At 41.0% G+C, this 128,962-nt stretch overlaps 1 protein-coding gene across 2 annotated transcripts; it reads left to right on the forward strand.

Annotated features, from left to right (window-relative positions):
* Positions 1-20,659: 20,659 nt before the first annotated feature.
* Positions 20,660-117,013, forward strand: RHOJ (ras homolog family member J). 2 transcript variants are annotated; one of them, XR_009601254.1, is made up of 5 exons: positions 20,660-21,254; positions 93,100-93,158; positions 104,156-104,320; positions 106,524-107,775; positions 108,210-114,535. XR_009601254.1 is itself a non-coding variant. In XM_004010708.5 (5 exons), exons 1-5 carry the CDS (start codon positions 21,011-21,013, stop codon positions 114,835-114,837), a joined length of 711 nt encoding a protein of 236 aa, XP_004010757.2. In that variant the 5' UTR covers positions 20,660-21,010; the 3' UTR covers positions 114,838-117,013. The 2 variants fall into 2 exon arrangements, 1 of the variants encoding a protein (XP_004010757.2); XM_004010708.5 differs by lacking the exon at positions 108,210-114,535 and adding an exon at positions 114,691-117,013 and having other exon boundaries at positions 106,524-106,619.
* Positions 117,014-128,962: the final 11,949 nt, after the last annotated feature.

A 128,962-nucleotide genomic window follows, 5' to 3' on the forward strand; every position in this document is an offset into this window, starting at 1 on the left:
ACTTCAGTGGTGTCCGACTCTGTGTGACCCCATAGACAGCAGCCCACCAGGCTCCCCCGTCCCTGGGATTCTCCAAGCAAGAACACTGGAGTGGGTTGCCATTTTCTTCTCCAGTGCATGAAAGTGAAAAGTGATAGTGAAGTCGCACAGTCGTGTCCGACTCTTAGCGACCCCATGGACTGCAGCCTCCCAGGCTCCTCCATCCATGGGATTTTCCGGGCAAGAGTACTGGAGTGGGGTGCCGTTGCCTTCTGCCAGTTGCAGCAAGCAGGGTCCACTCTCTAGTTGCTCTGTGTAGGCTTCTCGTTGCAATGGCTTCTCTTGTTGCAAAGCCTCTAGGGCATGCAGGCTTCAGTAGTTGCAGCTCTCAGGTTCAGCAGTTGCGGCTCACAGGCAATAAAGTGTGTGCTCGGTAGCTGTGGTGCACAGGCTTAGTTGCTTCCTAGCATGTGGAATCTTCCCAGACCAGAGGTCAAATCTTTGTTCCCTGCATTGGCAGGCAGATTCTTAGCCACTAAACCACAGGGCAGCCCTATTTCATAGGATTATTATAGTAACTACTCAGTAAATGCTGAATACTACCGTCTCCTTTGCCACCACTCTGATCCAAATAATCATCACCTGTCAGCCTCTAATTCCACAGTTGTACCTCTCTGATCAATACTACTAGAGGATCTGTATTTGAAACAATGATAAAAGTATGTTATTTCCCTGCTTAATGTGTTTCAGTGGCTTTCCACTGCCCTTGATTATAATCTGAACACATTTCCAAAGGCTACATGTCCCTACATGACCGAGCCTAGTGATTCTCCAAATTTTGACAGCTGAAGACCACACGATGGGCAGTCAGTTGGCACAGTGCTACAAATTTCAGGTTAAAAAAAAGACAAAGCTGATCCCAATATTAAAGAATAAAAATATAATTTTAAAATAACAATTACATGTAAGTGAGAAGTAGAATATTGTTTGCAGTTTTTACTAAGTCATCCAGCTCCATGCCAACTTTCATCAGTTTCCATCCAATATAGGTGACTTATTTTCTTCTACTTTATCTCTAATAAGCTATACAATCCTAAATCACAATTGAATCACAACTGTAGATATCAGGAATGGCAATCAAGGACGGACCTGTCAGAGCACTTAAAACTGAATTAAGCAGAGAATCCAAAAATTATATGATAATTTTTTGCTCAAGATCACTTTCAAAGCTCTGTCAGATGCTAAGTAAAGGAGTACATCAGACACAAGAGCAGAAAGGTTAGCAATTTGAACCAATTTCAAATCTGACAGCATCCAATTCTAACAGCATCTATTCATGTTCTAGTATAGCATTTAGATATGGTTTGCAAATAATACATAATCATTTTTATCTGGGCCCAGTGAAGAACATCATCATGGGCTGGAGGGGAAAAAAAAAAAAAAAAAAACAGGTTCTCAGCAGTGGAGACTTCTTCACTATAGGTCAATCTTTGTAATGAATCCTGCCATTTTACATTTAAAATCTTGAAATGTTGGCTTTCAAATAATGGATCAGGCTGTTTGAGATTCTGATATCACTGAGATACACCACTTGAAAACAGATTTCAGTGATAAAGCTGTCATTATCAGATCATCAAGAAGAAATACTTTTATCTCTTTCCTCATTGCAAAAGCTTGTGAACACCTTTCCTCTCACCAACAATTCTCTGTCTTCTGAATCTTTATATTCCTATTTATTAGGTCATTATCACTGGCATAAAAAACTATGCTGTTATTCCTTTATTTAAAAGAGTAAGAACTGGGACCTCCCTAGTAGTTCAGCGGTTAAGACTTCATACTTCCCCCACAAGAGACACTGGTTCAGTCCCTGGTTATGGAAACTTAGATCTGGCATGCTTCACGGAGTGGCCAAATAAAAACATAAAATAAAATGTGTTTTTAAAAAAGAATAAGAAACTTTAATTTCTCTGATCTATCTTTTAAACCTCTCCAGTCAGTTTTAGGTTCCCATAAACATCACCAAAATCACTCTTGTCAAGATTACCAGGGACACTGACATTGCAAAATCCCATAGTCAGTTGTCAGTCCTCCTCTTACTTGAATGTTAGCAGCATTTGGCACTGTCGATTACTACATCCTCAGGAAACACCTTCCTCACTTGGTCTCCTGGACACCATGTGCTCTTAGGTTCCTCCTTGAGGGGCTCTCCTTGCTCCCCTCAAATCTCCTTTGTGCTTCTAAACTCAAGAGGGTTCTCCTTTCTCCAGGGAGGCAAATCTACACCCTAAGCCTCAGTTCTCCCTTAAAATCCAGGACCATATATGTCTCTGTCCAATAGATACACCATTTCCAAAGCTGAAGTCTTGACCTTAGTTACTCTTAAATCTCCACTCGCAGTCCCAGTTAATGGAAGTGTTATCTTTCTGGTTTCTCAGGCCAGAATCATCAGGGTTCATCTTTGATTCATTTTGTTCTCTCACAGCCTGCATACCATCCTTCAGATCACTATTGTACCCAGAACACAACCTCTTCTCTCATTTTCTCTCTGGCCCAAGCCACCAACATATTTCAACTGGATTATTGCTACTGATCTTCTTGCTTTCATCCTCCAGTAACTTCCAGTCTATGTTCCTCACAGAAGCTAGGGTGATCCTTTTAAAATATGCCCAGTTAAAAGCCACAGAAATGTATAAGAGCAAATGCAGAGTTCCAGAGAATAGCAAGGAGAGATAAGAAAGACTTCTTAAGTGAACAATGCAAAGAAATAGAGGAAAACAGTAGAGTGGGAAAGACTAGACATTTCTTCAAGAAAATTGGAGATACCAAGAGAACATTGCATGCAAAGATGGGCACAGTAAAGGACAGAAACAGTAAGGACCTAATAGAAGCAGAAGAGATTAAGAAGAGCTGGCAAGAATATACAGAAGAACAAAAAAGATCTTAATGACCCAGATAACTTACAATGGTGTGATCACTCACTTAGAGCCAGATCCTGGAGTGTGAAGTCAAGTTCGCCTTAGGAAATATCACTACGAACAAAACTAGTGGAGGTGATGGAATTTCAGCTGAGCTATTTCAAATCCTACAAGATGATGCTGTGAAAGTGCTACAGTAAATATGCCAGCAAATTGGGAAAACTCAGCAGTGACCACAGGACTGGAAAAGGTCAGTTTTCATTCCAATCCCAAAGAAGGGTAATGCCAAAGAATGTTCAAACTACCACACAATTGCACTCATTTCACATGCTAGCAAGGTAATGCACAAAACCCTTCAAGCTAGGCTTCAACAGTACATGAACGCAGAACTTCCAGATGTACGAGCTGGATTTAGAAAAGGCAGAGGAACCAGAAACCAAATGCCAACATCCATTGGATCACAGAAAAAGCAAGAAAATTCTAGAAAAACACCTGCTTCATTGACTATGCTAAAGCCTTTGATGGTGTGGATCACAACAAACTGTGAGAAATTCTGAAAGAGGTGGGAATATCAGACCACCTTACCTGCTTCCTGAGAAACCTGTATGCAGGTCAAGAAGCATCAGTTAGAACCATACATGGAACAATGGACTGGTACAAAATTGGGAAAGGAGTACATCAAGGCTGTATATTGTCTCATTGCTTACTTAACTTATATGTAGTGTACATCATATGAAAGGCCAGGCTGGATGAAGCACAAGCTGGAATCACGATTGCTGGGAGAAATATCAATAACCACAGATAAGCAGATGACACCACCCTTATGGCAGAAAGCAAAGAGGAACTAAAGAGCCTCGTGATGAAGGTGAAAGAGGAGAGTGAAAAAGCTGACTTAAAACTCAACATTGAAAAAACAAAGATCATGGCATCTGGTCCCATCACTTCATGGCAAAAGGATGGGAAACAATGGAAACAGTGATAGAGTTTATAGTTTTAAGCTCCAAAATCACTGTGGATATTAACTGCAGCCATGAAATTAAAAGATGCTGCTGCTACTGCTGCTAAGTCGCTTCAGTCGTGTCCGACTGTGCGACCCCATAGACAGCAGCCCACCAGGCTCCCTCATCCCTGGGATTCTCTAGGCAAGAATACTGGAATGGGTTTCCATTTCCTTCTCCAATGCATGAAAGTGAAAAGTCAAAGTGAAGTCGCTCAGTCGTGTCCGACTCTTCGCGACCCCATGGACTTCAGCCTACCAGGCTCCTCCGTCCATGGGATTTTCCAGGCAAGAGTAGGGTGCCATTGCCTTCTCCAATTTTTTTTTTCCGCCCTAGTAACATGTTACTTTTTATAACATAATCAAAAGGTAAATTGAAAAGAATAATTGTGTTAAAGCTTAGACAAATCCTACTTCAGTGAGATTCATAGCTCTAAGTTACATGTATTTTTAATTAATCTTTACTTTCCTATTTCTCTGACTCAGTAATAAGCTGAGAGTCTGCCTACTTTGCTTCACTAGCAATGCTGGACTGGTTCTCATGAGCCAGTAATCTTTTCATTCTCCTTCAGTACCTATACTCTTCTAACAATTAACATTAGTTGAAAGATTTTGAAATCATGGAAGCCTGGATTTCAGTGTTGGCTCTGCCACAAATCACACTCAGAGTGAATTACTGTCTTTATTTCCTCTCTGAAAATGTATTATCTGCCTCACAGAGTTGTTGAGAAACTATAATGAGAAAGTACAATAAGTGCATGCTGCTGCTGCTGCTAAGTAGCTTCAGTCGTGTCCGACTCTGTGCAAGCCAAGAGACAGCAGCCCACCAGGCTCCTCCATCCCTAGGATTCTCCAGGCAAGATGCTTGCTCCTTGGAAGCAAAGCTATGACCAACCTAGACAGCATATGAAAAAGCAGAGACATTACTTTGCTGACAATGGTCCATATAGTCAAAGTTATGGTTTTTCCAGTAGTCATGTATAGCTGTGAGAGTTGGACCATAAAGAAGGCTGAGCCCTGAAGAATTGATGTTTTTGAATTGTAGTCCTGGAGAAGACTCTGGAGCATCCCTTGGACAGTAAGGAGATCCAACGAGTCGATCCTAAAGGATATCAGTCCTGAATCTTTATTGGAAGGACTGATGCTGAAGCTGAAACTCCAATACTTTGGCCACCTGATGCAAAGAGCTAACTCACTAGAAAAGACTCTGATGCTGGGTAAGATTGAAGGCAGGAGGAGAAGGGGATGACAGGATGAGATGGTTGGATGGCATCACTGACTCAACGGACATGCTGCTGCTGCTAAGTCGCTTCAGTCATGTCCGACTGTGCAACCCCTAGACGGAAGCCCACCAGGCTCCTCCATCCCTGAGATTCTCCAGGCAAGAACACTGGAGTGGGTTGCCATTTCCTTCTCCAATGCATGAAAGTGAAAAGCGAAAGTGAAGTCACTCAGTCGTGCCTGTCTCTTAACGACCCCATGGACTGCAGCCTACCAGGCTCCTCCGCCCATGGGACTTTCCAGACAAGAGTACTGGAGTGGGTTGCCACTACCTTCTCTGATGGACATGAGTTTGAGCAAATTCCGGGAGGTGGTAAAGGACAGGAAAGCCTGGTATGCTGCAGTCCATGATGTCGCAAAGAGTCAGACACAACTGTGCAACTGAATAAGAACAAGTGCCCCATAGAATAGCCCTCTTCTTCTCCAATTCCTCATTTGATTTTTCCAGCATAACTGTGAGAGGAGCTATGTCATTCTAGCGTCAGTTGTAGAATTATGTCTGAGGTTAAGAAAAGGCTTAAAGAAAGACGGTGGGAAGTCTAAATTTCTGTAAAGTTATATCAAACCAATTGAACTGTCAATTCATTTTATGGAATCTGCTTCTTTCAGTATACTCAGGCCTGCATCTAAAATCGCAGAAAGTTTACCTAATCAGGCTTCACAAATCCCATCCCCTCAACCAGATTTTGAAAGTTCACATTTACTCGAAGGGAGCTTTCCCTAATGACATAAAGGGAATTTCAACATTTTTTAAAAAAGATCTTCAGTCCAGAATAATTTAAGATTTAAGCATTGTACTGATTCCAGTGGTTTAAGAAATACTAGGAGTAACTATATGAGACAGATGTTAACTGAAGAAAAAAGAACTTTAGAAATGGATATAGTTATTCCCCTGCAATGTTGTTATTCATCCAATTGATTTGGTCTGGTAACAGTGTCTCTCATGTTTTCATGGCATAGAGAACATGATGGCTTAATTTTCTGAACATATATTGTATCCAAAATACATTTCAAAGAAAGGAATACAGTGGGGAAAATTGTATTTAGTTTTTGTTTATTTTTTTTAAGTGGTATCAAAGGTAGTCAATACACCTGACAATAAGTTTTTGCACCCAAAGCAGGAGGAAATAGACACTCCCTATTATGTGCCCAAATTACCTACTGGAAAAAAAAAAATTAAGCCAAACAAAAGGTTCAATGACTTCTGTTCTATATCAAATCAAGAAATTGTGGCTATAGTCACACATCTAAGCAATAATGTTGCAGATTACCATTCCAATACTCTTTTTATTATGCAATAGATAGCCATGAAAACAAACAAGAGAGAAGAGTATTTAAGATGCATCCTTGGAATTAGCTGCAGAGATCATATACTAAGAAATATAGTGCTTTATCAACATCTTCAGTAAGAATAAAAATAAATATATAGAAAATGATCTGAAGTACCAGAGTTCAGTAACTGATAGGTTATCCCATGTGGTTTATATAATCCCTGCAAACAGAGCAAATGAGGCATGGATTGTAGAGCACAGCACTAAATGTTACTGCAGGTTATGGGCTCTTAAAAGGCCAAAGATTATAACTGATGGGTAGAACTGAATGTAGGGCTCTCACTATGACTCAATCATTCATTCTTAACACAAGCAAGAGCATCCTGTAGCCAAAGCGCTTGTGGGAATCCTGGCTCTGCTACTTCCTAGGAATGTGAACTTAATCTCTGTGTTTTAGCAATACTATCTGTAAGGTGAGAAGTTTTGGTACCCTTAGCATAGTGTTGTGGTAAGGGTTAGATATGTTAACATATGCTAACACACACGGTCATATGATTATCATCATCATTATTACTACTACCACCAGTTGTACTCATTATTACTTTTTTTTTCCACTTCTTTTCCTAACATCAATATCTAGAGTTTCCTCCCTCATTTCCCTTTTCCATTTTCAGACCTGTGATTCCATGGGCACAAGTTGTGCAGCTTGATTGGCTTAAATCCATTAGCATATCTCACTTAACCCAAGTCAGAGAGGAACTTGTGAGGAAATACGAAGAGATACAGTCTGCTCCCTAACAGGCTGGGTGACTGAGGAAGTGAAACTTACCTCCATCGTGTCCGTGGAGTGGCAGAGAGATGCCAGGGGCCATTTGGTAGAGCCTGTTGTTGTTGTTCAGTTGTTCAGTCATGTCTGACTCTTTGCGTCCCCACGGACTACAGCACGCCAGGCTTCCCTGTCCTTCACCATCTCCTGGACCTTGCTCAAACTCATGTCCATCAAGTCAGTGATGCCATCCAAGCATCTCATCCTCTGTCATCCCCTTCTCCCAGCAACAGTCTTTACTAATGAGTCAGCTCTTCACATCAGGTAGCCAAAGTGTTGGAGTTTCAGCATTAGTCCTTCCAGTGAATATTCAGGGTTGATTTCCTTTAGGATTGACTGGTTGGAGCTCTTTCCAGTCCAAGGGACTCTCAAGAGTCTTCTCTAACACTGCAGTTCAAAAGCATCAGTTCTTCAGCACTCAGCTTTCTTTATAGTCCAGCTCTCACGTCTGCACATGACTACTTGGAAAAACCATAGCTTTGACTAGACAGACCTTTGTTGGCAAAGTAATGTCTCTGCTTTTGAATATGCTGTCTAGGTTTGTCATAGCTTCACTTCCAAGGAGCAAGTGTCTTTTAATTTCGTGGCTAGTCACCATCTGCAGTGATTTTGGAGCCCAAGAAACTAAAGCCTCTCAATGTTTCCATTGTTTCCCCATCTATCTGCCATGAAGTGATGGGCCCAGATGCCATGATCTTCTTTTTTTGAGTGTTGAGTTTTAAGCCAGATTTTTCACTCTCCTCTTTCATGTACATCAACAGCTTGAGGATGGAACTAACCCAGAAGTAGGAGGCCAAGAATGGATCCTCCTGATAACATTAATCCTGGATTAGTCAAACCCAGTAATAGTAAATCTCAGTTGCTGCTGCTGCTGCTGCTGCTGCTGCTGCTGCGTCACTTCAGTTGTGTCCAACTCTGTGCGACCCCATAGATGGCAGCCCACAAAGCTCCCCCGTTCCTGGGATTCTCCAGGCAAGAACACTGGAGTGGGTTGCCATTTCCTTTTCCAATGCATGAAAGTGAAAAGTGAAAGTGAGGTCTCTCAGTCATGCCCAATTCTTAGCGACCCCATGGACTGTAGCCTACCAGGCTCCTCCATCCATGGGATTTTCCAGGCAAGAGTACTGGAGTGGGGTGCCATTGCCTTCTCCAACTAAATCTCAGTTCAGTTCAGTTCAGTTCAGTCACTCAGTTGTGTCCGACTCTTTGGGACCCCATGAATCACAGCACGCCAGGCCTCCCTGTCCATCACCATCTCCCAGAGTTCACTCAGACTCACGTTCATCGAGTCCGTGATGCCATCCAGCCATCTTATCCTCTGTTGTCCCCTTCTCCTCCTGCCCCCAATCCTTCCCAGCATCAGAGTCTTTTCCAATGAGTCAACTCTTCGCAGGAGGTGGCCAAAGTACTGGAGTTTCAGCTTCAGCATCATTCCTTCCAAAGAAATCCCAGGGTTGATCTCCTTCAGAATGGACTTCTTGGACCTCCTTGCAGTCCAAGGGACTCTCAAGAGTCTCCTCCAACACCACAGTTTAAAAGCATCAATTCTTCAGCACTCTGCCTTCTTCACAGTCCAACTCTCACATCCATACATGACCACTGGAAAAACTATAGCCTTGACTAGACAGACCTTAGTCGGCAATGTAATGTCTCTGCTTTTAATATACTATCTAGGTTGGTCATAACTTTTCTTCCAAGGAGTAAGCGTCTTTTAATTTCATGGCTGCAGTCACCATCTGCAGTGATTTTGGAGCCCAAAAAAAAAGGTAAAGTCTGACACTGTTTCCACTGTTTCCCCATCTATTTCCCATGAAGTGATGGGACCTGATGCCATGATCTTTGTTTTCTGAATGTTGAGCTTTAAGCCAACTTTTTCACTCTCCTCTTTCACTTTCATCAAGACGCTTTTTAGTTCCTCTTCACTTTCTGCCATAAGGGTGGTGTCATGTGCGTATCTGAGGTGATTGATATTTCTCCCGGCAATCTTGATTCCAGCTTGTGTTTCTTCCAGCCCAGCGTTTCTCATGATGTATTCTGCATATAAGTTTTACATAACTATAAATGGCTTTTAGCTTAAGTTACCTGGAGTCTAACTATGTTCCCTAGATCTTTTTATATATTTATAACTATGTTCTAGAGATGTGATTAGTTTATTTTTATTTAAAAGGCAAAAATTAATTATTTATTGAGGATTTTTTTATAGTCTACCCAAATAGGGGCTTAAGTGACTTATATCTAGTTCTTAACCATGTGTCTTAGTCTGTTTGGGCTGCTATAACATAATAGTAGACTGTTGTAAACAATAGAAATTTATTTCTCATAGTTCTGAAGGCTAGGCAGTCCAAGATCAAGGTTCCAATAGGTTTGGTGTCTAGTGGGAGCCCACTTCCTGGTCCATAGACAGCTGTCTCCTTGCTGTGTCCTCACGTGGTAGGAGAGGCAAGGGAGCCTCTTATAAAAGAGCACTAATACGGACACTAGATCATGAGGGCTTCATCCTCATGATCTAACCACCTTGCAAGACCCTACTTTCAAACCTCATCACATTGGGAATAAGATTTCCACATATAAATCTTGAGGGGACACAAACATTCAGTCTATAGTACCATGTAAAAACAAAAGCATAAGTTTCAACAGAAAATCAGCTCGTTATAATCACGTGTCTGGAATGCTCCTCCAAAATTTCATACCTTTGTTAAGCAGGCATAGACTTATTAAGCACGTCCTCTCTTTATGCATCGTCTTAAATACCACATGGCAAAGCATAGTTTACCTAAGACTTCCCCATCCATCTTTCAGGCACTAACCAGGGCTCCTTCATGTGCAAATATTAGAAATACATACCAAGTTATTTTCAACCAAAATGGGAATGCATTGGCATATTCAATAGGGAAATCCAGAGCTGTGTTAAGAATAGCTGGATCCAAGGGCTCAAACTGGGTGACCTGGAATCTGTTTTTCTCTCTCTGTTTCAGCTGTGTTTCTCTGTAGTATCAATATAATGGTTTAAAGTCTTTAACTCTAGAAGAAAGCTGCCAATGAATCCTGGATCCACTACTTCTTAGTTGTCTGAAACTAACAAATCACCTGATTTCACTTAGCCTCAGTTCTTTAATCATAGAAATGGAGATAATAATAATGTTCACCTCATAAGTTTTAGGGAAGGATTAACAGTTATAAAATAAAAACTACTTTATCGCCCTTATTATTATCTGCATCAGGCAGGATCTTTACACCTGGTGGCAAATAATGGCCCCAACAACAAGTTTATGTGATTCTTAGAGAAGTTTTAGGGAAAAGAGCACCTCTTTCCAGAGAGAATCAGCTGAAGCTCTGAAGATAATTCTCATTCACCATTCTTGGATCATATGCCCACTCCTGCAGTAGAACATGGGGTTAGCCCCACGTGAGCAACTTGGACAGAGGATAAAAAAGAGCAGAAAGAAAATTGCTATCATCAAATGAGGAAAGATATCTTAGATAGGAAAAAACAACAAATGTCTACTACAGAGCCAACCACACCTTAATTATTAAAATAGTAAATAATAGCTGTAGCTCTTTCATAGAGTGAACAATAATAGTCACAAAAAGGGTGCAGCCTGTGAGCCATGTTGTAAAGAAAATCCCTTTATTGTTTAAAAGTTGAATTTAATAAATACAAAAATTTCCTTCCAGATTCAATGAGATTGAGATTTGGAAAGACTTTGAAACACAATAAAAATAAAAGTCCAACAGAAATAAATCTTTTGGTACTTAGAGTTTGCTATGTGTTGGAATAGATAAGAATGTATCATCAGTGCGGGCATTTTTAAAGGATTATCTTTCTTTGATATGGAAAAGTGAAATAAAGATAGATTAAAAAGTACACCTGAAATTTACAAAAACCACTTTAAGTATTGAATACATTGTCAATTTTCCCATTATCATCAGTAAAAATAATATGATTTTATCATACAAAATTAAAGTAAAAAGGAGTTACTTTTAGCCTTCCAGAGCAGACAAAGGAGATATGCATCTCACAAAATTCATTATAATTCTTTTAGTTTTCCAAAAAGTGAGGTAAAGTACAAAATAATTACCAAGTATAATATAGTCAAAAACAATAGATGCACACTAGAAACCACTATTTAACATTTTTAAAATACCAGCAGTACTTTTACTAAATCAGCACAATAAAGAGTGAAGAGAAAAACAACAAAAAAAGAAAATTGCATAAAATTGTCTGGAATTCTCACTTCACAAGAATTCTCCATCTTAACAACTCTTACTGTCAAGGGACTGGTTTTCTAGGGCAGTCAACCTGAAAACCATGTGTCCATCTACATAATGACTCCATCCATACTGTGCCCAGGGTTGCTAGCATTATAATCATAGAAGACTTTCTCTTCTTTCCTCTCTCCTGGAAAGTTTTACAGACTTGTTTGAAGGTGTTTTCTTTCCCCTAACTCTCTTTCCACTTATCCCACTGGGAGGTGGTTTTCAGATCTTGCCTCTCAGTCGCTGTCATGCACAAGCTCTGAATCTGAGACTTAGGCTGTGATCACATCTCATGCTTAATAGTCTTTTTGTCTCTTATTTTCTGACACACTAATTGACACAAATCAATTAGTACATGGGTGTTCAAAGAAAGACAAACAGATGCATTAAGTCTACAGAGTAGAGTTGCATTTCCTCTGCATTTCGTGTTTCACTACAAGGGGTTGGCTGGTAACCTGCAGGCTCTCAGGAGGACACATTTTTGTGTTGAATCCAGTCCCAACCAAAATGCCTCCTCATACATAATATATCTTGTATATATTATGTCTTGTATATATCCCGTATCACCTGTTATTATTGACAGGAACTTCAAGTCCTCAATCCATGTACATTAATTTTTTATATAACAATAATGCATCCTAAGCAGAGGTCAAATTTCAAGTTTTCTAACAGAGACAAAAAATCTACACCAATCTTTCTCATTCTCCCAACAGACCCCACATGCAAAGAAGGCAACAGAAAGGACAAGGCCCAGAGCCCACAGAAGTTAAATCTATGGCAGTGACACTGATGCTAGTTCACTCAAACTATGACCAATCCAATGACCTTGGGCTTCTCGGGCCCATATCACTAACCTGTTGAAATAATCATCAAGGAAATTTGTTGGACTCTAAGATGGCTATTTCCAGCAACTATTTCCTACTCCATGACCTTGACGGATGAACAACCTAATACCACTTCAATCTCAAATTTCTCCACCTTCCAAAATATATCTTTCCAGTCTGTAAGATCAGGAATCAATGCAAAATTTCTTTCTAAACTGTTCTCTGTCTCCAGATTTTCTGGATGGGGGAAACTTCAAAGTTCCCTAACCTCTTAGTTTCTATGGAGGGAGACTGAAACATTAGATCATATACTGGACTCTTTCTGGAACAAGGCATTGTTTTCAGAATTAAGGTATGCAATAGTGAAACACAGAAGATACATACACACACACACGCACACACCTCAACTATTATTGGTCAAATTGGCCTCTTCTTTCCTAAGACAGAAAGAAGTTGCCATCGGTCTTAGATCTGCAAGTAATCTATTTCTATCAGAATTAAGAGATTTGGGAAAGAAAGAAAATTCCTTCAGGCAAGAAAAATGAAAGCCATTTCTGGAACTATAAAAAGAGCATATCCAAGAAGACATGGCTGATATATGATTATGATATGATATATGATATGATATGACATGGACACTGGCCAGAGGCCAGGTAGCCTGAGAGATTGAAAAACACAAGTCCAGAAGGGTCCCTGGTGGCACTGGACTTGGGGAGGAGCAGTTCCAGTCCATACTTATCCCAGGACAGCCTGTTAACTTTTAGTAGTTCTCCAATTCACCTCGAGGTTTGGTCCCAGTCGGGGATTTGGGTCAGAGCCCCTAAAACTATGCAGCCTTCCTACCTCACACCATACCCTCCACCTCTGGAGGCCTGACTTCCATATTAGCCCCACAGAGGGCTTTCTCTGGGGCTTCCCAGGTGATGCCAGGGGTAAGGAATCCTCCTGCCAGTGCAGGAGACATAAGAGATGTGGGTTCGATTCCTCGATGGGGAAGATCCCCTGAAGAAGGATATGCAACCCACTATAGTATTCTTGCCTGGAGAATCCCCATGGACAGAGGAGCCTGACAAACTACAGTTCACAGGGTCACTACAATCCATGGGGTCACAAAGAGTTGGATGTGACTGAAGCAACATAGCACGTAGGCACACACAGGTGCTCTCTGGAATGGGAATGACTCATGGCTGGGCTGGGCTTGCCAGAATCATGGGAACCATACATATCCCACTTTCCTAGGCCTGGAGTCTTAACAGTCTCCTATGTAGAGGCTAGGCCAGAACCAGAGTATCTGACCCAATTGCATTATTTCCCTGAATAATTTCTAGTTTCAAGCACAATAAGGAAAAAAAAAAAGGCAAGGGAAAAAGTCTGGGCTCTTTTATTAAAGTCAGACTAAAACTGGAATCAATCAGAGAAATCAGAATTTTATGCAAAAATACTCTATCGGCATTTGGGAAAACTCATCTGAAGCCAAAGCTAACAGGACAAGAGGAAGTCAGGGAATTAAGGTCTCTTGGAAAAAGCAGGAAATATCGCCCAGCAAGATTTCACCATGTACTGTTAAGTTTGTGTAACTTGGTGCTTGAGGTAAACCAGATAATTAATGGCTACAAAACCACCACTCAGTTGTTGACATGGCCCAAGATCCTAAAGTACAGGCATCTGGTAAAAAATATTTTAGCAAATGGTCTTCAAACTTCTTCTAAACTCATACCTATAAACTTTTGAAATTAAAGTATATTCTTGACCACTCAATCTAGACAAGTAGTCACAATTGTATTGACTCATGGACCTACAAGAGCAACACTGAATTTATGTTTTTATTTACTTTTATTACTTTTTTATTTACTTATAATTTATTTTTTTAAGATTCTAATATTCTGATTCTAATGCTGGGAGGGATTGGGGGCAGGAGGAGAAGGGGACGACAGAGGATGAGATAGCTGGATGGCATCACTGACTCAATGTTCATGAGTTTGAGTGAACTCCGGGACTTGGTAATGGACAGGGAGGCCTGGCATGCTACAATTCATGGGATCACAAAGAGTTGGACACGACTGAGCGACTGAACTGAACTGAATATTCTGATTCAGATCAGTTTTTAATGTTTGAAAAGATTTATTCTTATGTGGACAAAATGATCCATATAATCAGCAGGTTAATAAAATTCTAACTTTTTTGACCATTTTTACTAGGATGTCATAAACATTTTCCCCTATAAATATTCACTTTGGCCAGGGAGGGGATGTGGTTGAGGCACAGTAAATAGCAATGAAACAAGTTTAACTTGAGAAATACAACATTGGCATGATCCATCTTTGCATGTAATCCAATCCGTCAGGTTGGATTTTGAGTTAAAGGTAAAAGACCCATAATTGGTTGCTTCAGCTCTCTTAAATGTCTGTTAAACTGTAGTCCACGTGGAAATCAGCTTGGACTTAAATATCTGCGTCTGCTGGCATACTGTTTAGGTTTATACACAGATATAGCAAAATTTCACCCAATTTGATTTCCCATTCTTTTCCCAGGGCTTATTTGTAATGGAGGAACACAGACTGGGCAGTCACGTTTGAGAACTCCACATCGGAATCGAGTATTTACTCCATGCCACATTTCCTGCTGATCTTAGGTTCAAGGTCAAAGGCAGAACCTTCTCAAAGTTCTGCCAGACATATCATCACATGGTGCTCAAAGTGACCTTACTCGTCTTCAGGGTGGAGTTCTTGACACTATCAATCACTCCTTTACCTGCACAGATTTTGTTTGGCTGCTGCCTTCACACTTGAGCCAATTGTAATTTTATTATCACAACTGTATTTTGTAATGTATTATTTTGTAAATGTATTATTACAGTTGTAATTTATGTTATTACATATTCCAGATGTTTCACACAAACTAAATGAAAATAAAATTACAAATCACATGCAGTTGTAGGTGCCTTCAAATATTTCAGATTGGTGCTAAACATGAAACAATTCAACTTTCACACTTCTTACTTAACCTCAACTAACCTATCTCTGGTTGTTTAAACTATCTCAACTTTTCAGGCTGTTCATCAATATTTAGTTCTCACCTTCTTGGCACATGGTAGAATCATACTTCTAACCACATGCATGGGAATGTGACTTGCTTTGACCAATGAATGAACAGAAGTGTCACTTCCAGAGTGAAGCTTTAAGAGTCAATGTATAATAGACTATTATTCAGCCATAAAAGAATGAGATAATACCATTTGTAGCAACGTGGATGGACCTAGAGATTATCATACTAGGTGAAGTAAGCCACACAAATATCATATGATATTGCAAACAAAGATACAAAACAGAAAACAAACTTATTAAAGTTTCTGTTCTACACATACATTCATTTGATTTTTTGAAGATTCCACCTATATGTGAACACAAAATATTTGTCTTTCTTTGACTTATTTCACTAAGCATAATATTCTCTAGGTCCATCCACATTGCTGTAAATGGCTGAATTTCATTTTTTGTGGTTGAATAATATTCCATTATACATATATATATATATATATACACACATATATACATATATAAAACACATCTTATTAAACTAATCACCTGATCATGGACACTTGGTTTGCTCCCACATGTTGACTATTATAAACAATGGGGTACTTGTATCTTTTCCAATTAGTGTTTTAATTTTTTTCCAGATATATACCAAAGAATGGAATTGATACAATCTCAAAAACGACAGAATGATCTCTGTTCGTCTCCAAGGCAAACCATTCAATATCACAGTTATCCAAGTCTATGCCCCAACCAGTAACGCTGAAGAAGCTGAAGTTGAATAGTTTTATGAAGACCTACAAGACCTTTTAGAACTAACACCCCAAAAAGATGTCCTTTTCATTATAGGGGACTGGAATGCAAAAGTAGGAAGTCAAGAAATACCTGGAGTAACAGGCAAATTTGGCCTTGGAATGCGGAATGAAGCAGGGCAAAGGCTAATAGAGTTTTGCCAAGAAAATGCACTGGTCATAGCAAACACCCTCTTCCAACAACACAAGAGAAGACTCTACACAAGAACATCACCAGATGGTCAACACCAAAATCAGATTGATTATATTCTTTGTAGCCAAAAATGGAGAAGCTCTATACAGTCAACAAAAACAAGACCAGGAGCTGACTGTGGCTCAGATCATGAACTCCTTATTGCCAAATTCAGACTCAAATTGAAGAAAATAGGGAAAACCGCTAGACCATTCAGGTATGACCTAAATCAAATCCCTTATGATTATACAGTGGAATTGAGAAATAGATTTAAGGGCCTAGATCTGATAGATAGAGTGCCTGATGAACTATGGACAGAGGTTCATGACACTGTACAGGAGACAGGGATCAAGACCATCCCCATGGAAAAGAAATGCAAAAAAGCAAAATGGCTGTCTGGGGAGGCCTTACAAATAGCTGTGAAAAAAAGAGAGCCGAAAAGCAAAGGAGAAAAGGAAAGATATAAGCATCTGAATGCAGAGTTCCAAAGAATAGCAAGAAGAGATAAGAGAGCCTTCCTCAGCAATCAATGCAAAGAAATAGAGGAAAACAACAGAATGGGAAAGACTAGAGATCTCTTCAAGAAAATCAGAGATACCAAGGGAACATTTCATGCAAGGATGGGCTGGATAAAGGACAGAAATGGTATGGACCTAACAGGAGCAGAAAATATTAAGAAGAGGTGGCAAGAATACATAGAAGAACTATACAAAAAAGATCTTTACGACCCAGATAATCATGATGATGTGATCACTAATCTAGAGCCAGACATCTTGGAAAGTGAAGTCAAGTGGGCCTTAGAAAGCATCACTATGAACAAAGCTAGCGGAGGTGACAGAATTCCAGTTGAGCTGTTTCAAATCCTGAAAGATGATGCTGTCAAAGTGCTGCACTCAATATGTCAGCAAATTTGGAAAGCTCAGCAATGGCCACAGGACTGGAAAAGGTCAGTTTTCATTCCAATCCCAAAGAAAGGCAATGCCAAAGAATGCTCAAACTACCGCACAATTGCACTCACCTCACATGCTAGTAAAGTAATGCTCAAAATACTCCAAGCCAGGCTTCAGCAATACGTGAACCGTGAACTTCCAGATGTTCAAGCTGGTTTTAGAAAAGGCAGAGGAACCAGAGATCAAATTGCCAACATCTGCTGGATCATGGAAAAAGCAAGAGAGTTCCAGAAAAACATCTATTTCTGCTTTATTAACTATGCCAAAGCCTTTGACTGTGTGGATCACAATAAACTGTGGAAAATTCTGAAAGAGATGGGAATACCAGACCACCTAACCTGCCTCTTGAGAAATCTGTATGCAGGTCAGCAAGCAACAGTTAGAACTGGACATGGAACAACAGCCTGGTTCCAAATAGGAAAAGGAGTATGTCAAGGCTGTATATTGTCACCCTGCTTATTTAACTTATATGCAGAGTACATCATGAGAAACGCTGGACTGGAAGAAACACAAGCTGGAATCAAGATTGCCGGGAGAAATATCAATAACCTCAGATATGCAGATGATACCACCCTTATGGCAGAAAGTGAAGAGGAACTCAAAAGCCTCTTGATGAAAGTGAAAAAGGAAAGCGAAAAAGTTGGCTTAAAGCTCAACATTCAGAAAACGAAGATCATGGCATCTGGTTCCACCACTTCATGGGAAATACATGGGGAAACAGTGGAAACAGTATCAGACTTTATTTTGGGGGGCTCCAAGATCACTGCAGATGGTGACTGCAGCCATGAAATTAAAAGACACTTACTCCTTGGAAGAAAAGTTATGATCAACCTAGATAGTATATTCAAAAGCAGAGACATTACTTTGCTGACTAAGGTCTGTCTAGTCAAGGCTATGGTTTTTCCTGTGGTCATGTATGGCTGTGAGAGTTGGACTGTGAAGAAGGCTGAGCGCCGAAGAACTGATGCTTTTGAAATGTGGTGTTGGAGAAGACTCTTGAGAGTCCCTTGGACTGCAAGGAGATCCAACCAGTCCATTCTGAAGGAGATCAACCCTGGGATTTCTTTGGAAGGAATGATGCTAAAGCTGAAGCTCCAGTACCTTGGCCACCTCATGCGAAGAGTTGACTCATTGGAAAAGACTCTGATGCTGGGAGAGATTGGGGGCAGGAGGAGAAGGGGACAACAGAGGATGAGATCGCTGGATGGCATCACGGGCTCAATGGACGTGAGTCTGAGTGAACTCCGGGAGATGGTGATGGACAGGGAGGCCTGGCATGCTGCGATTCATGGGGTCTCAAAGAGTCGGACACGACTGAGCGACTGAAATGAACTGAACTGAACTGAACTGATGGTAACTCTGTGTCAAGCAAGTCTATTGATGTCATTTTTACAACAGCCTTACTTTTTAAATAAGGTCTATACATATTTCTTTGGCCTTTTTTGGGCTTCCCTGGTACCTCAGTCAGTAAAGAAACTGCTGCAGTGCAGGAGACCCAGGTTCAATCCCTGAGTCAGGAAGATCCCCTGGAGAAGGAAATGGCAACCCACTCCAGTATGCTTGCCTGGAAAATCCTATAGACACAGGAGCCTAGAGGGCTACAGTCTACGGGGTCGCAAGAGTCAGACATAACTTAGCGATGAAACCACCACCGCCATGGTAACTCTTTTACATTTTTGAGGAAACTCTATACTGTTTTTCATAGTGACAGCACCAATTTACATTTGCACCAACATTGTACAAAGGTTCCCTTTTCTCCACTTCCTTACCAACACTTGCTGCTTGTAAACTTTTTATGATAGCCATTCTAACAGGTGTGAAGTGATACCTCATTGAAATAGATGTTATTTTAAATTACTGAGCATTGGGAGTTGCTATAGCAATATAATTTGGTAGAAACACAACAACCTAACCAAAACATCATCTCCTTATAGAAAAGAAATATTGGGACACTAAACACTATGGGAAGTGTTACTACAATCCAACACAGAAGAAATATGAGAATATATTGGTTCTACAGTAGCATATGTATGTGGATATATATATTATTGATGCATGAGTAAGTGCACATGTGCTCAGTTGTGTTCGACTTTTGCAACCCCATGGGCTATAGTACACCAGGCTCCCCTGTCCAAGGAATTTTCCAGGCAAGAATACTAGAGTGGTTTGCCATTTCCTACTCCAGGGGATCTTCCTGACCCAAGAATCAAACCACATCTCTTGCATCTCCTGCATTGGCAGGAGAATTCTTTATAGCCACTCATTAAAACAGACTTCTCACCCTACCCCTGGGGAGAAAAAAAAAACCTCCTCAAATCAATTGGATAATCTGAATTCTTAAAATCAATTCTCAAAAATCTCAAAGAAACACACAGTTCCTGCATCAAAAACGTACTTGACCCATTTGTCAGAAACACTTGCAGAGTTCCACTGCTTTTCTAAGATTGAGTACATTAATCACACTCAGTGCTTCAAAGGGGCTTCATTTTGAGTGACCCAACAGACAAATAAATTAGGTGCCAATGGCTCCTTTGTAATTGAAGAGGACCAGGCTGACCAAAGGGAGAAGACTAAATCAAAAATGGAACTGTTCAAGAAAAAGCAGCGTTTGGAGACCTGAAACAAACCAATAAAGCTGTCCCACATACTCTCATTTCCAAAAGTAAGGGTGAGCCAAGACATGTGTGTTTATTCGCTAATAAGAAGATGCAAACATCCCACATCTGATTGATTTCTTATGTGCTACAACCATAAAAATGTTTGTGTCTGGAATACACGTACGAGTGTTGAGCTCAAATGTGGCAGCTTATAAACCTGATCACACATCTTAAACCTACAATCTACAAGAACATTTCCCTTTGAAACAGTGAAACTCTGGAAGGTTTTCTTCTTTATTGCCAGGACAAATTTCTTACGGTTTCTTGTTTAAGTATGTGAAGAACTGTCCAGTTTTAATTTGCAGAGCTTTCAACTGGTGACTCAGTGAGGAATGATGTCATATATTATCCTACAACGGCTGGTGTGGTTCCCCATGTTTCTGTGGCAGACAGGACTCCGGGGTTTTCATCCTTTCGTCAGCCTCTTCCCAGCCAGCCAGAGGCAAACAGGCTCTCCAGCCCTGGATGAAACAGGAAGTCTGACAGCTTGAGTCTGCAGTGGGACCCCTAGTGTTTTCCCACTCCATGTCCTGGCAGCGTTCCCCAGAAGTACAAACACACACACACAGAGCTCCCATTGTTGCAGCCTTCTCCAGCCCACTGATCCTAATATGGAATGCAGCAGGAAACCCATGATTTCCTGACACTCGGCAAGCTGGAGGAAGCAAGGCAAAACTCCATTTAAAAAGCCCAGCTTTCCTCCATGTTAGATGTGAAGTGGAAAACGGGGAAGATTTAGCAAAATTCCACAGTGTCTTCCCTCTGGCTTGGAGAACAGGGGACCAAAGTGAAACCCTCTAGCTGCTGAAATTTCAGGACTCCCAGGAATGCCCTATAATTCGGTGAAGATGAGGATTTCTTAACTTGAACTGATGGGGGAAAGGGACAGATGCTTTTAATCACCCTCCCCAGTGTGCTACCTGTCCTGATCAGTATGGTAAGTGAAAGGGCATGTGCCAGCCACCTCGGACGAGCCTGCAGGGTCCCAGTTACCCAGAGTAAGACAGAGTGATCTCAAGCCTGCCACGGGCTTCATGGGCTTTGGAAGAAGTGGGAGAAGCAACAGCCACAGCACAGTCACAGCAGCTGCAGCCGCGAGCATGAACTGCCAGGAGGGAAATGACAGCAGCTGCGGCTGCGGTGGCCACGAGGAGAAAAAGATGCTCAAGTGTGTGGTGGTGGGGGACGGTGCCGTGGGCAAGACCTGCCTGCTGATGAGCTACGCCAACGACGCCTTCCCCGAGGAGTACGTGCCCACTGTGTTCGATCACTACGCAGGTAAGAAAAGTGGGAAACCCACCCCTGCGTCACAGGTGTGGGAGGTAACATCCCTGCTTCAGAGGGGCCTGGCTTATCTCCACTGCCAGTCCTGGGTGCAGGCCTGGCGCAAGCCAGGTAGCTGGGCGTCACAGCAACCAAGGTCTTTGTGGTTGTTAGAACAACCTGTATATCACTTTTACTGTAACCCTTTTCTCCACTTAAACCAAATGAATAATGCTGGAGAAATACGCAGCATTGCCGTCTAGACTTTGGGGCTAGAAATGTTACTTAATATTTGCCTGAAGATTCATCAACTTTCTTTAATGTGAACATTATAAAATGTACTGTAATTGCATCGCAGTTCTTTTTACCTTTTTATTTTGTATTGGGGTATAGCTGATTAACGATGTGGTGCGTCACAATTCTCTTTTACAAAAAAAAAAAAAACCCACTAGTTACACAACTGGTGAAAGAAGTGTTCTTGCCACTTCTCATATATTCACCCCATGCCATTTATAAATGAAATGCTGAAATTAGTAGTATTAGAACATTCATTTTTCCATAACAATTGGTGCTATCCTGATGTACTTTCATTTTCCTGTGGAAGTAGATTGAAGAAAAAGTATTCAAAGATTTTAAATATCTGTTAGGCAATCTGTATTTTGAATTAAAAGAGGTTTTTAATCAATATGTTTTAAAAGTAAAAATAAAGATTAATATAAAATTTCTTAATTATTTCAACATATGTCCCGAAAGTACAAAATATGGCATAAAATATTTTAAGGTCTGACAGTTAAGATACTGTAGTAACAGCTTAATTCTTTTGGTTATATTGAGTGTTCCAAAGTTTCTCATGTGATCGCTTATCTAATTTTTTCCACTTTGACTCTTATTTTTCTCTTAATCTCTAAAGTAAATCCGATTAAACTTCTTAAAAGCAAATTCACAAAATGTTTCAATTTACAATAGCCCAGATTTTACAACTTTTTGGAATATGATGAACTGCTTGATCACTATAAGATCAGCTTGAGTTACCAGATTTGAGATTTTGTGATAGGGAAATTTCTCTTCTTCACTTTGGCTTTGGGTCCAGAGCAGCAGAGGGGAAATAGCCCACAGGAAACCTGTTTGAGTGCTGGCTTTGCTGTGAGGCTATTTGAAATCCTTTCTATAGGAAGTAGCTTCTTTTCTAGAACTAAACAGTCACCTACGTCTCCTCCTCCTGCTAGATGTACCTGATTTATGACACTATTACATAGCAGTCAGGGAGAAAACCACAGTGAAAATAGCATCCACTCTCTAACAGGTTTTTCTATATTTGTAGAAATTAAGAGCAAATTTGAACACTAATTCCTTTAAGCTTTTCTGAAATTAATGGCTGTGCCCAGAGAAGGGTTTCCCTGGTGGCTCAGACGGTAAAGAATCTGCTTGCACTTGGGAGACTTGAATTTGATCCCTGGATTGGGAAAATCCCCTGGAGAAGGGAATGGCAACCCACTCTAGTATTCTTGCCTGGGAAATCCCATGGACAGACAAGCCTGGTGGGCTACAGTCCATAGGGTCACAAAGAGTCAGACATGACTGAGCAACTAAGCACACACACATACATGCCCAGAGAAGAACCTTTTAATGAGAACAGAAAGAAGAGAAGTACAGACAGACTTTCACCCTGAGGAGAGAAAAAAAAAAATCTAATTGTAAGATTAGGTCTGCAACTTAAGAAAATTAATAGGATCTTGACTGTAAACATCTTAGCAAAGGTTATTTATTCTACATTCTCTTTCTGCCAGGCTAGGGAACTGGCAGATTGTTGTTGTCATCCAGACACTAAGTCTTGTCCAGCTCTTTGTGACCTCTTGGACTGCAGCATGCCAGGCTTCCTTGTCCTTCACTATTTCCTGGAGTTTGCTCAGATTCACGTCCATTGAGTCAGTGATGCCATCCAACCATCTCATCCTCTGTCATCCCCTTCTCCTCCTGCCCTCAGTCTTTCCCAACACCAGGGTCTTTTCCAATGAGTTGGTTCTTGGCATCAGGTGGCCAGAGTATCAGAGCTTCACCTTCAGCATCAGTCCTTCCAATGAATAGCCAGGGTTCTTTCCTTTAGGATTGACTGATTTGATCTCCTTACAGTCCAAAGGACTACCTAATTTCAAAAACTGCTAACAAAAAAAAATAGAACCCACAAGGTTTCGAGTGATTTTAAAAATTGCTTATCCGTGGGATTTCTCTAGTGGTCCAGTGGTTAAGAATCTGCCTTGCAATGAATTGGACTCATTGGTTGGGGAGCTAAGATCCCGCATGCCATGGCCAACTAAGCCCATATGCCACAACCAGAGGGCCCACAAGCTGCACTGAAAGATCCCACATGCTGTAACTAAGAACCAACGCAGCAAAATTAAAATAAGTAAATAAATAATTTTTTAAATTACATATCCCATCTCCAACTTTAGGGCAAACCAATTACAACACAGTGTCAGAAAGAAAAAGGATAAAATTGTCTTTAGAGGTAAAATCAGCCTATAAAAAACATCAGAGAGGAAACAAAGGCTGGACCACCTCTAGATTTCACCAGGAACAAATTATTTTGTTTCAGTTGTATACATACTTGCTGTTATTTGAGCATTAAAGCATCTAGATTTTGGCTATTCCTTGTTTTAGCTCTCAAGATATCACAGCCACTATTACCAAAGCAATACTTTGCTCATAGTTCAGTTCAGTCCAGTCGCTCAGTCGTGTCCGACTCTTTGCAACCCCATGAACCACAGCACGCCAGGCCTCCCTGTCCGTCACCAACTCCCAGAGTTTATCCAAACTCATGTCCATTGAATTGGTGATGCCATCCAACCATCTCATCCTCTGTCATCCCCTTCTCCTCCTGCCCTCAATTTTTCCCAGCATCAGGGTCTTTTCCAATGAGTGAGCTCTTCACATTAGGTGGCCAAAATGTTAGAGTTTCAGCTTCAACATCAGTCCTTCCAAAGAACACCCAGGACAGATCTCCTTTAGGATGGACTGGTTGGGTCTCCTTGCAGTCGAATGGACTCTCAAGAGTCTTTTCCAACACCGTATTTCAAAAGCATCAGTTCTTCGGTGCTCAGCTTTCTTTATAGTCCAACGCTCACATCCATACATGACTATTGGAAAAACAATAGCCTTGACTAGAGGGACCTTTGTTGACAAAGCAATGTCTCTGCTTTTAAATATGCTATCTAGGTTGGTCATAACTTTTCTTCCAAGGAGTAAGCGTCTTTTAATTTCATGGCTGCAGTCACCATCTGCAGTGATTTTGGAGCCCCAAAAAATAAAGTCTGACACTGTTTCCACTGTTTCCCCATGTATTTCCCATGAAGTGATGGGACCAGATACCATGATCTTCATTTTCTGAATGTTGAGCTTTAAGCCAACTTTTTCACTCTCCTCTTTCACTTTCACCAAGAGGCTCTTTAGTTCTTCACTTTCTGCCATAAGGGTGGTGTCATCTGCTATCTGAGGTTATTGATATTTCTCCCAGCAATCTTGATTCCAGCTTGTGCTTCTTCCAGCCCAGCGTTTCTCATGATGTACTCTGCATATAAGTTAAATAACAGGGTGACAATATACAGCTTTGACATACTCCTTTTCCTGTTTGGAACCAGACTGTTGTTCCACGTCCAGTTTTAACTGTTGCTTCCTGACCTGCATACAGATTTCTCAAGAGGCAGGTCAGGTGGGTCTGATATTCCCATCTCTTTCAGAATTTTCCGCAGTTTATTGTGATCCACACAGTCAAAGGCTTTGGCATCATCAGTAAAGCAGAAATAGTTGTTTTTCTGGAACTCTCTTGCTTTTTCCATGATCCAGCAGATGTTGGCAATTTGATCTCTGGTTCCTCTGCCTTTTCTAAAAACAGCTTGAACATCTGGAAGTTCATGGTTCACGTATTGCTGAAGGCTGGTTTGGAGAATTTTGAGCATTACTTTACTAGCATGTGAGAAGAGTGCAATTGTGTGGTAGTTTGAGCATTCTTTGGCATTGCATTTCTGTGGAATGAAAACTGACCTTTTCCAGTCCTGTGACCACTGCTGAGTTTCCAAATTTGCTGACATATTGAGTGCAGCACTTTGACAGCATCATCTTTTAGGATTTGAAACAGCTCAACTGGAATTCCATCACCTCCACTAGCTTTGTTCGTAGTGATGCTTCCTAAGGCCCACTTGACTTAACATTCCAGGATGTCTGGCTCTAGGTGAGTGATCACACCATCATGATTATCTGGGTCGTGAAGATCTTCATATAGTTCTGTACAGTTCTTTTGCTCATAGTAGCCACTCCCAAACATTGTTACTTTTACATTTTGTACATTTTTTAAGTACACAGTATCTCACAAGCTTACACTTTGTACCTTTTTAAAGTACACAATATCTCACATCTTTAAGGGAAATAAAGATGTGAGCCATATACACCTTTGTATATGAAGCCCAATGAAGTGAACATTTTCATCAGTAGAGAGATCTTCTCCACCACAAAGACCCTAACTCTCTTTACCACCATCCTCTTCATGTATGAACTGATTGAACATAAACCCTGACACAGTCACATGAAAATCCACAGTCAGCTGTAGAAGACCTCATGATCTCTTCTCCATGTGGAGAAGTATTCAGTATCTAGTCCCTGGGTCCTTCTGGCTCATTCTGCAGTGACAACCTGCAACTAGTTTACTGAGTCTTTGGAAAACTGAAGTCAAGGAATTCAGAAAAATTCAAGTCAAAGATAGCCTATCCCTTAGAGATGTGAAAGGGCTTCCCTTCTGGTTCTATTGGTAAAGAAACTACCTGCAATGTGGGAGACTGGGTTTGATCCCTGGGTTGGGAAGATCCCCTGGAGAAGGGAAAGACTACCCACTCCAGTATGCTGGCCTGGAGAATTTCATGAGCTGCACAGATTTTTCCCTAATAACTACCTATCTTAGAAAGGTAAAGATATAATAGTATGGTCACATCTGCATACTGCTCAAAGTAGTGAGCTCTGAAGCCAGAGCAGGCCAATTCTAATATTGACTCTGCCATTACTGTGTGGCCTTAAGTAAGTTGCTCAACTTCTCTGTGCCTCAGTTGTCATGAATCTTTTTTTTTTTTTTTGTCATGAATCTTTTAAAGGGACAGTAGAGATACTAAGGTCATGAGAACAAAATAAATCAATACATGTAGTTCTTAGAACAATGTCTTACATATGGTAAGTATTAGGTACATAGCAGCTACTATGATTAAGCATAGGGATTAAGCATTGGTTAAGATAGCATCACCAATTCAATGGACATGAATCTGAGCAAACTCTGGGAGATAGTGAAGGATGGGGAAGCCTGGTATGCATGGGGTCAGTCCATGGAGTCACAAAGAGTCGGACGCAACCTAACAACTGAACAACAAAATCTTATATACACAATGAATAAACAAAGTCTTACTGCATGGCACAGGGAATTACATTCAATATCCTGTGAAAAACCATAATGGAAAAGAATATAAAAAATTATAGCTACATGTATAACTAAATCACTTTGCTATATAGTAGAAATCAACACAATGTTTTAAATCAACTGTACTTCAATAAGAAAAAAGAATAGGGTCTCTACACTTGAATACAGATATGAAAAGGAATTAAAGTATAATTAAAAGATAAAGGCTACAACCAGGAAGAATATCATTACAAGAGTGTCCTCCAAATGGAACAGGGTATGATTGAATGTGTATATTGTCCTTATAATATAGTCATCATGTTTACTGATAATTGATAAATATGTCTACATGGAGTAATTGTAGTTGGATATTCACTTGAGAGGAAATATTAGTTTTGCAAGAGTGATTGTAAAAAAATCAACAACCAACTAGAAAAGAAATGTTTTTAAGCTTTATGAATCTTGGTTTTTTTCCCTCCATCCTACCTACCAAAATCCAAAAGTACATCTGCCAAAAAAAGAATGTACATCTGCTCAATGTAGCTTTCCTTGTCTCCCCAAGGAAAATTCCTTGCTCCTTCCTCAACCCATGTCCAGAAATGTGTCAACGTTGCTAGAACACAACTTCCACAATTGAGAGCAATTTGCTTGTTTCCTTACTTCCCCACTGCCACTATACTATAAACTCCTGAAAGAAAGGGTCATGTCTTGTCAAAACCAGTGTTCTATTCTGTGTTATTGGGACTTTCTTGATGGTCCAGGAGTTATGAGTCCAAGCGCTCACTGCCAAGGACCTAGGTTCAAACCCTGGTCAGGGAACTTAGATCCCAAAAGCTGTAGTGTGGCCAAAAAGGAAAAAAAAACTCTCAGTCTTCATCTTACTTGGTCTCTTGGAGGCTTTTCTTATGGCTTATACTCTCCTTCTTGAAACACTCCCTTGGTTCCTGGGATATAATGTTCTCCTAGTTTTTATTCCCCTCAATGGCAATTCTCCATCTCCTCTGCTGCCTTCTCCATCTCTTCCCTATCACTATACATCAGCATATTTTAATATTCAGTCTCTCCATCGTCTTCTCTATCTGTGCCCAGGTTGACTGTATCTAGTCTCATGGACTTAAATACTGTTTATACACTGAAGAAGGAGATGGCAACCCACTCCAGTGTTCTTGCCTGGAGAATGCCGGGGACGGCGGAGCCTGGTGGGCTGCATAGTCCAGTCTGTGGGGTCGCATAGAGTAGGACACGACTGAAGCGACTTAGCAGCAGCATACACCGATAACTCCGAAATGTATATCTCTACCACACACACACAAAAAAATATACCCAACTCAGATTCATATATCCAACTGTTAATCTGGATATCTAATAGACATCTCAAACTTAACCTGTCCAAAGCAGAATTTTTGTTAATTCTCCCAATCTGCTCCCCTCTAGTGTTTCCAATAGAAGTATATGACCACTATTTTCCAACCAGTTGCTCAGAACAAAAACTTTGGTATTATCCCTAACTGCTTTCTCCCCTTGACAGTACCTTCGCTCCATGCAAACCACTAGTTATTACCCCTTCCTACTACAAATCAGGTCAATATTCAAAATACGTCTCAAGCCTGATCACTTCTCACCAGTCCCCTGCTTTCATTCCGGTCCACGCCACCATCATTCCTCATCCAAACTTCTATCATCACATCCCAGTTCCCTGCTTCCAGTCTGGCCCCCTCCAGTCAGAGGGACTACCCACAGCCCCAAATCCACTAGTCACCTCCCTTCACCCTAAGACTCCATCATTTATCACAGTCTCCAAGGCACTCCATGACTTGGGCCCTGTTATCTCCCCAACCTCCAGTTCTAACACTCTGCTCTGCAGTATTTTTGCTTGAGCCACACCAGCCATCTTGATGTTCTTCAGCCACACCAAACCTCATCTTCCCTTGAAGGTTATGCTTTTGCTCTTCCCCCAACCTGACCTTATTCCCTCCAGATCCCCCTCAGTGTCAACTGATCACATTGTTTAATGCATTCACACAAACACCAACACGCATGCCTACAGAGTCACTCTTTAACTTTTTATCCTGCTTCATCTTTCTTCATAAGATTTAACACTACTTGACATTATTCTTATATTTCTTTGCTTACTATTTTTATCCTGTATTGGAATGTAAACTCCATGAGGGCAAGGGCTTTGTCTTGTTCTCTGCTCTATCTCCATCTTCTAAAATAGAACTCAAAATCCAGTGTACTCTCAAAAGACAGTTACTGAATTAATGCATTAGAATGTCTTAATCATCTCATTCCTCCTGTGCTTAGATAAATTCCTGGTCCATTAAAACTTTGATGAATAAATGAACAAATTGTCAGTCCAATAGATGTCTCTTTAGGAAGGAAACTTATAAAATATTTATTAAATATATTATATTTGTTAACTATTTTGTTCACAGAATTATAATACAGCATTGAATTTTCTTGATCTAATGGGCCAATGTCATGTCTATTTGCTCAGTTGTGTCCAACTCTTTGCAACTACATGAACTGTAGCCTGCCACGCTTCTCTATCCATGGAATTCTCCAGGAAAGAATACTGGAATGGGTTTTCATTTCCTTCTCCAGCGGGTCTTCCCAACCTAAAGATCAAAACTGGGTCTACCACATTGCAGGCAGATTCTTTACCAACTGAGCCACCAGGGAAGCCCAATGTATTCAGTGTTTAATTTCACTTGGAAACAGACAGGATGTACTCAAATTCCTCCATTTACATTATATTTAAAAGTTTACATAAATTTTGAGTGGCCCACTCATTTACAGTTCTTTATAAAAGAGCATGTTCCAGAGTAACTCCAAGTTCAACTAAGAGCTAGGTCTAAAAACTGAAGGCAGTTAAAGGAAGATTAAAAAGTCCGCAGATGTGCCTAAGAAATATCTCTGGGCACTGTATCCTATTCCCAGTGATGACTCTAGGTGTCCTAACAACCTTTAGAGATTTCACAGCTTACCACAGAATAACCATATTTCTTCTCCCATCCTGGCTTCATCTTATCTTCAGCTTTGAGTTTTGTGGCAGACATCTCACGGATAAAGTAGTATCAATTAATGTTTCACACTGCATATGTCATAAGGATAACACTTCCATTTCTAGTTTAGTTAGATTGTATGTTGAGTTGGATCATGCTTATGGTTTGTCTGTTGATGTGTGTGGCATAAAAGAATCCCATTCAAGTTAAAGCCTCTGCCTGACATACCTCATTCACCATTTCATTTATCCTCTGTATGAGAATCAGTCATGTCTGTGGCTTTTTTGCCTATCACCCATCTCTCTAGGAAAACCACCTGTGTTTAAAAAATTTATGTTGTCACTATTTGCAAACCCGGCTGCCTATGCAGGAAATTAACACAATTTGTGGAAAAGGGAAAAACAGTTTGTTGCTCTATCAGCTGAATGAGATGTAAAAGGATGTTGTTTTCACAGAGAGCTAAAAGTCAATTCTAAACTTTTTCCACCTAATTAAATGATGATTGGTCCAAGGTAGACTCCATCATAACCCTAATGGCCAGAGCACTGGAAGGAAACTATGTCCAATCCAGAAGGAAAAAAATAATAAACAGTAAATAAAACAAAGCCCCAGGCCTATACAGTGTTATGACACAGATCTGCCCCTTCGGGAATATTTACTCAGGAGTTTCTCTTTTGTTCTTTCCAAAGATACCTGTGAGTCTCTGGAGAATGGATGAGATTCATTTTTTGTAAGCCAAAAAGAAAACCTAAAACACCTCTCATGGGACTATGAAATAAATCAGCAGGCTTTTAACCCTAGGCAAAAATATAAAAGAAGTGTGTGAAAGAGGAGACAAGAATGGGCCAGTCAAATCTCTCTGTTCAAAACTCCAACATGATGCTCAAAAGCCCAATATCTTATAGGTATTCCACTCTCCAATGTCTCTTCATGAGACAGCGTGATAGTGCAATGAGTGATGTTTTTCTGGACTCCTGGAGGCCACACCAAAGGTACAGTAGCAGGAATTGTACAGATAGTTCCTTCCACAGCCTACACTGTGATGCCTATGAGCACGAGCACATTCAGAGGCTCAGGGGTGGAAATTACACTCGGAAAGCCAAAGCATACTGCAGAGGAGTAAACTGTGAGCTTCACCTCTTAGGACTAAGGAGGAACAGAAGACGGAAAAAGAGAATTAAGTATCTGTGACCATAGCGACCCAAGAAAAGTCATGCTCCAGGGATTAGAAACTACATCTGCAGTTCATAACCCTCCTGCATTCCAGATTTAGCTGGCAATAAACCAAGGCCTGTGACCAATTCAGGCTTCAGTGGACGGACTCCCTGTGACCAAGACTTTTAGTTCCACACAGCCTGGCTCCTTTCACTGCCCAAGCTAGGAAACCCTTCATAAAGTTTACTACTGATAGCCCAGCAAAGTTGGGCTTCAGGTAATCAGTACTTCATTTCCAGGATGGCATTTTCAGAATCTGCCATCACTCCCTCTTGTGGTGGGGCAAAGAGAAAACTTGGCTCAGCAATGGCCCAGTACGTTCGATATCTTTGTTTTAGAATGCAGTTGGCCTATTCCACAAAGGTGGGCAAATCACGTGAGGCCTCTGAGGAAAGGACAGTTATGAAAACTCAACAGAAATCATCTCGCTCACCAATTCTGAGCACAAGATCACAAGGCTCTACAGAGGTCCTACCCTCTGTGTAGAGACACAGGTTCTAATAAGGCTGAAAATTTACTTTCCCACAAACAAAAATCAATGCCATCCCTTGGTTAGTTAGCAGAATCCAAACAGTTAATTTTCCGGGTATAACTCAGTCAAGACAAATTCCACCGAGAACTCAAAAGGGACCCACTGTGAATCACTGACTGGCCTGGCGTCATTCCTGAATACTCTGAAGTCCACCAACTTTTTGGATGTGCCTAATTCTCACCAGACAAAAGGACCTATTCATGTGTATTCATTCAGCGTTTTGTACTGGTTCACAATACAGCTTTTATTTATGATGTTCCTCATTCGCAGCCTCAGTTTGAATTTCATTATGGCCACGTGTAATCCTACAAGCAGTGTGGTACTATTTAATTACAAAACCCAAACGCTACTAGAATATGTACTAACAACAACAACAATAGCTACACACTTACAAAGTCCTTGCTATGAGCATATTTTGAGAGGTTTTCATACATCAATTCATTGCATCCTCATAATGATCCTATGAGGTATTAATTTTCCTAAATTTGACTGATGAGGAAACCAAGTCTCAAAGTTATTAACCAATTTGCTAAGGTTAAATAACTTGTAATGAAGTAAGCGGAGGCCATGAAACAGCAAATAAACAATGTAAGCAGTGTGTAGGTTTAGAGCTAATCACACTAATCAAAAACTCAGTTAGTTAGGATATGCTAACCTGTTCTAACAAATAGACCCAAACATGTAAGGGATTAACACCTTGCTAATTTATGGTCCTGAATAGGTATTCATGTCAGTTGGGCTACTTTCCTTCATTTAGTCATTTAGGGACCCAGGTTCTTTTCATTTTGTGATCCCACCATCCCTTAAGATCTCCCATCCAACCAGACTACTGAGAAAGAGCATGGTGGAGAGGCTTGCATGGGAAGTTTTGTGTGCCAGGCCTGGAAGTGACAAACCATTTCCAGTCAAACCCCAAAGCAAATAACTTAGTCATGAGGCCACATCTATGTCTAAGGGAAGCTGGGAAATAAAAACAAACCCACCTATGTGCCTAGAAGGGGGTAGAATGAATTTTAATGGAATCTAGCCATCTCTGTTTGCATCAAACTCTGTAGCCATCAAATATTCCTGTGCATTTTTTCCTACGTATAAAACAAAATTTTTCTCAAGAGGGATCACAGAGTCCAATATTTCAGTGAAGCAGGTTGAAATCTAGCATCTGCAAGTGATGCCTGGTCCTTTCCATTTGATGGAGACACGGTTCCTGTGGTCAGGAGAAGACTCATTATCTCCCCCATATATACAGTCACCTCTCAGCCAATGATAGAAAAGATGAGATAACCAAAATACCCAAAACCCCTTTCAGGAAAGAAAAGAATAGGAGAGATATAGCAATAACAGAATCCAGATAGCAAATGTTGGGAAGACTCCCTGACCTAGCAGTGGGAGACGTTTCTTGAACTGACCCTTATGTTGTTCTCCAGGAGGGATTTCTTTGTCCATTATTCTGAACTTCCCCTAGCTTGGGTCTCTGGGGAGTTCCTCTTCCTCTTTCATTATCCTTCATGACACACATCTGAATTGGGCCTCAGGGACTCTGTCTTTCTTAAGAGTCACACAACTTTCACAGCCTGCCTCTTGCTTGTGCAATTTCATGCCTCAAGTATTATTTTTATAGTCATAAGAGCATTTAGTCCAAGTTTGGAGCTTCTTTGGAAATGCAGTTCTCTCAAGAACTTATTCAGAGAAGGCAATGGCAACCCATTCCAGTACTCCTGCCTGGAAAATTCCATGGACAGAGGAGCCTGGTAGGCTGCAGTCCATGGGGTCGCTAGGAGTCGGACACGACTGAGCGACTTCACTTTCACTTTTCATTGTCATACATTGGAGAAGGAAATGGCAACCCACTCCAGTGTTCTTGCGTGGAGAATTCCAGGGACGGGGGAGCCTGGTGGGCTGCCGTCTATGGGGTCACACAGAGTCGGACATGACTAAAGCAACTTAGCAGCAGCTGCAGCAGCAAGAGCTTTAGCTGCAGCAGCAGCAGAGCAAGAGGTTAGTTCTCAGTACCCAGTAACCACATCCAAGACCAAAGTGAGTATTTCCTAGACATACTTCTTAAAAATACTTTGTTTGCCTCATCTAGCCAATACCTGTTGCTCTCAAATTAACAATAGCTACGTATAGGGCATATGAAGCAAAAGACTTTATGTGACTTCATACGACTTCATGTGACTTCATATGACTTCATGTGATTCTGCTGTTGGGTAGCACTTTGTGTTGCTCTATATCTAGACAGAATATGAGAGGATATGGTGGGCAAGGAGTGGTGATCTGGGCCAAGTCTGCAAGTGGCAGGCATGACATCTCTTTATATTTCTTTGGAGAGAAGTTAAACCCTAGGCCACACTTACAGAAGTTAGCTATATGCCCAAAGAAAGAGTGAACAGATTTCAATGAACACTTAGTAATCATCACATTTGCTAAGCTGAAATGTCTTACATCAAATACAATAAACTCATAAACAATATAAATTTCCCTAAGGATCATATTTAGATGCTCATTCAACTACAAATGAAATACCTGTATTTCCCAAATTTTCCCAGTACCTGCTTGTAAAAAATGCAGATTCTGCAAACTGGTGCAGTCACTATGGAAAACAATATGGAGGTTCCTTAAAAAAACTAAATATAGAGCTACCATGTTGTTGTTGTTCAGTTGCCCAGTTTGTCCATCTCTTTGCAACCCCAAGAACTGCAGCATGCCAGGCCTCTCTATCCCTCACCACTCCCGAAGTTCATGTCCATTGCATGGCCATCCAGCCATCTCATCCTCTGACACCCTCTTCTTCTTCTGCCCTCAATCTTTCCCCGCATCAGGGACTTTTCCAATGAGTCAGCTGTTTGCATCAGATGACCAAAATACTGGAAGTTTCAGCTTCAGCATCAGTCCTTCCAATGAGTATTCAGGGTTAACTTCCCTTAAGATTGACTGGTTTGACCCCCTTGCTGTTCAAGGGACTCTCAGGGGTCTTCTCCAGCACCACAGTTCAAAGGCATCAACTCTCTGGTGCTCCACCTTCTTTATGGTCCAGCTCTCACAACCATACGTGACCACTGGGAAGATCAGTGGTCTTCATATGGTAGCTGGATCATATGGTAGCTCTTTTTGTTTGGTTTTTTTTTTAAATAAAAGGACAAAAAGAGCCACCATGTGATCCAGCAATCCCACTCATTGGCATATACCCAGAAAAGATGAAGTCCAATTCAAAAAGATATATGCTCCTCAATGTTTATAGCAGCACTATTTACAATAGCAAAACATGGAAACAACCCAAATGCCCATCAACAGATGATCAGTTTAAGAAGATGTACTATGTAATTATAGTATGTATGTATACACACACACACGCACGCACACACACACACACACACACACACACACACACACACACAGTGGAATATTACTCAGTCATTAAAAAGGAATGAAACATTGCCATTTGCAGCAAACGTGGGTGGATCTGGAGAATACATACTAAGTGAAGTAAGTCAGACAGACAAAGAGAAACATTATATGACATCACTTATACAGAGAATCTAAAAAATAATACAAATGAATCTATATACAAAACAGAAGCATACTCACAGACATAAAAAACAAACTTATGGTTACTAAAGGGGAAAGGCAGTGGGGGGAGGGATAAATTAGGAGCATAGGATTAATGGATATATACTGCTATATATAAAATGGAAAAGCAACAAGAATTACCTGTATAACACAGGGAATAATATTTAAGATCTTGTGATACATATATACAGATTATTTTCTATTATATTTCAATTTTTTAAAAAGGAAAACTATACTTCAATTTAAAAAGGAAAAAAATGCAGATTTCTTTGGTCCATGCCAGAACTTCTATACCAGAGAAAGAGCTGTAAATATAAATTTCAACAAGCATCCTAAGAAATTCTTATTAGGTAAACATATGAAATGATCATTTTGTAGTTCAAAACCATTTGGGTATCATAAGTTCATATAGTTCAATCTAATATAATTTAGAACATTCAGAAAATCCTTCTTTATGCTATAAAGATGCCTAAAAATCAAGTGATGAGAAAAATTCTATAACCAACCATCAATCATTGAAAGGGCTTCCCTGGTGGCTCAGACAGTAAGCAATTTGCCTGCAAATTGGAAACAGGAAACCAGGTTTTGATCCCTGGGTCAGGAAGACCTCTTGGAGAAGGGCATGGCAACCCACTCCAGTATTCCTGCCTGGAGAATTCCATGGACAGAGAAGCCTGGTGGGCTTACAGTCCATGGGGTCGCAAAGAGTCGGACAAGACTGAGAGACTATCACTCTCACTTTCACACTTTCAATCAGCAAAAAGTTAGTTGAAAATAAGTACATGTATATATCATTTCTTGACTTGGTTTGTAACAGGAGAAATTGTATAAGACAGAAGAGGTCTTTAGAGCCTTTCAGAAACAGCTAGCAAATTCCTAAATGAGGAAACAGAGTCCTTTATAAAAAGATCTGTGCCCATGGCTGGGACATAGATAGACCTTGGAAGAAAGAATTCACAAGGATGAAAATCAGCAAGTGGCGGGGGGCGGGGGTAGGAGGGATGCCTGGGAGGAAAGGGAAAAGCCTCAGAGACTCACAACAGAGAAGAGTGGGAGATGTAAAATGGAGCGGAAAGAAGCCTCATTAGGGAAATTTGGGTGCACCAAGCACCAGCTGCTGAAAGCGAAGCCTCAGGCGTGATTGGCAAAGCTGCGAAGCATGAATCGCCGTTCAGTGAGCCTGCTGTATGCAAAACAATAGTCAGCAAGACTGTGAGACCTTCGGAGTGGGCACTGAGGAAAGCTTAGAGAACACCTACTGTCACGGGAAGAAGCAAAGGAGTTTTAAAACACAGGAAAGAGCCTGGGATCCTTGGGGAGGTTTGGGTACAGCTCTGTCCTGGATGCAGTTCTTGCTCTTCCATATCTATCCAGCCCTGTGATTGTGAAATGAACATAAACATCTGTTTCCCCTCTGCAGATCTTTCTGTTCTTCTTCGTGCTTTGACCTAATATTTGGAGAAAAGGAGGAGGGAAAAAAAACAAAAATGGAAAGTTGCCTAAAATTCCATTTCTCAGAGTCTAAAAAAGCTTTTACTTGGGCTAGAATCTGGTTTCTGAAAAAGATAGGATGTAAAGCCAGGGAGAGACAGAAATTTGGTAACTGGGACTTAGGTACCCTTACCTGGACAATGACCAGCACTCCTGCCAGTGGGGACCTCTTTCAAGTCTCTCTCTCACTGTTTTAATACATATAAATCAGTCAGCCAGGCTTCAGAATGCAATTCAACTTGCCAACAAGAGAGAAACAATTCTCTGTGTAGACTGAGCAGAATGTATCATAATGAAAAAAAAATTGCTTCATAATCCTCTTGGAATAATATTTATAGTTTATTAATAAAATAGTAATTGTGTCTGTGGGCATTCGGTTGCTCAGTTTTGTCTGACTCTTTGAGACCCCATGGACTGTAGCCCACCAGTCTTCTCTGTTCATGGAGTTTTCCAGGCAAGGATACTGGAGTGGGATGCCATTTCCTCCTCCAGGGGATCTTCCCAACCCAGGGACTGAAACCACCTCTCTTGTGTCTCTTGCATCAGCAGGCAGATTTTTACCACAGTGCCACCTGGGAAGCCCAAAATAGTAATTAATTAATGTTAGTTAGCTATTATTTAATATGCACCAAGCCCTTTACTTTGCTGTCTTCTTTAAGCCTCATATTTTCTCTGGCAGTAATATCTTCATGTCATAGAGAAGAAAATTGGAAGTCAGAGAAGTAATCAGTCTAATGTCACAGGACCAGGAAGTGGCAGAATTGGGGTTAAAATCTGTCAGCTCAAATATTAACTCCTCAGGAGGCCAAACCGAAGCATCCTGATTTAATTGACCACCATTTCAACACCTATTTATTTTCTCTATAGTAATTATCTTACTTGTTTATTCATTTATCCATTGCTTCTCTCACTGTAGAATGCATATTTCATGAAGGCAAGGTTCTTTCTGCCTCTTTTATTCTTATGTCCCCAGTGCCTGGAATTAGCCTAAAATACAATGGACACCAGAAATGCCAACTGAATGAATGAATGACATCCAAAAATCCCACAGTTTTAACCACTGCATTATACTGAAGTCAGCACTCCATGTGAACTGTCAGGATAATTTTCCATGTTAAAATTTGGTCCTGCCTCATCCTATATATCCTAAACATCATGATCATTCATTCAGAAATAGTGTCTTGGGGGGACTCTTCCTGTGGTCCCGTGGTTGAGAGGCTGCTTCCAATGCTGGTGGCACGGGTTGGATATCTAAGATCCCGCATGCTGTCTGGCATGGCCAAAAAAACAGGTAATGTATCGGGTTTGCTTAAAACTTTCTAAAACAATTTTATTCTTCTAGGGGAAAAAATCCAAAAGCTTTTGCTTTAAGCCAAATTTCAAACTTGTGAGTTGAGTGATTTCACTAGGCAAAAATTGTTTTTCCTAATTATATTAAGGATTTCGGTTCTATCTCTTGTTGTTTTGGATGCTATATCCTAGAGGCAAAAAGAAAAATTTAATTCCCCAAAATATGTACTGTAAAACTTTTTTCAAGTAATTATATTAATAAAGGGAAAAGCAAAAAGTCAATAATCTCCTTAATGCATACCAGGTGTAAACTTCCTAAAAACTGTGAATGATGTTTATAAAATGTCACCATTCCGTAGAAAGTATACTAATTTTCAGCTGATAAGAAAAGTCATGAACATACATATCAATAATGGGGCACATTATACTTGTTATAAGAAGAGTTATTTGGAAAAAAAATAGTTATGCTCTTTCTCAAGTCTCCTCTCTGCTCTTATTGGATAAACTTGCACTCTGAGCCTTAAGTACTTCTTTCTTCAACTAAAATGAATTTCATATGAAATTTACAATAGTTCAAGCTAGTAAATACTAGCATTAAGAATTTTCAATAGTAAATATGGTTTTAACCAAATTTTTCACAAGAAACACATGGACTGTAGCCCACCAGGCTCCTCTCTCCATGGATTTTCCAGGAAAGAACACTGGCGTAGGTTTCCATTTCCTTCTCCAGGGGATCTTCCTGGGATCCTCCCAGGGACCCAGGGATCCAACCCACATCTCCTGCAGTGACAGGCAGAATCTTTACCACTCAGCCACTAGGGAAGCCCACAAGAGACAGAGTGACTGTCAAATCTTAAGTGTCGACATCAGGCATAAACTTTGCTGTAGAGGTTGTTCCCTTCATTTCGTTCACTTACCCTCCTAATAACTCTCCCTACCAAGTCCTCCCCTTAGATAAACTGAATGTTTTAGGCTGTAGATGAAAGCCATTTCCTCTCAAGTTATAAAAGATGGATCAACCTTCATTTTCATCCTCAGAATAATGGCTTTTAACATATTTGAAAACCAAGGAAATTTTCATCCCTTTTGTCCTCAGACAATATTCCCAGATCATTTCAACTCCTTTCACAGACATTTGACTATTCTTTCCCCATTTTTAATAGGCCACTTCTCATGAGTTCACTTCAAGGAAATCACAAACAACTTTCATTTTGAATCTTTAGCCAGCACCCAGTAAGTAGCTTTTGTCATTTTTTCAGTAGTAAAGGGTATCTCATCAACATGGTTAGGTACATTCAACCCTAACAGGATGTAGAAATCTAGACTAAATAATGTTTTTGATCACCTCTATCTTTGAGGTTTTTTTCTTTGTTGTTAGGGAAATTAATGTGTCCTTAGATTGACACATTCTTTGGTATTACAAGAGATATATTGTTCCCAGTGGTTACCATAGATCACTGTATTTTATAGCACTGAACACTCTATCATTGTAACAGATATGCTAGTCTTACTAGGATTTAGAATGTAGTAGATTACAAATCATCCTGAAGCATTTTTTAGGCTGCACTCGCTTCCTACCAGTGAGTACATTAAAAGCTTCTCTAGAAGAGAATACATCAGACCAACATCCTATTTAATGACCTCACCAAAGATTGGACCAAAGATTGAACCAAAGATTGAACCCCAGTTTCACAAAAGACATTCTGTTCCAGAGTAATCTAGATTTTTCTGGACACAGGAAGAAATTTTAAGCTCCAAGCTTTGAACAAAGCCTGAAGCGTACCTTCAAGCGATCATGGGTTATTGTGGACCATACCACATCATCAATTAACCTTAAGTCTCATAATTTACACAGTAAAAGAAATTACTTCACTTTGTGTTTATTTATATTTGTGGGTCCTCAAGAGATTTCCAAAATTTCAACTGATGTGCAAGTGTGGGAGGTTGTGGTGGTGGGGAAGGAGTGAAGGGGGTTGGGAATATAGATTATTCGATGCATAGCTTTCAAAACATCCACACAATATTTGGGGGCTTCCCTGGTGGCTTAGACGGTAAAGAATCTGCCTGAAATGTGGGAGACCCAGGTTTGATCTCTGAGTTGGGAAGATTCCCTGGACAAGGGAATGGCAACCCACTCCAGTATTCATTCTTGGAGAGTTCCATGGACAGAGGAGCCTGGTGGGCTATAATCCATGGGGTCACAAAGAGTTGGACGCAACAAAGCAACTAACCCAAAAAACTAACTTTTGCACACATTTGGAAAAATACATTTGATTTGCATTTGGTGTCACAAGGAGCCAGTAAACCTACATTGTTTTGATACCTAAAATCCCTGCTTCAGCTTCCCTATCTTTTGTCATGTCACCAACATTTTAGAGGCCTGTTCCCATGAAATGAGGAAGAGAATTTCTATTCTACTGACAGAGACACTTAGCTCTACTTTTACAGCCAACATCTGGTTACTCCCACAGACCCTTAAAATCACTCAAGGCCCAAAGAAAAAGAGCACCAGGTAAAGCATTTTGCAAAAGAGAAGAATCAACCCACAGAATGATCCATTTGTCCATTAAAGTTGTTAGCACTGTTCTATGTCTTTGTAAATGGGGACCAACCACCTCTAAATAAACTAACAGAAAATGGTGACTTCAGAGGATTTAATGTACATTTTTATTTTCATGATTCTTAAAATCAATAATCAGCTATTGAAAAAATATATGACATACTCAAGAAAGAGCCTCATAGAGATTGTTTTGTTCTTGTTTAGTCTTTCCATATTCTCCTACTTTTTTTTAAAGGACTCTAAACTTTCTTCGACGTGTGCCAAGAGTTTCCCCCAACCCCCAAAGTACCTCTATCTGGTAAATTCTGCAGGAAAGGGAATGCACATCTTCTAAGAGACTGGCAGTGGCATATTAATTTGACAAGCAGCTTTAATTTGATAAGCAAAACTTGTTGCTAATATTATTTAAATTTCATCTTTTATTAAGGAGAAAAGACTTTAGTGATATTTAAGTGGTATATGTGAGAATCATAGAAATTCAGTTATGGAAATTACACCATAATGCAAAAGGAACAAGGAAGAGCTGCATATTTCTTCCTTGGTGAATTAATCAGTGATTCAGGAGGAAGAATGCAAGTCTACCCATGAGCAATGTCTTTCAAATCTATGGAAAGGGAAAATTAAGTGAGATTTTTCTCTGTGATTCTTCAAGGACAAGGTTCTTCTAGCCCCAAATCCTTGGTAATTTTTCCACTAGGATCCATTAGGATCCTTTCGTGGGTACATAGAGTGATCCTCTTCTATTAATTTCTAAGTTTCTCCTTTTTTTCTCATTTTAACATCAAGTAACAGAGACAAGATGGAGAAGGAAATGGCAACCCACTCCAGTGTTCTTGCCTGGAGAATCCCAGGGACAGGGGAGCCTGGGAGCTGCTGTCTACGGGGTCGCACAGAGTCGGACACAACTGAAGTGACTTAGCAGCAGAAGCAGCAGCAGCAACAGAGAAAAAAAGATTCTTAGTTCTAGGGATGAAGACTAGCACAGGAAATTCCTATTCTCTCCAGCCTCTGACTAGGTAACTCGTTCTCACTCCTCAAGAGATGTCCTGTTTGAAAACAGAACCTGCCTGGAGTCTGGCCTCGTCCATTTGATCAGAGTAGGCACATAGCACAAGAGAGAGATCTCCAAATGTTCCTGAATTATAGAAGACTGCGGTTTTAACTTGACTTCCCAAATGCCTTCCTTCTTTATACATATACTCAATGGCTGAAACTATAGAAGTTCAAACCACGGAACTAAATATTTTTACTAAAGAATCTGGCATTATGTCCTATCTCTACATGACTATACTGTGACACTTGCTGTCTTGAGGCAATAAGATCCCTAAGCTTTCCTGTTCCTCCTCATCTGTTGTCTCTCAACTGTGTGAATGCCTCCTATAAAACAGCTACTTCTCACTGCTTCTGATAGCCAAGATGTGGAAGCAACTTAAATGTCCACTGATAGATGAACGGATAAAGAAGAAGTGGTATATATATACAATGGAATGTTATTCAGCCATAAAAAAGAATGAAATAATGCCATGTGAAGCAACATGGATGAAACTAGAGATTATCATACTAAGTAAGACAGAAAGAGAAAGAAAAATATCGTATATCACCTATATGTGGAATTAAAAAAAAAAAAGATACAAATGAATTTACTTACAAAGCACAGTTAGACTCACAGATATAGAAGACAAATTTATAGTTACCAAAAAAGAAAGAGGTGAAGCAGGGACAAATTAGGAAATTGGAGTTAACATATACACACTACTATATATAAAATAAATAAGAATCTATTGTCAAGCACAGGGAACTGTACTCCATATCTTGCAATAATCTATAAGGGAAAGGAATCTGAAAGGAACTGAATCATTTTGCTAGATAGGAAATTAACACAACATTGTAAATCAACTGTACTTCAATTAAGTTTAATTTTTAAAATAACTGCTTTTATCCCCTTCTGCCAGGCTACTCCTCCTAGGGAGGCAAGGCTCTGTCCCCCATCACAACTGGGCTTATAGTAAGCACTAGATTATAAGTGCTGATTATATTTCCAACACCAGAGAATGGTGATAAAGGATGTAGCTCCTTTTCCAGTGTCAAGAACACAAATGGATGTCTCAGGGACAAAAACTGCATTATATATGCCTGGTGGACATGCCTAAATAGATCATCTTAAACTACAAAATGAGGGGTTTAGACTAGATTGGTTTGAATATGACATTGCTGTACAACTTCCAAAGCAATTTTGGCATCTTCCCCTTCAAACAGTCTGAGATTATCTCATTATGAATGAACCCACTTCATAAGGGGAGCAGCCTGAAGTGTTAGGTCTGAAGATTAAGAGAACAAAGACAAAGAAATGCAACCTCTTTACAAGGTGTCTTGTTATTTCTTGCTCACTTCACCTCTGTATATCTGGAGAACACAAAGGAGGTAAGAAAAGGAGAAGAAAGGACATAGCCTAGCTCCTCCTGATTTGAGCTCATCTATCATTGTTGCATGACAAATGAAAAGATTGAAGAAAAGAATTTAAGGCTTATGGGTAGATGAGTAGAAGTTAGTTCTGATTCTCAAGGAGAAAGTGTGTTAGTCACTCAGCTGTGTCTGACTCTGCAACCCCATGGACTGTAGCCTGCCCAGCTCCTCTGTCCATGGGATTCTCCAGGACAGAATGCTGGAGTGAGTTGCCATTCCCTTCTCCAGGGGATCTTCCCAACCTAGGGATCAAAGCTGGGTCTCCTCTACTGCAGGTGGATTCTTTACAATCTGAGCCACCAGGGAAGCTCTTCACAGCTAAAAGCCATTTGTGAAGATGTTCCATCTTGGAGGTACTTCCTCCAAGTCTTGTCAATGCTATTGGGTATAGTGAAAAATAGGAAATTTTGGTCAACCATCTAGACTATTGCTAGAGCAGGACCTATTAGTGTAAGAAAGAGATCCTATGGTCCTGCTGTCTCTAAGGTCCCACTGCATCTTGCCTGCATAGAGCTCCCAGCATTGACATATATTCTTCCTCAGTGTTACAGATCATCTCCGTCCAAGTTGTGCATTTGCACATAAGTTTTACCATTTGCCCTATTCTGCCATCATCCTAGGTGATCCACAGAAGTGCATAGAAAAGGGAGGGGAGGGTGGGGCACATTCAGTGAGTTGCTTATTGCCCAGAAGCCCCATACTATCACCCCCAGATCAATGTTTTCCTCACAAGGAGATTACTATCTGCCGAGTTTCATAGGAAAGTTGTGAAATATTCACAGAAGCTAACTTCTGTCCCTATTTTATCAGCTCAGTGCTGGAAGCAGTGTTTACAATATGAACATTCCAATCTTTAATTTCATGGACACCTCTGAAAGACTAAAATAAGTGCAATCCAGTTCATTATTGATCTTGACTGGTGTGTGTGTGTGTGTGTGTGTGTGTGTGTGTAAAAGAGTTAGAGAGACATGGAAACAGAAAAACCCCAACTCTACTATAGGAGAAAAAAAAGGATTTGTATTGACATACTCCTCAGGTATTGCTCTTACACAACTCTGCTTTTCCAGATTAATATTCAGTCTCATTCCTACACGATGACTTCAACATGTTTTATTTGTTTTTAAGAAAAGATAGTCTTATCCATAAAGCCTTTTAAATGTTTCTATAGTCTCATTTCACAGCCCAATTTTACTCTACCCTGAGAGTCTCTAAAAAGACTTGTTAAGCAAATTATGACCACCACAACTCTCTCCAACATGTAATTTTACCTTGAAACCAGGTATCTAGGAAGTAATTTGTCTTCTTGATAGCATTAATATTATAGAGATCCCTAGGCAACTAATCTGTATTAGCCAAACATCCTTAAGAAAGTATAAATTATATAATGCACATGAAAGCATTTTGTGTGCTGGAAAGTACTATCAAAAGTTATTGTTTCTTGTTAGTATAAATCACTTTATTTATTAAATGCTCCTTAAGTGTAGAATGATGTAAAACGTACTGAGACACAAAGCACAACGGCAGCACACAAAACTAACACATCCCCTTTCCCCCCAGACTGCATCTCTAAGGAGGCAGTTAATCCTTATTCGTCCCTTCACATATGCATGAGCAGAGGTCTCTGCTCTGTGTCCTGCAGCTTGTGCATCCGGCCTGCTCTTTCCTTTTACGGGGTGGAAATGCCTCAGAACGGTTGGCGTTACTTCAGCAGCAGGTGTGGGGAGCAGGGGGTGGTCTCCAGAGTCCAGATCACCCAGCTGCAGCACCAGAAGAATTGTTTCTAACCAAGCATGTAAATCCATTTTTATGACCTTAAAAAGACTTACCGCAAAAACATTTGGATATTAAAACACTCTATTCTAAAGACATAATTGTAATTGTACTGTTTACTGTTGATAATATACCTCAAACAATTTACTGCCTAGTGAAAATTCAGGGCCTACTCCATACCAAATTCACAGAACAGTTAATAAGCGCAGTTAGTCCCTATTGGGATAGATCCAGAAGTGTGCTGTTTAGAAGATTTTGTTTGCATTTTTCCTGATTTCCCTAGCATTCTCTGACTTCTGAAGTTAGCTCACCCTTATCCCATACCCTCACCCTGGGACCTCTCACCAACTCCCAGGCTAGTTCCTCAGCCCCTCAACCCCATCACAATTTTGAAAGTGATTGGGATCAATCTCCAAGGAAAAGCATTTTTTCCCAAATGCATCCAGCTATCACGTAACCTCTTTCACTTATACAACTATCATTGGTATTTTTTAAACTATAGTTGGAGGTTGATGGAGGAGAAGTTTTCCCTTGGAACAATATAAATTACCTCTAGCTTTCCAGGAGAGGGTTGTATTTGCTACCAAAAAAAGATAAATAATTAACTTGTAATAATCTTATCCCTGCCCCCCAAAATATTGAAATCTTTTACTTCTCAAGCAATTTCAACTCTAAAATGCCTATTGAGTCTGTGAAAATCAATTTAATATCTTGATAGTTGGCTCTGTAAAAATAATAGTATTTCACTGGGACTTCTGATATGATTGTTATTGCATAAATTCAATTTTATCCTCTTTCTGAAAACCATCCAAAAGAAAAAAATGGAAAACAAAAATACAAACTGTATTTTCAGTAAAACAAGAGCATAGATTTCAAAATATTTTGAAAAGGATGCCAAAAAAGAGCAGAATTCACAGAAGAGACAAAGGAAGGAAATATTTAGAAGCTGAGAAGACAGAGCCCAGTTATGACAGGTCTCAAAAACTGCCAACAAAAACATAATTTTTGAAGATGAGGGATACATCTAAAAAGGAAAAGAACTTTATCCCATGAATATAAAACAGTGCAGAAAAGAATAATCTGAAGGCTTTAGAAGACTCCATACATCTGATTCAGATCACAGAAGCTAAGGACCTCACAGAGTCATTCAGATAAAGCCATGTACAGAGAGGTTTATTCCAAGTATTTAAGAATAGTTCAAGATTAGAAAATGTATTAATAAAACTTATCATATTAATATGTCTAAGTAGGAAAACAATATGATCACTTTCATGGAGATTTAAAAACATTATAAAATTTAATAAAGTTTGATTTAAATAATAACAACAATAAAATAGGGAATTGATGATACAATAGCTTGATGATACAGTCCTCCCTTCCTGGATAAATATGTTACTCCACCATCAAGAGGTAGAGTTATTCCTCAACCCTTGAATCTGAACTGGTCCTATGACTGTCTTGACCAAGAGAGTAAAGTGATAGTTTTCTGGTACATCAGAGCCCCGGATTTTCTTCCTCTTAGAACCTCTCTGTCAATGCTATGAAGCTCAAGCTATACAGAAAGACCAAAATGAGAGCTAAGATATTCTGGTCTACAGCCCCAGCTGAGCTCCCAGAAAAATCGACACCAAATGGCACACATATGGGTGAGCCATCTAGGAGGCTCCAACCTAGTCAAGCCCCAAGACAACTGTAGCCCCAAATGACATATTATTAAGCAGAAAAATGCTGACTCAAGTCCAGTCAACAGAAACATGAGATAATAAAATAATTAATGTTTTAAGTCACTGAATTTTTTATAGCTGCTTATGTAACAATAGACAATTTAACACATGGGTATTTTGTTTATACATCTATCTGAATCCAAAAGCCAGGATACTGAATGATGAGGAAGGACTAGAAATATTTCCAACAAAGTCAGGACCAAGGCAAAGGTTCCCTTATTAACATTAGCATCTAACATTTCACAAAGTACAAGATGATGCACTTGGATAAGAGAAAAGTATGGGGGGTATTTTTTCATAATTTACTCTCTCCCCTCCATTCATTCTACTCTCTGTGCTCGTCCCGGAAAGCAAGGTTCCCCTTTAGAGATTTTGCTTTTGCTATTCCCACTACTGGCGCTTATGCTCCCCAAAGTCATATGACTGGCTTGCTCATTTTCCTCAGGGATCCACTCAAGTGTTACTTTATCAGCAAGGTCTTTCCCAGTCACACTATATAGTAATGAACTACTCACAACTTATCCTGCTTTATTTTTCTGTAGAACTTATTACCACCTAATATATTGCATGCATATATACGTGTACCCATACACTACATTTCTTTATCATCTCACTATTAAGGTGATAGGCCATATCTCTGATATTTAGGAGTATGTACTTTGGCCATCTCATGCGAAGAGTTGACTCATTGGAAAAGACTCTGATGCTGAACTTGCTGCTGCTGCTGCTTCTAAGTCACTTCAGTCGTGTCCGACTCTGTGCGACCCCATAGACGGCAGCCCACCAGGCTCCTCCGTCCCTGGGATTCTCCAGGCAAGAACACTGGAGTGGGATGCCATTGCCTTCTCCAGAAGTATGCTTCAGTTCAGTTGCTCAGTCATGTCCGACTCTTTGTGACCCCATGAATTGCAGCACGCCAGGCCTCCCTGTCCATCACCAACTCCCGGAGTTCACTCAGACTCACGTCCATCAGGTCAGTGATGTCATCCAGCCATCTCATCTTCTGTCGTCCCCTTCTCCTTCCGCCCCCAATCCCTCCCAGCATCAGAGTCTTTTCCAATAAGTCAGCTCTTCGCATGTGGTGGCCAAAGTACTGGAGTTTCAGCTTTAGCATCATTCCTTCCAAAGAAATCCCAGGGCTGATCTCCCTCAGAATGGACTGGTTGGATCTCCTTGCAGTCCAAGGGACTCTCAAGAGTCTTCTCCAGCACCACAGTTCAAAAGCATCAATTCTTCGGTGCTCAGCCTTCTTCACAGTCCAACTCTTAGCACTCAATAAATATCTTTTGAGTGAACAAATGTAAGTTTACAAGAATACAATGTCTTCACTTTGTAGGGCTTTTTTGTTGTTGTTGTTTGGGGGATTTTTGCTTGTTTTGGCTTCACTGTGAGGCAGACAGGATCTTCGTTCCCCAGCTAGGGGAACCTGTGCCTCCTGCTGCCGAGGCAAGGAATCTTAACCGCTGGACCACTAGAGAAGTCCCTCTAGTTTTTTTTTATATGTTGATTCTTCACTAATTCCAAAAAGTATTTGTATCCATCTTTACTTTTTCCCTCTGATCTTATGAGTCCATTATAGAGGATATTAGATCATGTTTATGCATAAGCAGAGAAAAATTAACCAGTTCTAGATTTTCCCTTTTGGCTCAGCAATAAAGAATCCACCTGCCAATGCAGAGATGCAGGTTCAATCCTGGGGTTGGGAAGATCCCCAGAAGAGGCAAATGAAAACCCACTCCAGTATTCTTACCTGGAAAACCCCATGGACATAGTGGGCTACAGTCCATAGGGTCACAAAAGAGTTGGACGTGACTTAGCGAATAAAGAACAACAACATAATTTAGGGAACTTAACTATCTTGCTGGGTAATATAACAGCTAGTCAAGTAAATCACAATTTGTAGCAGCTGTGCTTAAACTATTATTTCTCCTGGTTATGTGGGCAAAGAACTAGTGATGCTTTTACAAAATTCCGTCCTATAATTATGTCACACAGTCATGTTAGGAATAGACATACACATGTAGAGTAGTCAAGAAGAGGTACTTTGGATCAAGTAGCCCTACATTAGACTCTCAGCTGTGTCACTCAGTAGCAGTTTGATCTTGATCGAGTCACTTAAACTCCCTAAGCCAGTTTCTTCATTTGTAAAATGAGAATATAAGAAGACATTTCATCTAGGACATTTGAGGATTAAGTGAGCCAATGCATCAATATATGTATCAGTATTGAGAAAATGTTAGTGACTTTTCTATTGCTTCTGTTCATGTGAGAGAGCTACCTAATCCAACTTCTTTGTCCTTACATCACGTCTGACCTCAGCCAGAGACTGTGTTTTCCCTGTCCACTGTCAGTTTCCAACATCACAGATGAGTAAACACAAAAGCCCATAGACTAATCCAACAAAGCATGATGTTAGTTGGTTTGGTTCCTAAGATATTGAAATGAGCAAATTAGTTATGGAGTATACATATATGAAGATCTCTTCATAAAGAGAGCAGACAGTCATGGTACTGATGCGGTTAAGACACTAATATACCAGAGACAGTTGTGGAATGACTTTCTGGGGTCTCTTCTAGGTTTACTTCTAGGTTTATTTTTCTTAGTAAAGCCTCCCCACACTGTGGGTTTCATCAAATAATTTTCAACTAGAGAATCATAACTTCATTCTTAGGTAGTCAGGCATACTTTCTTCCTTTCTGACACTTGAAGAGATTAATTTTCACAGGTCCTATTGAATTTATTTTTTTTTTTAATTTTAATTTTAGTTTTTTATTTTTTAAATTTTAAAATCTTTAATTCTTACATGCATTCCCAGGTCCTATTGAATTTAAATTGAGGGTCAGAAAAGCCATCTTCCTTCCCCAAAACGATGCTTTGCTGATACAATAATCTCAGATAGGTTTGGACAAACAGCACCAAGGAGAAAGGTATGTTACGGTGCCTGGGAAGTAGGCAGTAGGAAAACAGTCTATTTCTTAGAGGCACTTCACTTAAGGAAGCTTGCCAGAATATGGGGACTATAGCTAGCGCAGAGCTGGCCCCCTGCGGGAAGCTCTTCACTGTGCAGTCTGTATTCAAACACACTAAACCATAGTTGGATTCACCTTAAGTCAGATCATCATGTTTCTCATACAACATGGAGAAGAATTAATAGACAATCATGATTCCTATAAATACAGCACTTATATAAATACCTGTATGTTTCAATGAGTGAATCTTTACCATTTGCTTAAGTAATAAAACAGTTACCATTTTGACCCATTTTCTCGACGAAGTTTACTCCCAACCTCAGCTAAAGAATGGGGAACCAATGAAATTCTTAGACCTGCCATCTCTTAATAAATACATATTTTCATGAATTTTCTTAACATTTCAAAAGATGAAGCCAGTAACCAAAGAATAGGTAACTATTTAAAGTTGAGGAAAATGTGAAGGTCATGAAAAGTGGTATGTAAAAGGGAAATGGGAAAGTTACCGGGAATTTTTAAAAACTACAGTGCTTTGTATTCTCAAACAGTAGTCAAGAGCATGACTTTTGAGCTTGTACAAACTGAAATATGAAATAAGTAACTTCTTGCCTAATCCTTAATTTTCTCACTTGTAAAGGAGTTAAGTACCTACCTCATGGATATATTGTAAGGAATAAATAAACTGAAGTACTTATAGCATCTAACAAGTGTTCAATGCATGAAAATATTATTACATATTGCTGTGATAATTTAAAAGTAGCATTATTACTGAAAAAGTGTTTATCTATCTGACCTCTTATACAGCTGTAAGCAATTTTTCATTCTTTAGAACTCTATAGACTGGGGACGAAGATATTCTCAAAGGATTTCTTTTTCTTGCTTCATTGTTCTAGCTAGGACTACCAATACTATGTTGAATAAAAGTTCTGAGTGTCTTAATCCTGATCTTAGAGGAAAAGCTTCCAGCTCTTCACCACTGGGTATTATGTTACACGTGGGCTTGTCATTTATGACCTTTATTATATTGAGTTACATTCCCTCTATGGGTTTCCCTGGTGGCTCAGTGGTAAAGAATCCACGTGCCACTGTTTATAATAGCCAGGACATGGAAACAACCTAGATGTCCATCAGCAGATGAATGAATAAGAAAGCTGTGGTACATATACACAATGGAGTATTACTCAGCCATTAAAAAGAATTCATTTGAATCAGTTCTGATGAGATGGATGAAACTGGAGCCGATTATACAGAGTGAAGTAAGCCAGAAAGAAAAACACCAATACAGTATACTAACACATATATATGGAATTTAGAAAGATGGCAATGACGACCCTGTATGCAAGACAGGAAAAAAGACACAGCTGTGTATAATGGACTTTTGGACTCAGAGGGAGAGGGAAAGGGTGGGATGATTTGGGAGAATTGCATTCTAACATGTATACTATCGTGTAAGAATTGAATCTCCAGTCTATGTCTGACGCAGGATACAGCATGCTTGGGGCTGGTGCATGGGGATGACCCACAGAGATGTTATGGGGAGGGAGGTGGGAGGGGGGTTCATGTTTGGGAACGCATGTAAGAATTAAAGATTTTAAAATTAAAAAAATAAAAAACTAAAAAAAAAAAGAATCCACGTGCCAATGCAAGAGATGCAGGTTCCATCCCTGGGTTGGGAAGTTCCCCTGGAGAAGGAAACGGCAACCCACTCCAGTACTCTTACCTGGGAGATCCCATGGACAGAGGAACCTGGTGGGCTACCCCTACATGGGGTCACAAAAGAGTCAGACACAACTTGGCGACTAAGCAACAACACTCCCTCTATACCCACTTTGTTGAGAGTTTTTATCATAAATGAATGTTGAATTTTGTCAAATGCTTTTTCTGCATCTATTGAGATAATCTTATGATTTTTATACTTCATTTTGTTAATGTGGTATATCAACTTGATTGATTTGTAGATATTGAACCATCCTTGCATCCCAGGGATAAATTCCACCTGATCATGGTGTATAATCCTTTTTATGTATTGTTCAATTCAGTTTGTTAATATTCTGGTGAGGATTTTTTTTTCATCTATGTTCTTCAGGGATATTGGCCTGTAATTTTCTTTTCTGATGTTGTCCTTGTCTGGTTTTAGTATCAGGAGAATGGTATTAAAATCAAATGAGTTTGGAAGAGTTGTCTCCTCTTATATTTTTTGGAAAAGATAGTTTGTCTTTCTCTAAGCATACTTTCTCTTATAAGCCCCAAACCAGTATTCCCAGCGATTTGCTAAACATATCCATGATAGAATGATGACATGTTAAAGAAATCTGTTCCCTTTCTTTTAATTTTAGAAAATATAAAAACCAGTAAACTCAGACATACTCTGCTCCCAAAATACTATTGTGTTTCCTGCCAAATTCATTCTGTCTGATCTAAATCTCTTGGGGTTCGTATATTAATATGAAAATACTCACCACTTTGGTAACTATCTCTTTACTAATATACTAAACAAAGTTCTTAGGCTGCTTCTTTTGTGATTATAAATTACCAAAAAGCATATCAAAACTACTCCAGAATGTAATCTATTCCATAAGAAAACTGGCCTGGACTTTTAAAAGCATCAATAACATAGCAAGGGGCTGGGGGTGGGGGAAGGATGAACAGACCATTCTAGACTAAATGCAAATTGGATCATGATTTCAGAGAAAGAAAAGTTATTGAAGACATTTGTGGACAATTAAGGAAATTTTAATATGGAATTTAGATTACATTAGGAAATTAATGTCAATATTCTTGGATATAATAACAGCATTGTGGCTCTGTAAGAGAATTTCCTTTTTTAAGAAATGCTGCTAAAGTAGTTATAGATAAAATATCATGTCTGTAATTCATTTTGAAATGCTTCAGGGGAAAAAAATTATATGTGTAGAAAGAGAGAGAAAGCACAGTGGCAAAATATTAACACTGTTAAATCTAGGTAGAGGATAGAAGGTGTTAACATTGTTCTTTCAACTTTTTAGTATGTTTTAAATTCTTTTGAAATAAAAATTAAAATAAAATTCTCTTTATAGAAAAAAAATTTTAATGATAATTGTGCCCCATGCTATAACATATACTTTTTCAAACTGAGATGGTCATTTGGTTTTAGAGATAAGTAAGTCTTTTGTTAGACTTGATACTACAGACCTGGCAGTGCTTTTTCTGATTATTAACTTCTGAATTGTGTTTAAATAAGAAGGTTAAACCTCTAATCCTACTTTAGAACCTACCAAAAAAACTTGAGGTTAGAATTATTTTCTCTCAGAGAGGAAATGCTGCTGCTGCTGCTGAGTTGCTTCAATCGTGACTGACCCTGTGCGACCCCATAGATGGCAGCCCACCAGGCTCCCCTGTCCCTGGGATTCTCCAGGCAAGAACACTGGAGTGGGTTGCCATTTCCTTCTCCAAGAGAGGAAATGTCAAAATGCAAATAGATGACTTTCTTTAATAATTACTTTTTCACTTGGAGAAATATTTCCCCAAGAGAAAAAGGTATATATGGGATACATGGAAGAAATTCTTCATAAATTCATTTCTTCATTTTTTCCACTGTTCTAAAAGCTAAACACAGCACTCACAAGGAGTTTAAATTGCTTTTGCATTTTTCTACAAATCTATGGGTCAAATCTCCCTTTCTGCATCCTTTCTTCTTACTCTGATTCCAGAAAGCCATACATGCGCACTCACACACACACACACACGCACACACACACGCACGCACACACACATGCACACACTCACACAGTGGGAAACTGTTTCAACAGACTTTGAGTAGACAAAAGAAGATGTTTTGTGAGATATACTTTGCCGATAACAATAAGAGAAAATGTGAGCGGGAGAAAAAAATATCAGTTTCTCTATTATTAAATAGCTTGGCCCTAACAGGAAACAAGATGACATAACCTAGAAAGCATGACCTGACAAAACATTGACCAGCTCAGTTTAATCTCATGAGAAAAAAATGTTAAAACTTCAAAAGAATAATTTTCTTTTGTTTCCAGTTGAAACAGTTTGAATGTCAGATCAGTATCAGTTTCTGGAAAATTTTAATTTTAAGCATTAAAACACATCTTCTCTTGAGAGTCATTGTTTCTTCTTAAATCTTCCTCGTTTCTCTCTTAAGCCAATAGCAGAAGAGTGGTATGTAACGTGGTATTCTGTTAGCTATTCGTCAAAAACTCCAATTACACACTTGTTAAGTTGCAGTTTAATTATGGCTTCAAGGGGTAATTCCTTCTTCCATTTTCCAAAGAGTATCTAAATATGGTAGAAACAAGAAATATAACTGAGAAATGCTAATGAACATGTATCCATTTTGTAAGTTCAGCTTTATTGCAAACTTCTACCGTATTTGAAAGTTAGACTGAATTAATTGATGTGTATCATCAGACCATCTCCATCACACCTGTCCTTGTTATCACAGCTCAGTGAAATCAAGGGATTTTTCACACGCTTCTCATTCTTTAGCAAGTACAACTTAGGTGTGAAAGGAATTTTCCTTGCCACTTCAGCCTGGCTGTCCTCCCACCCTGCTCTGTCCTGCTGGTCCTGCAGCTGCCAAGAGTCAGCAAGCTTCAGACCACATTCAACTCACTTAAGATTTACTCTAATGCACTCACCTCTTGGCCTGGGTTTCTACCACCAGTGGATCATGGCCTAACATGGCAAAGTTTTCTTGTAGAGAAAAAATTTTCCTTGATAACTCATAAGTGAATGATGGAGGGAGGAACTGTAGATTTCTGGTATATTTAGAAAGCTAAGTCAAATCCATCTTAGAAGTGTTATTAAAGGTAACTCCCATTTGTTGCTTGCTTGCTTATTTCATTGTTTCCCTTAGGCATAGTAAAAATAATATAGTTCAACCAGAACACTTTTAGGAAGCTGTGGAAATTGTTAAGGCAAAAGTCATCCACAGCATAGTATAAAACTAACTTTTCAAAAATCAGAGTCAGGGAAAGTCTTAAGCTGTGTACTTTTCCTTATGCTTAGCATAATATTACAGTCAGCATAGAGTTCATGGAACACTGCTCATGCTTCAGGAAATGTGATAAGGACTTTCCTACAAGTGATGAGTGTGTGTGTGTGTGTACTGATATATCTATCACTACTGGTGATAGATGGTAGCTATCACGTGAGCCTGGTGGCTCAGATGGTAAAGAATCCACCCACAATGCAGGAGACCTGGGTTTGATCCCTGGGTTGGAAAGATCTCCTGGAGAAGGGCATGGCCACCCACTCCAGTAGAATCCCCATGGGCAGAGGAGCCTAACAGGCTACAGTTCATGCAGTCATAAAGAATCAGACGTTACTGAGCAACTAAGCATAGCACAGCATGTGCTATGAACTTAGTTGTGTATGAACTGATATATATATATCAGTACATTTTCATGGTGACCCTGTGAGGTAACTGTGATTTCTCCATTTCTGGAGATTAGGACAGTGTAACACAATTAAGAAATGTGCCCATAGTCATATCACACATAAGCAACAGACTTGATATTGCTTCCCATACTCAAAACCACAAATCTATACCACCTGGTCACACCCTAAGTTGGGTACTGGGGAAATCAGGGACCTAAATTCAGTCCATGATTTTTCTGGGTCTTTACCTACTGCTAAGCATAATTTTTTCAAATGAATAACAAATCATTTTAAAGTGGAAATAAAAACGACAACTTCTTCAACAAAGTTGACTCTGTTACCAGAAAAATTGGGGGCGAGCCTCGTAGACTTTCCAGGGTTCCCATGCCATCCCAAGAACATTACAAGTCAGCAAATCCAAGTACTTTCACTGACTCTTTTGGGGAAATTTAAATGGCTTCAAGTTGTTTCTGAGAGTTGCTTTGAACAGAACTACAAATTTGGTTGTCAGCATCTGACCTGACTAACCTACTGCAGTTGTCAGGTGCTCCTCCTCTATTTCAGGGCTAAGAGATATAGGTTAGGGTGCCTTAGCTTTAATTTTGTGATGGTCACTGCTGTCTATTTGCAAGATAGCAATACAGACCTCTCTCAAGATAAGTAGAGGAAGAGAAAGAGAAGATTCTTTAACAATATGTGTGTGATATTTTCTGGAATTAAGGACAGTCAAAAGAGGTTATCAAGTGAGTCAACTCTATGCTAAAAGACCAGAGATGAAATTCTGAAGAACTAAGATAGATACCTTTGTGGCTATCTTAATCTCCCTATTTCTAATCTTTGGGGGCAATGGTTCTGACTTGTATTTCCTTTATAAAGTGTCACAGAATTTTATGTATGGTAAATACTCTGTAAATATGGCAGAATGACAAAAATGAATAATTTATGATATTGAAAATAGAGCCTTTGAGGAAACCCTAAAGGAGCTGGGTTTGCTTAATAGAAAGAAGCAAAGAAAGGCTGGGAGGGAATTCATGGTTAGACAAAAATGAAAGTTTTAATAATAAAAGCATGTGAATGAAATCTTGTCATTTGTGACAACGTGGTTAGACCTTGAAGGCATTACGCTAAGTGAAAGTCATACAGAGAAAGACAAATATCATATGATATCATTTATATGTGGAATCTAAAAATAACCAAAATCATGGACACAGAAAACAGATTGGTGGTTGCTGGGAGAAAAGAGAGGGTCAAAAGGTACAAAAAGTCCTGGGGATGCTGTGTACAGCATGGTGAGTATAGTTAATAATAATGTTTTGCATATTTTAAAGTTGCTAAGAGACTAGATCTTAAAAGACCTCATCATAAGAAAAAAAGTTTTTTGTAGCTATGTATGGTGACAGACATTAACTAGATTTATTGTGATGATCATTTCAGCATATATATAAATATCTAATCATGTTGCACACTTGAAACTAATCTAATTCTGAATGTCAATTATGCATAAATAAATATTTAAATAAATAAAAACCAATAGAGTCCCTTTTTTCCAAAAAGGAAAAGAGTATGTGGACACTCTTTCTGGAAAAGTCTAAGCAGAGTTGTGTTTAGAAGAAAGAAACTAAAGATCCCATTCTTTTCCAAGGTATATATTTATTATTGTCATCCAAACCATTAAGTACTTTTTTGGCATGAAATATTACTACGTTGGTGGTTATGTGGAGCAATTTGGACAGAAATCTTCCCCTAGCCTTTAGGAATTATAGCTTAATTCCTGCAAAGCCTGTTACAACAACAATTTAGAAAAAAATACTTGCTGGTTGATTGATCTCAGAGAGAGAAAAAAATGATAGGCATGAAGATGCAGAGGGCTCCAGGCAGCAGAAGAAAAATAGTGAGTAAATAGAAAGATACTGGAATATTTACACTGAGTGTGTAGCAGAAGCAGTGAGAGAGAAAAGAGATGATGCATACTCAGCACAAGCTGTCAAGAAAAACAATCAAGCCCACAAACTATAGGACCACCTTATAATCATCTTGATATAACGTTTCACAGTGGATACTCCACAAATACCTCCTGGCTTTGCAGAACAAGTAAAAATATAATGAAATCAAGTTATGTCAGGATATTCCACTTGGTAATAACTTTGTCAAGGAAAATTATTCAACTCATTTAATGTAACTAAGACATTTATAACCAGAATCCACTTTTTCATTTTCTCATCTGTGATACTGGTTCCATGAGATGAAAAGTATATTTTGTTAAGAATGTGTTCAACAGCAGACCAAGCATCTCAGACTTTTGATTTCAGATTCAATGATTTCAAGGTCAAATCCACAGCCAGTCCTCTCCCAGTATTTCACTTGCTTTCTTCCCAGAGCCCTCAGGAGAAATCATGACTAATGTGAATTCCAGATACCAGACATTGCCCAAGAAAGTTCCTTTGAAACTATTATCAGGTCTAGAGTATCTCACAAAAGTCTACTCAGGGAAAGGTTGAGCACAGGAGCTGGGATTGGGGCCTGGGGGGGTGAAACATCATAAATGTGTTTGTTCCACGGTCGTTGGAGATCTACATTTTTTTAATATGGATTGGAAGCACTGAGTCAAAAATGTGTCCTTGTAGTATTAATCATCTATCTTCTGAGCTTTCCGGGAAAGCAAGGACCAAAAATTTTGCATCCTCCCTAGTCTTTGATACAGCTATAAATACACAAGCAAAAAGGGGAAAGAAGAGATTTCTAATCCCATCAGTGACTCGCCGGCTTTCTTTTCTTTTTCCTTTTTTTCTTACCTCCCCTCACTCTGTGCATGCGTCACATTTGTCTGTTTCTTTGCATGTCTCATAATATCTGGTTGAAAAATGGACATTTTATATTCTTTTCCATATGCTTAATCACAGGATATTGAATATAGTTCCCTGTCTATGCCTGTGGACCTTGTTGTTTATTCATTCTAAATCTAATAGTTTGCATCTACCAAGCCCAAACTCCAAGTCCATGCCTTCCCCTCCTTCCCCCTTGAAAAAAAAAAAAATGAACATTTTAGATGATACAGCAACTGTAAGTACTGATTCCCCTCCCCCACCTCAGGGCTTGATAGTTTTGTTGTCTATTTTGTAACATGGTGGATTATTTTAGTGAAGTTTAGTTCCCCTTCTCTGAGCAGCCTCTGCTGTCACTCTGCTGAGGGTAAGGCATTGGCCTGGTATGCTCATCCTTGGATGAGAATGGATTTTGAAGGGCTTTCTTATCCTGATTTCTGTTACCTGACTGCTCCTGTTGATACCACAAGTTGCTGCTAGCCTCTACTCATTGATGACTGGTTGTATTATTGGGGTTTGTTGTTGTCGTTGTTGTTTTTCTAGAGTATAATTGCTTTACAGTGTTGTCTTAGTTTCTACTGTACAACAAAATGAATCAGCTATAAATATACACGTATCCCGTCCCTCTCGAACCACCCTCCAGCACCCACCCCCCCATCCCACTCCTCTGGGTCATCACAGAGCACAGATGAGCTTCTTTTGCTGTACAGCATGTTCCCACTAGCCATCTATTTTGCATGTAGTATGGTAATGTATATGTCAATCCTAGTCTCACGGCTTGTCCCATGCCACCCTCCCTAATCCAGGTCCACTCTCTATGTCTGTGTCTCTATTCCTGCCCTGCAGATAGGTTCATCAGTACCATTTTTTCTAGATTGTTTTGATGACACCTTGGTACCCAAATTTCTCAACAGCCTGATCCAATAAATGTCATGTTCCTCTTTTCAGAGACTGTCTTTGACGAGACTCTGAGGTTTGTTCCAACCCTCTAGTTCTCAACTGTCTCTTTTTCTGGTCTCCCTGTTAGACTTCTCAGTCATCTACTATATAGCTTGTTTCCCTCATGGAGCTACTGCCTTCTCTGAATTACTCACTGCCAAGATCCTGTTTTCCCACACCCTTAGGCATGAATGTCCCCATACTCTACTCCCAAATCAAGTCAATTACCTTACACAGAGCAGAGCTGTTTGTTCAATATTTCCCTCCTTCCAAGCAAAGCTTCCGCGCTTCTGCGCTGAAATTGCAGCCAAGACGATGGCCCACTTCTCCCAGATAACCCTGGTCTCTGAGCGGGAACAGTGGACCCTCCTCTTCTTGATTTGCTCCTCCTGGCATGGAACCTTTCCTCTGTAGGTGAGCTTGAGCAGAAATATTTAAGACTCAGTCACCCCACTCCAGGACTCTTGCCTGGAAAATCCCATGGACGGAGGAGCCTGGTAGGCTGCAGTCCACAGGTCACGAAGAGTCGGACACCACTGAGTGACTTCACTCTCACTTTTCACTTTCATGCATTGGAGAAGGAAAGGGCAACCCACTCCAGTGTTCTTGCCTGGAGAATCCCAGGGATGGGGGAGCCTGGTGGGCTGCTGTCTCTGGGGTCGCACAGAGGTGGACATGACTGAAGCGACTTAGCAGCAGCAGCAACATGCTCATCCTATTGTGCCTGGATGAGAGCTGCTTTTCTGACTGGGAGATGTGTCAGAAGAGGAGACAGGTTCTCTTGGCCATGTCTGGTTGGAACAGTGCTTCTGCAGTTCAGAACTGGGGGCTAGGGATGAGAAGCGCTGGTGGCCTGCCCTTCCTAGAGTGAAACCACATCCCTAGATGGGGAACAAGATGAAAAGAGAGCCCTGCCAGCTTGGCTGCACATGCCTGGTTAGTTTTATATTTTAAACAAATGCTTGTCCCTCCTGTCTCTGGGCACACATTCAGAATGACTTGCCAGTAGACTTTGGTGACTTCAAGGGAAGATTTAGGATTTATTGACATGACGGAAAGCAAGTACAAGCCAAAGACACTCACATTAACTACCTTTATGTGCTTTCTGCAGCTTTGTAGATGACAGGAACATCAATATCCAGTTAACTTTGCAGAGCACTTAGTTATGCTGTTGAGAACAGAAGAAGCAAAGCACAGGCTGGAAACACTGGGGGAGGGGGAGGTAGGGGAATATACTCAACAAAGGCAAGTGGAAATTTCTTTAACATTCTATGTTTTATCTTTAATCTCCTTATGAATTAGGCATGTATAATATATCCTTCTTTGTTTTAATATGAAAATGAAGTGCTGTTATTTGATTGCGGGCAGTTGATGCTGCAAGAAAAAGCTTCCTTTTTCCCTCTGTGTTTTGTTACTCAAATCCAGTCTGAGAAGCCTGGTTCTGATGGAAAGGCACACTTTAGCAACCACCATGAGTTTTATGCCATAATTCGGGGCATCCCAGGGGGCATTAGTGGTAAAGAACCCGCCTACCAATGCAGGAGACATCATTCTCTTTAGATAAGCCAGTCCTCACTCCTGTTTTCTGGGAAAAATCCATAAGCTCTTATCCAAACTAAACACAGCTATCAACAGACCTATATAAGCAGTTATGTCAAAGGAGATAACTCAGAGATATAAAATGAAATGACCACCATTATTTACTACATGCAGTATTTTCATATAACACTCTAACAGACAATTCAAAACTAAATAACAAAATACTCATTTTTCTATTATTACAGTTCAAATCATCATGGGTATAAGCTGTATTGACCTCGTCACCAGATACAAGGAACCCACCAGATTCCAGGGGGCATGGGAATGTATATTGTGGACATCGATATATTCAAAATGGTAGGGTGGCCAAATGGAGAACTATAGTACTTGTACCTCCTTCTTTTTTCATTATATATGTAAATAAAAAACAAAGAAAAACTCATAAGGGAAAAAAGTGATAAAACACACCTTCAGGCTCTCTCAATTTCCAATCTAAACAAGCCTCCCTAAAAGCAAAGAAAGAAAGGTACTTGTACCCTGTATGTCTCAAGGTTACCCACATGGTTTAACTAACTGGTCTCGCAATGGGACTGATCCACCCATAAGCACAAAGGCTAGCTCCTCCTATCCCCCTGCCCTGTGCAGTGACACACTGGCATGAAACTTGGCATTTCTGAAGCACCAGCAAAGGATTTGACCCAATGACCCACATTATATTTTGCCTAAAAGGTAAGGATAGCCTGAAGAGTATTGCCATGAAACAGCGCCCCCAGCAATTTAAGGGAGGCTTAACTCATGGCTCCTTTACACATGACATGGGGAACACAACAGTAAGCACTCTGGAAAGCTGATCTTCTTTTACATTAGGCTATGAGAGCCAGAAATTCCTCCTCAAGACAAACTGCAGTCATTTCCACAGCTGTGCAAAGGGCACCATTTCTGATGTGATGCTGAAAGAGTAGCATCACAACCAGCACATTTTACAAACTCCTACAACTGACTAATATCAGTTGAGTAACAGCACCTATTCCTACTCAGAACATGTACAGCATCCTTTTCCAAAACAGATGCATCTATGAATTTCTCATCCTCAGTGTCATCATCCCTAAGATAGAGATGGTAGAACTCTGACTTCACAGGCTCTGAGGGAGGAATATGTGAGATAGACAGGCTCATAAAATGTACTCGGCAGTTCGTACATTGCAAGAAGGCAATAAATCTAAGCTATGATTGCTGTTATTATTGTTGCCTGTGAAACCATTAGGGATGTTATCAAACCAAGGTATGCCTGATTGAAAATGAGCAGCTTTGAAAATTGATAATGGCTTCCTTTTTGGAAGAGTTGTCAAATCTCAAGTAATGTATTAGTGAGATAGGTAGATACACATTATCTTTAATCCTTACAACAATACCACAAAGATTCCAATTTCCAAAGCAAGGAAATTAAAACTCAAATATATTCGATTTTATAGCTAGTAATAATATCATTAGATAATATGTTATTGTTAGCATTAGTTTGTTACTGCTAGTATAAGTCAATTTGTAGAGCTAACTATTTAACAACTAAACTTCAATAGTTCAGGGACTTCACTGGTGGTCCATTGATTAAGACTCCAAGCTTCCACTGCCAGGGGCATGGGTTCGATCTCCAGTTGAGGAACTAATAATATCCCACTGGCTGTGTGGAGCAGCCAAAAAGAGAAAAAGAAAAACTTCAGTAGTTGCTTGTAACTACTGTAAGAAACTGCAACACTTTATTGGCTATTCACAAAAGCTTATTTCTAGCTCACTAAAACCCAATATCAGTGTTTCTAATCTGCAGGCATTTCTCCCTCATGTGGAGATTCAGAGATCCAGATTCTTTCCCTTCTGAGCAGCACTGCTCATCTTTTATGGATTAGATCACTCAGTCCTACAGCAAAGGAAGCTGGTAAATGTAGTCTACTTACGTGTCCAGAAAAAAAACAAAACCAGATTTGGTGAACAGTTAGGAAGTCTCTGCTATAAGCTTTGAAGCCAAACAAACCTTGGTTTGAGTCCTGGCTCCACAGTTGACTAACAATGTGATCAGCAACAAGTTTACTTCAACTCTGAGTTTCTTCATTTGTGAAAAGAGGATTACAAAATCTCCATATGCCTGGTTGTGAGGATAAGTGATACAGTAATTATCACTTCTAACATTCCTTAAGTGCCAGGTAACATCCATATTATCTCATACAATGTTCACAATCTACCTATAAAGTAGAAAGTATTATTACTATCCCTATTTCACAGACTGAAGTTGTAGTAGATGAGGTACAAAAATCACAATTGCTCATGTCCCCGTGTCCACACCCTGCACGATGTGATTCTGCAGGAACTGCTCTCAAGAGGTAGCATCCTTACCCATGCATCTGGTCCAGCCCTGTGACTTGCTTCAGCAGATAGAATGTGGCCATAGTGACACTGCCAGTTGTCAGCCTAGACTACTAGCTGTTCTGCATCCTCCACAACAATAATAAAACTTTCCCAAGGTCACAAAACTGTGCAAAAATTAATTTTCCACAAAGAAATTTTCAGGTAAGCAAAGCCTTCACTTTGATGTGCTTACTCTTGTCTCTGATTGAGTTCACTCACACCTGGGCATTTACACGAAAGCAACAGAGCTTATTGAGAACGGTGTGAGCCTTGGAGTCAGACAGTCATGAATTTAAATACAGTGTCCAGGGTTTACTAGTTGTGTGACCTTTTCTGTCAGTGTTCTTAATGGTAAAATGAAGGTTTCTGCTTTATGGACACTGTGACTCACCCTTCAACCCTCTTCACAGTGGCTGCAGAAACCGCAGGACCAAATTTGGGTTTTCTTTCTCACGGGTCAGTATACAGGAGCCTACACTGTGCGTTTTGTATAATAACATCTTTGCCTTCACCTAAGTATTCCTTCATTAATTTTCTTTTCACCCTGATTGCTTCACCTTACAAAAATCTTATATTTTTGGCAAACCTTTAAACCCTTTCGATAAAAGCATAAAGTTGACACATAAAAAACAAAATCAAATACTTTACCAATTATTGATAAATAATGGATCCAGTATAATGTAATATCAAGTTACTGAATAACTAAACAATCAAACATTTCCTTATCACCGCTATCACATGTATGGAAATAGTAAACCTGAAGTGTTCCCATCCTGTTCCATAGAACGCTCTGTGCATCAGGGAACTGAACAAAACAAAACTGTAAGAGCAGTTACAGAAACACAGAAGCACAGTGCTGGGGCTTCTGACCATGACTTTGCCTTACCTCCGAGTCATGACAGTGCAAACCCAACAGTGCAAACATGTTCAAGATTATCTTGCTCATTGAAAAGAAAGGCAAAAGACACAACTGGCTACACTAGTACACAGTGTATATTATTTAGAAAACGATGTATTTTTTAAACTATACGAATCTGGCCTAAGTGTAAACCAAAATCCAGGACTATGATCTCTTTGTAGGAAAACGCTTACAAACTGAAGGGTCTAGAAAACTTCCAAAATCCACACCTACCAATGGCAAAGACCTCATAGGAGACATTCACAATCACACACAGCAGTTCAAATCATCAGAAACATAAAAGAACGGGGTGGCTAGAGCCCTGACTTTGAATTCCAAGAGACAGGATTCTAATCCTGCTTTTGCCACCTGTCACCTGTGTAGCTCATGCTACTATGAGATGGTGTATGACCTTTTTACAAATCCAAAGGAGACTGCATAGTGCAGGGATTCCTGCCATTTCAAAGACCCAGTTTAGAAGTGTCTCACGCTTCCTTCCCCCACCCCTAGCTCTCTCCTGGCAACCACCCAGGGGACTGGGCCAGAATCCAGGCAAGGCCCAACCCCAAGTCTGTTTCCCATCACCTTCTCAAGTACTCACTTGCCCCTCCTCCCTTCCCCTCTTGTTCTTACTTCTTACCACTCATCTCTAGTCCCTGCCTTTCGTCTCTGTCTCCAAAATATTTCTCTTTCAGTGTCTCCTTTCCCATTTCACGTGTAAGCTAAAAGCACAACATGAAATGAAAAATTAAAGGAAGTCTTGAGTGCTTAAGAAAATTGGGCTTAAGGATAAGCCAGTGACATCAAGAGCCTCGTAAGTTTCCAGAAGTTATCTTCAGGATCTCTACAGAAGCCACATCATGGGTAAAGCCTGGGCTTTGAAATCAGACAAATTTACATTCTACTCCCAACTCTGAGTCTCACTACTCAGCTGCTCTTGGAAAAACAGTATAACCTGCGACTCCTTATGCCTTAACTGTTAAAGAATAGTTAGATAAGATAATTCACATAAAGCATTTAGCACAGTGTCTACATGGCAAGTATGCAGGGAATCCTAACTACTGTTAATCCTGTTATCACCCTCCAGCTATTTCTTGACCTAAGCTTTTCTTTGATGACTAGGATTAAAGATAAAATTTTAACAATTATTTTCTGTAATGGTGTATAGAATAAAAAAATTTTCTACTGTTATATATTTGTATTTATAAGAATTCAGCTTTATTATATGCTCTCAGGGACTAGCCTAGAAACCTAAACATTGACAGGAGTTAGGAAAAGAGAAAACTAAAGATCCTCTTGATGAAATTGAAAGAGGAGAGTGAAAAAGTTGGCTTAAAACTCAACAGTCAGAAAACTAGGATCATGGCATCCAGTCCCATCACTTTATGGAAAATAAATAGATGGGGAAACAATGGAAACAGTGACAGACTTTACCTTTTTTGGGGGGCTCCAAATCACTGCAGATGTGACTGCAGCCATGAAATTAAAAGATGCTTGCTCCTTGGAAGAAAAGTTATGACCAACCTAGACAGCATATTAAAAAGCAGAGGCATTACTTTGCCAACAAGGTCTGTGTAGTCAAAGCTATGGTTTTTCCAGTAGTCATGTATGGATGTGAGAGTTGGACTATAAAGAAAGCTGAGTGCGGAAGAATTGATGCTTTTGAACTGTGGTGTTGGACAAGACTCTTGAGAGTCTCTTGGACTGCAAGGAGATCCAACCAATCTGTCCTAAAGAAAATCAGTCCTGAATATTCATTAGAAGGACTGATGTTGAAGCTGAAACTCCAGTACTTTGGCCACCTGATGTGAAGAACTGACTCATTGGAAAAGACCCTGATGCTGGGAAAGATTGAAGGCAAGAGAAGAAGGGGATGACAGAGGTTGAGATGGTAGGATGGCATCACCAACTCGAGGGACTTGAGTTTGAGTAAGCTCTGGGAGTTGGTGATGGACAGGGAAGCCTGGCATGCTGCAGTCCATGGGGTCACAAAGAGTCAGACACGACTGAGCGACTGAACTGAACTGAGGGAGAGAGAGTAGATTGTGAATATAACTTGACAAACTTCTGATCGCAATCTGTTTGCACGTTATAAGAGAAGACCTTAGAGTCAGCCCTTGGTGAAAATGAACTCATTCATTCCTTTTAACTATCCCTGGGTTCCTACCCAGCTCCGCATCACAAGTCTGGAGATAAAATTGGAAAGGGAGGCAGAACAAGGCTGGAATCAAAAGTATTCATCAGGGAGGCTCCTCAGAGGCCTAAGGATCTTGTTATTGTTAGATGTAGTGAAGAATGGAGTAACCAAATCAAAGACTAAGCAAACTTAGTCTGTATTTTATTGAAATAATACACTGAGGTTTTCTCAGTGGTCACACTCGGTATGTACTGGCTGGTCTTGAGCAGTGGACTTGAAAGGGTATCCTATAGCTAGTACACAGTTCTAGAGCAGCATCTCCAACGGCTGTTACTTGCTCACCAAATGTATCTGAATTTTCCAAAACATGAAATTTGATATGAAAATCTTTCCTCTATGCTGACTCTACCCTCTTTTCATCACTCTTCTACTTCCCTCTTGCCTGTAGGGCTAGAATCTAGTATATTCTAGTAAGTTGGTAAAAAAAAGAAAAAAGAAATGGAGAAAAAAATCAAGAAGGAAAGAAATGACTGAAAATTCCATTGCTTTTTCTGGGAGGAAACTATATAAACTTCTATAATAAATGCAAACTATCTTTTTTCCATTTACAAAAGTGAATTGTCTCCTCATATTTGAATATGTCCTTGAGTAAAATCATCACAGAGGTCACTGCTAAATCTTTCTTTTGCCTCTTCTCACCTATGTGTTACATCTGAAATAAGATAGATTTCCTATCTAGCAAGGGTCTGCAAACTCCAGGATCTAATGCCTGATGATCTAAAGTGGAACTGATGTAATAATAATAAATAATAATGGAAATAAAGTGCACAGTAAATGTACTGTTCTTGAATTGTCCCAAAACCATCCCCTCTGTATCCCCGAAACTGGTTCTTGGTGCAAAAAAGGTTGGGGACTGCTACTATATAAACTATGCATGTAGCCCCCAGGAAAGTATCACATAAAAATTATGATTCAGATCATTGACTAGATATGTTTCTCTTTTGATTGATGTATTGAAACATGTGAATGTGTTTTCTTTCATGATACAGTAGTTCTACAAGTTCAAATATGGGAAAAAATTTAATAATCTATGTCAAGGTAAGTGTGATTAAATTAAGTGAACCATTTGTAAAGCTAAAGAAATAATAAATGAAATACTTGAGTTTGGGAAATCATTGACATACATGCCTTAAATCTGAGTCAGATTTCCCCTGATACCAGTGTTATGGAAAAAGAATTTCCTCCCTCCCATCCAGCTCAATTTATTTTTTATTACTACTTTTTTCCATTTAAGCTTCCTCTGTCATTGTAAGGTGATCAGAAAGGAAATTCTATATTTTGCTATTTCAAGTTGATGTCAGAATCAGAAAAATGATGGAGTTTGGCCTCCCAGATAATGGTCTTTTCTTCTGTAATTACATAAACTCAATATTGATTTCTATTTCCTAACACTGCTATCTTTCCTCTTTTTACCATTCATTCATTCGACAAATGTTTACTGTCATGCTAGAGCCACAGTGAACAAGGTGGGCACAGTCCTTATATCATTGCAAGTTACAGGGGGTCATCCTGGCTTCGGATGAAGCTTTATCCATGACTTACACAACATCTGTCAGCCCTGCTTTCTTAGGATTGGCTCAGTTCTCAAAGAGATTTCTTTTCACAGTTCCAAAATCAGCTACAGCAGCTACCTCCTTATCCTTTTACTTTCAATCAGAAAGACGGTCCATTCCCTTATACCTCAACTAAAGAACCTGGAAGTGAATCTCATTGGTCCCAATTGGTCTGACCTGGGTCATGTGCCAACTCCCAACCAAACAAAGTGATCTGTTATGTGGGATATATGACATGCTTATGGTAATCACAGCTCACTCTTAGAACCAGTCAGAGCTCATTGTGTGATGCTGAGAAGTTCAGAGCACTTTCAGAAGACAGAGGAAAGTATGAAATGGATGCTGGAAGGAACTAGATACATTCACTGCATTCTCAGTCCTTACAGAGCTGATGGCCTCTGCAGAAGCTGCAGGATGAACTCACCAACTCAGTGTGTGCATGAATCATTTCTCATACCTGAGGACTAACAAGTATGTAGCCTGGGAATTTTCCCATAGCAACAGGATGCAGGCTGTTGTTCTGTTAAAAACCCCCACAAAGCAGCCACCATATGCTCAGAACTGCTGGCCTCTGACCCTGATTTAGAGGTGAAATGTTTCATGTCCAATTAGCCTATACTTTGATTCATGCAGTGCCTAAGAATTTATCTTTATTTATAAAGTTCAGGGTTTCAGATGAATTCGACAAGAGCTGCTATAATTTAAACTATTTATGAGGATTTTTTTTCTTGAGTTCATCGTGACTTAATTTTCTACATGTAGTGCTGATTAAAGAAAACCACATAGTTGGCTCCATTCAAATCTCATATTAGCAAAAAAAAAAATTCCTTCTCTTCCTTGTTTACAACCTTAAGTATTGGACTTAATTCTAATCTTGCATGTTACATCTCATCATTAATCTTATGTTCTATAATAGTGGTTCTTAATCTTAGCCACACAATGGAAGCAGTTGGAAGACTTTAGAATATGTCTGTGCCTAAGTCTCAGCCCCAGAAATTCTTTGATCATTGGTCCAGGGTGTGGCCAAGGTTAAGAACCATGGCTCTAAGTAGAATCTTGTTAGAGATGTTAATATGTCTCCTAGGAAATCTGCCCAGTTTGCACATGCAACTAATTTAGATGCTAGAGCCAATCAGTTAAGAAAGAGTTGAAGTTGACTTAGTATTAAATCAAATCAGAAATAGGGAGAAGCGTTCCCTCAATCAACAGCAAAGCACCTATCTGCGCCCGCTTTTGCCCCCATCACCACAGACATATCTCCACCTTTATACCACCACCCCTGGTCTCAGCCACCAGCATCTCCCTGGGCCACTGCAGGAGGCTCCCCGTTCTTCCTTGCCTGCTGTCACACGGCAGCCAGAGTGAGCTTCTTAAAATATAAACTGGAACATGTCACTTCCTTCCTCAAAAACCTTCAAAGGATTCCCACTGCTTAAGCTAAAAAATACACAAGTTCTCCAGGCCATTGTCTGCTAACCCCCCTCATTCATTATACAATGGCCACATTAACCTTCCATTTCTTCCTTATCTTTTCCATCTTGGGGCCTCTGTGTTATTGTTCTGCCTAGAATGCTCTACACACACACACACACCCTGATCTCTTCCCACTGCACCCACATTCTTTGTTTTGCTCACTTACAGTTAAAGTCTCAGCTTATGTGTCACTTCCTCAATGAGGTTGTCCCTGATCCCTAATATAAAGTGACTCCTCTGTTTTATACTCTCTTAGTTCCCAATTTTCTGTCTTCCTAGAATGGGGTTACTTGTATAATATCTGGCTCTCCTTCTAGACTGTAAGCTGCCTGAACAAGGGTGGTTCTGTTTTGCTCTCCCATGCATGTCCCAGTACCAAGCATCACCCCCAACTCATTGAGTAGATGCCCAATAAATATTCAATGTAAAAGAAAGAAATGTTTTATTATACCATTTACTTCCACCAAAGGATACTGTAAAAACAATAGCTCCTAAAGGTAAGTATAGCCATATTAGACCTACATACACTGTACAACACCTTCTACAACTAACACCAAAAAAGATCTCCTTTTGCTCATAGGGGATTGGAATGCAAAAGTAGGAAGTCAAGAGATAACCAGACTAATAAATAAGGTTGCCTTGGAGTAGAAAATAAAGCAGGGCAAAAGCAAACAGAGTTTTGTCAAGAGAAAGTGCTGGTCAAAGCAAACACCCTTTTCCAACAACAGAAGATTAAACTCTACACATAGATATCACCAGATGGTCAACACCAAAATCAGTTTGATTATGTTTTTTGCAGCCAAAGATGAAGAAACTCTATACAGTCAGCAAAAACAAGACCTGGAGCTGACTGTGGCTCAGACTATCAGCTCCTTATTGCAAAAATTCAGGCTTAAGTTGAAGAAAGTAAGGAAAACCACTAGGCCATTCAGGTATGATATAAATCAAATCCCTTAATGATTATACTGTGGAGGTGATGAATAATTTTAAGGGGTTAGATCTGGTACACAGAATGCCTGAAAAACTATGGATGGAAGTCCATAACATATTATAGGATGAAGTGACAAAAATCTTCCCAAAGAAAAAGAAATACCAGAAAGCAAAGTCATTGTCTGAGGAGGCTTTACAAATATCTGAGGAAAGAAGAGAAGTGAAAGGCAGGGGAGAAAAGAAAAGATATACCCAGCTGAATGCAGAGTTCCAGAGAATAGCAAGGAGAAATAAGAATGCCTTCTTAAATGAATAGTGCAAAGACACAGAGAAAAACAATAGAACGGAAAAGACTAGAGATTTCATCAAGAAATTGGTGATATCAAGGGAACATTTCATGCAAGGGAGGTCAAGAAAAAGGACTGAAACAGCAAGGACCTGACAGAAGCAGAAGAGATTAAGAAGAGATAGCAAGAACACACAGAAGAACTATACAAAAAGGTCTTAATTATCCAGATAACCACAATGACATGGTCACTCACCTAGAACCGGATATACTGGAGATTGAAGTCAAATGGGCCTTAGGAAGCATTAATATGAACTTTCCAGGCTTTCCAGGTGGCCCAGTGGTAAAGAATCCACTTGCCAATGCAGGAGATGCAAGAGATATGTGTTCAGTCCCTGGGTTGGGAAGATCCCCTGGAGCTGTTGCTCAGTCATTCAGTCTTGTCTGGCTCTTTGTGATCCCATGGATTGCAGTCCTTCACTATCTCCCAGAGTTTGCTCAAACTGATGTCCATTGAGTCAATGATGCCATCCAACCATCTCATCCTCTGTTGCCCTCTTCTCCTCCTGCCCTCAATCTTTCCCAGCATCAGGGTCTTTTCAAATGAGTCAGCTCTTGGCATCAGGTGCCCAGGATATTGGAGTTTCAGCTTCAGCATCAGTCCTTCCAATGAATATTCAGAATTGATTTCCTTTAGGATTGACTGGTTTGATCTTTTTGCTGTCCAAGGGACTCTCAAAAGTGTTCTCCAGCACCACGGTTTGAAATCATCAATTTTTCAGTGCTCAGCCTTCTTTATGGTCCAACTTGCAACCCGCTCCAGTATTCTTGCTTGGAGAATTCCAAGGACAGAGAAGCCTGGTGGGCTACCATCCATGGGGTCACAAAGAGTCAGATGCAACTGAGCACACACATATGAATGAAACTAGTGGAGGTGATGGAATTCTACCTGAGCTATTTTAAATCGTAAAAGACGATGCTGTTAGAGTGCTGCACTCAATATGTCAGCAAATTTGGTAAACTCAGCAGTTGCCACAGGATTGGAGCAGGTCAGTTTTTATTCCAATCACAAAGAAGGACAATGCCAAAGAATGTTCAAACTAGCACACAATTGTGCTCATTTCACATGCTAGCAAAATTATATTCAGAATCCTTTAAGCAAGGCTTCAGCAGTACGTGAACTGAGAATCCAGATGTTCAAGCTAGATTTAGAAAAGGCAGAAGAACCAGAGATCAAATTGCCAACTTTCATTGAATCATGGAGAAAGCAAGGGAATTCCAGAAAAAGCATCTACTTCTGCTGTATTGGCTATGCTAAAGCCTTTGACTGTGTGGATCACAACAAACTGCGGAAAATTCTTTAAGAGATGGGAATACCAGACCACCTCACCTGCCTCCTGAGAAACCTGTCTGAGGATCAAGAAGCAACAGTTAGAACTGGACATGGAACAGCTGACTGGTTCCAAATTGGGAAGGAAGTACATCAAGGCTATATATTGTCACCCTGCTTATTTAACTTACATGCAGAGTACATCATGCAAAATGTCAGGCTGGATGAATCACAAGCTGGAATCAAGATAGCCAGAAGAAACATCAACAACCTCAGATATGTAGATAAAACCACTCTAATGGCATAAAGTGAAGAGGAATTAAAGAACCTCTTGATGAGAGTGATAATGGAGAGTGACAAACTGGCTTGAAACTCAACATGAAGGAAACTAAGATCATGACATATGGTCCTATCACTTCATGGCAAATAGAAGGGGAAACAGTGGAAGCAGTGACAGATTTTATTTTCTTGGGCTCCAAAATCATTGCAGACAGTGACTACAGCCATGAAATTAAATGGCATTTGCTCCTTGAAAGGAAAGCTATGACAAACCTAGACAGTATATTAAAGAGCAGAGGCATCACTTTGTTGACAAAGATCCTTATAGTCAAAGTTATGGTTTTTCCAGTAGTCATGTAATGATGTGAGAGTTGGATCATAAAAAGCTGAGCACTGAAGAATTGATGCTTTCAAATTGTGTTGCTGGAGAAGACTCTTGAGAGTCCCTTGAACTGCAAGGAGATCCAACCAGTCAATCCTAAAGGAGATCAACCCTGAATAGTCAATGGAAGGACTGGTGCTGAAGCTCCAATACTTTGGCCACCTGATGCAAAGAGCTGACTCATTGGAGAAGACGCTGATGCTGGAAAAGATTGAAGGTAAAAGGAGAAGGGGCAGCACAGAATGAGATGGTTAGATACCAACTCAGTAGACATGAATTCGAGCAAACTCTGGGAGATAGTGGAGGACAGAGGAGCCTGACTTGCTACAGTCCGTGACGTCACAAAGAGTTGGACACAACTTAGTGGCCAAACAACAACAATCTGCCATGTTTACTCAAGATGATGTCTAGAATCCCATTCACCACATTGTATCAATGTAAGTGTTCTGTTTCCGTTCAGTCACTCAGACGTGTCCGACTCTTTGTGACCCCATGAATTGCAGCAAGCCAGGTCTCCCTATCCATCACCACCTCCCAGAGTTCACTCAAACTCACGCCCATCGAGTCCGTGATGCCATCCAGCCATCTCATCCTCTGTTGTCCCCTTCTCCTCCTGCCCCCAATCCCTCCCACCATCAGAGTCTTTTCCAATGAGTCAACTCTTCACATGAGGTGGCCAAAGTACTGGAGTTTCAGCTTTAGCATCATTCCTTCCAAAGAACACCCAGGGCTGATCTCCTTCAGAATGGACTGGTTAGATCTCCTTGCAGTCCAAGGGATTCTCAAGAGTCTTCTCCAACACCACAGTTCAAAAGCATCAATTCTTTGGCACTCAGCTTTCTTCACAGTCCAACTCTCACATCCATACATGACCACTGGAAAACCATAGCCTTGACTAGATGGACCTCTGTTGGCAAAGTAATGTCTCTGGTTTCAATATGCTATCTAGTTTGGTCATAACTTTCCTTCCAAGGAGTAAGCGTCTTTTAATTTCATGGCTGCAGTCACCATCTGCAGTGATTTTGGAGCCCAAAAAAACAAAGTCTGACACTGTTTCCACTGTTTCCCCATCTATTTGCCATGAAGTGATGGGACCAGATGCCATGATCTTCGTTTTCTGAATGTTGAGCTTTAAGTCAGCTTTTTCACTCTCCTCTTTCACTTTCATCAAGAGGCTTTTTAGTTCCTCTTCACTTTCTGCCATAAGAGTGGTATCATCTGTATACCTGAGGTTATTGATATTTCTCCCAACAATCTTGATTCCAGCTTGTGCTTCTTCCAGCCCTGTGTTTCTCATGATGTACTCTGCATATAAGTTAAATAAGCAGGGTGACAATATACAGCTTTGACGTACTCCTTTTCCTATTTGTTCTGTTTAGGAAGCCATAAGAGAGAGTTTTAGTTTCAGTTCTAGGAGTAATTATATTTCTCTTTAGTAAGTAACCAATTGCTGTTTTGCTATCATGTTCCATAAATCATTCTATTTTGATTCTATAATAATTATTTCAATCATTAACCAATTAGGCTTCCCTCTTTGCTTTTACTGATAAGCTTAGAGCCAAATTTGCAACCCTCCCCAACCCAACCCCCACCCAGCACCAGAAGAGACTTTCCTAAAACAGGCTTTGCATCCTCACCTTCTAATCAGTCCTTCATTTTTTCCCTCAGCTCCTCATTTTTCATTATAATTTATTTGTAAACCATGGTAAATACTCTCTGGAACTAAGCAAGAAATAGTAAATAAATAACCAAGAATAACTTATTCAATGAAAAGAGAAAAATAGTTATGTGATGAGCTGTGTTTCAAGGATTCAGATAAATAATACCTCTTTCCCCTGCTTTAGAGAGAGAAAAAAAGGAGTCAAACAGAAAAAGAACAGAATGGCTTTAAGCACATAACCCATCATAAACAGTACTGGAAAATAAAGGCTTATGAAAGGAAGGGTGAGGGGAGGAAGAGAGAGAGAAAAGAAATAGAGCTTTTACGCCTGTGGCAGACAGATCTGAGAGAGAAAGAAGGGCTGAGCGGCGCATGCCCAGATACTGTTCTCAGATTTGCCAGCCAAACCATTGTCTACACTGCCATGGGCGCAGTCAAGCCAAAAATGTTAATAGAGTGATGCCTTTACGTGAAAGCATTAAGCCAATGGAAAGAGTGCTCCCTCTCCACAAACATTATAGACTTTATAACATTTATTTCGGCTAGTAGAGTCAGACACGACTGAAGCGACTTGGCAGCAGCAGCAGCAGCAGTAGATATTTTATAACATAAACTTACTGTATTAGATTCCTACTGCTGCTGTAATAAATTATCAAATGCTTATCATCTTATTATCTTCTTTCTGACCTCCAGAAATATGTTACAATCGGGGCTTCCCAGGGGGCGCTAGTGGTAAAGAACCCACCGGCCAATGCAGGAGGCATAATAGACGTGGGTTCCATCCCCTGGAGAGGACAAGGCAACCCACTCCAGGATTCTTGCCTGGAGAATCCCATGGAGAGAGGAGCCTGGAGGGCTACAGTCCACAGGGTTGCAGAGTCAAACACAACTGAAGCAGCTTAGCACTCACACACAAGCTACTATCAAGGTCTCAGCAGGACTGCATTTCTGCAGGCTACACGGAACAATCCGTTCCTTGCCTTCTCCGGCCTCTAGAGGTCGCCCTCATTTCTTGACTCTGGGTTCCAACTACTGCTTCCATCCTCTCGTCTCTGACTGCCTCTCCTGCTCACTCTCTCTCTCTCCCTCTCTCCTCCCTCCCTCCTAAGGATCCTTATGATTACATGGAATCCACCAGGTAATCCGGGATAATCTCCCCAACTCAAAATCCTGAACTTAATCACATTGGCAAAGTCCCTTTTGCATTCGTCATAAGGTAACATATTCACAGATTTTGGGAATGTGGAGGTAGGCATCTTTGGGGGACCATTATTCTGCCTACAATTGCTATACTAAATAGTTAGATATCTGTGGGTGCCCCAAGGTATGAATCTGGAGTATGCTTAAAAGCATACCAATGGACTGTCTCCAATATCTGGTACCATCCATTCAAATCAGTTCATGTAGTCCAACAGTTCATAAAATGTTTCTTCACTATGGAAAAGTAGTTCAGGGATATTCCTAAACTATTTTTAACCCTAAGAAAAGCATTGCTTCTTCCTAATTAATAGCTCTCTAGTATGCAACTGTGATGAAAGAAGCTATTTTGCTAGTCTTCCTTCCCGGAATTCACCATTCCCAAACCCTCCCTGCCTCCTCCACCCCCTAAAATCACCCAACCTCCTTTCAGTCAGAAATGCAACAGTGCCATAAAGATGGGAAGAGAAGCATCTCTTAAGAACAGTAATGTGAAGATGAGATGATATATAACAGAGAAATAAGGAAATTCTCCATAATTGTTCAAAAAGAAGTTGCCTATATGTTTATACAATTTTTCTAGCTTGACTGCTAAGTCTAGGTTATATACATACATACATACATATTTCTCTTGCCTTTCCTTACTCTCTTACACTTATACTTACTTATAAGCCCCAAAAGATCAATAGCTCTGTAATTCTCAAGGTAAAATCCCTTTAGAAGCCAAGGTAGTGCCACGCAAAGGGACATTCAACAGATACATATTTATTAATGGATGCCTGTGAGTGCCAATTCCTAATTCCTTCAAAAGTATGTAGGTTTCCAATAATACTTTTAACCATTTTCTTTCACAGGTCTAAGTTACTGCTACCCTTTTGCCTACCTTTGTTTTCTTCCAGGCATTTCTAGTTTTAGGCAAGTCAGCATTTATTGATTGGTAAGGCTGTTCCCTTCTCAACCTTCTTGAGATTGTATATAAAAACAATTAGTTACAAATGCTATACCTCACAGACAGCCAGAAGAACTGATCCTCAGACAAAGTCTAAAAGAGAAAACATTTTGCAGACAGTTGAAGGATCAGCCATTGTGATGATTTTTTTTAACTGTTTGAATTTGTCCCAGGAGGTATAATTAATGAAAGTTAACATTCATTTACTGTCATTAATTCTATATTTTCAAAAAATCTGTAATGTATTTAGCAGGTGTGCTTGGCCATTTTTCCCACCTCCTAACTGGAAGTCAGATTTCGGAGCAGAGTCTGCCACTCTAGCACCATCCCCCACAGTGCCCCTGGGAAGCATGGTTCTTGGAGTGATAGCAGAACCAGTCCCAGCAGAGATCAGGGTCAAGGGTGTGGGCTGCTCCCCCAAGACTATGAAACTGACAACCTCAAAGGCTGCCTGATGTCACACAAGCCTGGATCGGGGTTGTTTCAACTGTCGGTGCTGGGAGCTAGCCTAACACTTGATCACTGTCTATCTTGGAGTGTGCCCAAGCCATGGGTTCAATAGATTCCTTGTTTCCTAGAATTGATCAGTTTCAATTCAACAACTGTGTCTCTGTCACCCACACCAGAAAGTATTCCTAGGACCTCCCCTTGTGATTTCCCGAGTGCTAGGAAAGCTACAAGTCTCATACAAACTCCCCTACCCTCCACACCAGATGCTCCTGACATCCCTATTAGAGATGTATCAGTCTGACATGATCCCCTCTAAAATGTATACTCTCTTGCTGGGGAAGGGGCAGACGTGAAGTTATCCATTTATTCAACAAATGCATTTATTTAACACCCATTACTTTCAAGACACTATGTAAGGAGTTCACAGTCTATTCAGTTATTAATCATTTGTAGAACCTCAGTGTGTTGGGGGGAGGGGAGAAATGAAGATAGATTTTGATAAGAAGAGGAAAGAAAGATACCAATTACTAAGCCAGGGAAGAAGAAGTGGGGTGAAGGGAGCTCACCCAGAGAAGATAAATTATCTGACTTCACCAACTGCCCCCAAATGGGGCTTTAGCCTTGTCCACAAAGACCCTTACAGTGGACAGATAGCAATAGTAGGTACTTCCACACACAGGTTCAGAAACACACTTTTGTAAATTAGGTCACAGAACTTCAAAAAGACATTCAGATATCCCCCACATAGAAGCAAGCACATTTGGTTTTTATTACACTCCAAGATGCTGGGTATAATCTACTGAAATATTGAAATAAATGACTGAGAAAATCGGCCCTTTTCATGGTCTCAATTTGCCCAAATCACTTGCCTCTCACATTTTGAGGTCAATTTCCCCTCAGTAATGACCCAGGGGAGTGAGACAAAATTTTCCAAGCCTCAAGATTACTTGTTTATAATTCCATTTTTCACAGTCCTCTTTTTTGGCTGCAGTCCCTTCCGTGCCTCAAATCCCCAGCACAGAAACTGGCAGCCCCATCAGGAGGCTTCCCTCATGGCAGGTGCTTTGGTTTTCTGTAGGACCGATAACGTGACAGTCCATGGGGTCGCAGAGAGTCAGACACGACTCAGAGACCTTCACTTTGGGGCTTTACCCATAGCCCAGTTTCTAAAGAATCTTCCCATAATGCAGGAGACCTGGGTTTAATTCCTGGGTCGGGAAGATCCCCTGGAGAAGGAACTGGCAACCCACTCCAGTATCCTTGCCTGGAGAATCCCATGGACAGAGGACCCTGGCGGGCTACAGTCCATGTGGTCGCAAGAGCCGGACACGACTTAGCAACTAAACCACCAAGGTGACCATACTCCACCTTTTTAATTTCTGAAGCCCAGTGAGGGAGTAGGTAAGAGTGTGTACGCCAGTTGTGGACCAGCTCCAGTTTCCTTTCTATGTGCCTTTGTGGCGTGTCTACATGTATATTTTTAGACATATATAGGCTTCCCTAGTGGCTCAGTAGGTAGAGACTCTGCCTACAATGCATATATCCCATATTTAAGGGGAGAATAAGAACCTTGTCACTTGAAGTGTGGCCTGCAGCGCAGTAGCAATGGCACCAGCCAGAAGCTTATTAGAAATGTAAATTCTCAAGCCTCACCCAGGCCAACTGATTCTGAATCTGCACATTAATAACAACCATTACCACACAACCCTACCTCCCCATCCTTCCCTCAACATCCTCATAATTCAGGTGTGCCTCTTGATGATAGCAGGGGATAAAAAACAGCTCCCTCTTTGGTCTCTCCCCATCTCATGTTCAGATGAGGGCCACCTCCTACATGCAGTCTTTTCTATCTCCATTTTGGAGCCGCATTTCTTGGAGCCTGAAGAAGGAGCTCTCGCCTTGACTTGACTAAGGATGCCTCCTGCACTATTCGGACAAGGATGCTCTGGGTCACTGGTGACCAAGCCATTTGCAAATTAGCACCTTTATTTACCAATCTCATGCCCTGGGTCCCTTACTTGCCCTACTACATGCCAACTGGCACTGGTATCAGTCCTCACCTAACCAACTCTGTCATGAAAAATATCCTCTTATTTATAATCCCCTTGTTGAATCTCTATATACTTGTCCTCTAGCTGAGAGCGTGCAGATCAGACTGTGCAGTCCTACAAGGGCCCTTGTATTAGTCAGGGTTCTCAGAGAAACAGAAACAACAAGATGTGGATACATAGACAAAGAGATTTATTATTAGGGATTGGCCCAGGTGATTATAGAAGCTGGGAGAAGATCTACAGGGTGAACAAGCTGGTTTAAGACCCAGGAGAGCCAGTGGTACAGATGGAGTCCAAAGGCAGTCTATTGGAGAAGTCATTATGACTCAAGGAGGGTTGGTCTTTTCTATTCAGGCTTTCAAGTGATTAGAGGAGGCCCACCCACATTGTGGAGGACAACCTGCTTTACTAATTAAAACATTAAATTTCTTCAGAAATATCCCCACAGAAACACACAGAATAATATTTGACCAACTATCTAGACATTCTACAAGCCCAGCCAACGTGGGTGCCTGCTCAGTCATTCAGTCATGTCCAACTCTTTCAACTCTGCAATGCCATGGACTACAACCCACCAGGCTCCTCTGTCCATGGGGTTTCCCAGGCAAGAATACTAGAGTGGGTTGCCATTTCCTTCTCCAGGGGATCTTCCCAGCCCAGGGAATGAATCTGTGTTTCCTGTGTCTCCTGCATCAGCAGGCAGATTCTTTACCACTGAGCCATCTGGGAAAGCCAAGTTGACACATAAAATTAATCATCACAGGCCTTATTAGGAATTCATAATGAGAGGAGAGGGAGAAGCTCAAGCATCACAAGTTGGGACAGCAAAACTGCAGCAAGGGTCAAGACGTGAGTGGGCGTGGCTTTCCTGACCACACCAACACTCTGGTCTTCTACAACGTTCTTCATCTGCCTTTGTCCATTTACCAGTGCCCTCCTAAGTCAGGACTCAGTAGGGTGTGATTCCATCCAGAAGAGAACAGGCCAGACAGAAGTGACAAGGGTTTCTTTATCTGCCCTCTCTCCCCCCAGTCATAGGCACCCCTGACAGCTAGCCACTCAAGAACCGAGCCCAAGTCCATATGCCCCTCCTGACACAGCCAGCTCAAATCAGTTTACTAATCCTTCAGCATAGGTTTGGGTTTTCCCAGTTGGAGAGTCACAGGTCAAGACCATCGGCAGGACAGAGAAGCCACAAGTCAGAGAGCTCCCTGGGTGACCAGATCAGTTTAGAGCAACTCTAAAGGATCCGAACTACACCTAAACTGCCTAAGGATCTCAACTGAACCAGCTCTTGAAACTGCCCTGGGGTGGCTGGGATGGTGCCCACACTGGACTTCTGAAGATTGATGCCAACTAGAATAATCCACCCCCTTCCCTACGGGTGGCTGAAAATAGTTCAGAGAATGTAGACTGAAGAGCTAAAGGTCCCTGGTTCAATCCCAGGTTTCAGCCACTATTTCTGATCCTTTTGTAACGTGAACTATGAGATACTAATGCCAAACTAAATGTCCGGTCTTCAGATACTCCATATATTGAGCTTCCCTGCTGGCTCAGACAGTAAAGAATCTGCCCGCAATTCAGGAGACCCAAGTTTGACCCCTGGGTTGGGAAGATCCCCTAGAGAAGGGAAGGGCTAACCATTCCAGTATTCTTGCCTGGAAAAAATCCCATGGACACAGAAGTCTGGTGGGCTATAGTCCATGGGGTTGTAAAGGGTCAGACATGACTGAGCAACTAATAGTTTCACTTCCACCCCTTTCCCAAGTCTGCTTTCTACCCTCTCCATCTTATCTCTCACTCCCACCTCCAATTTTTGTCCCCAGCAAACATGACTTCTTTTTTCCTTCTTTGATATTATTTCTCTGTGTTTAATGGCAAAGCCTCCCCAGCTCCACTGTTTTACCAGGTCCTCAATGCCTAACTTCACATTCTCTAGGACACAGTACTACAGTATTCACACCCCTTCACACATGCAGCCCTGACCCCATGTCCACGTGGCTGCCACTGGCACAACGGCCTTGCTTCCAATAAATCAGTGACGATTCAAGAGGACCATCATCTAATCTGTATCCCCTTTTTACCCTTCAGCCTTTCACCTTCTTGTCTAGCAGAGTCTGCGGTTCCATCTTCCTGTGGTGTTTATGACCATGCGGTTGTTTAAACTGCTGATTGTGGGTTCCAGCAGAAAGACATGGTATTATTATCCTAAGAGTTTGGCAAACAACCCCTTAACTTATAAAACAAATACCTGCATTATAAATGTGTCGGGATGCAAAAGTTAAATTATAAATGTTTATTATCCTTCCCTTTCCCCTAGTCCTCACTCCCTCCTCCCTTCTCCTGAGGAGGGAAAGTGCCTTTGGCTACTGATTTCCCCTCCTCCAAAGCCCCAAGGGGAGCACCAGTCAAGCCTTGGCTTTCCTGTGTTGGCAGAAAGGAGCCATATATTCAGGAAGGTCTGCTGGTGATGAATGAAGGGGAGGGGCAAAACTTCACAGCTGTGGTAGACTAGGAAAAATACTGAGAAAACAATGATTTTTAAGAGGCAGTGCTATGGTTTATGGGCTTCCCAGATGGCTCAGTTGTAAAGGATCAGCCTGCCAATGCAGGAAACACAAGTTGGATCCCTGGGTAGCAAAGATCCCCTGGAGGAGGAAATGGCAACCTACTCCAGTATCCTTGCCTGGAAAACTCCACGGACAGAGGAGCCTGGCGGGCTACAGTCCATGGGGCTGCAAAAGAGTTGGACATGACTAAGTATGAACGCACACTGTGGTTGATGGTTTGAATCCCCCTTTGGTCCCTTTATCTTTTACTTGAGGTCAGAATGGTTTATGAGGACTTGGGGTAGTTAGTGTTGTGTGTCCTTGAATGTGAAACAACACTGACACCATACCACGTGGTTCTCCACTTTTGTTACATTTTTTAATTACTTGAAAATGTACAGAAACTCTATTAAATTAATGGGCTCTCATGTAAAACCTGAAAGAAGAGTATCAGCAAAACCAAGAACAAGAATTCAAAGCCTCATATTGTTAATCCTCTGACCTAGTTGAATTCAGATGCCAAGCATTTCATGAAACCTTTCTCCAGCTTTGGGTGACAATGCAAATCACAGGCTCTGAGAGTAGCCATCATTCAGAGCACTCCTTTACTGGCTATGAGACCTCTCCTTAATAGGACTGACTAGCAATGAACTTTACATTGATGATAAGCATCCCCAAAATTATACTTTTCTTTCTGGATGGTTTGAAGAAAAACAGCTGGGGAAAAATAGGTGAATAAGGACAGAAATGGTAGATGTTACCTGATGGAAATTCAGAGAAAATACTCAATAAAGTTATACAAGACGGTCTCTTAGATATTCATTGCAGAAAAGATCCAAGGACTGTTTTATCTCAAATTGTCACACATCCTCCTTTGATCATAATTAACAAGCAACTATTAATATTTCTTGACAGTTCTTAAGAACTAGAAAATAAAGTTGCTACCTGAAAAGAACCCCATATTAGACTAAAGTAAATGAAATAAATAAAGGGATAAAACTACAAATACATAACAAAGACCCTGAATAACAAAGAGGCAGATGAGTAAATATAATGCAGAACAACAACCAGGCACAAAAGCAGACAACAGAAAAATCACTTCATTCTCTCCAAATTATCTTGTAACACTTAGGAAAAGAAATTATTGAGACCAGAAATGCACACTGTAAATATTTACTTGGCTAATTTATTTCACTCTGCCTAGACATTGTTCTATATTTAAAACCAATTTACTGCTGTTGTCTTTGCAGTTCATATACTCCTTTTGGTTTACAACTAATACATTTAGCAGATTCCACCATCCTCAAATGCACAATATTTTCTTGGTACCTTTGAAATGCAAATATAGGTAGAGCATTAGTGGTTCATCATAATTCTCTGAAAAAGATGAGTTGCTCTGCAATACACAGTTCATAAACCTTCACTGCAGTAGACTGATTCATCACATGGTCCTCCTTGTAAAAACATAAACTTGGTCCTACAGCCTAAAATAAATCTGCTGCTGCTGCTGCTAAATCGCTTCAGTCGTGTCCAACTCTGTGCGACCCCATAGATGGCAGCCCACCAGGCTCCCCCGTCCCTGGGATTCTCCAGGCAAGAACACTGGAGTGGGTTGCCATTTCCTTCTCCAATGCATGAAAGTGAAAGTGAAGTCGCTCAGTCGTGTCCGACTCCTAAGGACCCCATGGACTGCAGCCTACCAGGCTCCTCCGTCCATGGGATTTTCCAGGCAAGAGTGCTGGAGTGGGGTGCCATTGCCTGGGTAAGCCTAAGCAGAATTACAGAGGGAACCAAGACGAAATGGTAGAATTTATGTGATGGGAGACAACTTAGTTAACATTGAATCCAATCTACATATGACAACAATAATAACAACACAGTAGCTAAAAGTGTTGAGCACCCAAATATCTTTTTTTCTGAGTTACATGTTCATGGTAACCAAGTGTGGAAAAAATAAAAAGTGTTTTTCTCTAAGTATTTTTGCGTGTTCAGTACAGAATTTTATCTCCTACTCCCTAGACTTCATATCCTAGTTATTTCACCTGTTCCTTAAAGTTTCCATTGTACAGTTGTTCCGTAACTGTTGAGGGCCAACCCCCAATTATTGAATGTGTGTGTTGTGTCCAACTCTGACTATTATAAACCTTTTTGTGATATATAGTCTTATACATATATATTCTTGGGCACTTGTATGATTATTTCTGGGGGTACATTGCAGAAATAGGAGTCAAAGGCAGACCCCTGGCTAGACATTTTTTAGATCAATGTTGCCAAATGAATTGACAAAAATATGAACCAATTTACATTTCACACCCCAATGGCATGTAGGTGCCACAGCCTTGCCAGTCCTGAGTGTCATTCTCCTCATGTTTGCCTATTTGACAAGCCAAAGGTTGCACCTGGTTTGATTTCTTTTTTTACACCAATATTCATTGGCCCTTTATTTATTTGTAAATTTTCTATATTCTTTATACATTTTCTTTTGGATTATTATTCTTATTAATCAGAGAGCACCCTTATGCATCAAAGATAATAAGCTTCTTGACCCTCATACACTGTGACCATTTTTCACAATACATGTGAACATATGTGACTTTTTAAATTAATATTTAATTTAGTGGCTTTACAATGTTGTGTTCGTTTCTACTGTGCAACAAAATGAAGCAGCTGCACAGACACATAGATCCCCTCCCTTTTGGACTTCCTTCCCACCAGGTCCCCACAGTGCATTAAGTAGAGTTCCCGGTGCTATATCATACGTGACTTTTTTTAGGTCAACATATCAATCATTTTCTTTATGGTTTTCTTCATCTGTTTTTATATTTTCAGAGTCCTCTTTTTATTTCCAAATAGTAACCAATTATCTAAATGCCGTATATTAACTACTTCATCTTTCCCCATTGCCACTTATCACATACTAAATCCTCACATATGTAGCATAGGTTCAGTGGCTGAGATTCTTGTTCTGGTTCATCGATTCTTATACTGATACTATTCTGCTTTAATAACTTTATATTACATGTTAACATATTAGCACAATTAACTTGTCATTCTTTTTAAGTTATTGGGTATTCTCCCCAACTTCTTAATATAACTGCTATAATTACTCTGCCATGTGCCCAATTCAAAAATTCTATTGGAATTACTATAAATATATTAACCTGAGGAGATCTAATATCTTTATAGTACAGTGCTTCCCACCCTAGACCATGAGCTGTTCCCCCATTTTCATTCTTCTACATATCTCAGCAAAGTGCTTTTTATACTTTTTTTTCATAAAAGTCTTCCCATTACGAGACATTTTATAGTTTTTGTTGTTATTGTGAGAAGGATATTTTCCATCATATTTTCTAAGTAGTTATAGCTGGCACCTGATAGAATTTTTATGAAGCTAATAATTCTTTGAACACTTCTCACAGGAACACATTATTCTATTTTATCATCACCTAAGTGTTTGAATTTCCTTAGTGACTACTTCTAGACAAGGAAGGGAGAGGACTGCTACAAACATACCACCTTGTGCCTGTATTATGTGTCAGATAGGATCAAAAAAGATAATATCCATGTAGCATTTTATAAACTGTAACTTGTTTCCTTTTCATACCTCATCTGATACTCACAAAACTGTCTAAAGTGGACCAGATGCTCTAGGGTAAGAGTTATTATTATTCTCATCTTAAAGATGAGAAAACTGAGGTTCAGATTTTAGTCACTCAGAGAGTTTGATAAAAATGCAGACTTCTGGGCCCCATCCCAGACCTACTTTCTGGAATCTTAGGTATGGGGTGTGAAACCAGAGAATTTGTGTTTTTAAACCAGCTTCCCTTGGTGGCTGCCATGAAACATTGATTTCAACCAAGTCAAGACGAAGGCTGAAAGGTTCTGCCTCTAAGTTAGGTATTTATTCTACCATACCTCGATGTCAGCTTAATTATTATAAGTTTCTAGTGATGTAGTCTGGAGAAGGCAATGGGACCCCACTCCAGTACTCTTGCCTGGAAAATCCCATGGACGGAAGAGCCTGGTAGGCTGCAGTCCATAGGGTTGCTAAGAGTAGGACATGACTGAGCGACTTCACTTTGACTTTTCACTTTCATGCACTGGAGAAGGGAATGGCAACCCACTCCAATATTCTTGCCTAGAGAATCCCAGGGATAGGGTTGCACAGGGTCGGACACGACTGAAGCAACTTAGCAGCAGCAGCAGCAGCAGTGATGAATGAATGTGACTGAAAGAGCTGGCTTTCTTTTTTTAAGTATCTCTTTAAACAGGGGGTCCTGCATAAAGCACAGCCTGATTTGCAGACCACACATCTCCATATGCAGGCTTCATTCATAATTCAGTCACCTCTCACCAAAGCCTTACTCAAAAGACAGCGTCCCTGTACTCTATCGCTAATGCCAGGGAGACTGGCTACAGTGGTTTATGTGGCCACACTGTTATGTTGGCAGTGGTCCTGCCCCACAGGTGGAGTCCAGCAGCCCTGTAGATGGTGAAAGTTGCCTGGAAAAGTGACAGAGAGCCCCCAGCACTGATACCACCCAGTGGAACCACATTTCCATGGCATCCCCTCCTAACAGGTAGGCCAACTCTAGGACAGAACACCATTGCGGTTGACCCCATCCTGCCACTTCATGTCTAGGAAAGCTTATGATGACCCTTTGGGAAAGGCCAAGGGCTCATCTAGAGAAAATAAATGCCTCAGAGATGCCCATTTTGGTTGGAGTTTAACTCACGGTTACTCAACCAACATTTACGGCGTCACATGCCAGGCCCATGCTAGATGTTGGTGCATGAGGATAAAAAGCACAGAGCACTTTAAGGCCAATGGGCAAGTAAACCTGGAAAGATGCTTAAGGTACCTGGGGGGAGGAGGGGCATCAAGGAGGAATTATGGAAGTGAGTTTTCCAGGTTATGGAAGCTTTCCAGGTTGATGGGTATGGAGAAAGCATTCCAAAATTTCTTTTCCAGATCTCCAGGGGGGACAACTTAAGCAAAGGCATTGTGAGTATAACCTATTGCAGGATATTTGGGCTGTAGGAGGATAAAAATAAGAGCTCTGGAAAGGTAAACCACAAGCCAGATTACACGGAGGTTGCACACTCATGGAAAGCATCTGAATTTTATCTGAAATGACTGGGAGCCAGAGATGCATTTATTCTGGTGGCAGTGATAAGGAGAACAGGAGATGGAGCCTGAAGAAATGAATGTAGATTAGGAGTCTTTTGCAACTGACAAGGTTGGGGGTCAGGGGCTGCATGGGGACAGCTACATGGATGGTAAAGAAGAGTTTGACTCTAGAGATACTTAGCAGGTAGAACTGGCAGGATGGAGACACCAAATGAACATTGAAGAAGGAAGGGTGAGGCCAAGTACTAAGACTCTAAAATCCCAGGATGTGGATGTCATGGAATCATAGCTCTGTCTTTGGTTTGGCCTCATCCCCAGTCAGTTCCAAGAGCCCTGAAACTGCACAAGCTCCTCCCCTTTCCTCTTGCCTTTCATCTGCCTCCTCCTCCATCATCAAACAAGGACTGAGAAGGGCAGACCTTTCCTGAACACCCAGCCCACACCCAACTTCATTCCAGCAAGTTATGTTCCCAAAAGTATTGTTAAGAAGCCATCTGCTTAGTGATGCCACCTTATATTTATAGGAGCTTTATAGGAGCTTTCTGTATACCGTGTTTATGCTCACGATCTCCTTTTCTGCTCAACCTTCCAGCAAGAAAATTGAGACTTATGGAAGTGGAAACTTGCTCAAGGTCCCAGTTTGTTCACAGTGAGTTCAGGCCTCCAACTAGTTCTTCTGCCTTAAACTCTGGGGTGATTACAATCCCAAATGACTATAAACCAAATCCCCTGTCACATAGGTGTACCTAAGGGAAAAAAGAAACATGACCAGGGGTGGAAGATGCACGGCAGATGTATTTTACCCTTTTCAAATGGAACTTTCATTACGGTAGGACAAATATAAAGACCTAACCAAAGAACATCCTCAGCTCAGAATCCTACTGGATTCTCAGGGAACCTGTTTGGTTTTCTCCTCAGTCCTCTTCAGAAACAGGAACTCACACCAACAAATCAAATAAGAGACTTGCCTGAACAACTTTCATTTCTCACATATACACATACACAAACATACACGCGTGCTCACACACAGGCTGCTCCTCAGGAAACAAGAGGCACTCTCTGCAAAGAAGGGAAACAAGCTGGCTGAAGGGGGTCTGTGTAGGCGGATAAGAAGGTTTTCAAGCCACCTTAAGAGGAACACATAAGTTGGAAGGATAAAACCCCACTAGGGAGAAATTCACCACCATTCATATTCATAAAAACGTAGTGTCTGTTTCTAGTTTCATTCTATTTTCTAACATTTTAATTTGAGGGGAATGTCATCCCAGATGCCTCTGAGTTTCTTCCTTATAGAATGAACATGTTCATTTGTGAGGCGGACACCACGTAACACATACAGACAAGCAACTCCTCAGAGCAGACCCTGGGGTTAGGTGAGTCACTGTCCCAGATGGGATCTTCTAGAAAGGAGGACGCACAAGAGGTGATAGTCAGGTCAGAGAGGGAAAAGCTCAGTGAAAATACCCTGTTAGCAAGCATGACAACGGTCATAATTGAGATTTTTCATTTAAACTCTGTTTTTTGCAGCCACCAGAGGTAGACAAATTATAGTGATGATTACCCCTGACTTTGGAAACGCTTATAAAGAATTTCTACACCTTGTTAGCTTCCCAGGTGACACTAGTGGCAAAGAATCTGCCTGCCAACGTAGGTAGACATAAGAGATGCAGGTTTGATCCCTGGGTCGGGAAGATCCCCTGGAGGAGGGCACAGCAACCCATTCCAGCATTCTTGCCTGGAGAATGCCATGGACAGAGGAGCCTGGCAGGCTGCAAACAATAGAGTCAGACACGACCTAAGTGACTTAGTACACACAGACCCTTTTAGGGTAAAGGCAATGTGTTTATTTTCCAGGTGAGGGAGAAACCTACTGACCTGCCTGACATCTCACCAAATGAGTGGAAGGCTAAGTATGGACTTGAATTCAGACATAAAGAAAAATTAGCAGAAACTTGGACATAAAGCCAAGAGCCTGCTCCTCTCTTCTCAACATCATGCTGGGGAACTGTTCAACACCCTTCCCTCAAGGCTTAGCAATCTAGGGGAATTCACCTTTGTCTGATGCTGCTACCAACTAAAAGTTTAGATTTTCTGTAAGTTGCATGTTACCTTGTAAATCTTGTTGGGTCAAAATGGAAATAATTCATTTAGTAAGAGAGCAGAACACCAAAGGTTATCTTTCCATAGGATAACAACCAGTTTTCCATTGAACCTAGCCATTTTATTCTGACATTTTGCTTTTTAGTACCTATAAATGCCCAGTTCTTCAAAATGTCCTTCAAACAAGATTTCTTATCTTACTAATTCTCTCATAAAGAGTTAATAAATCTTTGATATAATATCAGTCTATATTTGCATGAGGGCATATTTCAAGCTTTCTTAAAATTCTGTTTATTGCTATGTTTATAAATTTAGGGTTTCTTCCTCCAAAACAGTGAAAATGAAAGGGAAAATGTTAGTCACTTCAGTCGTGTCCAACACTTTGTGACCCTGTGAACTGTAGCCCACCAGGCTCCTCTGTCCATAGGATTCTCCTGGCAATACTGGAGTGGGTTGCCATGCCCTCCTCCAGGGGGATCTTCCTGATCCAGGGATCAAACCCGGATCTCCTGAACTGCAAGCAGATTGTTTACCATCTGAACTACCAAGGAAGCCCTAGGACTTCTATGGAATTATATCCACACACCTAGTCAGGTCTGCCTTATCTTACCCACCAAATAGAATACACTCAACCTGGTTGCTGCAGACAGCTGGCCTTGTGCTGGGAATGGAGGGGCACTGGGAGGTTTTCTCATGACTGATCTGCCATTTCCACCATGCCAGTCCTCAGATTCATCATATATTCATCACATCGACCCCGAAAGATTTATCTGGCAGATGAGATGACCAGTCCAACACCCAACAGGGCAAGGGCTATGAACCAGGTTCCTAGCACTGCTGATGAGCTGGACTGATGGTCAGAGCTGGCTTGCAGGGAATGACCAACCCTTCCTCATTCAGGTTTGCAAATAACATGCTGTTTCATGAGGTGACAGAAATGCTAGGGTTGAGGGGCAGGGGTGGGCTTACATCCTGCTGGGACATTTACTCTCTGGGTGAAACCAACTAAACCTCAGGAGAGCAAATGTGACTTCAACTTCATTAGCACCTCACTCACTCCGCCTCATAAATTTAACCATCCAAGCTGCACCAAGAGCAAACACAAGGAAGCAAAGAACTTAATGGATTTGGAGAGGAAGGCCTTCATTTTACATACTTAACAGGTCACTGACAACTTTTCACACTTTATTGAGAGAATCATCTGAGCCATTAGCAGGTCACTTGACCCACTCTCTTTAAAACCTCTCTAAGCTCAGAAAAAAAAAGAAAAGAAAAGCAATTCTAAAAGCTCTGAGAAAAGAAGGTGGTCTGGGATTTTAGCCTGACCACTGTCTGCTAGGCAGGTTTACTGGCTGCAGGCAATTCCCAGCAGTTAGTGTCTTTCCAGGGAGCTTGAGGCTGCAAAGCTGCAGCTCTGCTGGTTTTGAAGGGCCTCCTTCTGCCTGAGTTGCCCCTGAAGCTTCACTTCCATTCTGTGGATTCAGCATCTACTACAAATGTCAGGAATTGTGCTCTGTACTGTGCAGGGCATGGGTTATGGAGACTGTCTCAAGGGTCTTCCTGTCCAATCAGAAACACAAGACATTGATCCAAATAGCAACCATTCAGGGTAGAAAGTGACTGGCAGTTCACACATATTATAAAGTTGTTGTGCCATGTCACCTGCATCGAGTATATATGTGCATTGAGTAGACATACACAGGGGGAAAAAGTCAGACTGGCCTTGGACTTAGAAGAGATTCAATAAGCATTTGTTGAAGGAATGTTAGTCATTCAGTCATGTCTGACTCTTTGTAACCCATGAACTATAACTCACCCAGCCTCCTCTGTCCATGGGATTTCCCAGGCAAGAATGCTGGAGTGGGTTGTCACTCCCTTCTCCATTGTTGAACGAGAGAAAGCAACAGTTGTTCAGCACCTACTATGGGCCAGGCTATGTGCCAGGCATCTTCTCCTTTAACTTCCTCCTCACAAGTATTCTCTTCAATGGATGATGCTCTCTTTTAACAAATAGGGAAAGAGGGGCTCAGAGATGTTAGGTCACTTTCCCAGAATCACGTAGATGGTGAATAGAAAGATAGGATTCAAAAGCAGAACCATCCGACTTACAAGATCCTGCTGTCTCAACCTCTCTGCATTTCCTCTGATCATTTTAGAGCACACCTTCTTTCTGTGCTGATCTAATTCGTTTCCAAGTTGAGGGGCCTCACAGAGCCAGGTTGACAAGCGATAAGGCATCCATTGCTAATCCAAGATAAGGACTCACAAAGCCATCTGCATATCCCACAATGTGTGAGTACTGCTTGGCACTGTCTCTGGCTGTCTGTCCCGTGATGTTTTCCATCATCAACCCTGTGATCCCCTCATCTCCCTTCTGATAAAATGGAAGAATCCAAGGGCAGAGAAGAGAGAATAAACATGGTTTCCAGAGATGGGGGCACAAGCACCGCCCTGTCCCCTCACAATTCCTCCAGCAGAGCTGACCCAACAGAGCAGGCAGCCGCTGCACAGCAAGCTCAGAACCAACCTGGCTTCCACCCCAAAATCCTCATCTTCCCTCCTCTTACCGTTTTGCCTAAACCCAAGAAAACTGTTTTAATTCCTTCTCTTTCACTGCCTTTGGGAAAGAGAAGTCAGGACTTTCACAGCTTAACAAAGCCTGCAGCATAAAGCCTGTATTAGTGACTTAAGAGGGCCTGAGCCTGCACGCTCACCTCCTCAGCCCTGTCTCCTCCAGTGCATGCTGGGTAGCTCCTGAAGCACTCCCAGGGCACCATGGGTAACTCCTGACGATCTTGGGACTCACCTCAGACCACGTCCTCCAGAAAGCTTTCTTGAACCACTTCAGCTGTGTGTGCTCCTTCTGCCTGCTCCCACACTCGTCTTCACTGCCCCTGCAGAGTGTCCACCACACTGCCTGGACCCTCCTCGCCACGCTCTGTGACAGCGGGAGATGTATCTCCCGGGAGCATAAACACTCCCAACTCTTGAGCACAGCCCTGGAACCCAATAAACCCTAGAGGAAGGGAAGGACAGAGGAAAGGAAAGACTGGGCTCAGACTCTCAGCCCAAAGGCTTCCTTCCCAGGCTGTCCCTCGCCTCAGGCCTGGTACAGTTCCCTGCAGTCAGAGCTGCCAAGGGAGAAGAGGGTGAGGTCTGAGGAAAAGCAGGCTGGAAGGAACGTTTGTTCCCTGAGAAAACTCAAGCATGATCTTCAGGGCTCCAGTGAGGAAGGTCGGAGCCATCACTTTGGAACATCTGCAGTGCCCGGTGGGGCCAGGAGGATGAGGCAACTTCTGGTGCTCACTCCACAGATGGCCCTGGGTCTGTAGGTCGGGGGGCTATCCCAGGGGGTCTCCGAGCAGCTGCCCTAACCTGTGTGTACTGGGCTCACTAGAGGCAGGAAATTTCATGTTGTAATGGCTGGCTTTCTTCCTTTCATTCCTGATCCATGACTAGGTGGTGGATGGGCCATTAAAGAAGTCATTTAGGCAGATTTTAGGAACATCTGACCAGGCTCCAAGTCTGCAGGAAGAGGAAAATATAACAGGACACAGAGCTGGGGGCTGCGCCATGTCGCCTTCATTTCCATCGCTAGCCTGGCTTATGAAAGGAAAACATTTAAACGCCTGTCTTCTGTGTTGTCACTAGCACTGGGTGGAGCTGAATTCACCACTTAAAAACTCACATTTAAAAGCTCATCTGAGTGGCTGCCGCCATGTTATCAAGCTGAACACATGTTGATCTGAGAAGATTAGAAAAATTGTTCCCAGTGTCTGGGGAGGCAGTGCTTTTAAACAAGTGCTTTTCAAAGAATAAGCCATTAAGAAGCACTTTGCACACATGTAGCCCCTGAACCTGAAAACAAATAAAACTCAAATCAGTACCAAATCAGTAACTCTGAGCAGTAGACTAGAGAATCTGGCTGGCATATTTTAGAGATGCAGTTATAAAAGGTTGCTGTTCCATTTATTTTTCATTTCCTGAACAGTTAATGACAGGAGGGATCAAAAATCATTTTTATGTTGGACCTGCACATTTTTATTAAAATAGACTTGATTTACAGTATTGTGTTAGTTTTAGGTGTACCATATAGCAATTCATTTATTTTTTTATTATATTCTACTATAGATTATTACAGTATATTAATATAAACCCCTGCATTTGTAGCATTTGTATATTTTTCTAAATCAACTCAGAAAAAATCACATTCTCCTTCATATTTCACTTTCTTTTTCCAAAAAGGAATTAAATTTTTGTGGAAATTTAAATTTGTTCCTTCCATTTACCAAGAAAATGGTATTACTCTTGTTTTCAATCTGTTCTATCTCAGTTTAGTTTCAAGTTGAGACTTTATTTCATTTCCAGCCATGTAAAGAGTGGCTGGTATTCCTCTATTACCTCTTACTTTTGGACATAATTGCTTGGTGAGGCAATAAGCCTACCTGGTAAATCAAACTCTCTACTTTTCACTCTATACATATGCTTCAGTTATGTTAGAAGAGACCCATATACAACACTTCCTTCTGCAAAAAACTTTCAAACTGTCATGAATCAGTTGAGCTAAAGCTGAGAGATATTGAATAAAAACACTTTTTGCAATAAATGTTAAGCCCTTCTCATTTCACTATTAGCTTTGGCTTCCTGCTGATCCTGCTGAGATTAGTCATGTCTGACTCTGCGATTCCCATGGATGGTAGCCCACCAGGCTCCCCTGTCCATGGAATTTTCCAGGCAAGAATACTGGAGGGGGTTGCCATTTCCTATTCTGGGGGCTCTTCCCAACCCCAGGATCGAACCTGTGACTCTTATATCTTCTGCACTGGCAGGCAGATTCTTTACCACTGTGCCACCTGGGAAGCCCCAGCTTTGCTATAAATTATAAAATAGGCAGGTGGGTTAAGATCCTTTGTTTTCAGGGCTTCTTAGCATTTTAACAACAAATAAAAGCCGAGATTTCTGGTTACATGAGTATATCCTGAAAGGTGGCTCAAACCAAATGGAAGAAGAAAATAACCTAACTGAGAACGAACCCAGCATCCTTTTCCTTCAGGAGCTTGATATTATAGGGCCTAATCAGGATTAATGAACAGCCTGCAGAGTGCCCTAGTGGCACCAACAGTATTTGCCTTGGTTGAAAAATTTGGACTTGACTCAGCCCATCTGCTCTCACTGCAGCCCAAGGCTGGCTTTCATTTGGCGATCATGCTGTCAGCTCAGTTTAGAATATACACGGGTGAGGCATATGCTTGGCCTTGCTGCCCAGGGAGATGCTGGCATAGAGAAACATGAAGGATCCTGATTGAAGCTCACATTTACAGACTCTCCTTTTCTCTTCTCCCCTAGTTACTGTGACAGTGGGAGGCAAGCAACACTTGCTTGGACTGTATGACACCGCAGGACAGGTACGTTTTTCTTATCTTGATTCATGAAGAGTTTGGGAGGGCGAAGAATGATCCATTTGACCAAGTTTATGGGGACTGATGGTATAGACGTTACCTCCTGTGATGACCTGGGGCGAATTTATCATATACCTAAATGGCAACCAAAATATTTTTAATATCTTAAAAATATCTGTAATAACAGAAAACTAAATCATTATGAGATTCAAGGTATTGATAAGCAAATACCCATTCTTTTATTGATTGATGACTATCACTAACCAAAATCACATATTTGGTGAAGAGTTCCAACTTCTTCTAACCCATGCCAATTCCAGATCCAGGGTTACTGAGTCAATTTCATAAATTTTAGTTTCATCCATTATCTTTTTTCCATGTTGTATTCTTTACCCACTCTTTATTTAAAAAGCCTAATGAGCTGTGGAAAGGTACAAAAAGAGATAGGGAATGGGGGTCAGGGAATAGAAAAAAGATGGATTTAGTATCAGAAGGAGAAAAAACTGGGATCCTGGATGGTTTTCCAAAGTAAGGGTCAACCCCTGAACAACTGGAGTTGAATCTAAATTCTCTATTTTTGAAATATGCTCATTCTGTCAGAAATATTTCTTCAAGTCAGAGATCTTGGCCAACCAATATGTAAAGCAATAGAACTCTCGATTCTTAAACCAGTTAACACATTCTCTGCTAGGGTGAAAATGTCACCTTATCTTTTTTTCCCTTGTATCTCACATGTCATTACAAAAAGTTTCTAGTTATAAGTTCATGGGCTAGAGGGGCAGTGGTTAAGTAACTGATGGCTATGACCCCATTTTTTTGACAGAGCTTTTGTTCCCATACATCCTGGGTCATTTATTGAACTCAAAAACAGTGGATTGTTCAGTCTGTCCCAATTCATACATCTTAAGTCCTTTGGAGTAAACATTTGACCCTGCTTATTCCCACTGTGAGTCTCCTGGTAATTGTTATATGCAGTTATGCATTTGTCTAGATTTTTTTCACAATTATCTGGAGATATGTCTTTTTGCTCAACTTGAAAACAAACAAAAAGTCATAATAAATGAAATTCTCCTTGGGATTTCTGTATGCATTGGTAAGAACCACTGTATAAATGTCTTGCTGTTGTTCAGTCACCCAGTCATGTCCGACTCTTTGTGACCCCATGGACTGCAGCACACCAAGCCTCTCTGTCCCTCACCATCTCCCAAAGTTTGCCCAAGTTCATGTCCATTGCATCAGTGATGCTATCTAGCCATCTCATCCTCTGCTGCCCTCTTCTCCTTCTGCCCTCGATCTTTCCCAGCATCAGGGACTTTTCCAATGGGTTGGCTGTTCACATCAAATGATGGTGGCTCAGACAATATAAATGTCTATGGAACATCAAAAGCAGGTGTTCCACAGACAGCAGAACCAGGCAGTGGAGAACTTGGAAAATCTAGCAGCAGACTCAAAGCTTCTAAAAGCATCTAGTTTCCCCTCACTGGCAGATGGGTGCTTTAGCCAGCTACCCCCAGGAACCAGAAAGTGGAGGAGACCTCTCACATCAATACCAAGACACACGACTAGGAAAGGATGCCCACAGACACGCAGATTGGAATAGTGAGTGGCTCCTCTGCGCTAAGGTATCAGGCTTCAGTGCAGCTCCCGCTTGACTCCCTTCCACTAGAAAGCATTCCAGCAATGGAAGGAGGCTGCTCTTTGGGCTGGAGTTGCCTATTCTCATTCAATCACACAGTCATTAGGGTGTCCCCATTCATTCATCAGGACTCATAGCCTGAAAAAGACAGTGTACACCCTTCTCATACATAATCATATCTTATGAATATAATCCAGTTTGAAAAGTTCAACACAGCAAGGATTGTTGCCTGACTCTGAAACCTGTTTCCCTTGCCTTCTAAAAAAGCTCCCTATGCCTCCTGCCCTGTGCCCAGCCAGTTCTCCCTAATTCTATAGCAATCAACTACAATTGTTAGCTTCTATGCGTTAACTGTCCCCAGAACAGCCTCCCCCTGGCCTCTATTTAATTTCAAATCCAACAAAGCTGCATAAAACCAGTTTAGTTATTCTTTCCCACTGCTCCATCTTTTTAGAAAAATTTAAAAATAATACTAATATGGGAGTAGAGACTCTAAAGCAGTGGAAAAAACATGTTTAGACTCCAAACTGACCCAAAATTCGGACACAGGAGAAAGTGATAACAACAAATGGGTTACAGATAATTCTTCAACTTAACTTTCACTTTAATGCTTTCCACCAGCTACTTTGAAAGCCCAGAGGTAGACAAAGTTCATAGGGGAACATAAGATGTGGGGAAAAGAAATCAGAACATATCTTAAGGTTGGTTATAGAACTGAAATTCTAAGACTAGGAACTTTGAAAATGATTTAAATAGTGCCTTAAAGAACCGGAGTAATTAAGCAAAACTATTGGAGGCTAGACCTAAGGGAGACCTTTCAGCAGTAAAGGGCTGTGAAGTGTTGGAATGCACGCCACTAAAGGATTCACATAATTCATTACGTGGAACAGTGTTTCTCCGATTGAGCAGAAATGAGAATCACATATAGGGCTGCTTAAAATCCAGTCCCTGGGCCCCAGCCTCAGAGCTGCTGACTCTACAGTTCTGGGATGGTGACCACACACTTAAATTTCTGACAGGTAACTTTGAGAACCACTGTTCTAGAACCTTGGGACTCAGAGTCTGGACAACCAACCAGCAGCATCACCAGGGACGTTATTAGAAAGGCAGAATCTCAGGCCCCATCCCCCACCTACTGAATCTAAAAATGCATTTTAAGAAGATCTCCTGGTGATTCATACACACATTAAAACTGGAGTCTTTGTTGGTTGAAACACTGTTCCTAATGTTAGGAGGATACAGTGGAAAATAACCATTACCCAAGTTGATTCCCATGGCTCCACAACTCTGCCAGTAAGGCTTAGTGACAAATTTAATTTAGAAGCATTGTCCCAAAATTTCCATTCCCAGCTTCAGGGAAGATAACCTCCTCAGTTATATTCTCACAAATGTTGCTGAGGTCACATGACTAAGGAAGATCTATAACTAATTCAAAATTACTCATTTAATCAGAGTTACTAACAGGAAAGAGAGATAATCTCAGAACCAATTGATTGATTCCTGAGCCGCAAAAAAAAAAAAAAGAATCAAGCCTCCAAACCTGGCTATAGGGTTCTATCTGGCTGTGAATAATTAGATTTTCATACACGAACAAACTTAGCAGTGCCCCCTCATCTTTGTCTTGAGTTAACCAGGGCTCAGAGTTAAAAACAACCTCAAGAAGCACACGTGTTCAGAAAGATAAAGTGCAAGGAAATATCACTTCTACCCTCAAAGTCAGTCCTGGACAAAATCATCTGACCTGGTTCCCTCCACTTTCCCACACGTCATCACCTCGGGCGCCACCGCAGTCCCACTAGACTTGCCTGAGACACCTTCCAGTACTGCATAGCCAGCCCAGCATCCGCTCAAGACAGTGTAACAAAGTCACGTGCATACACTGCCAGCAAGAGGCAGCTGCTAGCAAACATTAGCTCTCTTCCCAAACCCCTGAAACAAATGGATACTTGCACTGTGAGTAGAGCTCTTTGAAGACAAAGAGTCTCCAGAACTCCAGTTCATCTGTTCGACAGAATTCCAAACATTGTTAGGCAATGAAGTGAGGGGCTTTTTTACAGGGTCACTCTGCATGTTACGCACCAGCTCACACCAGGGAGGCGATAAGGCCCAGGTCTATAAGCCGAATCTATTTAGGTCCTGCGCGACTTAGCAGTAGCAACCCAGCCTGCACAACACATGCCCCAGCAGCGTGTGGCTGAGAGGCTTTCTGAGAGGGATTTCTAGAGCCCAGGTCTTTGGCTTGACTACAGTCTGGAGCCGACTTTTTCACAACATGCTTACAGGCCAATTTTAAAGCATGTTCATGAGAGACTTGGGCTTCCCCAGTGGCTCAGCGGTAAAGAATCCACCTGCAATGCAGGAGATGTGGGTTCGATCCCTGGATCAGGGAGATCCCCTGGAGAAGGGCATGACAACCCTCTCCAGTATTCTTGCCTGGGAAACCCCATGGATGGAGGAGCCTGGTAGGCTACAGTCCAGAGGGTTGCAAAAAAGTCCAGCACGACTTGGTGACTAAACAACTGCATGAGAGACTAGGGGAGAGCAGGAAGCAGGGTAGGGGGATGCTGCTGCAAGCCTGGACATTTGCTGGCTGAGAAAGGCCAAAATGGGAGAGGTGTCTCTCCCAGGTCACAGCCCAGAACCAGGCAACCCCCACCTCCACCCGGCCCCCTAGAGTGGGACCAGTCCCAGTACTAAGACACCTCATCTCTTCCTCTCATGGGCCCTGGTCTGCAGGAGCAACGTGAGTAAAACCCTGCTGCAATTGCAGCCCTCCAGGACAGACGTATCTCAAAGACAGCATTTGCAAAAGTGGCAGTTAGCTGTGCTGCGGGGAGAAATGAAACTCTCCTGGTGTCAGGAGCCTGGCTTCTCAGCAGGATAAACCCCTGAGTTCCCGGCACATGAGTACCACTGGATTAAAGCTGTCTGCTTGTGGGCAAGTACAGACTGGTGTCTGTCACGGAGAAACCAGAGCAGCTCAGCTGTCCCCAGTGACCATGAGTGTATAAGAGTAGGAAAGCCATCAGTCATACCGCTCACTCAGTCAGGGCAGCACACCACACATCTTCAATGCCCTGAATCCTGAAACCCTTCTCCTCCTCTCTCCCTGAAACCCCCCACCCCCCACACCTCCACAGGGGCTGGAAAGGGAGACATACGACCAGGTAGAGAGGCAAGTACATCAGGGGTTCATTAACAGTGGCAACCCATGGCCCACTTGAAAGGACAGGAGCCTTCCCGTTTGTTATCAGCTGACCCAAGGGCCCTCTGGAGCCCAGAATCATCCAACTTCAACTCTCTATGGAAAGTCTGCCTGAAACCTCAAAACAAATGTTCTTCCTCAATGAGCGACTCAAACTTTCTTGCTCATGTGCCTCTTAATGTGGTTTTAGAAGTGTTCAAACTCGGGGGCAGGGGGTGAGGAAGTTGACCCATGTGACAAGTTATTGCTTAAGAATAATCTCAGGACACAATCATATTTTTCTCATGAAAAATGGAGCTGTAGGGAGGATGAACTCTCAACCACTAAAGAACCTGCTGTGTTCAAGACACAGGTCTGTGGTCTACAAACACTAACACATTCTATTTATTCTCAGAGCAACCCTCTGAGGCCAATACTATTATCAAGCTATTTTACAGATAAGAAAACTGAGGCAGAGAGAACTTACCCAAGGTCCCCTAGTAGCCACAGGTAGGGCTGGAATTTGAACCCTGTGATAGGTCTGTCAACCCATGTTCTTAAACACTAAACTGCACTCCTGCCTTCTGTGTGCTGCCGACATTTTCCAAACCAAGCCTGACAGATCCAACGGTACTTACGGAAGAATATAAAAGTGAGGCCATGCTGAAAATCTGGGGTAAATATCATTAAACCAAGAGGACTTGAAAGCAAATTTCTATTTCCAATTCGACGGGGGTATGGGGGTGAGGAGGGGTGAAGGGACTGCTCAATGCAACTCTCCTCTCCTCCCCACTCAAAGTGTGGTCCCAGGACCAGCACCACCTAGACACCCATTAGAAATGCAACTTTTCAGACTTCATCCCAGACCTGCTGCTGAATAAGAATCTGCATCCTGACAAGACAAACACGCGTAAAGTCTGAGGAGAGCTGGCCTAATGGTTTCACTTACTCACCATCTGTGCCATCACGGTGTGGCTGATCCAGAAATATTTCAAACACAAGTGTTTAGCCCATCTGAGGCTGAGGCTGTCCCTGAGCTTTCCTTGTTTGATAATCACCCACAGTTACCCCCAGAACACGAGATTTGCCTTCAAACCAAACACACTCCTCAGAATGAAGGTGGGTGAAAAGCGCTCCAAAGCCTGCCTTTACCACACCCCACCCTTCTCTCCACCCCCAGCCCCACCCCCGCCTCTTTGTCTACTTTAGCCCTTGAAGCCCCAGGCAAGTCATTGTTGCAGTCTTCCATTCTCAGTTTCTACATTGGAAGGGGACTCAAACGCCAGATAGACCATTGACCCTTTACATCATCTCAACATGTGTGCATCCAACCAAGACTCAAAACGTGGTCGTGGTGGTTTATTCACTCAATGGTGTCTGACTCTGTGACCCCATGGACTATAGCCGGCCAGGATCCTCTGTCCATGGGATTCTCCATGCAAGAATACTGGAGTGGGCTGCCATTCTCTTCTCCAGGGAATCCTCCCGACTCAGGGACTGAGCCTGAATCTCCTGCGCCTGTAGGCAGATTCTTTACTGCTGAGCCACCAAAGATTCCCACTCAAAATGTGCTCCACTGCCAAAAAAGAATCAAATTATCAACTGATACAAATGCAAGTCCCCCAACCTCCCAGTCCTCAGCCCTCAGTCTGAGGGAACACTTACGTATATTAAGCCTGAATCCCCTGCTGTGTTTCATAGCTGCAGTCTGTGGGGAAGAGGAGCTGAAATGAGTCAGGCCAGCCCAGGTGTGAGCCTTCTTTAATGGTACGCTTGCTCTGTGGCCCCAATTCAATCATTCAGTGTCTACAATGGAGTCACCTGGAGGACCCGTTAGGTCACAGAGCAGGCAGCCCCGCTCCCAGAACTTCAGCGTCAGAAGGCTGGCCAGCACCTGGAAATGTGCATCCCTCACGAGCTCCCAGGTGATATCTGCATCCCTCACAAGCTCCCAGCTGATGCCCATGCTCCTTTGGGAGCCACTGCACTAATGATCTCTAAGACCTTTTCCAGCCTTGGAATTGTATTCCCAATTCAATCAAAAACTATTCTATAGTGTTCTATTATCAGAGAGTTAACTAAAAGCAAGGCTTCCCTGGTGGCTCAGTGGTAAAGAATCTGCCTGCAATGCAGGAGACCTGGGTTTGATCCCTGGGTTGGGAAGATCCCCTGGAGAAGGGAATAGCTGCCCACTCCAGCATTCTTGCCTGGAGGATCCCATGGACAGAGGAGCCTGGTGGGCCACAGTCCATGGGGGTCACAAAAGTTGCACACGACTGAGAAACGAACACAAGACAAGAGAAATTTCACCTCTCACTTTCACATAAATCAAATTGTTTCCCATATTTTCATTTTCCCCCCCACCAGATTTCCAATTCTTACTTTATATAGTTCTTATAGCATCCTTAATGCTATATGCTAGGCATTCAGTAGGAAATTAATTAATCTTTTTAATTGGAATTATACAGCAGGACTGAGCTTCCCTGGTGGCTCAGGTGGTAAAGAGTTCGCCTGCAATGTGGGACACCTGAGTTCAATGCCTGGGTGGGGAAGATCCCCTGGAGGAGGGCATGGCAACGCACTCCAGTATTCTTGCCTGGAGAATCTCCATGGACAGAGGACCTAGTGGGCTATATAGTACATGGGGTCGCAAAGAGTCGGGCACCACCAAGCGACTAAGCACAGGACAGCACACACAGCAGCACTAAAATTTCCACGGAAGAGAGATCCAGAATACAGAGCAGGATAAAGCCCAGTGAAGGACACAGTCAGAAGTCACCCAGCTGGACCTACCAGGAGAGAAAATTATCAAAAAACCAAACTCCTATCACCTTCCCACCTACAGTTAATCCAGCAACCCAGGGTCTTCCTAACTTTCCCATAATGTAAACAGAATTGCTTTGAGAGTTTCTGGGTAAAGAATCAAGTAAACGTGATCCTTTCAGACTACCAGTTATTTGCTTATCTAGCTGCGACCCGATTTGTCCAGCTGTAACCCGATTTGTCCAGTTGTGACATTTCTCCCAATTGTGTTGTTTCTTTAGGCTTTGAGGTTTTAAATATACAGTGTCTGCTGCCACCTGGTGGTACTTCATGGTAGATGCAGACCTAGAGACAGGCCTTTCTTTAGATCTATAGAAATAGGTAACTACACCCACCCCATGCTCTAACATTTCTTTTCCTAGATCCCTGGGTAAAGCATCAATCCATATTAAGATTCCTAGAGAACTGAATTTTCAAGAAAATGCTTAATCTGTCACTTAAAATTCTGGGCTGAAACAAATTACATGTTCACAATTATGAGCTAGAGCTGGATTCAGGCCAAATACACTATCCTGGTGTTTAAGCTCTGTAATTTTGGTCCAGTGCTGAATTTCTCTAACCCTTAATTTCCTCTTATGTGAAATTCAGATGTTGATGTACCATCTTTTCAGGACTAGTGAGAGGATTCAACTAGATCATGCATGAAAGCTTGAAACAGTGCCTGGCCCTTAGTAATAAGCCTTTGATATGTCTTCAGTTGGTAGTCAAGGTGATGTAACCAGTTGTTCTCAACTCCATGCCAACCTCAGGCCAGTGAAATTAGAATACCCAGATACCCAAATCCACTCTCAAGAGATTCTGATTTCACTGATCCCAGGGTAGGGAAGGAGGAGGCAGGTAGCTGGCTAGCAGGGCATCGGCAGGTTTTTAAATCTCCTCAGGTGATTCTTCTGAAAACTACAATAAATGATCCATAGAAAAGCCATGTATTCATTTGCAGGTCACAGCAGACCCCGTGTCATCCAGTCAGTCAATAGCACTTATGGAATATTTGCTATGGACGGAGTATAAGTGGGGCACGAGAAAAAAACAACCCAGCCCCTACTCCATTTATGACAATGCAGATGAGAGGATGAAGTGACGGGGAGCAGGTGGTGTCGTGAACTGCCATAGATGACGGCTGGGAAGGAGAGTTCTTAGCTTGTGGACTTCACAGCTACTGTGAGAGAGAAGGGAGAGGGGAGAGAGACCCTGGGAGAGGTCTGGGGTTTAGGGCTAGTTGTGTACAGAGAAGGAGGTATTGATGAAGGATGTTGTCCTCTCCCACCACTACCAGGCTCCGCATGCAGACATACACACACAGACATGGGCACGGCTTGACTGAGATGCCCTCGTAGGCCTGGCCCAATCAGTTTTTAAGCGACATATTCAACTCCCCATTAATTGCTTTAATAGCAATGTGGTAAATGAGCCATAATAACTGACTTTTTGTGTGCTTCTAGTTCACTTTTTTAGGATTTTAGGATTATTCAGCATCCTAGCCAGCCTGCATTGCATTTTGCTTAGGCTGTGATAGAATTAGAAGCAGTATAGTATACTGAGCCCCTGTGTGCTGGGCACTAAATGACAGATAAATGGATGCTGACCAACCAGAGATGTCCATGCCTGACATTCCGAAGGGTTTCCTCCCAGGCACATGTGTACATGGCCATGTGCACCCCCTTTTAATAAAGATGTTACTAGAGTCAATAGATAGTGAGGTCGATATTTTTAAATATCCGTACATATTAAGTTTAAAATAGCAAGTATCAGGTCTTCCCTGGTAATCCAGTGGTTAAGAATCTATCCTGCAATGCAGGGGATGTGGGTTCAATCCCTGGTCGGGGAATTAAGATCCCACATGCTGTGGAGCAAGTAACTGGGCCACAACTAGAGAGTCCACAGACTGCAATGCAATAAAGATCCTGCATGCCTCCCTAAGACCTGATACAGCCAAATAAATAAACAAACAAAAAATTTTTTTAAGCAAGAATCATACAATTTAAGCTATATAATCAATTAATTTTTAAATAAACATGTATATGTATATGTTATATATGTAAATAAATGTTAAAAGTTTGGAAGGATACTGTTACATAATGGCTCCATCTGGGAAGAGAGGAAAAACTATTAGAGATAAAGTGCTGGATAGAAACAAACTTTTACTTCTATTTCTATGTACTTATATAATATTTGAATATTTACAATGAGCATGTATGTTTTATAATTTTTTTAATGTTAGAAAGAGTGGTAAGCACAGACTCTAATAAATGAATTAATACATTGTCCATTTCTATGTATATATGTGTAAGTGTGAACATACAGATTTGGTTTCACCTATGTATATATAATGTGTGCTTGTATGTAGTATGTATATGAAGTATACTATAGTGTATATGAACACTTGTCATATTGTGGTATGTGAGAACATGTATTATTAATATGTGTATATACTATATACAAATAAAATATACACACAGACATAAAGTTACTGTGTACTTGTTAATGAATTCTATGAAAATAGATAAAACCTAATAAAATAGCAGATTTTACCTTGGAAGCTCCTAAAATATTTTACATACAATAAAAGGTACTTGCTGACTTTTCCCAAAGTTGAGATGATCCAACGTTTTTCTTTGTCTCTATCATCTCCCACTAAAATAGCATATACATAAACATCTTATGCAACCACAAGCTCTTCAACCAAAGCATATTCTGGTCTGAAAAGTCTTTGGGGAAAAATCATTAATCTGGTATCTTATTTATTAGGTCACAATATGGCTTTTAGGTAGATTTAGAAACAAATCCCAAATTCTTAGCTCTAACCCCTCACACAATATATTTCTTCAAATATTGTGGTGTATGCTTTGGCAACAACTCGCTGTTTCGCATTTTAGTTAGCTTATTCTACGTTGAATTTCAATGCAATTTTTTTTAATTACATAAGGAGAGAATTTCTGTGCCTTGGCCAATGGCCTACTAATTTAAATCCATATTCAATCCAACACAATTCCCATAGACATAAGAATCGCAATAATTCTTCTCTTATAGTCATTACAAGGATGAACTTAATAGTATGTAAATTACCCCACTAAAGCTATTTTAAAATGTTTTTAAGGGTTTTGTTTCTTTTTGTTTTTTTAGTTCATCTTAAAAGAGGGCAATTCATAATTGCTCTGTACACAACAAAGCGTTTTCCTGGCCAATGGCTCCTTTCCTTCTAGTAATACAGGGAACCACCAGATTCCAGGGTCGGGGAAGGAACGGCATCAGAGGGCGCTGCGGTGGAACCTAAAGTCTGCGTCACTCCTGGAACCACACGGGCCACGCCTCACCCTGTTGGATCAATACAAACACACAGACTCTTTGCTCTTCCCACAGGAGGATTACAACCAGCTGAGGCCGCTCTCCTACCCCAACACTGATGTGTTTTTGATCTGCTTCTCTGTCGTAAACCCTGCCTCTTATCACAACGTCCAGGAGGAGTGGGTCCCGGAGCTGAAGGGCTGCATGCCTCACGTGCCTTACGTCCTCATAGGGACCCAGGTTAGAAGGTGGTGTGACCGGGTAGGGCGGCAGTGGGGGGCTTACCAAAATGGAAAGAACGTGTAGGCATCTCCTGAACATCCTGTTTTACCAAACCCTGTTGAATAGAGGGTCTCAGGAACAACAGTCCTATGAGCAGCCTTTATCATAAACCACGTGGTAATTTAGCCCAGGGTTGAAAAGACAATAGAGCTATTGCAGATGTAACAGGAAGTTTCCGTGGGGCCTTTCAAAATCCTTCTCTCCGCTTTTTGTCTTTAAAAAACACAGTCATGTTTTAAACAGACACCCCTCTGCAGTTCTGAGTTAGAGGAATGAGGTGTAGATGTCAGTTACACCTATTACCTAATTTTTTTAATATCTAAAATACATGATTGAAAGTCACTAAATAGGTGTGAATGTCAAAATGACTGCAGCAATCAGAATACGCTCATTATGACAGAAACTCCTCAATAACAGTCCTTGAAAAGGAAGACAAGAAAGTCACTGTTCCCTATTCCCTTAAGGCCCCCGGTCTTTCAGATCTTAGAAATGATATTAAAACAGATATATGTGAGACAAAGCTGCAATTTAAAGTGTTTTGAAAGCTAATAAAGTTCCATAGTTTGAATTTCCAACAGTAAGCCAGTTCCCAAACACATTAGAGATTGTTCTAGCTTTTTATAGTTTTAAATAGATTGTTCTTTGCTATGTTAAAACCCAAATTACTATCCCAAAGACATAAAAATGTAATGATACTGAAGAGCTCTATTGTTGTCTGTTTCATATGCAGCTGCTTTCTATTTCTCATTTTACATTCTGCTTGACCAAGAAAAATTTTTAAGTAAGAGAAAGGAAAATATTTCTAAGAGAATATGTGGACAGAGAACTAACAGATCCATAAATATAATTAACACTTCTGCTCTGAAAGATAATTATTTGTTTGTTTAAATAAAATCTTTTGCCTTAACTCTAGATGATAATGTTTGACAGTTTGGTAAGGAAATACATGATGGGACATGCCAACATCTTTGTATGATCCAAATCCTTTTTATAACCCGTGGACACTAAGTTAAAAAATTAAGGCAAAAAAAATAAAACCCACCCACAAAGTAGTAAAGCTGAGAAATGGGCTGTCAAAGGGGACCCTAATGTCATTTTTTCTTTAAAACACAAGCTTTGATGTGCTCATTATTGACCCGCATGCATGTATGCATGGGTTCACACACACACACTGAGAGATTAAAGCAACTTAAATATTTAAATTTTCAACCCTCATCTACACATAGACGCTATTTTTGAAGTAGTTCTATGTTTGAAAAGATTAATGTTTATTCCTTGAGCAAGCCCCTTGGAAATTCCTCTTTAGAACTTGCCTTCAGAGCCTACAGCACATTCTTTAGAATATCCTCACAAGTGACAAATCTTCATCCCTTTGAGTATGAAGATTCGGTTTGGAAAAGTCTATGTATATTATATGCATATAATCAGGGGCAGGAAATAAACTATTAGAGAATTGGTAATATAACTAGAAACCAAATGAGGCGTCACTGCAAAGTAATAAGACTGATTATTTTGTATATAAGTAGGGTCTAGAAATAAACAGGAAATGTCAAAAGCATTTGAAACAGCCACAGAATCATTTGAATAAGTCCTCAGCTCCCATGGCAATAGTGAAACTTCCCTGGTAGCTCAGTTAGTAAAGAATCCTCCTGCAATGCAGGAGACCCCAGTTCGATCCCTGGGTCAGGAAGATCCACTGGAGAAGGGATAGGCTACCCACTCCAGTATTCTTGGGCTTCCCTTGTGGCTCAGCTGGTAAAGAATCCACGTGCAACGTGGGAGACCTGGGTTCCATCTCTGGGTTGGGAAGATCCACTAGAGAAGGAAAGGCTACCCACTCCAGTATTCTGGCCTAGAGAATTCCATGGACTAATAGTCCATGGGGTTGCAAAGAGTTGGACAGGACTGAATGACTTTCACTTTCACTTTCCCAGGATAATAGTTTTGAAGGTGAAACTATAAGGAAAGCCTGGGGTATACATATATAAAGAACTCACTTAAATTCTAGACATAATATGGCCATGTGTATGTGCTTCCTTAAAGAAAATTCAGCAATTTCACAGTTGTCAAGTAGGAAAACATCTCTATTATGTCACAGTTTGAAATATCTGGTAAGACCTGAAAAAATGAATAAATGTATCGCATGTGTGTTTTTTGCCAGATTGATCTCCGAGATGACCCCAAAACTTTGGCCCGTTTGCTGTATATGAAGGAGAAACCTCTCACTTACGAGCATGGTGTGAAGCTTGCAAAAGCGGTACCGATTTTGAATTTCATTTTCAATGGTTTCTGAGAGACGAGTTTGCTGTATGCTTTAGAATGGAAGAGCTACGTAGGCTTTTGCTCTCATATGCAATGTGTTCAAAATCATCTCTCTGCTTTATACACTTCCCTCTGTTCAAGTCAGGCTGGAAGGGACCATTTGGTTAGCATTCTTGTCAGCCAGCACTGTCTGGTTTTCATTAAGAAAGAAACTTGATGAATTTAAACAGCTGAAGCACGTATCATTTGATTTAGCAACCTCTAGAATATCCATTTGCCGCATTGAGTATTAATAAAGGGAATCATTAGATAGATATTTGTAAACCTCACTGCTTATTATCCATGTAACTCATTTAAATGACTCCATAAAAGGCATTTTGTGATTTTCCTGAGAGAAACTTAGATTTGCATCTGGCAGGGTTATATTTGTTTAGTCTTTCTCACCCTATAATGAGTAGCCACTTAGAGGAGCTGGATTATGTCACCAACAGCATCTTAGAAGAGTGACATGGACCAAAAGGTAACTAGCCGAAGAATCCAAGAGGCTATTCACTGATAATAGCTACTTGCTCACAGCTGGAACAGTTTCCATCATCCATTCCACGGTCCTTTCTTCATTCTTAAGAGCTAAAGAATGATTTTGTTGGGAAAACAATTTAGACCAAATCTGTCTCCCATTTACTGCCAAGATGTGCTCAAAAGCAGACACTAACATGTACATGAGAGGATGAGGTACCAGATGCAAAAGGAGGTTTATAAATCATATTTCCATAACTTTCTCATTGATTTAGTCACAAACCCATCAAGCCAAGCCAAAGGTCTCAGAAAGTTCTCTTTTACTTTATTTAACTCACTCTGCAAATGCATGCCCTGGGGCAGAGTTAGGGGTCCCCTGCTTGTAAATAGGTCAAGAGTCACATTAATTACCATTTTTTATGAATAAAAATGCATGCATTTCTCTTATTAAACCTTTCTTATAGGCAACAAAATTAAGTGATGCATTAGTATAGAAATGAATTAAATAAAATTCTGTTTCTATGGATGTAATACATGAGAACATCTCACAAATATTTGAGAAACTGAATGCTTCTAGGGGGCTTCCCAGGTGGCCCTAGTGGTAAAGAACATGCCTGCCAACGTAGAAGACACAGGTTCAATCCCGGGGTTGGGAACATAGTCTGGAGAAGGAAATGGCAACACACTCCAGTATTCTTGCCCTGAAAATCCCATGGACGAGGAGCCTGGTAGGCTACAGTCCAGGGGGTCACAAAGAGTCGGACACGACTGAAGTGACTTAGCACTATGCTTCTCGGGATGGTAATGTTAGAACCAGCAGTGGGAGCCACCCATCCTGTTCTCACTAAGCACTTTACAAGCTCCATCTCATTTCAGCCTCTTGCTCCCCTCTTAGGTAGAGAGCAGTGGTCTTCTCTCACAGTTGAGGACCCAGGTCTTAGGGAGATGAACAGGTTTGATTCACACAGCTGACAATAGGGATGTGTGTGTGTGTGTGTGTGTGTGTGTGTGTGTTCAGTCACTCAGTTATGTCTGACTCTGTGCAACCCTTTGGACTGTAACCTGCCAGGCTCCTCTGTCCATGGAATTTTCCGGGCAAGAATACTGGAGTGGGCTGCCATTTCCTACTCCAGGGGATCTTCCTGATCTCCCCACCCCCATGCACCTGACCTTTTGTAAACCATCTCCTCAAACCGTTTCTTTTCCCACCGATAAAATGGGCAACATGTCAGACTTCCCTGGTGGTCCAACAGTTAAGACTCTGCACTTCCACACAGAGGACACAGGTTCAATTTTTCGTTTGGGAACTAAGATTTCACATGTCATGTGACACAGCCAAAATTTTTTTAAGAAATGGTCACATTTCTACAGGTTCTTCTTCCTTTTCCTCAAACATCCCACTTCTATTCTCTCCCTAAAGTACTTAAACATACAGTTCCACAAATGATTGTCTGTGATTCCCAGCTAGATAGCTTTCACAGCGAGGAGGCTCCAGAGGCTCAGCACCAGCTTCGTGCAGAAACTTGTTTTCTGTGTCTCTTGCTTCTGGAGTCTCCCACCGCCATCCTGTCAACGTCCTAGGCTGACTTCTCATTTGGGAAGTTGTTTTTTCCCTCTGAGAAGAAGTCGTTCCAAAGCCTCCCATCTCATTTCATACTTATTTTAGGAACAATGGCTGAGTTCACCACTTCATTGCCTTTTGCCAGTTTCTCCTAGCAACTGCTCTCAGATACAGCGAAAATCATGTTTAGCTTACAAAATCCAATTTAGAAGAAAACCAAGCAAGAGTTTAACTTGTTTCATCACAATTCATGTAATTATAGAGATGCTTTAGGTTTCTCTGCAACCTGACTTTCCTGTCAAGTAGTTTATAATAACAGCTAACATTTATGGAGTGTTTGCAGTGCACTGGGCTTCATGCCAAGCACTTTTCACACCTTGTCTTAATTAATCCTCACAGCAACCCCTCAAGGTGTACGTATTATTACCTCCACTCTCCTAGTGGAAACTGAGGCTCAGAGAAGCTAAGATCGCCTCCCTAGAAAGTGGCAGGGCCAGGATATGAAACTGTGTTTAACCACCATGCTCTTCTACTTCCCCCCTCTAATCTGAAAAGAAACCCTTAGGTTTGGGGTTTCTTTGCTTATAGACTGAAGCCCCGTATCTTTTTGAAAGACTTTTTTTTGATGTGGACCATTTTTAAAGTCTTTATTGAGTATGTTGCAATAGCGTTTCTGTGTAATGTTTTGTTTTTTTTTTGGCCATGAGACATGTTGGATGTCAGCTCCCCAGTCAGGGATCGAACCTGCACCCCCTGCACAGGAAGGTGAAGTCTCAACCACTGGGCCACCAGGGAAGTCCCTGAAGGCCCCTATTTTAATGTGTATACTCTCCCCATAACTTAGATGCTTTGCAAGTTCAGATTTTCTATATACTTTTGTTCAGTACTTTTCAATTTCCAAAATGTTTTTCGTCTGAGAGGACATTTTATTGATGAGACATTTTCATGTCATACATATTTCCTATTATTTACACTCTAGAGTCAACTACATTTATATAAATGTTTTGTATCAATTTATAATAGTCATTGTTATCCCTTGCTTTACCCTTCCTCTTCTTTTCATTATTGGTTTTAATTTTCAGCCTACTCCTCCCACACTTTTGTCATTTGTGTATATCTATTGCAACTGGACTTATTTGACAATAATTAATACCTAATCTGTGCCACTTTAGCTCTAAGATGATGATGCTTTGTGCATTCTCTTTCTCAGTTCCACTGAATACAATCTAAACATGGTTTTCTAAGCTCAGTCTTCCTAAGGTATTTCTGAATAAAACACTGGACCATTTCCCTTTTTTCAATCTTTGGCCTCGCCTGTCATCTTCTTTACCCTGTGCATTTTTTATTGCTATTCTCACTCTTTATCTTAGCACCCATCTCTTGGGTTTCTAACTTGCACCAGTGGGGTTTAAAGCAGCAAAACTGCAGCAAAACCCCTGTCATCAATGTTCATGGAATCCTTAATACCCTCCCGCTGACTGTGAGGGTCACCACTACCCTCCTTGTTTTGTGTGCCGGCCATGTCCACTTTGTCCTGTGGTCATGGGAAATCAGTCACTTCGCTGCTGGGATCTGGGCTACAGAGATCAGAGGGAGACAGCCCTGCCCTCAGGAGACCCACAGCCCAGAAGACGAGAGAGACAGGCAAGCTAAAGCACACCAACTGAACAAATAGAATAGACATGTGCCCAAAGGACTGGGGCAGCAGAGAGGAAACAGTGATGGACACGTCTGGGGAGAAGGACTCAGAGTCAGTTTCTTGGAGCAGCCAACAACTGAGCCAGGATAATAGGTTTGTCAGGTGGACAAAATTAGGGGCCTGGGGAGATCAAATTCCAAACAGGGAGACCGATACATGCAAGTAATGGCCCAAATTTCACCCACAAATGTTTTGATCAACCAACATGGGTATTTTTGATGTGATTTAGTGGCCAACATTGAGCAATTTGGAAACTTCACGTAAGTACACATTTCTGACTTCTTAAAAAAAATCAGTACATCTGGCAGCACAATCCAACATTTCCTCATCAATTGCAACTTTTAAACAGTTTTTAAAATAAGGTATTGGGTTGGCCTGAAAGTTCATTCAGGTTTTCGCATAAGATGGTACAGAAACACCTGAACCAATATATACTGTTCAGTAAACCACAATCCCCACCACCTCATAATAACCTACACGCAAGCAGTGCACTCACATTATCCACCCTTGAGTTGGCAATTTCTACCAATTAAAAAAAAAAAAAAACACTTTTCCTCTTTTAGCAGTTTAGTCATCATGCTAATTTATTGAGAGGGAATCTCTCTCATGCATCCTTTGGTTCTCTTTCTGTCATGTGGCTCTCAAGTTGAACTTTCTCTCTGCATAACTTTCCTAAATGTTAAATAAGAAAGAAGGAGCTTCTCCACTACCTGCCATTTCTTTAGATACCAGCTTACTCTGTTTATTGTACTAACATCTCTTTCCCTATTTACATACAGTACCAACCTTCCTTTTCCCTCCCTTCTTCTCTCATCATCACTCAGCCATAACAAAATCTCCGTGTTTGTTTTGCTCTTTCATCACATTCCTTTACATTTGCTGGAGAGACCTCAACAGAATGATTAAGACTCAGGCTCAGGAGACAGACACATTCACACCTCTGCCATTTTCTTAGCTGCACGGCTTTAGGGAGGTTACCTTACCTCTCTGGACATCAGTTTTCTGAGCTGCAAAGGGGAATGATGTGAGACTTACCTCTCAACTAAGTGAGCCGGTGTACCTACCACAAGGTCTAGCTCGCCTGGCTAGCACTGTTGTGGACACTGTGTCCTCTCAGATATGTCTGCAGCTGGGCAGACCTTCCATTCTATTCCTTCCAGTTACGCCTTATCTGATTCTAGAACATGTCCCACCTCCACAAGGACCACCTGAAAGAAACACTAGCTTCTCTTTCACTTGAGTGGTCACTGTGAGTTTGTTTGCCTGTTTTTTTCTTCTTGTCAGACTCTTTTATTCCCTATACCTCTGATACATTTCCCAGCTTCTGAAACAATGTTACAGCTATTATAAAGTTATCAGGAAAATGTTCTGTCAGTTTACATTCCTCAGTCTCTATTTTGTTCCTGAAAACACATCATTTGGGTAAAGCATGTCCCAGATTGCTAACATGTGTATCTAAACAAAGAGCTGTGAATCCTGAGAGCTTGCAGATGGATTCTAAATATTTGACAGTGTAGGTCCCTTTGCTCCAAGAGGCAGATGAAGTTGCTGCTGTAAAAGAGGCTATATTTCCTTGGGATTGTTTTGCATTTTGCATCTTGGAGGGCACACTTTTTTTTTTTTTTTCCAGCAGTCCCTATAACATGGCTGTGTTTTAGGGAATAAGTCTTACCTGCCTCAGGAAGAGTTCTTTCCTCTGATCATTAGAGCACCTGATCCTTGGTTAGCAATACTGACCTCACAACAGGGTTCTGGTTCTCACGCATATTTCCCAAATCACACCCAAAATCTGTTTGCTACTTTTCTGGTAACTATCAGTACAAAATAATGCTATATTAACCCCGTTACACAATAACACCTTGATCTACTATGTGATTATCTTCAGAAATGTCTGAATTGGGAACAAGTTTGGGCTCCTCTTGCACCATCAAAAGGCAAACTCTAATAAGTTGTCAGCACTGTGGTGGGGGTGGGTAGAGACAAGAGAAGGAGAAAATGTGCCCTCTCCCATCTTGCAGGACCAAATGGTCCAGAATTCCACGTGTGAACCCAGCTCAGTCCAGCTGTCCTGTAATTTCCAGAGACAGTCGAGGCTTGTGATCTTAGCGGGAAGGTATTCTAGATACAACAGCCCCATGGTGTGTTCTGGGTATTTTTTTCAGGATGACTGACAAGAACCATTTAGTAGACACATTCATTAAAAATTAGTGTGCTTTTCACATGTGTTAATATTGAGTCCTGAATACAACCCCAAACTGTAAGAGATGACATTTCAGGACATTATTAGGAAAAATTTTTCTGATCCTTATCCTTATAATCCTTATCCCTCACTTCCCTTGTGGCTCAGCTAGTAAAGAATCCGCCTGCAATGTGAGAGACCTGGGTTCACTCCCTGGGTTGGGAAAATCCCCTGGAGAAGAGAAAGGCTACCCACTCCAATATTCTGGCCTGGAGATTTCCATGGACTGTAAAGTCCATGGGGTCGCAAAGAGTCGGACACAACTGAGTGACTTTCGCTTTGCTATCCCTCTTTTATATTCAATTGTTTTTGATTATATATAAAAAAGCTATTTTCTAATCCAGACCATGGTCAAAGTGAAACCATAAAATAAATTTTCAATATGTAACATCCTTCCTTTGGGAATTCTTTTGGCTCATATAGTAACCAATACCCATATAGGAAAAAAGTGCATATCTGGACCCCACCAGAACAATTTTACCTCATGCTTAGTTTTCTTATCTGTGGACTTTCAAACAAGTGAGCAGCGTCATTTCACTGTCAACTTGACCAGAGTTGAGTGATGAGGGTCAGAATTTCTATCATGAAACCAGGGAAAGAACACTCATCAAGTGACCCAGATTCTAGGTCTAGCTCGTTCACTTTCTAGTTGGATGTCCTTAAGCAATACAAATTGGCTGGTTGCTGCCCAAGACACCCCACATTAGTGTCTTGCTTGGCCAGTAGAGTGTTTTTTAATTGGTAAATATTAATTAAAATCAAAATGCCCACGTCCTCTTCAAAAACACAAAGATGGCAACAATGAACCAACATTCCTGTATGACAACGATTGTCCAAAGTCAAGTAGCCTGACAGCTTTAAAGGGGTATGCACCCACAGGACACCACAGTCTCCACCTCTCCCTGTTATCTGGCACCAGCCCTACTTTACTTAGTTACCTAAGCTACTGGCTCTAATCAGCATGTGATTTTGCTACCCTGTTTTAGTCATTTATCTGTTGGTTTCCAGGAGCTCTCCATCCATCCACCCTCTCCTGGATACACTTTAATTTTTCAGTTATTCTTATAATGTGAAGCATATAATAGAAGCAATTCTCCAGATGTCCTTAATATTTAAAAGTCCACATCAAATTGTTAGCTCATACTGAGCTTGGGAGCAATTAAAACCCCAGGTCTTGCTCACATGAATTATCTCATGAAGTGACTGCCAAACATGGTCTGCTCTACCTGCAATTTTTTAAGAATGAGAATCTGTAGCTCTGGCCTGAATTTTTATATTTCTCATAGGGATCTGTGATTATCAAATATGTCATAATATGAAATCATCAAAAGCTTTGGAATAAAGCCCTAGGCAAGCACAAGGTATTTTGTCATTTAAATACACGCAGACTGTGTATTGACAAAGAGGGCATCTGTGCCAGTAGATACAGTTTATGACCTTTATTTTTCTGTGTTTTGGGAGCTTAACTGCTTAAAATATGCCTTTTAATGTATCTTAAAACTGAATAATATAACCAATGAGATATTACTTTGCTGAGAGATACCTTGTCAGAAGTGCATTTTAATCAAAAATGACCTATAAAACCATATCACTCTCTATAAAACCGCTCTCTTTCTATGAGCTTTATTAAGCAAGTTGACACCCTGCCCTACTATGCACAGAAGGGAATTCATTTCACTTGTTCTGCATACAAATAAGTAGGCCCTAAAAACAACATCACATACCCTGATGTTCACAAAAAATACTTAAACCATATCACTGGTTTTGAATCCTCTCTTAATTTTTATGTTTTATATTCTTATACTTACGAATAAATTTGTTGTTCATCAGAAGCAATCCACAGTCATTTAATGTTGTTGTCAGAAAGCAAAATATGTAAAAATATCAAAAAGAAAAGCAGATGCAAGTTGAAACACAGAAGGAAAAGACGTGATCCAAACCATCCATGGGCTGTTTGAGAGACAAGCAGCGGTAGCTGTTGGCTGGGCAGAGGGCAGACACCATTGTGCTCTTCTCTCCCTCCTCCTCTCACACCTCTCTTTGTGTTTTAGATTGGAGCACAGTGCTACCTGGAATGCTCGGCCCTGACCCAGAAAGGTCTCAAAGCAGTTTTTGATGAAGCAATCCTCACCATTTTCCATCCCAAGAAAAAGAAGAAGCACTGCTCCTGGTGTCACAGCTGCTGTTCACTTATCTGAGGTGGCTTGAGACCCACCTCCACCCCACAAGGGGTAAGAATGGCAGCCAATCTCCGTGACCCAGCTCAAGCCAAAAGGAGGGCATGACCAGAGAGGAAGTCCCTGACCCAGAGGCTTGCCCCTCCGCCCTGTGAGCCCTCCCAAGCACAGCACACTATCAGCCAACTGCCACATCCTCCATACCAGCCAGAAGCATCTACATTGCACACTCCACGAGAATGCTGAGCCCAGATCCCAGCCAGTGCCACCACTGACCACGTGGGAAACAAAGTCAAGGCCATCTTGAGTTTTCCATCATCCCCTCCAAGAACATGAAGCTGATAGGAAATCATCATAGGAAAACCAAAAAAAAAAAAAAGAACTTGGTTCTTGTATTGGTGGCCTTACATGATGTCTTTTACAAAATATGGGAATATGATACTAACCTTTTGTTCTTGAATCTGCTGTTCTACTATGTGTCTTACATTAATTTGTATTATTTTAAGAAATTACTAATTTACCAGTTTACTCAGGCCTTATAAAACTATGCCAAACTATCTTAAAGAAAAAGGTTTTTATGTTCATTCCTATTTTCAGCATGTTTCTACCAAAGCTATTAAAACCACATGTACCTCTGAATGCCTGACTGTAAGAAGATACAAGGAAATGTTGAAACTTTTGGAAATATGTGAAGCCATAATTTCTGAACCTGATTGAAAGAAACACCATCCGAATTGTTGCAGGTCCACGTTTGTTGCCTAAAATTCACCCCCAGAAATGCTTACATTGATTGGTCACATTATTTTTTCCACATTATATTGTCATTGTTGTTGTTTAGTCCATAAGTCAGGTCTGACTCTTTGCAATCCTTTGGACTCCAGACTTCCCTGTCCTTCACTATCTCCCAGAGTTTCCTCAAGCTCATGTCCATTGAGTCAGTGATGCCATTCACCATTGCATCCTCTGTCTCCCCCTTCTCCTCTTGCCTTCAATCTTTCCCAGCATCAGGGTCTTTTCCAAAGAGTTGGCCCTTTAAAATTACAAATGAACTGTGCTTTTAAGAAAGTAGAATTTCTGCTTTTCAATCAAACTGATTAGGAAGAGAATATGACAGACCTATCTTTTAAAAAAATTGTTATTCATTAAAGTGAAATTTCCTGCTCCCTCCCTTCCCCACTGTATGCCTCTTTCCTCTCTTGATTTCACACTGTCTCCCATGCCCAATAATAACTTGATTCCAAAGAAGGATCTAATCATGGGATGTAAAAAAGTTGTGTTTAAAAGTCCCCAAAGGTTAAGCCAAAGTGCCTCAATTTTCCCTCTCACTTCTACTGAAAGTGCGTCCCATGGGAGCTCTCATTCATTCTCTTTAAAGGATATTTTCCAAGTATAACTGGTACTAAAATATTGCCCCTCCCTATTTCCTGTTCTCATTGTCCCAAATGTGTATTTTGGTCTATATCCATGAGTACCAAGCTCTGGATCCATCTATGCCCTGCTTCCAAAATGATGTGCTCTATGGAACAGGGACTTTGGCCCTGGGGAAGAGACTCTTCCAAACATCCAGGGATTCTTGTATCTCAGAGTGATTTATTGCCTAGCTTTTAATTAGAGACTGTGAAGGCTTCTAATTAGTCTTATTTGCTTACAGTTATCCTGGAAACACCCAGGTAGGCACTTTATTTTTATTTCAACTGCATAAGCAAAGTGCCTCTTTGCAGCATGAAATTACACGAATTTTAGTTTAAGAATTTCTAGATTCACATTCCTGTTGGAAAAATCCAGTCTTTCTAGTTCTTTCTGCTCCTGGAGGAAGCGCATTTAAAAACAAGCATACAGTATTGGTCTTTTCTGTGAAGACCTTCCATGACACCGCCCCCCCCTCAGTTTTGGGGGTTTTGTTTGTTTGGAATTTTTGAAATGTGCTTTCCCTTCTTCTACATTTCAAGTTGTATTTCTCTTCTCCCCCATCTAGTTGCTGAACATTTCCTTGAATACACACACACCCCACCTAAAAGAAAACGGGAGTTTTGTAAGTCAAAGCTTGACATTTAGAGAAAACAAGGACATTCTCTCTTTGTAAATGGAAATCAACCATGTATAAACTGTAACTCTGCAGACGTTGAGTTCATCCTTTACAAACAATAATGAGCATTTAGCCCTATAATAAATGAAGTGCCATTCGCTGGTTTTGTTACATTATTGTGTGCTTATGTCTTGCTAAAGAGCCACTCCTCACTGATGTGGATGAAAAATTGAGAACAGTGTGTTTGCTCTGCCAAGGAGAATTTTCCAGATGTGTACACTCAACAGGCAAATGGTTCCCCAGGTCATCACCTCCCTAATGGGCCACAGAGATTAACTTGTTCATAGTGGGAGATCTCTCTCTCGCCTAGAACCAGAACCTGGAGAGACAGTGTCTGTGTGGAGCCCAAGTGCTTAGAGGTTTTAGGAGCTATTTGTTGAATAAAATAATGAAGAACAAAGCAACCTAAAAGAGTTCATGTCATTCCACCAAATTAATCATGTATTCCCTGCTTCATGGCAATAGGTAGTTCATGTCTCTAAAAAAAAAAAAAAGTTTTCTGCCATAAAACTGAATAAAACTATATTCTCAAACTAATGATTAAAAGACATAGAAATCTCAACAAGGACCCTTTAAAGGTCTACACCATCTTCAAAGTCAAGAAGGGGCAACAGATGGCTACTGAAGGTGTAGTCTTGACTTTTCTGAGATAGAAAAGCTATAATCCAATCTCCTCATTGTACAGATGAGAAAATACAAGCCCAGATGAGTTAAAAGAGATATGTTGTGACAAAGCTGGACAGATCTCAGCTTTTCTGCTTCCCATCCAATGTCTTTTATCTCCATACTGTAATCTATACTGGGGGCTCAGACGGTAAAGAATTTGCCTGCAATGCGGGCGATCTGGGTTCGATCCCTGGGTCAGGAAGATCCCCTAGAAAAAGGAATGGCAACCCATTTCAGTATTCTTGCCTGGAGAATTCCATGGACAGATGAGCCTCACGAGCTACAGTCCCTGGGGTTGCAGAGTTGGACACCACTAAGCTACTAACACTTCAATTTCATACTAGAATCTACTCATTATCAACATATTAAGTTGGAGTTTTGTAGGTATATTACCTGAGTTGCATCTGTTTATCCTATAGATCCTAACCACATCTCAAATATATGACATGGGCCACTATAATAAGATACACATGTACAGTGTAATATAATCTCAATTTCATGGCTTGATCAGGTAGCTAGTTTGACGGATTTTTTTTTTTTTCAGTCAGATGGTTGGTTGTTTGGTAGAATTAATGGACTTATTTGGAAGACCCAAGTCAGAACCATGTTAACAGTAGAACTCTGGGCTGCTTTCTGCCAAGAAAATTTATACCCAAAGAGCAATTGCTGAATGCAGTAACTGCAGCACTCTCAACAAGAAAGCACTAAACTGGGAAATCAAAAATTGTCACACACATATGACAGGAAGAGAGATTTAGTATGGAGATTTCAATGTCTGATCATGACATGCAGAGAACCATTTGGAAGATTTCTGGTCTGTAAGAGAAGTACCGGATGAAGTGCCTGTAACCATACGCACAGCTTTCATAAAACCCAGAATATGAAGATAACATAAATATCATCCTTAGGAGTGTTAGTTCCTATAACCTCACAAAGTAGAGGGTCTTCAAGAAATATATAGCTTGAGTGAAGTTGCTCAGTCGTGTCCGACTCTTTGTGACCCTATGGACTGTAGCCAGCCAGACTCTTCCATCCATGGAGTTTTCTAGGCAAGAATACTGGAGTGGGTTGCCATTTCCTTCTCCAATATAATCTGAGGTCAGCCTTTAAAGAGGCAATATTCCGGGAGTTGGTGATGGACAGGGAGGCCTGGCGTGCTGTGATTCATGGGTCGCAAAGAGTCAGACACGACTGAGCAGCTGAACTGAACTGAACTGATTGCTTTCATAAATGCAGATTCATCCATAAGACCAAATTGATGGAAGATTAAAAATCAAGTTCAGCTTTAAAGGAATGTTTGACACCATGCTGGAGATGATCTTATGTCTTCATTTTTAAATCTACCCCTGTGTTTAGAGGCCAGAATACAAAATGTGCATTCTCTTCTGCAGAGAGAACCACAGGTCACCAGCTATTTTCTTAAGAGTCATTGAGTAGGCTGCCCAAGTACAAAGGAAAACTCAAGAAAACATTTCATTTCAAGGACCATTAGAAGCAGAAAAAGAGAGAGTGAGAGGGGTCAGGGAAACCAAACTTCTTGTGAAGAAAGTTAGGTACTCTTAAAAAGGAAACATTTAGAGAAGGGAGAAAATCCTAAAACCAAACACAAGGCAAAAACACACATCTGACAGTCCTCCTGGAGAATCCCTAACTTCTGCCTGGTCTCTAGGGCCATGGGGAAGAAAGCAGGACCATTCTCATGAAGAGCATTCTATGTTTCTGGGTCTCTAAGCAGAATCAGCCAACAGAATTAATTGTGTAATAATCCTAGATAATACCACCACGTGATTCATTAAAAATGGATGCTGTGCTGGACAGTGCTCTCTGGGTCTTTAATAGCCATGCAGATCATCTCTCTCAAACCTCCTCTGAGGTCATCTCCCTTCAAACCTTCTTCTTCATCCTCCTCAAACCTTCTAACATGGAGCGGGCAGGCAAAGGAAACTTACCAAGAAATATGAGTGAATAAATCAGTTTGAAAGTTTCATTGAAAATGAACATGACTTAAAACCTGAAAAGGATGACTGTGGGATATCTGGAAAGACAGTTACTTGTATGAAGAATATTTATTTATTTTGGCAGAATAACTCTAAATAGGAAGATTGCATTTAAAATGGACAACAGTGTTACCTTTCTAAAATAAAACATTTCTAAACTCCAAAATGAAAACTAAAATGTACAACAGCAATGACAGAGTACAAAAATACGAGATAAGGCAACAATTCATGGCGCTTCAACAAAGAGCAAAAAAGAAATTAAAGCACCAAATTCTACACACAAGCTCATTAAGCATTAGAGGCTCAGCGCTGCTCTTGGGAGATCTCTTGGGGTTAGGACAGGAATGAGTCAAGGAGGGTTTGGCTCATCTGTGAATTCGTGGGATGCAAGTTCAGTAACAGTTCTTGGCTTTTAACTTCCACTACAAGAAATTAGAGGAAAAGCTGCATGATTAATCTTGGTCACAATCTATGTTTTTTTTTTTTCCTCCTTAGGGAATATTCTGTTAAAATCTAGAGTCATTTTGTGCATGTTTTAAACATGTTCTACCATGGAAATTTCATTTTGTTCTGAGTTCTGCAGTGACTCAAACCTTTATGCTATGTAGCTGGTATAATTTTGTTGAATTTTCAGCCATGTCCTCCAAGCCTCTTGGTATATGCAATTATCATGGATGAACAGGGGCTGATCAGTGTTTTAGGGGTGAGACGTCTGGAGTAATTTGAGAAGAGTGTCCCCAAGACCCAGAGCTGAGTTTTGCCTGGAAGCACATTTCATCTCCGAGAGACTCTGAACAAGTCTTTTTTTATTTTATGTTAATTCTTTAAAGAAAAAACAGAAACTCTTTCATAGCAGGTGGTATGTTTGGGACAGCTTTGTAAATACACACCTGAAAGTGCCACCACCTGCTATTTTTTTAAATCAATTTTTGTAAGCAATCGGATTTTTTCTCACAGAGGGCCTGTGGGCAGAAGGTTAATGAATTCTGCATTCTTCTCATCACCTGGCTTAAATTGTTTTGTTTGCTCTGAGTACACAGTAATTGCTGTTTAAGTACATCTCAGGAGAATTTTATCCCGATGGAAACAGTCCACATTCCTCCTCAGGTAATCTCGGCAGAGAAAATGATAGACACGGGAAGCATGGCTGAGTTGCTTGCAAATCGGCTTTCTTACCATCTGCTTCTTTGTAATGGCTATTCTGTGTACACTATTGGTAATTAACAAAATGTCATTTCCTGCACTATAACCTTGAAGTTTATCTTGTGCTGTATTCTGACTTTAATTCATTATACAGTCTTTTTTCCTACTCTCATTTCTGGGTTATCTGAGGGTATCCTCACCAGGCACTCAAGAAAACTGCCTTCTCTAGCCTTTGTTAGAATGGGAAATTTGCTACTCAAAGTGTGGTCCAGGGACTAACTGAATGGGCACAACCTGAGAGCTAGTTAGGACTATAGAAGCTCAGTCCTGGGCCAGACCTACTGAATCTGAAGCTGTATTTTAATAAGACCCCAAGTGACTTGTGTGCACTTTAAAATTTGAGAATACTGGCCTGTGAGACAACCAAGTTTATCATTAGTCTTTACACCCAAACATATAGCTGCCAGATGAAACCATCAGCTTCACCTATCTCTCTGATGCTATCTTAGGCTAATATTTGAGTTGTCCACATTTACTTGATGAAAAAAAAAAGACTTTCAGAAGTCCTTTCTTTTGCTTTTCATGTGCTTCCCAGCTACAGTAAAAGAAACAGCATGTTTTGGAATCCAGAGCAGAAAAGCAGCATCTGGTTTGAAAGATCTGATAAATCTCAAGAACTTCTTTTCCGAAAGTCTTTCTGGCATTTATAAGGGAGAGAAAAAAAACCTCCAAAATGGTTTTCCGTCAAGAAATAAGAAAGATTTATATCATGTAACATTATAAACTTAGAAGATGAAGATAAAACAAATTTCTGAGGCATAAAACTTCATTCTTCACTGTTTAAGATAATATTCTAGACAGTTCTCTAGAGGCCAGAATAAAGATTGACTACAACTTGACCTCTACGAAGGGCATCCCCCTGATTTAGATGTTTATTGCTCTAAGCACAGACCAGAATTGTCATCACTTATGCAACACATTTTTACTAAACGTCACAGGGGACCATGCTTTGTTAACCCTACCCATATCCCACCTTGTGTACAAGAGCCCTTTAAAAATTGAAAATTGTACACACACATGCTTAAGCCTCTTATCTTATTCACATTCCATTGTTGCTCCAGAAGACCTGAAGGAAAATCATACCTACTTTCAGACAAAGAAAGTGCACAAGGATCACCACTTCTTTTTTACTTACAAATGGCCTACTAATTTCCCAGCTACAATATCAGTGATTCCATCCCAGAATAAGAAACTGAAGCTATTACGCAGGTACCATCACTAAGGGACCACCTCCTCTGGAAAGGACCACCTTCTGCCCCTGTGGCTGTGATTCTGGTCCTGTCAGTCAGCTGTTCCTTCATGTTCAAGGCTGCAGGAACCACCTGTGTCCCAAGATATCCTTAAATTGGGTACAGCTTTTAAACTGGGACAGTTTTTACATCTGGGAGCAGCTTGTCTACCCAAAGCAGCTAGCATTCTTGCAAGAGTTTAGCCAAATCCAAAAACAGAATCTTACTAAAGACGATTTTCATTATTACAGCCTCTTACTGATAACCACTGGTGCAAGCTGCCAAAAAAGCACTTCTTATACCAGGGGCTGTGTATCCTCCTGGGGCCCTGCACCCCCACCCATTCACTCCCTTCCCCAGGCCACAAAATAGAGCCTGTTTCATCTTCCTCATAAGAAACTAATAGGACAAGAACACTAGCAACATCAATTTCTCTTTAAGAATCCATTTACTTATCATTTTTAAATGTCTGATTCTCACTCTCTTTATTGCAACAGCAAAACAAAATCCCAGTCCAAGAAAGTGGGAAGTCCTCTACTGAATTAAGCACGTTGAAATAATCAAGTGCCGAAGGAGAGCAGCCTCTGGTCACAACCCGCTTGTTCTACTCTGCTGGCCAGCAGCCTGCAGCGTAGAGAGAGGTTTGAGTGAAATTACGGAACATTAGTTCCTTTTGGTTCGTCTCGAAGGTGGCTCAGATTTTGTTCATGCTGAAATTTGCCACCAATTTCAGCTGGACTTTCTCATTAACTAATGTTTATGTTTCAGTGGGGAGATATTTTAACATTAGCATCCTCAGCTTGCTCAAACAGGAGCTAAAAGCTGAGCAAAATCTTCCTCTTAAAGCCATTTCCAACATATTTGAAAATGCTGGATGTCATCATTCCGCTCAGTAAAATCGGTCCCTTGAAATATTTTAGTTTTGATATACGGATGCCAAGAGGGTAATGGAAGATGGGGGTTCAGAACAGCCTAGAAGCTTAAAGCACCTTCCTTCAGAGGTGCACCTCTCCATGTATTGATAACCTCTGCATGAGCAACAGAGTGAGGTCAAGGAAGTGTGGTCTGTTCATGCATTTCCTATGCAAAGAACTGGGAACCTCACAGGATTAAATTTCCATTTCAATTGTATAATTTTGTATGTGTACTTCATGGAGGCAATGACTATTAATAATTCATCAGTATCCTTTATTGTATATATAGAGAGTTTATTGTAGGCTTCCCAGGTAAGCTCTGTGGTGAAGAATCCACCTCCCAAGCAGGAGGTGCAAATTTGATCCCTGGGTCAGGAAGACCCCCTGAAGGAGGAAATAACAACCAATGCTAGTATTCTTGCCTGGAAAATCCCTTGGACAGAGGAGCCCGGCAAGCTACAGTCCTTGGAATTAGAAAAGAGTTGGACACAACTTAGTAACTAAACAAGAGTTTGTGAATAAATGTTCTTTCAAGTTAAGTCATTTATTATTTATGACTTAGGGACAGTTATATTTATTCCTTGCTGGTAACCATACCTTGAACATCACCAAAAAAAAAAATTACAATTATCGTCTTGGTAATATATTGATGCGTGAGTGCATGCTAAGTTGCTTCAGTGGTGTCCAACTCTTTGTGACCCCATGGACTGTAGCCCACAAGGCTCCTCTGTCCGTGGGATTCTCCAGGCAAGAATACTGAAGTGGGTTGCCATGCCCTCCTCCAGAGGATCTTCCGACCCAGAGATCAAGCCCACGTTGATATTCTTTGTTAAAGCAAAATGTTTTTTTCTCTTTTGGAGAAGGGTGTGTGTGTGTGTTTGGGGGTTTGAATGACTTTCCAGAAGCCCTGATGGTCCACAGTCAAGGTCAAAGCATATAATTGATCTTGTGTATCAGGAAGCCTTTTTTTTTTTTTTAACTCGACTATTCAGTATGCTAAAGAACAACAGTCAGAGGAACTTAGAGTCAAAAATAAAGCCAAAGAGTTTAGGAAATGTTTACTTTTCTCCTGGTAATGAGGACCTGGAACAGAGACTCGAATAATCCCTCTAAACTCCTTAACATTGGAACAAGTCTCTACTTCCACCAGCGGTTACAGTGCTGTGCACCTGCTCCGCTTCCTCTCATCCTTTTTCCATTTCTTTCCTCTGTTTTCAGACATCACCTACCTCCTCAGAGGTCTTTAGCCTCCCCTTCAGATACTCCAGGACCACAACAACCAGCCACTGAGCCTTTTAGATCTCCCTGTCCACAATTCCCAACAACCCTGTTCATTAAAACAAAGGGAGATCATTGTAAAAGAAAATGCCAGAAGATTCATTTCCCCAATAAGGAGCAAACTGTTTCTCCAGTAGAAATTTTCATCAGCAAATAAAATTTTCAGAATTTTCCAAAGAATCCCTTTAAAGTTACTTCTTAATAAGTTGCTTTAACATGTTGAAGAAAACCAAAAAGTTACATATTATTTTTAAGAAAATGTCTCCTGAATGAAAAAGATAATCAGTCCTCTTGGAAAACTTGATGAAATGCAATTCTTTTTTATTAGATGTACAGTTTATTTACCATCTCAGAAATGTTTTTTATTATATTAAAACCTAATTAATTTGAAGAGTTGAGTCACTACAGCAGAATATGGTGCTTTTGTGGTGGCTCATTATTTCCTGATCAGGGGAAGAAGGAAAACACAAATTCAATCAGCACAACTAATAAGCCCAGAAGTAGAATGTGTTGTGAGCATTTACATTCTCCATTGAAAAACACTCTTATGGGGGAAAACAAAATCTAGGAAATTCCCCTTCTCCTTACCTTTTGTTAGTTGCAAAATAAACGTGTCTCCAAGAGTAAGGAGGTGCTGGGAGTCAGTTTTGTCTAGAGCCCCTCCCCCACCAATAGGCATGGACCACCATCTCTGCCAGCATTCACACTGCCTGGGAGACGAGCCGAGGGCATACCACCTTCATCTCTACAGCAGTCTCTTTGAATTTCCCTTTGAGGCTCTGCTCCTTTTCTCTCTCAGTCTCTCCTGTTATAAACTTCGGTTTGAGTTATAGCAAAGCACTATCTTGCTAGAGGTTATAAAGGAAACTAGAGAAAAACTACAGTCTCCATAAAGCAACCCAAGCTTGCACTGAGCTACCTCCAGGAGAGACAGCAGACATGCTAATCAATGGTGAAAGAGAGTCTGACATCAATAAACTCAAAGACTTCTCCAGGCGAGAACAACTCAGGAGGAACACTCCAAAAAGCCATCGTGCTCCAATGGAAAGAATTTGGTTCTGGGTCAGAAAAACCTGGCATGTGCTGCCAATCAGCTGTCTGATCTTTGGGAGGTTACTTGACCTCTCTGAGCTTTGGTTTCATCATCTGTAAAATGGCGATGGCATTAACAATGCTTCGGCAAGAACAATGCCTATGAGCACAGTTGACACAAGATTACAAAGAATTAATATATAGGGTCCTGCCCTACTGTATAGCGTGTGGAACTCTGTGGAGCTCTGTGGAGCTCAATAATATGTGGAAGGCTACATGGAAGAGGAGTTTGGAGGAGAATAGATACATGTGTATGTATGGCTAAGTTCCTTCACTGTTCATCTGAAACTATTACATTGTTTCTTTATCAGCTATACCCCCCAAAAAATTGAAAGTTTAAATATATATATAAAGGGTCCTGTTTATACTAAAAAATCCATAAATGGTAGCAATATTTATATCTGTACTTCCGAACATAATGCTTCGCACAAAATTAGAATTCATAAATACTTGTGGAAGTGAAGGAGGGAGAAAGAGAGAATGACAAAGAGGGACACAGGAAAAGGAAAGAGGAGATTTGAAAAAAAATCAAGTTTATCACTGACAGACATTTTCCTCCTTTTCATTAATAACATTTCTGATTATAATAAATATTTACCGTAGAAGCTGTTGGAACACCACGGACTGGGAACACGGTGGATTCCTCTCCAGCACCGCAGATCCTGCGGATCAGAACCCTCCTCCTGTTAAGGCAACTACATCCCCCTCACCTCTGGCAGCTCCATTTCCCCACCAGATCTCTGCTGTTCCAGACCCTTCTCACCTCTGCTGAGACCAGGAAGCCCAGTTTCTCCTGCCCATCAACCCTGGTCTACAAGGACAGCCACTATTGAGCTTTTCTGTGTTGCAGAAGCCCCTCACTAGTGCCTTCCTCATCGCTTTAATGAAGGGAAGATCCTCTGAACTCTCCAGGTGAACATATCAGAGCCCCTCTCTGAGGCTTTAGTCCTCAAATACTCTGCCAGGATAGTCTGGCATCTTCTCTTCATTCATGTAAGCCACCATTTTCCCCAAGATTTAGGGAGCCAGCCCAAACACACACTGGAATGAAATCCAGGTGCCCTAGTGAAGATGCTAGTCCTGAGTCATGGGAGAATGCCCAAGAAGCTCTTTTTGAAGTGAGAAAGTGTTAGTCGCTCAGTTGTGTCCAAATCTTTGTGACCCCGTGGACTTTAGCCCACCAGGCTCTTCTGTCCATGGAATTCTCCAGGCAGGAGCATGGAATGGGCAGTCATTCCCTTCTCCAGGGGATCTTCCTGACCTAAGGATCGAACCCAGGTCTCCTGCATTGCAGGTGGACTCTTTACCACTGAGGCACCGGGGATATACAGGCCTATATTCTGCCACCCTCTCCTTCCTCCCATCTGACACCCTCAAGATCCATTCCCAAGCACATTTCCCTGATACCTGTCTGCTTTAGTCAAGCCCCGAGGTTCCTTCAATGGAAAATCTCATTCTTCCCACCAGAGGGAATGTCCTTCCCCAGCCGGGTCACCCTGAGTCTTGACCCTAATTATCCACGTAGAATAAATGAGGGGTTGTGGGTGGTATGTAAAGCAGCCTTCTCAGATGGGGCCTCAACCTGGTCTCTGAGCACCAGGAAGTTGGCCTCCTCTAGGAAGAAGGAACAGCCTTTTTGGTGAGGAAGCCTCAAGCTCATCCAGGGGTTGTCCCCAAAGCAGTCTCTGTGACCCACTACTTCCCTGGGAGGAACTTAAGGACAGGAGATTGCCAGGGTGAGAGACTCAGCCTTTCTGATGATTCAACTCATCAGTTCAATTTATCCGATTAGCCCTGAGGCCTGGTTTTCAGCACCTTCTGCCCTCCATCTTCAGGAGAAGAGAATCTCTTCAAATGTGTCTTTCATGCCAAGCCCCAAGTACTTTGATTGCACTTAACAACCAATCAATCCCTACAGTCCTGATCATTACCATGCTTCCCACATCTCTCAGATGTTAATGTTGTATTAACTCATACATACCTTTCCACACTCACCCCATCCCAATTCATCACAGCAGAGTCTTAGCAATTGTGTTGCTATAGCACCTCCTACGGCTCTTGAGGCCAGCATTACTACCTATGGCATTCTGGCTAAAGTTCCCAAAGATATCTCTGGGGATTTTATCCATTGGCCCCCTTAGGTTCACTCCCCACCTTTCTCCAACCTGCTTCTTGGGGTGGCCAGCATTTATGAGCTGAACCAATGGGCTCCCCAATTCTCTGCCTTCCCATTTGCAGATCAGGACACAGGAGCAGAGTGAGGTTGGAGTATTTGCTAACCACCTTCCTCTCTCCCAGGCCTCATATTGGTAGTGGCCACATCCTCCTATGAAAAACCACAACCCCTGTCAAAGAATTCCTCTCCTACAGTTCTCTTTGAGATCTGAAAATCACTCTTTCTCCTGGTCCTCCAGCCTAGGCTGCCCACAGCTTCACACAATTGTTTGAGAGTGTCTCACCACCCGCTAGCTGGTTTCCTTAATTCTGTCTTCATATTTGTAAACAGCCTTTTCATTTAATTCTCCTCAATATCCCACTGTAGTATATTATTTGTTTCCCACCAGGACCCTTACAGATGCTGCATGCTCAGTCATGTCCAACTCTCTGCCACCCCATAGACTGTAGTCCACAAGGCTCCTCTGTCCATGGGATTTTTCCAGGCAAGAAAGGGTTGCCATTTCCTTCTCCAGGGGATCTTCCTGACCCAGGGATTGAACCCAAGTATCTTGCATCTCCTGCACTGGCAGATGGATTCTTTACCACTGTGCCACCTGCTACAGTCACTTTTTCTCAAATTCTGGCAAGCCCTTACTACTTCCGCTTCCCCCCGCCAAGGTTCTTTTAGAAGCAGCTCTTTCTCCCAGAAACTCCTGATGGAAGTTCTGAAGGATTGGTTGAAAACATCTGAGTGGTGCCATCCAGTCTTATCCCTAATCCCCTTCCTCCACCCCAGTGGAGGCGGCAGGCACTCATACTTTTCACTTTAGAGTGACCCTCTTGTCTACCAACAGATCTGAAGGTTGGGTGGATTTTGCTCATGCCCTTTGTTCTAGGATATCCACCTCAGCATCCCAATCCTAGACCATCAATCCTAGCATTTGCTTCACTGTTTTCATGGAGACTCATTGATTCCTCATTCAAGGAGGACCCCTGGTTCCTAGTGATGAAATGCCAGGGATGAGAATACAGATTGAGCCACCTTTGGGACTCATGGTACCCTGTCATCTGTCTGTATTCCTTACTGAATATGACATCCTAAATGTACAAGTAAAAATAACCTTGCAATTCATTTTAAGTGTGATTGTTGTTATAATTCCAAGTATATTAAAGACAAAGAAGTTTTCATGAACTCAAAAGACAGAGGAAATGCTTTATTGTCATTAACATAGATCTTCCCAATGCACTGTGAAAAAGGAAGGAGGTTCATTTCAACCCCCAAAATGTCAGAACTAAAGACACCTGCATAACATTAGAGTGTTTTTTTTTTTAAAAAAAAAGTCACAGAGAATCAGCTGCTGTAAGATTTTAGAGAGGGCAAGAGCTAGACAATCACAGACTTTTTCCTCTGAGTCAGCAGTGCAGTTTTACCCCTATAAACACAGAACACTGTTGAGTTTTAAAAACTACAATTTAAAATATACTCAGTGGTAAAGAATATTCGTGACTCTGATAATCTGGGAC

Source organism: Ovis aries, chromosome 7, assembly GCF_016772045.2.
Source record: "Ovis aries strain OAR_USU_Benz2616 breed Rambouillet chromosome 7, ARS-UI_Ramb_v3.0, whole genome shotgun sequence".
NCBI classification, from domain to species: Eukaryota; Metazoa; Chordata; class Mammalia; order Artiodactyla; family Bovidae; genus Ovis; species Ovis aries.

Bases quoted from the DNA above. Each gene is read 5' to 3' on its own strand.
- RHOJ (XM_004010708.5), top strand. From the start codon at position 21,011: ATGGGCTTTGGAAGAAGTGGGAGAAGCAACAGCCACAGCACAGTCACA. The intron at 21,255-93,099 runs GTAAGAAAAGTG...CTTCTCCCCTAG, and splicing joins TGTGTTCGATCACTACGCAG to TTACTGTGACAGTGGGAGGC. The intron at 104,321-106,523 runs GTTAGAAGGTGG...GTTTTTTGCCAG, and splicing joins ACGTCCTCATAGGGACCCAG to ATTGATCTCCGAGATGACCC.